The sequence below is a fragment of the Paroedura picta genome, chromosome 10, assembly GCF_049243985.1.
Source record: "Paroedura picta isolate Pp20150507F chromosome 10, Ppicta_v3.0, whole genome shotgun sequence".
Classification (NCBI taxonomy): domain Eukaryota; kingdom Metazoa; phylum Chordata; class Lepidosauria; order Squamata; family Gekkonidae; genus Paroedura; species Paroedura picta.
Window position 1 is genome coordinate 23,257,697 of NC_135378.1, and position 121,896 is coordinate 23,379,592.

Genomic DNA, 121,896 nt, shown 5'->3' on the forward strand with positions numbered 1-121,896 from the left:
GGGGCCATACAGGCCATCTAGTCCAACCCCCTGCTCAATGCAGGATCAGCCCAAAGTATCCTAAAGCATCCAAGAAAAGTGTGTATCCAACCTTTGCTTGAAGACTGCCAGTGAGGGGGAGCTCACCACCTCCTTAGGCAGCCTATTCCACTGCTGAAGTACTCTGACTATGAAACATTATCTGATGTGAAGTAATACTGCTGGGTCTTCATACCACCCAGATGCAACAAGGCTACAGCAGAATGTAACTCTGAAAGGGAAAAAAAACACTTTGATTTAGTTTTCGCAAATGTAAAGGCCAGGCTTTCTCAACCAGGGTTTCATGAAATCCGGGGGTTTCTTGGAAGCCCTGGAAAGGTTTCTCAAAAGGGTGGAAGTTAAGGAATTTTAATATATTTTTTAAATGTGTTAAACATTTATCATGTGATATGACCATATATGGCCATGTCAACCCACCACCACCCCTTCCAAAATGGCCAATATTGGGCCTGGAGGGGGTGAGAATGGGAGGTGTCCCAGGTGGGCCTATGCACAGCTCTGCTTGCCAACCATATTCTGCATGATTCCATCACTTCTAGGGTTTCTCAAAGCCTAAAGAACATTTCAGGGATGTCTCAATAGAAAAAAAAAGTTGAAAACGGCTGGCATAGGCCCACAGATTTCTTTTCAGTTTTTCTACAAGGAAGATCAAAAGGGAGAGGGATTGAGGTTGTCTTTCCCAACAGCCCTGTGGGGTTTCTTATGTGAGAAGGAAACTTTTACTCAGTAACAGAACTTCTCAAACCTTATCAGATGCTGATGGGAAAGAGGCCAGCAGTGAATCATGCAGAGATACTTGGTGGACACTTTTGGCTCACAGGAGCTTTGAATTAATGAAATGTATGCACATTTCCAGGAGTTTCCTTCCAACACACAGCTAAGAGTTTCTAATCTTTCTTTCTTTCTGATGGAATAGTATTCACACCCCTGTTAACTCCAAAAGAAAACTTTTATTCAGTTTTCAGAAGTGGCATCGTACCTATTTCTCTTTCTGTTTTTTACAAAACTTTTTGGAAAACATCAAAGGGGAGAGAGATTGAGTTTCTCTCGGTTGGAAATGGCCAGCCCAAATACATCAACTAAATTGATCACAAACTGGAGGGTAAAAATAAATGGATTGAAGCCTTGATGGTCTAGGTTGGGATCTATTGACGAGGAGGTGAGACGATTATTCAGGTAAATCAGTTATTTGGCCCGTCAGTCAGAAAAGAGGATGCTAGATTTAAAATCAAAGGGAATAGCAGAGAAGCCCTGCGCAGAACGATAACCATCAAGCTTTATTAGGTGAGTTTCCATTCCCAGATCATTTACACTTCATGAGCCTCCTGAACCGACAGGGAAACACTGTCTATTCCTCAACTTATCCAGGGTATGAAGAACCTTACAGGCCTTTTAAGAGCTTACATGAAACAAGAAGATATGCAGTGCATTACTAACTCTTCTCTCACTCACTGCCTTATGTGTGAGCCAATGTGATATAGTGCTTTGCATAGCCTTTTTCAACATTTTGATGGTGGAAGAGCCCCTGAAATGAATTTTCAAGCTTCAGGGACCCCTGGAAGTGATGTCAGCTGGCTATGCTTCCTTGTCATGTCTCCAGGAAGTGACGTGTCACTGGAAGTGACATCACTACCCACACCCTTCACCCTCCTTTTGCTCCCTCTCATCTTAATTACTAGCAAGGCAGCTCTGCCTCACATTGGCTTGAAATAAATGGCAGGAATTAAGAAGACAGTCCAAGCCCTCCATAGCACAACACAACTAACTTTCCCCACTCTTCTTATTCTATATACAGAAAGAGAGAGAGAGAAAGAGAGAAATTCAACTTTCTAAATATTTCTCCTGTATTCTTTAACTTAAGAGCCTCTTGTGGCGCAGAGTGGTAAGGCAGCAAACATACTGTCTGAAGCTGTCTGCCCATGAGGCTGGGAGTTCAATCCCAGCAGCCAGCTCAAGGTTGACTCAGCCTTCCATCCTTCCGAGGTCAGTAAAATGAGTACCCAGCTTGCTGGGGGGTAAATGGTAATGACTGGGGAAGGCACTGGCAAACCACCCTGTATTGAGTCTGCCATGAAAACGCTAGAGGGCGTCACCCCAAGAGGTCATCACCCCTGCTTGCACAGGGGATACCTTTACCTTTACCTTATTCTTTAACTTAGCACAAATAAAAGGTTAAACAAGATCCCAAGTTGATGATGATGATGATGATGATAACAACAACAACAACAACAACAACAACAACTAGGTGAGTTGAAACCATCACAAATTCTACCCTCAAGGCAAATCTTGGAAGGCTGCATATGTATGTTCCATGATGTGCCCTTGAGTGCTATTATCACCTCTTTCGGACTTGACTTGTGAGCTATCTCTAGGATAGACGCATATATCAGCCTGACAGGCTGAACAAGGGAAGTTCCAGTCTATTTGAAAGGGAAACGGATCCTTGCCTCTCTGAAAGTCATATCTTTTCAAAGGGTTCGATCGACTTTTCTACTCCCTTTGATGCAAGCCCCATTGTTCTCCTTCACTTTATAGCCGAAATCGCTGCGGCGCTCGGCTCTTTCTTCCCCCTCAGCAAAACCCAGTTGTTTGTTCTAAAATCTTTTCCCGTCTCAGAACTTTGACAGCGCCTCAACCAACAAATCTCACTCGTGACAAACCCTAATGATTGAAGTCCGCCTCTTGATTCCTCTCCGCGTCTCAATCCATTTCTGATTCACTTCGGCCCTCGGTGCTATTAGCACATCTTGCCTTTCACCGTCCTCTTTCATCTGTCAGGCATAAAATATATGTCACCTTTAGAGTCATCAGAACTAAAAAAGAAAAAAAAAGCGGGAGAAGGGAGTAAATACGAGAAGAGAAAAAAAATGTCCTTTCATTAGATGGCATTGGGTATTCAACATTAATTTCCACTGTGTTGATTGACGGGGAATTGGAAAGGCACTGGGCTAATTTTATTAGCGGTGTCTGAAAAAATAATGAGGCCACGACCCCTTGGAGGAAAAAACACGCACAAAAAGAGACTTTGGCCAATCGGAGCCAAGACACGTGCATCTCATCAAAATATTGACAGTGAGATAATAAATACATGCTGCGCGTACTAATATGACCTTACAGCATGATTATGTTTGATTCTACATGTGGCAAGTCTGTAGGAAGCAACTCTCCGTCAAAGATGTAAATGGACCAATCTAGTTTTTAAATCACAGTGATTATTGCAGAAGGTCGGGATATTTTAAGATTGCACGATAAGTTAACTTGGGTTTAATTCATTTGCTGAAGATGACCTTTTTGGAGAAGGAAGACCTAGAAATGTAAGGAAATAAATAAAACATTTGTGAATCCCGTGCTAATTTCCTTTGCATTTTCTTTTATTTGGGAAGACAATATGCTCTTGCTAGTTTTCTTCTAATTTTTTTCCCTCTGCTTTCAAAGGTTGCTTCGGTAGTGCTCTTGACATAAGGTTTACAGCTGTTTAGGGACTTCTCCTATGTCTTCTTTTAGGATACACCCCCTGGAAGATGGGTTCCCTGCAAAGAACATAGTAACAGTGAGGCTTATTTGATCCCCCTTCCAATCACAAGTAGGATTCATGGCATTCTTGTCCCTTTTATTTATTTATTTTTACAAGAACCAGAAAGCTGGGTTGGTTTTGTTTTCTGCAAAGTATCTCTGCAAGATCTCAAATCTAAGAAACAGATGGGCATTCTCAAGGGCAAGATTTAATGCCCTTCCATCAGCAGTACTTCAGGGCAGATTATCCCAAATCCCCATGCAATCTAGACACAGAAGAAGAAGAAGAAGAAGAAGAAGAAGAAGAAGAAGAAGAAGAAGAAGAAGAAGAAGAAGAAGATTTGGTTCTTATATGCCGCTTTTCTCTACCCAAAGGAGTCTCAAAGTGGCTTCCAATCACCTTCCCTTTCCTCTCCCCACAACAGACACCCTGTGAGGCTGAGAGAGCCCTGATATCACTGCTCGATCAGAACTGCTTTCTCAGTGCTGTGGTGAGCCCAAGGTCACCCAGCTGGCTGCATGTGGGGGAGTGCAGAATCGAACCCAGCTCACCACATTTTATTTTATTGTCCCTTATATACTGAAGAGAGGAAACTGCTAATCTTGCCCCTTCTCATGCATGCCCAGCCTTTAGAAAGCTTTTAACACTGTGCAGAGAATCGTTTACTAAAATATATTTTGGACGAGAGGCACAATAGAGTCTCATTTATTTACGTTATGTATTTATATTCATTTTTATTAGCCGCCACTCCTAGACCCAGCCGGCTCCTGGTGGTTTACAATAAAAGCTTTAACCTTAAAATCCCACATAGAACCTAATACATAACAAGAAACCAATACTAGCAGCAAAATTTAAATATTTAAATATTACACATTAAATATTATACATGCAAATAGTCACTAATATTCTGTAATAATTTTTTTTTAGATAAAACCACTGAGGAAGAAGGAAACATCTGGAACCCGTTTTGGTTTGATTTATGTATCCATTCCTATAACTATGAAATCACAGATGTGAAGATAATATCTATTGAATATAAATTATTGACATTATTCATTTTTTCAATAAATTGGAACAATTATAAACAAAAACAGTTGTTTTTTTTATAGCCAACCGGTTGAATTTCCCTTGTAGAATATGGCTACTTTGGAGCATGAACTTTGTGGCATCACATCCTTGCTGTGCCCCTTCCCCAAACTCCACCCTTCCCAGAAATTTCACCTACCACCTGATGCTTTTTAACTGGAGATACAAAGGACTGAACCTGTGACCTTGAGCCCCTGTCCCTGAGCCACAACTCTCCCCTAGTAACTTCAGGCTAGAAAAAGATAAATTCTGGTCTTCAGTTCTTTTAATTGGGGGGGGGGGGATCAAGAAAAGACCAGCCAAGTACTAGTGTTGGAGAGTCTACTACCACCAAATTTCAGCTAATGGAGTGCTCACTAGCCCATCTTCTAACGGAGACAATGTACAGGGTTAGGAGTGTAGCTGAAGTTGAGTGGGACAAGAAAAGACCAGCCTCAATCAAATCTAGTTATAAGAATTTGTTGCCACCTTCATCTGAAATGGTATTCCAGGCATTTCTTGAACTGTAGTGGGTTTTTGAGGTACCTTTCATCTGTGGTATGCTTGCCCATTCTCCCTGTTTACTAGAACCTATTTCCAATATGGCTGTCGACTATGCAGGTCCCACCATCTTCAGCAGAACCTTTGCAGTGGTCAAATGGGACCCCTCCCCTTTTAATTTCCAGTGGAAAAGCTGGTTAGATCAACCTCATAAATTAATTTCTTTCTTGACAACATCCATTTGTTTGCAGCTGATAAGACCCACAGAAGTCCCGCTTCTATTAATTAAAAATAGTAAAATAACCCCAAGGCAAATAAAATCTAGTGGAAATATAATGCTCCTACTTCACCCATTATTTACATTCACTAGAGGACAATAAACTGTAGTCATTATAATGGGAGTTAAATATGTAAGAGTGCCTCTGCCCTCAATTTTACTAGTTTTGGATTTATTTCTTTTTTTACAATTATTTAGTCTTCTAAATTTCCTGTTTAGGGCTGCCTGGCTGCTTATAAATATTTCAAAGGAGTAAATGGGGTTGCATAAAATTTGTCTTATATGCCAAAGGGATTGGAACAGCTTTCATGTAGCCTAGCACTGGGGGGTGGGGGGTGGGGAAGGGATCGGCATTCACAAAATTCTTGATCAAATGAATACAATACCAAAGCCCAGATGACAACATCATTATCCATTCATTTTATAGCAGAGCCAACCTCCAGGTGGAAGTTCGAGATCTCCTGGAATTGCATCTGCAGAGATCATTTCCCTGGAGAAAACAGTTGTTTTGGAGGATGGATTATATGGTACCATACCCTGCTGAAGTCCCTCTCTACAAACTTCTCCTTCCCCATTCTCCACCTACACATTTTCAAAAATTTCTAAACCCAGAGTTGGCAACCCTATGGTGTATATTCAAATTGTTGCCAAGCCACAGCCGACTTACAGTGACCCCAGCAGGGGTGTTCAAGGCAAGTAGGAAGCAGAAGTGGTTTGCCATTACCACCCCCTGAAGGTTCTTCCTTGGTGGTGTCCCATCTAAGTATCTACCCTGCTGAGCGTCCAAGAGCTGATGAGATTGGGCTATACCATGTTTCATTCCCTTCCATGGTACTGACTCCGAACCTTAATTAGCTTCTGATCTGACAAGATCAAGCTATACCATACTGTCGTCCCTCTCGTCTATCCTATTATGTGTGTAAAGGGCTGTCAAATCAAAGCCAGTTTATTGTGATCCCAGTGAGGGTCTTTCAAGGCAAGTGAGAACCAGAACTGGTTTGCCATTGCCATCCAGCTTGGTGTAGTGGTTAGGAGTGCGGACTTCTAATCTGGTGAGCCGGGTTTGATTCCACACTCCCCCACATGCAGCCAGCTGGGTGACCTTGGGCTCGCCACAGCACTGATAAAGCTGTTCTGACCAAGCGATGATATCAGGGCTCTCTCAGCCTCACCTAACTCACAGGGTGTCTGTTGTGGGAGGAGGAATAGGAAGGTGATTGTAAATCACTTTGAGACTCCTTTGGGTAGAGAACCTTTTTGACAAGTTGTTTCTTGTGATTTTGCCATGGTTAGTGCCCTCATTACATTAAAGAGGATTTGGTAGCATGAGCAAACAGTCCATAGTTATAGCTCTCTTTGGACTACTTAGTTTAACTGTACATAATATAACTTTGCATTTTCCAATTAGCTTAAACCTCTTTGCTTTCAGGACACTCACAAAATTTGTTTTATATGGAACGGGGGAAAATTCCATATGATTAGAGAGCCAGCTTGCTGTAGTGGTTAAAATCCAGAGAGCCATGTTTGATTCCCCAGTCCCTCACATGCAGCTAACTGGGTGACCTTGGACTGGTCACAGTTCTGTCAGAGCCGTTCTGTCAGAGCTCTCTCAGCCCCACCTGCCTCACAGGTTGTCTGTTCTGGGGAAAGGAAGGGAAGTTGATTGTAAACTACCCTTGAGCTCCTTTGGGTAGTGAAACAGGAGGTTTAAAAATCAACTCTTCATCTAAAACTGATGTTTAGGAAGAAGATATGGGTGTGCTCTCGGTTGGATCCACTGAGCTTTTTCATCATGAGAAAAGAGAGGAAGATCTGTCCTCTGGCAACCAAAGAGTCAATGCTAGAGATTATGGGGCTTCCATATATTAAAGCCACATTGGAAGGCACCTGTAACTAAGAAAGGGAATTGAGGAAGATGGAATGGAAATAATGGGCTGGATCCAAATTTCTGTGTAGTAACTTTAGTTTTTTTTTTAATAGTATATTTTTAAATGTAATTTGAAGAAGTATAGGTCCCTCTTACCTGAATGTACAACAGCAGAAATGCATGTAGTCAACCTGTGGCCCTCCAGATGTTCATGGACTACAATTCCCATGAGCCCCACATTGAAATGGACCTGCACAAGCAGACAGGTTGCAGCTTTGAATCCAAAAGCAGAGGCTTAAATGGCTTTGAGCTACTTTACCTTTTGCTTTCCGCACCCTCTTGCTTTTTGCAGGGAGCAGGAAGTCGGGGGCTAAATTGTAAATGGCTCACAAACCAAAATGAACTGGTCCAGTTTGGCCAACTTGGCTCAAAAATGCAATTCGTGCCCATGGTTGGTCCTAGTAAAATAGGCGGATGAATTTTTCTTGGAAAGGTATCACTTGGGGCTCAAAAAAATCCCTAACATGAATTCCTTCTTAAAGTTACCTAGCATGCCAAGCTGTACAATACTGAAAAACAGGTGCAGGTACAGTTGTCATGAGGCTATTCCAGGGGTAGTCAAACTGCGGCCCTCCAGATGTCCATGGACTCCAATTCCCAGGAGCCCCTGCCAGAATTTGCTGGCAGGGGCTTCTGGGAATTGTAGTCCATGGACATCTGGAGGGCCGCAGTTTGACTACCCCTGGCCTATTCCATTGGGTCTGCTTTGATTCATCCCACATACTACGCTATTCCTTATTTCACTCAAATACTGTAGGTCAGGGGTAGTCAACCTGTGGTCCTCCAGATGTTCATGGACTACAATTCCCATGAGCTCCTGCCAGCATTTGCTGGCAGGGGCTTATGGAAATTGTAGTCCATGAACATCTGGAGGACCACAGGTTGACTACCGCTGCTGTAGGTCACATCCTAAAACTCCATTCCTATTCTTTATTCGCTTCCTAGACTTGAAAGAGTGGGCGCCATTTGACAGCATGCCCACAAAAGAGCAGCCAATACTGCCGATGCCACACACAACCCTAAACTGGAAGGATGAAAAGTAGTATCTTAAATAAATAAATATTGTTTGTGGAATATTCCCCTTTTCATTATTCAGGTTACTGTTTTAATGATGGTTTGTAAGCTGCCCTGTGAACAAAGAATATGAAATATAAACATTTAAATAAAATCAGATTCCAGCATCACCTTTGACGCCCAAAGTTTTATTCAAGGTGTGAGCTTTCGAGGGCAAGCACTCTTCGTCAGACTATGAACTGACCATAACAATAGGAATATATAAGCAAAAGTTGCAAAAGTAAACTGTGTCACAGCATCCAAACACATGATAGCTCCCTGCCAAACCAGCCAATCAGACCCCTTGAACCCATTTGTAGTTCACAAAGACACATCAGAAACAAAACTGCCAATTCCAGTTATCCACGGCTTCCACCCTCCTGTTTACGGTTGGCCCCATATGTCTCCATACCAGTGTGAAACAAATCTACCATTTAAATAAATGCACTGAATAAAAATTCTACTGTGGAAGAAGAGGGGTTTACACTGGAACCAATAATGGTACAACTTAAATATAATGGGTACACTAAATCACTTCAACATCCCACTCCTATATTGTCAAGGAATCCAAGGCTGAGCTGCATGGGTTCCCAGGGCTGATGTACACAAATAGGTAAACTTTTGTTTAATATATTTCAGAACAAATGTTTAATCTACAGGTAACACAACACTCTGAAATCAAGCAGCAAGAAAACAAGAAAACTCGCTTAACTATCTAACACGTTTCAAAGATTAAATGGCACAAACCTTACATTCAGGAGTCAGAGGTAATAGCTTGTGCATTCTCTACATTGCTTTCTATTGCAATTTAAATACATCATAGTCCAAATGCTGGCAGGGGCTCATGGCAATTGAAGTCCATGCACATCTGGAGGACCACAGGTTGACTACCCCTGCTCTAGAAAGTTGCCTCATCACTCCTGATTCTCCATTCCCATCCTGTAGTAGGCCATAGGTACCCATGAGAAGTTAATTGTCTGTTCTTGCCTTTTTTCCCTTAGGAAAAAATGGAGTTTGTATGGGGGCACCCTTTTTGAGTACCCAGATAATTGAACCCCTGGTCCAATATTTCTGAATCTTGGATGAGGAGAGGCTCCTGTAGCTATGTTGCAAATATGGTGCCTCTACCTCAACAACCCACCCCCCCCCAACCATGCAATAGAGAAAGACAAAATTTCCCATTGACTTTAGTGACTGCATGGGCCATAATGTAGCAGTCGTATTGCCAAATCACATCCAAATTGCTGAATCACAATTTGGATAAGACTGATTCAGACCATTTAAAGGAATGGCCAATTTTCTTGGATACAGTCAAAAAGTACCCGAATCAGCACTGATTCGGGTACTTTCCTGCTTATCCAAACCGAATCTTTCTTCTGCCTACTCTGGCATATATATGATAAATGATACAAATCAGACAGCTATACACAGAAGCCCAGTTTTCCCTATTGTGGCCCTACCCATTTCCCATCTGCATGCATATGTGGAAGGATAGGAGAAATAGGAATCTCGAATTGGCAGTTCTGTCCATCCTTAGACCGGAATGAGCCTATTGCATAAAAGACTCCTTTCTTTCCCATGAAATGACAAACAAAGCAATCTGCCATCTGATGCAAGGAAGAGTTCCAGCAGGACTCATCATCAGGATCGTGATCACAAGCCAACGCAATTAAACACTCAGGGAGCCAAGTCAGATACTCCAATTCATGATAGTCGTATGTTGAGTAAGAAGAAAAAAACTGATGGATTAAAACCAGTCCATCCTAAATCAGTTTGTCTAGTGTGCTGTGAAACAGTAATGAATGAAACCTATAAGACGTTGAGATATGAACACAATTTCTATTATTCATCTAGGGCCTGTTGCAAATCTTGATGTGAAGCTTCTTCAGATAAGAAACAAGAAGACAGATGCTTTTGTTAAATTAGAATTGTTTCAGTGAATAGCCTCAAACTCATTTTTTAATGACCGTGTGAATATTCATCGCATTCGCAAAGACTGAAATTATTTGCCCTCATGCATATTGATGCATGCAGATGTGTTTTGGAGCCTCATTAAAACAGACTGCAAAACTTTTAACATCAAACCTCCCATTTCCAAGTTAATGGAGCTTGTGGTAGAGGATTGGTCTTAGGGCTAGATTTCAGGTATTGCAATAGCCTCAAGTTCACAAGCTATTGCGGTTGGATCCCACAGAAGCATCTGTGAATGGGAAATAAACATGGGGAGCATTCATTTGTAAGAAATCTCTAGTGCTTGCATGAGGAGCTAGGGAAGGCACCATTCCAAAGTCACTACTGGAATTATTAAAATAAGCTGGTACCTTTTTTACTTTTAGCATGTCACTTTGGAAAGAGATGCATACCGGAAAATAATGGTTTTGAGCTCAGAAGATAATACTGTATCTCAAGGGCCCCCAACCCTGATGAGACTGTAAAGACTTCTGGAATTTCAACCCTAAACTGGAAGGCAGAACTGATCACAAAATGTTTCGAGGGTCTGAGCCAAGCATCCTCTGTTGATGGAGAGAGCCGTCCCTGAAGGGGGACTGCAAAGGTGATACTTCCCATGGTCTTCTGGTGCATTTTATGCTTCAATGCAGTAGAGGAAAACCAGTTCCACAGGGCTTATAAGGCAGAGCCATTCTGACTAACCACTATGGCTTTGGCGAAGAAGAAGAAGAAGAAGAAGAAGAAGAAGAAGAAGAAGAAGAAGAAGAAGAAGAAGAAGAAGAAGAAGAGTTGGTTCTTATATGCCGCTTTTCTCTATCCGAAGGAGTCTCCAAGTGGCTTAAATTCGCCTTCCCTTCCTCTCCCCACAACAGACACCCTGTGAGGTGGGTGAGGCTGAGACATCCCTGATATCACTGCTCGGTCAGAACACCTTTATCAGTGGTGTGGCAAGTCCAAGTTCACCCAGCTGGCTGCATGTGGGGGAGTGCAGAATCCAACCCGGCTCACCAGATTAGAAGTCCATGCTCCTAACCACTACATCAAGCTGAGATTTTGACTTGTTTCCATTAGATGCTTTGGAGGTAGCCCTAAAGCTTTAGCTGAATATGTATCACCTGCATGTAAACTTTTCTTCTACTACAGAAACCAAGTAGAAATCTGTTCCACATAATATATTTCTGGTAAGGTCTTGGAGGAGGAGCATGTCTTATGGCTTAAGTGCCACTCAGTGCTTAACACCCACTCAGGGTGATTGTCCTACCCCTGAGTGCCTCCTCCTCCAGAGCGGCATGCCTGTCTGTCCAGCGGCCAGCCAATTGCCTTCCATCCCCCACCCTTGACAACCCCCTCCTCCTTCCACTTCCTTCTGAGGCTTGGAGGCTGCAGATCTCTGCCACATGAGAACTGCCCCTGCCAGTGAGTTCCCTAACAGCAGCCTGTAGCCTTTCCAGGGGAAGGGGAGGCTGTCCGCAGAGTTCTTTCATCACCCCCAGTCTAGCACCCGTTGTGTTCATGAATGCATGGGCTTGGCCCCTAATAACAATAATGTCAAAGTTCAACCTCAGTGCTATCCTTCAAAGTGCAATGAAGTCAGTGGTCTTTTAAGGGTGTTTACGGTTGCACTTCCAGTGGTTAGTCAGCTTTAACCACCCACAGAACCCATTGCATTAGCATTTCCCAAAGAAAGGATCTCCTGCCTTAGATCGACCATCACAATGACAAACTTCTACAACTATTTGAATCGACTGGCAGGGAGACCAATTGAATGAGCAGACCAAGATTGTGCTGGCAATCTTACTCACTCAGCCTAGAAAATATTTATTTCATGTGTAATTTTTCACAGAGCCTCTGAAACTCCTCCCCTTCTTCCTTTGGTCCAGGTATAACTCATAGAATCATAGAAGCATAGAGTTGGAAGGGACCTCCTGGGTCATCTATTTATTTATTATATTTATATACCACCCTCCCTGGAGTCCAACCCCCTGCATTGTGCAGGACACTCACATCACTATCGCTCATCCAATGTAACCTGCCACCCCCTTGAACCTTCACAGAATCAGCCTCTCCATCAGATGGCTATCCAGCCTCTGTTTAAACATTTCCAAAGATGGAGAACCCACCATCTCCCGAGGAAGCCTGTTCCACTGAGAAACCGCTCTGTCAGGAACTTCTTCCTGATGTTTAGACGGAATTTCTTTTGAATTAATTTCATCCCATTCGTTCTGGTCTGTTCCTCTGGGGCAAGAGAGAACAACTCTGGTCCATCCTCTATATGGCACCTTTTTAAATATTTGAAGATGGTTATCAGATCCCCTCTCTGTCATCTCATATAAACACTCTCTTTGTCCCTCTTCCCAAAATTGGGGTGGTGGGGGGGTGGGAAGGATACGTTTTCTTGTTCTGGAATACTGCTGCTTATAAATAAAACAATGCCTAGAAGTTTTAAAGACTAAAATAAATAGCATGACAGCATTTTTAAGGCAAGCGGTGCCCTCAGCATTTCCAGCAGATTCGGAGTACTGATTATTTACTAATGAGCACTCAGATGGAGAGCTCAGACGAGCAGACTGGATATTGTAGTGGATTTATTTATGTGCTGCCTTTCCATCAAAATGATCTGCAAGTTCTCTTGTATAAGTGAAATAGAGAAAAAAATAATAACCAAAATGAAGATGGCACTCATTGAAACCAACCTCAAACGAAAGAATGCCATGGAACGAATGAGATCCTAACAATCAAAATAAATAGAGAATGAAAAACAACTCATGGGCAGACTTCAGGTCCCTACAAAACAGTAAAGTGCTGACCTGAAACCTAAACGAAAGCTGCAACATTCAAGCTAATCTACTTTAAGCCAGAGGGAGCATGTCTAAGCAGGTCAACTCAGAAGGAAGACCCATGTGACTCAATAACCGTTTCTGCACTGAGAACTTCACTACCCCAGCTCCCATACAGGAGCAAAAATCGGAGACAGATGAGGTGCACCAGGCCAAATGCTCCCCTTTGTGGGTGCAGGGAGAGGTGGGGCAACCTACCACGACTAAAACTCCAGCCTGCAGACCGGCATGAAGCCTCCAGTGCATAAACGGTCAATAGGGCTCACTCTTAGGACAGGATCCCAGCTGGAGTTCTAAAGACTATGCACCACAGAAATGGCTGGTTTGTGATATGCAGCATCCATGACCTGACAAGGCATGTAGCCTTCCCAGCTGTTTGCAGAGAGTCTGCATGCTGTAGTGGTTAAGAACAGGGGACTCTAATCTGGAGAACCAGATTTGATTCCCAACTCCTCCTCCACATGCAGTCAGCTGAGTGATCTTGGGCTAGTCCCAGTTCTCTTAGAGCTGATCTGGCAAAGCAGTTTTGTCTGAGCTCTCTCATCCCCATCTACCTTACTGGGTGTCTGTTGTGGGGAGAAGAAGGGAACGGTGTTTGTAAACTGCTTTGGGACTCCTTTGGGTAGCGAAAAGCAGGATATTAAAAAAAAAAACAGCTCTTTTTCTCTTCTTCAAGTCTCACCAAAATTATTTTGTAACTTCACACTGTATTATTCTGGATTAAAGTATTTTAAACTGTGAGATATAAACAGGTTTGTTCCAGCAAATTGCTAGCATAAACATATATCTTGAAATCTCTCAGATGGAAGTAAAGCAGTGTGTCATGGGGGGGAAACCCTGAATAATCTGCCTAAACAAAGAGTAGTGGCATACACCAAATTATTATGATATAGGAAAATCCATGCCACAGGTAGTATACCTCTAATGGGTTATTAAGGACAGGGAGACTGATATGCTAACTGAATATGTGATTCTTTATTTTGTGCCATTGTTTTGATCACTCACACATTATGTTTCCTGTAAAACTTACGCCTATTGTGCCTCTGTTTGTGTATCCATGAGTGTGAATAAATGTTTGTATGATTTGGGAAACAGCCTCCTGGGAGGAGACTGTCCAGGGCCCTGTCTGTCCAGGTCCACCCTGATTGGCCCTCCCCCTCCAGCTCCCACCCTCCCTCCTTGCCTGCTAGAAGCCTTGTGGCTGTGGCCTCCATTGTCGCCCACGAGGAGAGAGGCAGTGATAGGGCTTTGCAGCCCACAGGTATGCTCCTGCTGGGAGGGAGCCAGAGGGGGAGAGTTTGCAGCCTCCCTGTGGGCCTCAAAGCCCTGTCACCACCGGCGGGGGGGGGCTTCCCACTCCCTTTAGACAAAAGGGAGCCGTGGCCACTCTCTCATGCCCACCTGCCTGCCACCTCTTTCAAAGCCCATTTTTAAAATGGGCTTTGATACTAGTATTGCATATAAAACATGTAAAAGCTAAAAATGCACTGAGATGTATCCAGCAATCCATGGATTTCACAGAGCAGGTCTTTCCTGCTTCCCTGCCTTGCTGCAGCTCTGACATTTTGTTCTGGAGGGTCAGTGATTCCATTGGGGTCAAGAGTGGGTCTGCACTGAAAGGGACACATTTGCTGAAATCCCCTCCCCCCTTTCTTCTATAAACAGAAATGGTGTTCTGCCAGAGGAGCTGTGTGATTCAAGACACTATAAAACCTCTAGGAAAATAGTTAACTAAGATTTTTTTTCATATATGTATATTTTTTTAAAAAAATCAGGAAGAGTATATTTATATATCCAATTTTTCTCTACTCTATGAGGATGTGCGAAGAATTTTTTTTTCCTATGGAGGTTTGAATTTAATTTTAACAATTCTTTTTAGTAGATATCAGACAGGGAGAGGGAATTCAGTCCAATTGCTCTCCAAACATACCTCAGCTCTCCTTCATACAAATGCCAAATGGTCTAGCTAGTGGGATGTTCAAACCCACCGCTCCTCTCCAGGCAGGAGACAGAAGTTTCAAGACTTCAGACTAGACACTCCAGACTAGTTCAGCAGTGGAATAGGCTGCCTAAGGAGGTGGTGAGCTCCCCCTCACTGGCAGTCTTCATGCAAAGGTTGGATACACACTTTTCTTGGATGCTTTAGGATGCTTAGGGCTGATCCTGCGTTGAGCAGGGGGTTGGACTAGATGGCCTGTATGGCCCCTTCCAACTATGATTCTATGATTCTAGATAACCTCTGAGTATAATCTCCAGGAAGGAATTCTTGGAGATCTCCAGGAAATTACTCTTTGACCCAACTTGACCGGCTCAGTGGGTGAAGAATGCTGTGTGATAAGAAATCCTAGCAGCAAGGAAGAAGATCTGTTTGGCATGGAGTCCAATGGGAGGACAAAACTCTTACCAGACGTCTGAGGCAGGCTGCCATTTTGACTATGTGCTTGTCTGGAGATCTGGAGAAAGCTTTAAGGTAATGGGAACAAAGGAGCCTGATAAGGCATGTTTAGTATTTAAAAAAAAAAACAGATTTGCATTTTACAAAGTTCTTTTGGTTCCTTGCTTGATCTGCTGCTGTGCTAAAAGTATACCTATGAACATTTTCTTTAAAATAATTACTTTTTAGCTTTGGATGCTGGTAGTGGTTCTCTGTACCACATATACTTCAGACACGTTATTGTAAAGGGAGCTTCAGAAAGGGGGGATGCTGGTAGTTGGCAAGCAAATATACCTCCAGGTATGCACCCAGAAGTCAACTGTTCCTATGGTGGCTAGGCAGTGGGAAATACAAAGGCAAGACCTCAGTACTTGGAAGGGAAGCTTGGGAGTCCAGACCCACTCGGTAGGCAATTCTATTCCCAGGTCCAGTGGTGGTGCTACCCTAGAGAGAGAGAAAGCATCTCCAGGTGTTGTGGAAAACCTTGTAGTGGGCAGGGTGGATTCCTCATGTGGCGGAATGGGGAATCAAACCCAGTTCTCCAAATTAGTATCTCTTGCTCTTGACCACTACACCATGCTGTCTCTCAATTAGGGAAAACTTTGGCATACCTAGAGGAAGAGGATGTGGTAGATGTTGATAAATCAATATATCCATACAGTAGCTTTTCTGAACTGCATGAATAGCACAGGACTTGATTCCTGCTTCATGAAGCAGGACATAGAATCATAGAATCATAGCTCTTGCCTCCAAACCCCTCACCATTTCAGTTGCCTCCTCTCCAGGCTAAACAGACCAAGCTCCCCCAACCTTTCTTCATATGTCTTGGTCTCCAAACCCCTCACCATCTTTGTTGCCTTCTTCTGGACACGCTCCAGTTTGTCTACATCCCTCTTCAACTGGGATGCCCAAAACTGAACACAGTACTCCAAGTGAGGCAGAACCAGAGCAGAGTACAACGGTACCATCACCTTCTGTGATCTGGACACAATACTCCGTTTGATACAGCCCAAAATCCCATTTGCCTTTCTAGCCACCGAGTCACACTGTTGACTCATGTTCAATGTATGGTCTACTAAGACTCCTAGATCCTTTTCGCACATGCTACTGCCAAGACAAGTCTCCCCCATCCTATATTGGTGTATTTGGTTTTTCCTACCTAAATGCAGAACTTTACATAAGTCCCTATTGAACTTCATTTTATTCAGTTTAGCCCACTTCTCGAAGTGTTTTGTGATAGGCGTCAAATTGAGAATGCTATGACTATCTCATAGAATGTTGGCAGATTAATTATACATAACCAAGGGAGAGTGCACCTTATAAATAAAATATTAATAAACAAAATACTGCACTACTTTATTGATAAAAGCAACAGGGGAAAAGTTATTATTTTATATTCCAGCGATAATCAAAAACATCAAAGATTAATGGTATTCTGTTGGATTAAAATATTAACAACAATGAAGGATAAACCAACCTGTTAAGTGAACACATATCTTGACTTGGGAGACAAAAAACTTTGCTACCTAATAGAACAAAAACCTGTTTGGATAATGTTTTTATTGATTAAAGCAGATTAAGAATCTCAAATGGTGGTTTAGTTGCACCATACAATTTCATTCAGCTATAAGTGAAACTTTCTTTTAATGGAAGAGGATCTTCCTTCAGAGAAAATCTCCTTCCACCATAGAAAGTGAAGTGCACCTAGCCTCAACCAGGGCCAGGGCTTTCTCTGTCCTGGCCCCCACCTGGTGGAATGAGCTCCCGGGTGAGCTGCGGGCCCTGCAGGAGCTGTCAGCATTCAGCATGGCCTGTAAAACGGAGCTCTTTCGCCAGGTCTATGGTTGAGGCTGGGATTGGCAAGGAAGAACATTGCCCCCCTGGGGGGTTTGAAGTAGTCATCATCACCCTCCATCCCCCAATGCCCTTGTTCGGGTAGGAGAGAGTGGTATTTTCTGCCGTGTTTAGTATTTTTATAGTCTTTTAACGGGGGTTTTAATGGGGGATTTTAAGACTATTGTTACCCACCACGAGCCTGTAGGGAGTGGGAGGAAATAAATCAAATAATAATAATTATCATCATCATCATCATCATTATTATTATTATTTGGTTTCAATTAAGGTGGTGCCAAAACAAAACCAGGACTTAATAGTCCTTTGCTACTCCTAGAATTTTCTAAAAGGAAAAGATATAAAAGTGATGTCAAATTAATGTACACTTGGTTCATGCATGCGTATGTATCACATAACTGATTTTTCACCATTTGTATAGACAGGACTGGATCACCAAAAGCAACCTTATGTGAACTGATCCCTTGAAGTGTGACCTTTCCTCATGTTTCCAAGCAGTCCCCAGGTAAATGAATTGTACTACATCCCACTACAGATGAAGGGAGGGAGGGTAACAATTTTCACTTTCCTCTAGAACAGCCTTTTTCAACTTTTTTACCACTGAGAAACACCTGAAACATTCCTCAGGCTTCAAGAAACCCCAGAAGTGGCAGAATTGTGCAAAATATGGCTGGGAAACAGAGCTGTGGACCCGCCCACCCAGGGTCCCTCCCCTTCCCACCCTCTCCGGGCCCATCATTGACCATTTCGAGAGAGAGGGTAGAGATGACTATATATGGTCATACCACCCAATGAATGTGTAACATTTTTTTAAAAATACATAAACAGTTAACTTTCACCCATTTGGGAAACTGTACCAGGGCTGTGAAGAAACCGTAGGGTTTCATGAAACCCTGGTTGAGAAAGCCTGCTCTAGAAGCACAATAAAAGGGGTGTGTTACAAGCATATCCTAGTGTGAGAAGTCTTTCTTCCTCTTTAGCAACAAAGAAGATGAATGCAGGATTAGACATTTCCTATGGTGGCAGTCCTCTCCAGCCTTTCCTTAGTCCTCATTTACAAATTAAGGTCATGGATACTGTGGCAGATTCCTCAGGTGTAGAACCACCCTATAGGACTTACCCCCATCACAATGCCAACCTACCCTACTGCACTGGATTTCCTATGGGTTTTTAAAAGGCCCAAGGGGACAAACTCTGTGCCTGGGCATAACACCACACAAGTGTGAATTGATCATTGTGAGGTAAAAAGGAAAAGTGTCACAAATAAATGCTTTCTTTTGAATGTGAACACCCAGCTGATGTAAAATATTAATGGTTATCTAAGAATGGTGGGTTTTACATTGCATGCCCAAGGGGAAAAAAAAACACTACCTCTGGCAGGTTTTCCCCAATGAGAGGAACAACTCTTTAGCTGAATTTCAAGTAAAATAAATAAACCCCAGAGGGAGATTTGATTCCCATTTCTCTAGACAGGCTACCTCAGCAAGCCCAAGGCTGCTCTTTTACACACAGCGCTCCTTTCCACAGAACCTTTATACGTAAGTCATGACTGACAGGCCCTTAACAAGATCCTTCTTTCCTGTTTTAGAAGAAACAGATGAGAAGATGGATACTATCCTCCAGGTGGGCCTGGGGACCTCCTGGTTTTACAGTTCATCTCCAGGTGACAGAGATCAGCTTTGTGGGGAAAATGGCTGCTTTGGAGGGGGACTCCATAGCATGATACTCCCTTGAGATCCCTCCCTGTCCTGAGCTTTCGGGGAGGGTGGTATATAAATCTAAATAAATAAATAATCCCAACTACTCCCAGCTCCGCCCCAAAAGTCTCCAGGTATTTCTCAACCCTAGATATGAAAGGTATCAGCCTGAGCCTCTGCAGAGCCACTGCCAGTCAGAGTAATGGACAACTTCAAGTATAGTCAGCTTCATTTTTTATTATAATTAAAATTACAGGGAACGAACAAATAAATGCAGGGAATCTTTTCTTTTAGGAAAGCCAATCTCTCTACAGGCCTGCTTTAAAGGCAAGTGATAAACATAATGATGGTGAGAAATTGTATTTTTGAAGGAAGAAAAGTGTCCTCAGGTGACAATTCCATGCGCCGTTGAGAAGACTGTGCCGAAGCACCAAGTAAGTTAGACGTTCTCCCAGAATGGTTCTAATTAAAAGAGTCATTAAATGCAGTATATCAGTGCTGCTGAGTAGCCAAACATTCACCATAAAGGCAGAAACATCCATCTTTTATGATGCAGTCCCCACTGAAAGCATTTTATAAGGTATCAGATTTTGTTTCTGATACAATCTTTTTTTAAAAAGAATCTCCTTGCATTTTAATGATTTATTGATATCTTAATTGTTAATCACTACAGATGGGCTGAAGTTTCAAATGCAAATGCTGCATATACATTTTCAAACCCTGAATCCTGGAATCCCAGTTGGGCATTCCCAGTTGAACTATCCTGATAGGTTCTGAATGTCCTTGTGGACAAATTCCTTCCAATTTGGGATATATCACATACAATAATTGAGCGTTTTGGAGCAAAAAGACCCCATCTTCATTCCAAAAAGTTTATCTGTCAGCAAAAGGACAAAAAAGATTAATTAATTGCTCTCAAGCATCCCCCATCTTAAAAATCACGCTGGCAGGCAAATTCAAATTTCAAAAACCTTTAATGGCATAGTAGTAATAATCCAAAGAGCCTCATGTGGTGCAGAGTGGTAAGGCAGCCATCTGAAAGCTTTGCCCATGAGGCTGGGAGTTCAATCCCAGCAACCGGCTCAAGGTTGACTCAGCCTTCCATCCTTTCGAGGTCGGTAAAATGAGTACCCAGCTTGCTGGGGGGTAAACGGTAATGACTGGGGAAGGCACTGGCAAACCACCCTGTATTGAGTCTGCCATGAAAACGCTAGAGGGCATCACCCCAAGAGTCAGACATGACTCGGTGCTTGCACAGGGGATACCTTTACCTTTACCTTTAGCAATAATCCAAGTGCATAATGAGAATCAGATATATCCAGACTACTTGGAATAAACAGATATTAGTGACATAGTAATAATAAAACCTGAACATGGACCAATGGATAGACTCTGGCAAGCAAATGACATGGGGGGCCAGAGGAGTGGGGATGCCAAATGCTAGATTGTGTTCCTTCCAGTCTGACTTAAGGAGGGTTTACAAACAGATGAGCTACATTCCCTTGAGTTGAAGGATTGCTATTCAATTAGGCTGATTCCTTCTGAGAATAACATTCAAGAATGAGCTCTCCTACCTGGCCTCCACCTTGAGCATTGCCATTGTACAGTGTTAAGAAATGGCAGACATTCTAGACCAGCAATTTCTAACCGGGGGTCTGCAGACTCCTGTGGAAGTCTGTGGAAAGCTATGGAGGGGGTCCATGGCCTTTCCCTTCCTAACTTAATTGACTCAGCCACAAGCTAGGAAACTGGCCACTTCTACTACACCCCTCCCTGCTCCTTAGCATGAGTGAGCTCTTTCATGGCTTCTGCACTTGAGAGAGGGGTGGAGCACCTTTCAACCACCTGCTTTCAACTGCCTCCTGTCTCTCCCCCCCTCCTTCCTGAGTCTGCTTGTTAAAACAGGTGATGATGCCACTTCCAGTGACATGTCACGTCTGGAGTGTGTGGCAGGGGGCATGGCCAGCTGACATCACTTTCAGGGCTCCTCAAAACCTGGACATTTTTTTCTGGGGCTTCTCCCTGATCAAAAGGTTGAAAAAAGCAGGTTTAGACAAAGACTCAAGGGAACAAATGACTGGCAGAACACTGTAACTGTAAGGGCAAATAGCCTACCCTGAAATAACAACTGTCAAAGTATGCCTAGAAGAGAGAATGTCAGAAGTTTGGTCGTCATTCGTGCTGTTAGCAACTGGATCTCTCAAGACTGTTTGCTTGCATGCCAATATAAATGTGACATGCAAGCTCCAGGATTAGTGAGGTGTTATTTTAAAAAAGAAAAACTAATCTGTAGCCTCCTCTTACTATTTCATTTTTTAATTATTTTAATAGACCTGTACTCTATTAATAGACCTCAAGGCAGCTAACAGCATAAATTGAATATTTACATTAAAATCATAATAAAACCAAATAATTGTACTGGGATATAGTGTCTTGCCTTTTGTGCTTCCTTTGATGATAATAGGCAACTAGTGGGTTAGGTGTTTGAGGAGGGATCACCTTGACTCTAGAGGCCTGGGGACAGGTAGCCAAGTTGGAGACGGGCTGGCCTAGAATCTTAAGGAGAGAAATGTTGACCTACGCTGGCAGTTCTGTCAAAGACCTGAAGTATGCCTTTAACTGATTCTAAAGCTAACCAATAAAGGTTTCCTTGTTGCTACAAGGGTCTGGTTTATTTATTGGGGAATTGGGTGGGAACCTCACACTAAAGAGGGAGGAAGGGACGTTTTTGACCCCCCCCCCCCCCAAATTGCCTATGCTGAAAATCCTAGAATTTGTGGGCAAAAACCACATCAAACGAAGGCTACCGTGAGGAAGAGATTTGGTAGAAACTGAGTTCAAAAGCAAGAGGGTTCCAATCCAAAATGATGGGTCAAATGTCACCCAGTCAGATTCATGGATGAAGGCCTATTTGAACTCATGGGAGCAAAGATCCTTGTTCAACAGTTTTAGCCACTATACCATACTAGCTTAAATAAGATTTTTGCCCCCTATCTTCTCTTCCAGTGACAAAAACTACACTTAGCTTCTCAGGGTAGTTTCGTTCTTACAAAGATTGTTTTTCACCATCATTTCATGATCAGCACAAAGACTGACCATCTTACAGTAGAAACCCACTGAGTGACAAAGAAGATCCTTTTTAATACCAGCAGCCTGGTCAGATTGGAGGTTATTACAGACACAGCAGGTTTCACTGAGTGCTGCTGACATTTCCCCCCCCCCCTGACAAGGACCATTTTGACATGGGTTTTACACTGTTATCGACATTTGCAAACACCAACAGTGTATTTTTTAAAAAATCAAGTAAAAAATGGATTTAATGAGGTTTAAAAAATCTTTCAAAAGGCAACTGGAGTATTTGGAACACAGTTAAAATTATTTGAAAAATGAGTTTGTTTGCTTTTCCTCCAAATCTGCCCAACCATCCTGTTACATAAAAATCCATTTTTGTTTTCTCACACCTTTCAAATATGGAGAAGCAATGATAAAGGTAAAGGTATCCCCTGTGCAAGCACCGAGTCATGTCTGAACCTTGGGGTGACGCCCTCCAGCGTTTTCATGGCAGACTCAATACGAGGCGGTTTGCCAGTGCCTTCCCCAGTCATTACCATTTACCCCCCAGCAAGCTGGGTACTCATTTTACCGACCTCGGAAGGATGGAAGGCTGAGTCAACCTTGAGCCGGCTGCTGGGATTGAACTCCCAGCCGCATGGGCAAAGCTTTCAGATGGCTGCCTTACCACTCTGCGCCACAAGAGGCAATAAGCAATGATACTAGTTTCTTATACAACTCAGTGCTTACAAAAAATATATTGTTGCAGTATCCACTGACAATTCCCTGGCTTTTATCTACTAATATGTATAATTCATAGTCAATAGTCAGGCTATGCTAAAATGTTTGCACCCACAAATATAAATACTATTCTATGTGTCACTCTTCTCCAGGAAAAGAACTTCAAAGGGAGAGTTAAGTGTGAAACGATTGAATTAGAATTCATCGTTTGACATAATCTCACCTCCCAGGTTGAATATTTTGTTTGTTTGTTTGTTTTATTCCATTAAGTGTGAACTTTTAAATTAAATAATTATGGCAACAATTAATATGTCATAATGTGTTTAACGATGATACATTATTAAAGGGTTGTTTTCAGCTTCAGTTTGCCTTCAGTTACCTTACATGTTGAAGTGAAAATACAAGATTGAAAGTTAAGTATTAAGGAGAAGGTAACTGACAACTTCCTGGCACCCCACCAAATATACAGACAGCTCACAGGTTGAAGGTCATACCTGTGTAGGGAATGACAGACAGGAGATGCTTGTTTTGACTTCCACTAAAACCAGAACCAAGCTGTCCTGATTGCAGGCTACAAGATAGGGAGTTTCTCAGCTGCTGACTCAAGAGCCAGCTTGGTGTAGTGGTTAGGAGTGTGGACTTCTAATTTGGCAAGCCGGGTTTGATTCCCCACTCCCCCACATGCAGCCAGCTGGGTAACCTTGGGCCCACCCAACTGTTCTGATTAGGCAGGAATATCAGGGCTCTCTCAGCCTTACGTCCCGGTGTCTGTTGTGGGGAGAGGAAAGGGAAGGTGAATGTAAGCCGCTTTGAGGCTCCTTTTGGAAGAGAAAAGTTGCATATAAGAACAAACTCTTCTTCAACATCAGAGTTTATCAGAATACAATTCCAAGGGTCATATACCAGCCAGACTTAACACACACTTTTAAGTCCAAAAGCATAGTGTCAAATATACAGGCTGGGGTCAGGTACAAGGACATCAGTCCAGAGCACAACCTGCAAGGTCTGTGACAAAGAGACAAATTCCTTCCATGCAGCCACGTCCTTGCTTTCTGCCTTTATGCATCATGCTAAGCACCTCTGCAGAGGAGTCATCTGTGTCACTAAGTTCCTCTGGAGCTGGCTGGTCCATGACACCAGCCAAATCAAACCTCAAACAACAGGAGCACACAGAAAAGATCACAGCAAAAAAAACAACAATTTGTATGTATACATAAACAATAATACAATACATTGTCAATCAAGAATTATAAATCCTGTTAATTAGCCAATCCCTGGCAATCCAGAGGAAAAAATCCAGAGGAAAAACGCATGCTGAACAGGATTCCTATACCAACAAACCTGTTTCATTACTTTCTTCAGCCGCATTAGCAAAATATCAGGATATGAGTTCTCAATGGAACAATATGGAGGATCAGTAGATACAAGACGAATACCTTCTACAGTTGCTTAGTTAGGAATTGAGACACAAGCCACTATGAGCCAGGTTCTATTGAGAGCTTGATGGTGATATTATCTGTTCAGTCGTGTTTGACCCTCAGTGATTCCATAGGAAAGTCTTTGCCATGTGCCCCTGTCTCTAACTGCTTCTTTTAGTTGGTACATGGTCATCCCTGCATCGGCTTTGATCGTGTCAAGCCAGCGGATCCTTTGGCGACCACGTTTCCTTTTGCTGCTGACCATGCTGAGCATTAATGATTTTTATGGGAATTGTAGTCCATGAACATCTGGAGGACCACGGGTTGACTTCCCCTGCTCCACAGAACTCTGGTCAAGCTCAGAGGTATTCCGGGGGGGGGGGACCCTCCAAAACAAAACCAAGCAACACATTGCTTGCTCTAGCCCAGCAGTTGTTCTCTATGCAAAGATTCTCCATGCATTTTTATCCCCTGCAAGTCTCTGTTTTGTTGCTCATTTTCGCTTAAAGCAAGCAAAATTTAACATCGCTCCCCGAAGTCAAATGCAATTGCATTATGCAAATACATTCCACATTGAGTGTTTGGAGCACAAGTTTTTATGAGCTACAACTAGCATCTGTGACTAGTGCAAAAAATAGACATCAGATAACCTCCCATTCTTAGCATGTGCGGAAATTCATTTTGCAGTGAGAGCCAATTCAGAATTTTTTTCCCCCCAGCAAACTGACATTTGACTCAATCTGAGCGTTATGAGCTAGGCTGTATTCTGAGCCAAATAATTATGGGCTTTGTCAAATCCCTAAAACAGACACACAAATACACACACTTTAAGCATCAGCGTGGCTCAGTTCAGATGTAACACAAAACCATGATGCTCACTAGCATGATTGTCCAAATGTGGGTTATTCCACACTCTGTGGTTAGTTAGTTTCTGTCAGATCAGGATGTGAAACAATGTTCAGGTCCCAGTTATTAACTATGAATTTGTTGAATATTTGCACAGTGCCAGACTTCCTGTCTTAATCCTAGCTTGCTCTTTCATGCTGTCACTGGCTGGAGATGTTTGGCCTGCAATCAAAGTCGCTTTTGTTAGAGCAGACCACGAAGTGAGCCATCATCTGTGAACCAAATCCTGGTTTCAGAATTGTAGTTAACAGTTGGGGACCCCACATGGCTGAACCAATCCTATGTTACTGAGATTCTGCAGACCCCTAGGAGCTTTCAAAGTTCTATACCTCCCTGGCACATAAACATTTGATGGCTTGGGTCCTTCAGTAGCTCTAAAGGTAAAGGTATCCCCTGTGCAAGCACCGAGTCATGTCTTACCCTTGGGGTGACGCCCTCTAGCGTTTTCATGGCAGACTCAATACGGGGTGGTTTGCCAGTGTCTTCCCCAGTCATTACCGTTTACCCCCCCCAGCAAGCTGGGTACTCATTTTACCGACCTCGGAAGGATGGAAGGCTGAGTCAACCTTGAGCCGGCTGCTGGGATCGAACTCCCAGCCTCATGGTCAGAGCTTCAAACAGCATGTCGGCTGACTTACCACTCTGCGCCACAAGAGGCTCTTCAGTAGCTCTATTCCTCTATATTGATGTCTTCTTTCTTATACTAGTGAATGATGTATCAATCATAGTGACTGGTGGTGTTTTTGTTGTTGGGAGGCCAGCAAATTGCAGAGACCTCAGAGAACTGCCCAAAACCTCCATACTTTGCACGCCAGGGGAAATTAACCCTCGGCACTTGACACTGTGTGCATTGAATTCAATGCACAGAGAGGGGGGATGGGCATGCACCCTCTGATCCTGCCCCCCCCCACCCAAAGCACAAAGGCCAGGTTGCAGACATACAATCTGTGTAGTTAAGTGCATAAGCTTTGTCCTTGAAATCAGGAACACTGCTTTTTCAAATGTTCCTAGTCATAGGGAATCTGTGCATGAACTGGTGATAATGTGGAAACTGGGGCTGGGTCAGTTTGCTTGTACCTGTTCCTCCACAACATATGGCAGCACATGTACATGATGGGTGTAGAAAGCAAGTGTCTCCCATGGGATCTAGTCACTAAAGTCCGGTAATGTCTCCACTGCTGTTCTGCCACAAAACACAAAACACATTCATAGGAATGAATACCAGAAATGCATTACAATAGACACACATATAGTGACATCACAGAGGAGGGCAGAAACCAGCTCTTTTATCTCCAATGATCTTGCTGTTTAGGGCAGCTTTCCTCAGTCTTTTGGTTATTGAGAAATCCCTGAAACATTCTTCAGGCTTTGAGTAACCCCAGATGCGATGCCAGCTGGCCACACCTCCCTGCCATGCCCCCAGAAGCTACATGTTTACAGCCTGCATGGCTGTAAGCTTGTTAAATAAGAAGTCAGTTTCATTTTTGTGTGTGCAGTAACTTGTCTGAGCAAAACAAGGAATATTTCATCTCAGTTGTCAGAACCCCCACCATGCAAAGCAGCAATTCTCCTCAGGGGGAGACTGTGTGATTTGGAAATAACTTGTAACATTGGAACAGGTCCAGGCACCGCCAGAAGGTTGGCAACCCTAGCGATGCCTGGGAATATATTTTCCCACAGTCGGTAATGGCTGTTAGGGCAAGAGGAAACCCGGGAAGAAAGGAATCCTTGTGCAGGCTGTGCATTGGAGTCAGGTGTAATAGCTCTTGGCTAGGGATGCCAATCTCCAGGTTGAACCTGGGTATCCCCTGGAATTACAGCTCATCTCCAGACTACAGTGATCAGTGTCCCTGAGGAAAATGGATGCTTGGGAGAATAGATCTTGAGGCACACATTCCTCTGCTGCTTAAATATCTGAATATCTTTGCTTGCAACAGCCTCCCTCCAGATATTTTCTGACAGTTGGGGCCAGAGAATAAATTCTGAGAGGGGGGTGAATGGGAAAAGCCAATGGGGGAGTGCAGCAGACTCAGTCCTTCCCTCCCATTTTCTTTTCGCCTGTGCAGAATTTGCCTCAGTATTCTCATATCACCATCCCATTGCTGTCCATCAACAAAATAGATGAATCAAGATGGATGAAGCAGAGCCATATCCAGAGGCACCAAAACCCCAAGGAATTTGGAATCTGAATACAGTTTGGAAGCACCTGCTTCCCAGCTGGGAATCCATGAAAATTTAGTTGGAGCCACTGAGTACCAAGTCATTTCCTTTCAGCAGCTGTAAATTCTAGGTTTGTCCGTCATCCTAGAATGTGACAGAATCCTGGGAACAAAGGATGGAATGCTGTGAATTGGCTCAACTGGTTGACTTCAATATGTTTCACTGAACTAAATACATATGAAATTAGAAAGTGCTATTTAAAATAAAGTGAATAGTCAGCTATGTGATATGAGAACCAGGGAAATGTAACAGTTAGAGGGGCTGGGCTAGGATTTGGGATAGCCAGGTTCAGATTCACACCCTGCCATGGAAACTTACTGGGTGTCCTTTGGCCTGTTACTTGTTTTGAGCCTAACCTCCCTAATAGGGTTGTTGTGTAGGAAGAGGGGTACACAATATTGTAAGCAGGTTTGCCAAGTCTAATGGTCCAGGATGGGGTCCCCCACTTTTGGTCCCTCCAACCTCTCCATTTGATCTCCTCCAACCCAGAAGAATATCACTTTTTAACGTAATGTGCTGCGGTCACCTGAAAATGATGTCAGCATGCCACAGTCATTGGGGGAGATGCTCTGGTTTGGGGGCAAAACTCTATGGTTTCAAGCAAATTCTACCACAGAGCTATGCCCAAAAGCCAGAGCATTACACCCTGATATCTCTGATGTGTTGATGTTGCTTCTGGGTGACATCAGGATGTCCGAAAGCTCCCAGAAAGTACACCCCCCCCCCCCACAACATGGATGGATCTGGCAATTTTATCTGTAAGTTTCTTTGTATCCCCATTGAGGAGAAATGTCTCAAACCCAGACCGTCTGCATTTGTAAAACTCGATGAGTAAGATCATAACATTTTAATTTTAAATTCTGTGCAACTAAAATATCATTCAGCATAACAACAGATTTCGTCTAATCTGCTTTTCTTATCTCAGTTAAGCCCGTACATCTAAGTTCATTTGAAAAAGTTATCCATCATAATTTTAAAACAAACAGAGATGAGGTAATCCTTCACATGCATAAAACTGGATTACAGAATCAGATTTATATAAATTCTGGTTCCTTTTTAATTTCCTGCTTTGAATACCTCACAGTTAATGTCGTGACTTTCACACTTGGCTCAAGCACAAAATTATTGGATTTTTGTATTTCTCATTTGGGGGCAATGGTTTTCTGAAACATACATATTCATGAATGTACCATTATAATAACGCATACTGGGACTTTGCTGTGGGTATTCAACACAGAATCTGTTTAGAAGCAAAAATTACATAGACTCAGTCCAACTGCTCAGAAGTTGCATTCGATACCAATGGGAAAGATTTAAGGACATGCTTAATTCTCTTATCAGAATCGGGGATAGCAAGGTTTGACACAAATGTGATTGCTTAATAAACTGACAGACAGGCTTTTCCTACCAACTGAGGGGACCCACAAGTCTTTTATGATTTGCAGGAACCTGACATGTTTTGTATATAACCGCCTCCTCAGTTACAAGATGTTATTATGGTAGGATGTGTAGCATCTTTTGGTTCACTGCCCTTAGGTAAATTTTGTGGTGAGTGAGAAGAACATGGAGATAACTGAGGGAGGAGCCTGTATGCAAATCCCAAAGAAGATTTATTGATTTATAGATCGGTTCTAAAGAACAGATCACTGGCACAGTAGGGATGCCAGTCTCCAGGTGGGAACTGGGAATCTCCAGGAATTTCAGCTCATCCCCAGAGATCAGTTACCCTGAAAAAATTGATGTTTTGGACTCTATGGCACTGTATGCCACTGAGGTCCGTGTCCTCCTTGGTGCCATCCCCAAATTGCCAGGAGTTTCCCAGCTTGCATCTGGTAACCCAGACCTACCCCCTTATTCCCTGCTGGTCCTCCAGACGTTCATGGACTACAATTCCCATGAGCCCCTGCCAGCATTTGGTAATTGTAGTCCATGAACATCAGAAGGACCACAGGTTGACTACCCCTACTCTAGAGTGTGACTAGAATTCTCTTTAACACTCACAGGAGGTACAAACTGGCTTTCAGTGACTAGGCACTAAATTAGATCTTCTCTCTCTCTCTCTCTCTCTCTCTCTCTCACACACACACACACACACACACACAGGATTCCACCACCTGTCGGTTCCTAAGAATCACACTGGTATGAGGTCTGCTCATCACCAGAGACAGGCCTAACTACTGGGAGCTCTGTCCTCTTCCAGAGGGAAGCCACTCTGTCCCACTACCAGGCAGAGCTACTGTTCAAACAATGACTGCAGTCCCCCTAAGGTGACCTTTCTCAACATTTTTACCATTGAGAACCCCCTGAAACATTCTTCAGGCTTCAAGAAACCCTAGAAGTGGTGTGATCATGCAAAATGTGGTTAGGAAGCATAGCTGTGTACATGTCCACTCATGGCCCTTCCTCTTCCCACCCCCTCCAGGCCCATCATTGGCCATCGGGGTGGGGCAGGTTGACATGACCATATATGGCCATATCACCCAGTAAATGTTTAACAAATTTAGAATATATATACACAATTAATCAACTCCCACCCATTTGGGAAACACTTTCAGGACTGCCAAGAAACCCCAGGGTTCCACCAAATCCTGGTTGAGAAAGCCTGCCCTGAGAAGACCTGAACTATCTGTGCCTCGGCTTCCCTCTAACATTCCTTTCCTGCTCTGAGAGGTGACGGGATATTGGAGCAATGTTCCCATCGGCTCAGCTGAGTGGCCACCTTTCCATTAGGGTCAGAGAAGAAGAAGAAGAAGAAGAAGAAGAAGAAGAAGAAGAAAAAGAAAGAAAGAAAGAAAGAAAGAAAGAAAGAAAGAAAGAAAGAAAGAAAGAAAGAAAGAAAGAAAGAAAGAAAGAAAACTGGGGGGTTTCACCACCAACATCCAAGCACTTGACTATTCAAGAGGGCGGTGACTGGATCCTACAACCCTTGTTTCCTCCTTCACTACTGAATAGCTGAATCATATAAAAGTTGGAATTTTTGACAGGGTGGTATACCTGTCACCTTCAGTGTGCCATGAATGTTAGCTTTAGGACAAGAACATGGATCACCACCAATGGTCTCATATGGTTGACAGGTGCAATCTACAACCCACTTACTCCTAACTCAATTTTGAAAATACAATTACTCTAGAGTAAAGCAGATGTGACTTGCAGGCAGCTTAAATAAGCAAATAGAAGCCCTTGGATTCTTTGCAAAATACCTTATTGGGGAAAGAGAATGATTTTCTTCCAGCTTGTTGTCTGGTTCCCCCCACTCCACCCCCAAGTTAGCATTTGCTGGAAAGAATATATTGACAAATTATCTAGTTCCTTCTATGCTTGAAAAAGCTGCATTATTTGGGGGGAAAGAGGCCATGTACGGAAGACATTTAAAACAATAGCAACCCTGCTGAGCAATTTTCCTCCTAAAATGCTTTGAAACACCAATTCTGCTCGGGTAATATGATGAAATGGTTATGGCTTTGGCATTTTTTTAAAAAAAGGATTAAATCTTAAAGTGCTTCTCCACTTTTTTCTTAGCTGTTTGGTAACCTTGCTTAATCACGAGGAGCCAGATTTTAACACCATCATCATTTAGAGATGCAATTCTCACTTTATTTCCGCATAATCAATTTGTGAAGAAAATATGGCCCATTTATTATATGAAATATTTTCTTGCAGCCGAAGAAACAGATTGGGGGGGGGGGGGAGGCGTGAATAATGCAGTATCAGTAGCAACACAGAAATGCAGGAACAAATGTTTTAATTTCCCTTCTCCCAAAGATAACAACTTCACCCCCCCCCCCAAGAGCTAGGAGCTAAAATGTTCTCAAAAGAAATTTAGCTGCAGTCTACACCCCAGGGGGAAAAGTAGGTTTTTGAGCTTTTATGTATTGTTTATTTGTAGGGGGAAATGACATTCGTGGAAATAACAAGAGTCAGCCAAGAAGACTCCCTGTATTCAACACCAGGATTCGGTCAGCTGGACTGGGAATCAGAAAGGGAAAGTGTAAAAGCTCCATCTGTGCCCAAGCAGACCTTTTCCATGCAAGGAATTTGGCCCAGGCCCCCACAACTCAGGCCCTCTTTGCCCCATGGCAAAAGAATGTGGATTCTTCTGCCTTCTCAATCTGTATTTCTCCCCAATGAGGACCCAGTGACTTTTACATGTAGCGTTTACAAAGAACTTGTTTATTTTTTTCCAGACTAAAATAGGACTACTGCACAATAACCCAAAAAAGAAGTGTAGGCAATTTAGTGTGTTTTGAATTTGCAATTGACCTAATACCAGGAAACAGGTGTGTTTTCATCTGTGTGTGTGTGTAGGGGGCACTAGTGGTTTGGACTGGGAGCCAAGGTGGTGGCAGCCCAAAAAGATTTGGGAACCACTGATGTAAAGCAAGCAACACTGAAGCTATTTTGCATGGCTTTTAAAGCATCCTTTTTACACAGATGCATTGTATAAAATACTTAAGCCCCATTTTGATAAATCAGATGGGACTTCCTGATCTTCTTAAGTTTTCTTCCCTTTTGAATAATACCAGTCCTGAAATAATAGAAAGTTGCCATGAAGCTGCATCAGGACAATTGTTAGGGGCACTTTGCTATACACTTTCTAAATCCCTTTGCTATTTTATCCAATTTGTGTCTTTGATATTTATTTACCCAATTTTTAAAATTTCAGACACAGGTTTCTATGCCAATAAAGGATTTCAGATTTTGTCGTTCTGCATTCATTCTGGAGGCAAGCAGGGGGAAAGTCTGCTCAAAGGAGCAAGAAGTCTTCAAAAGAGCCAATCAGGACACAGGAGGAGACTGTTTTCAAAAAAATATCAGGAAGTTCCTAATTTAACTTTGCCAAATACACGTCTCCTCCTATGCCCCCTGCAGGATAGCCTTCATATAATTTTGAATCATGCATACTGCAGATCTTGTATATTCTAACATCTAGAAGAGACCCAGCATCACCAACCCTGGGTTGGGAAAATCCTGGAGATATGGGGATCAGTCTTGGGAAAGGTGGGAGAGACCTCTGTGGGGTATAAAGCAACAGAGAAAACCTTCCAAAACAGACATCTGCAGGGACACAGATCTCTGTAGTCTGGAGGTATAACTCTAGCAAATTTCTAGCTCCACTTGGAGCTTGGCAACCCTAAACAGATCACTTCAGGATATTTGGAAATTCCTTCCACAGTCTTTTAATCTTGTTAATAAGTTTTTGCTTGGCTTGAGTCATGACTGATTTGGTGTAGTGGTTAGGAGTGCAGACTTCTAATCTGGCAAGCTATTCTGACTGAGCAGTAATATGAGGGATCTCTCAGCCTCACCCACCTCACAGGGTGTCTGTTGTGGGGAGAGGAAAGGGAAGGTGATTGTAAGATGCTTTGAGACACCTTTGGGTAGAGAAAAGCGGCATATACGAACTCTCTTCTTCTTCTTCTTCTTCTTCTTCTTCTTCTTCTCCTTCTTCTCCTTCTTCTTCTTCTTCTTCTTCTTCTTCATAGTTTAATTTTAACTGGTTATCCTTCCCCTTAGAACAGCCTTTCTCAATGTTTTTATCACAGAGAAATCCCTAAAACATTCTTCAGGCTTCAAAAAACCCCAGAAGTGACACAATCATGCAGAATTTGGATCGTGTCGGGATCATGTAAAAGTCACAAGAGTACAATGTTGCAAAATGTCTCCTCACAGTCAACCATAGAGGATTTAAAACAAACAACAAATACTGCATTAGTGTGGAATCTCTCTCTTTTTAATAAGCTAAAAACTTTTTTTTGGGGGGGGGTTAAAAACGTTTCCCTCAGACCTTTACAATTTGGTGACATTCCAAGGGGCTAGTTAAAATTCCTTTAGGAAGCAGGTTCAGCTATCAATTAGTTTTAATAATAAATGTGACTGATTGGGTAATGTATTTGAAATGTCCAAACATTAAATTGAGGGAGGGGGGTTTGGCGAAGGGAAGAACGGTTTGGATGAATAATTTCATCATTTTTTGTTTTGTTTTTTTGTTTCTGTGGTCAGAGTATTTTAAAAAAGCAGGACGGATTTCTCCACCAGGCCCGTGAGACATCGCTCTTTCAAAGAGATAGATGAAGCCCGGCAACACGATTGCTGAAATAAACTCCCTGCCATTTTATCAATCAGGTGAGAATTAATTCCCCACAAGAGTTTGCTGAACTCCCTGCCAAAAAAGCTCTCTGTTAAATTTATGCCTCTATCACGACCAAATTCTTTCACTTGCACAAAAGCTATTTGGAACTTTGCAGCCTCAAACACAGGCTCACTCCCATTACATTTGCTACACACACACATTCCGTTTCCGCACTACAATTTGTTTATTCAGGCACAGTGCCTAATGGCCCCTCTCACTTGCCCCACAGCAAAGGAATCCCCAGAAAACCTGATTTCATCTTTTCAAGCAGGGTCTAACAGGGTCCCAATCGGGGCTGCCCAATGCAGAAATACATGCTATTGGGTTTTTTCCCCATACCCACCATTTTGAATTTTTTGGACACACCCCTTTCTTCATTGCCATCCCCCCTCCCCTCCCTTCCCCCCTCCCTCCCTACATTCCAAAAAAATCAACCTTTTTTAAATAATAAAAGGGGTGATTGCATTGCAGTTTTTTAAAGCAGTCTTGCAGACTAGTGTTATAATGTTATTAACATTATAACCCAGAGATGTTGGTTTTTTAAAAAATTACATTCAGGACACATTGGGAAGAAGTGGGGGAGGCAATCAAGGGCACAGAATTATGGGATTAAGGGGGGGCAACACAAACAAAGGTGCAAGCAGGCACCATTTTGTAAAAAACACATTTTTTGAAAAGGGTAAGGCAGCAAAGCATGATGGGAGGCCACCTCCATTGGATTCAGTGTGGAAAATCTGTCACAAATTTCAGCCTGGGAAATGAGGGGAGAGAAGATCAAATGCAGAAACACCAGAGTCGGCTTGCAGCATCCAGAAGAAACCAAGGCGAGGCTAAAACAAGGTATGTCTCCTAATTTGGAAATGGTCTCAGAGCAGATGACCGGCAATTGTCAAAATGGATGACTTTTGCCATGTTCATCAGGTGCTCTCCAAACGTTTCCGCACCTTCGATGCTGGCATATTTTTTGAACGAATTTAGGAAATGTTAACACCTTCCCAGTTAGCAGGTCTACATGAAATCAGCAAACATTTCATGGCAAAAGGTTCCAGCTTGGGCTTCTTTTTAGGTCAAGATGGGTAGACATGTCAGTCTGTCTATAGCTATAAGAAAACTGGACCTGAAGAAGTGAGCAGGGTCCCTTGCTCTTTTTGATGGCTTTCCCTTAGAAGAGGCTAATTGCTTAGACTTCGGCCGAGCTGAGAGCTCATTTGATGTTGTATAGAGCTGCCAGCAATCCAGAAGGGCAAAATGTCCAGCCCTGTTAAAAGAGGCTAAATGGGATGATGTTTACCCGGTGATGGTTGTTGTCTCCATTTCATGGTCAGTCTCAGCTGCTCATCCATGGAAACACAGGTCACAAATGTAGCTTGGCAGGCATTTCACTACCTGTGCCAGGTGATGCTACTAATGCCCTATCTGGCCCCAGAAGACCTAGCCACAGTAATGCATGTGAAGGTCACCTCCAAGTTAAATTTCTGTAACTCTCTCTATGTGGAGCTACCCTTGGTCCTGATTCAGAAAGTACGGCTGGTACAAAATGCAGTGGCACGGGGACCCCATGGAGGGTACATATTTGACTTACACTCCAGCAGCTGCACTGGTTGCAGATGGAGTTCTGGATCAGGTCCAAGGTTCTGATACTGACCTTTAAGGCCCTATGCGTGCAGCGTACAAATGTGCATGCATGTGCACACATACCCAGTCCTCAGGTTAATGCCTTGTTGTCTCATTAAGCAACCCGACATTGCACTAGCAATTTTAAATGTTGCAACTGTTAAGAGAAGTGCTAACTGTTACAGAAGCAATTTACTTTGCATTAAACTCACGGCTATTAAACTCAGTATGTTTGGAACATAAATCATAAGTCAAGTAACTAGTTCTCATGACAGCTTGTTTCCAATGGAGCATTTACACAGAATGAGCTATTTTTGCATGCAGAGTATGGCAGTCTTGCCTTCTTTCCTTCCCACAGCTCAAAATGGCATACCCCCCCTTCCCCCAATGCTTCTCCTGGGAGGCAAGAGTCTCAGAAAATAATGGGGGAGGCACTTTCAGCAGTAGTATGGGTGCCAACTCTGGGTTGGAATATTCCTGGAGATTTTAGGACGGCAGCCTCAGATCAGAGGGAATTTGGGAGGAGAGGGAACTGAACAGGGCACAGTTTCAGAATTTACGTTCTAAAATAGCCATGTCCGCCATAGGAACATATATCTCTTGTTTAGGGAACAGTTGTTATTCCAGGAGGTCTTCAGGCCTCACCTGGAGGTTGGCATCCATTCCCCTCTTGGCAACCCATTGAGGGATCTTGGGGAACTTACTAGGAGTGGGAGGGAAGTCCAGATGACATCATCAACTGTGGCTCTCCAGATGTCTATGGACTACAATTCTCATGGAGGTGCTGGCAGGGGCTCATGGTAAAGCCTGTGGACATTGGAGTGCCACAGTCCAGCCACTGCTGTCTTAAGCCACAACCCATTTTATATTTTTTGCAGTGGAAGTATTAAAACGTTGCATTGAAGAAAGACCAAAAGCAGACAAGAGGGAATAAAAGCAGCTGGTTTACTGTGCTGAAAAGGTTAGCAAAGTATTTTGTAAAAGTGGATTCCTTGGGGCTCTCCAAAACCTGTTGGGCCGATGCCGCGCAGGAACAATGCACCTGAGATCTGAAGGGAAGGGCCTCCTTTGAACCAGCCACTGCTCTGCCTGCAGCTCTCCATGACAAGTGGGCCAATTCCATGCGGAAACAAAACGAGCGCAAGATATAAAAAGATCAAAATGGTTCGAACCAGCAGCTGTGCTACCTGCAGCCGTTAATCTTCCTTGGCCATCTGTCGGAGACGCATGTTCCCGGGGCTAAGAGGGCTAAGAGGCTCTTGCCGACTGCTGATCCTGGGAGAGAAGCCGGTCCGATTCCCACGTGGCCTTTATTGAAACGCTTAAACTGTAGACTCAGATGTCCTGGAGGTGGGGGGCCAGAGAAACTTCTGTTTAGCTTTGGATGAAGCTGAAAAACAAAACCTTTTTGGAACATTTGTAGGCCCAAAATGGAGATCGCTCGTAATGAGGCTGACTCTCCTCAGACCTTCTCTGGCTCCTGAGAACATGAGGCCTGATGTGTTTAATGGTAATGAGGAGAAGGATGCTGAAATCGAGCCACCTTGGCTAGAAGTGAACAAAATGCTGGCAGAGAGAAGAAACAAGGGCTTGCAAGTATTGTCACGTTAAAATGTGGAGTTTCTCTGTCTGGATAAAGATCAGACAGATTATGGGCCGTCAAATTGCTTCTGACTGGTGGGGATCCTATGAATTAGTACCTTCCAAAACATCGCACCATTAAGGGCCTTCTTCAGGTCTTACAAACCGAAGGGTGTGGTTTCCTTCACTGAACCTTTCTGTCTCTTGTTGGGCCTTCCGCTTTTCCAGCCGCCTTCCATTTCCCCCCCTGGCATCACCGTCTTTTCCAGTGACCCTTCCTTGCCGACTCATGGTTGTGGCCATTCTGTTGCCGGTACAGGTGAATTATGAGTTTTGGATTGCTATTGGTCATGAGTCCTAAAGCAATTTAAAATAAAATTGGAAGCTGTCTTGCATCCCTTTTTGGAGAAAGATGGGTTAAAAGAGCTGCATAATCAATAAAATTGCTGGGCTTGACAGTTCCGTGGCTGGTTTTACACCTTTTTTACTGGTAACTTGTTGCTAGGCTTGTGAACCTTCCTATCCATTGACTAATCATCTGTGATCACATATGAAATGTCTACCAACTCTGGATGAATCCCTTTAGTCTGTGACCTTGCATACCACTCTCCCAAACGATCTATCCCAACCTTAGGGAAAACTTATTCTAGAAGTTTCAGGACCCACATGGACTAACAATCTGATAGGTCAGAAGGCTGTAGTGGGAATCAGGTGAGATTGCACCCTCCTTCCTCTTCCAGGAGCCAAGCTATACTAACAAAAGAGGCCGAGCAGGGGGTGGGGGAGAGAGACTGCATTTTTTTCTCCTCCAAACAACAGCCTCCTAATCCACATGGTCATTAGCAATTCACAATTCCCGCCATTCCAGACATAAAGTATCCTTGGAACAGAAAGGAAAACACAGGTATGATACATGATCATCAGTACCTTCCACTGATGGATCAAAGAACCAGTCCATGACCTAACCTATACCCCAATGGTTAATTGTTGTGAACCTAGGGATGCCAGCCTCCAGGTGGGCCCTAGGGATCCCCTGGAATTCAGCTCATCTCCAGACTATGGGAAATAGTTCCTCTGAAGAAAATGGATACTTTGGAGGGTGAACTCTATGGCATTGTACCCCACTGAGGTCCTTGTCTTCCTCAGGCTCCACTCCAAAATCTCTGGGAATTTCCCAAGCTGGATCTAGCATCCCTACCCTCCCATCCGCCACCTTTTTGGACCACTTGTGCTTACACTGAACTAGTCTTACAATGTGGCAATTCTCCCAAGTGTTTATTTTAACATCTGCATACTTGATGAGATGTCAGGAGGAAAGAGGGACCCTGTGTGATTGTGCAAGCGTATGCCACACATGGGAGAGGAAGCATGGAGGATTGAGCTTTGCGGAGTTCAGAATATTTCCCTATGCAGAACTGATTATGCAGTATTTCTGCACGATGAAAAGAAGCTGTAGAACATTGAGATTCTGTCCACCACTGCCTGCCCCTGCCTCCCAGGCGAAGAATGAAATATACAGAGGCTAAACTTGGGGAAATAATCAAAAATAGAAAGATTGAGAGGAGAAAACTTATTCTATTTCACTGATGACATATTAATTTATTTCCCCCTTTAAAAAATAGTTTCTGCTTTAGGAAAGAAAAGCCTCTCGGGATTGTGCAGTTCTCTCATGAGCCAGGGAGAATATATAGTCCCTCAATTGGTGACACTTAAATATTGATTTTAGTAATCAATCAAATAAAACACTAGTCTACTATTAACAGACATAAATTCTTCATTTTTGATTACTTCTGAATCAGGGAGAAAAATTACCTTCCCAGGTTATCTTGCCCACAGTCCCCACCCCCCTAAAAGCTTATGATATTTAGGCATACTTTACTGTCCACCCCCCAACGGCTTTGCTTGAACATAATTTTCTCTCTAGAGATGAATGCGCGTGCAAAGTAAAATCATGGTGATAAGTTAGTACTTCTCATCAAGGGTATGCCAAAGAGACATTCGAGAATAACAAAAAAACCCCTTGTGGCAAAATTCAGAAAGGATGATCTGCAAACCACCAAGACCCTCAAAACACAAAACTATACAACTGGAAAAGGCATGCATACAATTTTAATAACAATGTGCAAACCCTACAGAACTATTCTCAAATCCAATATACTCCATAAGGAATCAAAGGATCGTGTAAAATTCACAAGAGTATAATGCTGCATATTGTCGCCTCACAATCAATCATAAATCACAAAGTGTATACATAACTTCCAAGAGTACAGTGTTGCAAAATGCCTCCTCATAGTTAATCGTAGAGTGGATACGTAACTCCCAACAGGACCCAGGAGCTCAGCCTGTTTCGCATCCGCTTCTGCAGGGAATATATAGAGGAGTGAAGAACTACCCCCCAAAAAAATCACAAAGCCCAGTTATGATCAAAGAGAACATGGACCACCATAGTATCAGAAAAATAGTGTCATCTTTTACACGATGCTTTGAATACTTATGGAGTATATTGGATTTGAGAATAGTTTTGTAGGGTTTGCATATTGTTATTAAAATTGTATGTATCCTTTTTTCCATTCGTATAGTTTTGTGCTTTGAGGTTCTTGGTGGTTTGCATATTATCCTATCCGAAGAGGCATTCGAGTCAGAACTGCTACTTGGATGCAAAATGGGAATTGGCAGAAAGCACAAGCCTCGTAGGTATATGTGCTACTGCTTTGGATGTAGGGTCGCCAATCTCCTGGTGGTGGCAGGAGATTTCCTGGGACGACAGCTAATGTCCAGGCAACAGTTTCCCTGGAGAAAACACCCTTGGCAAAAAGGTGTGAAGAACTGGAACCTCCTCCCCATTCATAATTCACTTCAAAGCATGCTCTCCTCAGATCTTCAAGCTATGTGTATGCACTTTCTAAGGTAGCCTCCTGTAGGGCCTTATATATTTATTGTGCTTATTTTTCAATTTATACCCTGCTTGTCTCAGCAAGGCCAGCTCAGGGCGGCTTACAACATTGTTATAGAAAATATATGATACACTAGCTTCAAAGCCCGTTCATAAGAACAGGATTTGAAAGGGTCCTCCCTGTCAGCATCCTGGCTGCTTTCCAGGCCGGCAGGAAGCGCTGAGGAGGGTGGGGGGGAGAGGACTTCCCGGGGGCCTAGCAAGCACACCCGGTGGCTCTGCGAGGCCCTGGGTGTGCTTTCCAGGCCTTTGGGAAGGGCCCCCTCTCCCCCATCCCCCCAGCGGCCTCTCACCTAGGGACCTGGATGTGGAGCGGCAGAGTCACAGACGTGCCTGGCTCTAACAGCCAGGCATGTCTGTGAGGCAAGAGGTGAGGGCTCCGTGAGGGAGGGTGGGAGCTGTGGGGGCAGGGCCAATCACGGTACAGCTGGCTGCACCGATTGGCCCTACTCCAACTCGGACAGGGAGGGTGGAAGCTGTAGGGGCAGGGCCAATCAGGGTGCAGCAGGCTGCACCCTCATTGGCCCTGGAGAGGCCGACCGGTTCATCCCCCAAGGCTGTTTCACAATTATTAAGAGGCACCATATGGATAAGATAGCAACAAACAATTAAAAACACCATAAAACAATTTTACCCACTGTGTGAGATCTTGAGATCTCTTGTACTTTGAGATCTTCTAGAATTGCAGTTGAATACCAGATGACAGGAATTGATTCATCTGAAGACAATGGCTGCTTTGGAGGCTGGATTATGGTATTATATCCCATGGAGTCCTTTCCCTGCCTAAACGTTGCCCTTCTCAGACTTAATCTCAAAGCCTCCAGTTATTTTCCAACCTGTAGTTGGCAGCCCTATCAATTTCCTCATGCCTATGGTGAATAAGGCCTGTCCCATGAAATTTGAGGGACTAGTGCTGAAGGAGACTTTAATGGACATGACCTGCTGGCTCTCCATGTCTGCTGGCTCCAACCTCTTTACCTCCTCCACTGAAGGAGATGAAGAGCTTTTTTAATACCCTGCTTTCACTATCTGAAGGAGACCCAAAACAGTTTACAAACACCTTTCTCTTTTTTTCCTCACAACAGACACTCTGTGGGATAGGTGAGGCTGAGAGAGAACTGTGACTGGCCCAAGGTCACCCAGCTGGCTGCATGTGGAGGAAGAATGGGGAATCAGACCCAGTTCTCCAGATTAGAGGCCACCACTCTTAACCACTACACTCAGCTGGGCAAATGGTGGCTCTTCAGGCCTGCTTCAGATCTGGAAATAAGTGTAGGTGGGGAGGTTGAAATCTTCCCCTAGTGTTGTGACCCTACTAGAACTGGAATGAGGAAGCAAACTCGATTCTCCAGATTAGAGTCTGTCACTCTTTAACAACTCTACCTTGCTGGCTCATGAGCTGCTTCCTTTACACAGTCCCAACTTAGAAAGTAAAGAAAGCACATGACATGGTATTGAGGACAAAGAGGGTAGGGAGATAGAATGGTGAGCAGAGACAGAACAAAGAATAAGAGTGTAGCAAATCCACATAGCTAGGAGCCCAAAGGTAGATATATAGGACCTAGGAAGTGGGAGTGGCCTAGGAGAGTTGTTCCATGTATTGTTCTTATGTTATTATGTAAACCGCCCTGAGCCCCCGGGGAGGGCGGTATATAAATAAAATAAAATAAAATAAAATAAAATAAAATAAAATAAAATAAAATAAAATAAAATAAAATAAAATAAAATAAAATAAAATAAAATAAAATAAAATAAAATAAAATAAAATAAAATAAAATAAAATAAAATAAAATAAAATAAAATAAAATAAAATAAAATAGAGAATTCCAAAAGGGCTCTTAGCCAGTGAGTGGGAGTTGAAGAAGAGAGAGGTCTGGAGTGGAGGGTTCTTTGAAGAGAGATCATAGAATCATAGAGGTGAAAGGGACTTCCAGTGACATCTAGTCCAACCCCATGCAGAATGGAGGAAATTCACAACTACAAGATATAGAAGATCCTCTGAACCAAACAAGTTTGCGAGTCTCTGAAAGACAGGAGAACTGCGGCTGTTTCTACTCTCACAGGCAGTATGAGCTACTCATGGGCTTAAGGGGAGCCCAGGCCTGAATCTGCACTTACTTTGTTTATTCCATTGTGGATCTTGCTGAATCCAGTTTAATTTGAACTTGGGTCTTCCTCCCCCCCCCCCCTCCCATTGAAGACAATAGCGTCAAGGGACCAGTGTGAGTATCTCATACAAACAGGTTGAGAAATTTACCTCTCCTAAATAGTGAAAATATTACAAAGAGCTAGTGAAGAAGGACATGTTCCCTGACTGGTCTTATCACTTCACTCCACCAAATTATTTTGAATATCTCCTACCCAGAACCACATCCTCTCTGTCTCTTTTTCTAAAATGGTTGTCCTGAGGGTTCATTGAGCCATGTGGACCATGTGGTTTACTTTCTACATGATGTTCTGTTTGGGTCTGGGTTGGGTGAGTGGGTCTGGAAACAGTCCTCAGATTCCCCAGCAGCATATGAAAAGTTTCTGCAGTGTTCTGTGCAAAGTGTTGCCCTTCCCACAATGCACCACACATAATGTCTTCATGTCTCTGAAAAGTTCCTACAATGAAAGGGGAATTTGCCTCATTGCTCCTGTTTTAAGTTATGTCTGAATTTCCAGTCACTCTGTATTTCCTCATGTAATTTCTCGTGATTTGGAACATTGTGAGCTGATGTGGTTGTGCCAAAAAGAAAAAGAGAGAGGGAGAGAGAGAGAGAGAGAGAGAGAGAGAGAGAGAGAGAGAGAGAGACTTAATCCTAACTAACAACATTTTTGGATAGCTGCCCATAATAATCTCCTTTCATTTCCCAAAATGTCGAAAGCGCTTTAACTTTCAGGTATTGAGATTATGTGAAGTGCTAATTTTACATTGCTGGGGCAGGCATTACCCTGGTATTGAAATGAAACATTAAACAGTTGCTTTAAAAAGTATTTGTACTTTGTGTCCACTGCTTTGGGAACAAAGTCAAAGCTATTTGAAGTCAACATTTGGTCTCGGTTTTCAATGAAAGACACATTACCAAAGCCGCTTGCAATGTTAATGGGCTAAAAGAAAGTTAGACATTCTTCATAAGTAAGCTTACACACTATTTTACCAAAGAATGTGTGGATTTCATCATTAGTCTTCTTTTGGTACAATAAAGTCACAAATAATCAAGCCTACCCTGGGTCGACTCTGCACGGGGCTTTTTATCCACCCCCAGCCCAAATAAACCCCTCTCCTCTGCACTGAATTTGATTTCCATTTTGATTTTGGGTGCTTTAAATTTTCCCTCAGCAACATGCATGATTGATCTGCGGTGACCCTACCTTTCCCCCACAATATCCAAGAGCGGATATAAGCCACCATATTTGAAAAACCACCACCAGTATAAGTGTAGATTTTTGCCTTTTGTGAATTAACTTCCTGCTCCATTCCTGCAATGCTGACATAGCAAAGCAGTCTTCCCTGATTGGCCAGGTCATCAGTTCAAAGACTTCCCGTTCCAAGTTGCAAGACTTTCCTCCCTGTTTTATAGTGACTGTGCTCCAGAAGCCCACACTTCTCTCAGCAGAGATTTACCTCATTCGCTGAGTGGCTGCTGCTGGCTTGGGAGTCAAAAGAGAATGAATAAAGCACCAACGCCGCATGGACTTTACCTGCCCCCACCCCCTAGTTCAGGAAAGGTATGTCAGCTTCGTGACCACCACTCCCCTTCCCACTCTGAGCTTCCCCAATCAAGTGCAGAAGGCTTTCTGTTTCTTTCTTTCTTTCTTTCTTTCTTTCTTTCTTTCTTTCTTTCTTTCTTTCTTTCTTTCTTTCTTTCTTTCTTTCTTTTTGGGTGGGGAGGAAAGAGGAAGACTGGGGTTCAAATCGATCTGAATTCAACAGGATCAACAATGGAAAAAACAACGTAAGTGCAGAGTCAGCCCTGATTTGATAAGATCTTGGAAACTAAGCAGGTTTAACCCTGGTTAGTTTTTGGATGGGAGACCACAAAGGAAATCCAGGACTGTAATATAGAGACAGGCAATGGCCAATCACGTATTTTCATTTCATTTGAAAACCCTATGGACTCATTTTAAATTGGCTGAGACTTTTTTAAAAACCTTTGAAAGGCATATTTTATTCAAAGATTTTCTCCAGTTATTTGGCAGGAACATCAGCAAACTCTGGCTGGATTATGTCCTTATCCTGTCCTCTGTCCCCTTGCTGTCTCGACCACTGCCAAGGAATCTGGGTGCCATTTTGCTGCTATCAGCTCCTCACAGACTCCATCTCGCCCACCCTTCTTCTGGATGACAATCTTAGAACTTCTCAGCCATGTTAATGCCATCAGCATTCAAGAGAAGCTTGCATTTCCTGAGATGAGTGGTTCCCGAGAATAACATCTACCACACTCTTTCTATTTGAGCCAAGGGAAAGGATTCTGTCATAAAGAGGCTATGCACAGCTGATTTCAGAGGCTGCAGCTAGGATCACCAACCGTCCAGAATTAAAATATATCCTGACCTTTTGAATGAGGTTGAAATGGGCTGAGACTTAATGACATTTTCCACCATCACCACCAAATATGCAAACAAAACAGAAGCATAATATTTCCTTAAGCAATCACCATAATCTTTGGTACTGCTCTTAGCAACAATCCATTTATTGGCTGAGTGTTTTGCAGTGGAATGCCTAAGACGATAAACTGTGTTCCATATCTCCAGGATCCCCTGAGTTTACAGCTCATCTCAAGGTGACACAGATCAGTTCCCTTGGAGAAAATGGCTGCTTTGGAGGAGGGGTGAACTTCATAGCATTATACTCCACTGAGGTCCCTCCCCACCCCAAATCCCAACCCATTTCCCAATCCAGAGCTAACAACCCAATTACTAACAGTTCAACACTATGCAGTCTAATCTATTCTGGGTTTAGGCTGGAGTATCTCTATATAGTGTAAGGTTCCCAGATGACTTCTGAAATAAACAGGCTTGGCATGTTCAGCAAAAACAATTTATTGAAAAGAAATAAACTCTTTTTTTTTTTGTTAAAACTTTTTGGCAATACACATACAGATGAGTAGATCCCCATCGGCTCCACCATCAGATTATGTCACACCATACCACTGTGAAAAGTAATTTTGCTCAATGGAATTATAGAATAACGGTAGGATTCACCCCAGTATCACCAACTGGCCTTCAAGGATTGTTGTATTAAGATCACGGATTGGAACCTAACTTGCTGTTTCAAAAGCATAATAGCACTTCCACTGGTGGAACAGCATGTCTGTTTATGGATGAGGGAAGGCAATTTCCTTTTATCTTCACCTCCCCCTACAGTCCCTCGTTTTATCTCCAGCCTTGTGCCTGGGGAACCATTGACCCTCAGGAGCAGGACTTAAGGAGGCACAGGGGGCCACAGTGAAAAGTGTGGCTGCTACCATTGTCTTTTCATCCCCCCCCTCACTCCTCCTTAATACAGTCCTGTTCAGACTTGAAAGGGGCCTTAAAGAAAGCTTCTTTGTTCAGACAGTTCAGCTGTTGAAGCCTTAGGAGGGTAGAACTCTATTGAGAATTGAACTGCTGATCATACTTTAGCAAAAAGACTGTTGGTTGGATCCAACCTGAGTTTTTGTTGGAATTGCAAGCAGCAAATAATTTGGTGAAGTCAACCCTGAAGTGTTGTTGGTAAGCTGTTAAACTGTTAAGTTGCACCTTTGAGCTCACTAGAGACACCAAATGGTCACTTGTGGCACTGAAGTCAAGAGGAATGGAAATTCCTCAGCACATGAGGCTGGTAGATCCCTTTGTTTAAGTTGGACAACCACCCACTTCTTCCTTCGTCAGGAAGAGAAGTTTTTCTGCTTGCAGAAGCTCATTAAGCTCTCGGCTCTCTCCATCAGCTGATGTGTGGGCATGTAGTCCTGCTTGTAGCCTAGCCATAGGGATTTACAATGTTTTTATTTGTAACTAGTTTTATGCTTTGGTGCACTGCTTCAATAAGGAGACTGAAGCAGATAAATATGAAATATTTTCATGCATAACCTTTCCAGTAAAAAATTATTCTTTTCAAGTGCTGTGAGTCTGGATCTGTGCCCCATCCATAAAATGTGACCAATAACTGCAAATATCTGTTACTCTGCAGCTCTATTTTCTGGAGGGACCTAGGACCATGTCTAGTTCAAAGGTCTCAACAGTTTTCATTGATCAGGAGAAGGCTATGCTGGGGATCATTGGATCTACATGGACAAAAGCCAGATATGATGGGGGTTATACTGAAGGGGGAAATGGGGTGAGATTGCATGGTAAAGTTATCTATGGATGACTTGAAGCAGGGTCATTCCAATCCAATGTGCCCAGAAACCAAATAAATACTCTCCAAACAACAGGTTTGCCTATATAGTTTGGAAAGTGATGGATAGACTGCAGAAAGCTAATGCTATCAACATTTGCCAGGAATGCATATGGGATGTATAATAGTACAATTGACTCTCTCACACACACACATACACAAAAGCTTAACCAACGGAACTTGCAAAACTCTCCAGGGTGAATTTGGCTTGAGGCAACTTCCTCAAACCTACTTTTCCATCTGCAAATGAAAGAGAACCCCAAAGGGGCTGAGATAAGTAAATGAGCAGACAATATAAACATTATGACAGTTAAGGTAGAGATACCTTCATGCAAGTGGCTCTGTGCAAGGTGGTGATGAGCATCTTCTATTGTATTGGCCATAAATAACCTGGCCTATGATGTGGACGTTAAAAAAGGACTCATGCTAAATTGCTTGACTATTTGTAAGCTGTTAATATCAGCGGATTATCAGGTTTCTAAATCAGTTTTCAACTGCGGGGAGAACCGTAATTACTGTAATTATGAACTGCAGATAAATGCCACATTTTCATTTAAATAGTTCAAACCCACCAAGGTAATCTGCATGCATAATTCGACCTCATCAGCACCTGTACTTATTTCTGATTAACAGAGATCAGTGGCTATGTGTGTGTGTGTGCGTCTGTGCTTTAAATCATGGAAGCATTCTTGTCCCTAATACCATCACATGGCCTTTTGGTGCAATATTACAGGACTAACAATTGGGAAAATCAAACCAAGCTTAAATTGTGCTCAAAATCTCAATGGCAAGATGAGAGCATGGATTTGATTAAAAAGGGAGATGGCAGTTATTTCTTTTTCACCTTTTTTCTCTTTGAAAGGGAAGGAAAGTTGGCAGAGATCTCTTCACTATTCCCTTAGGATTCTTTTAAAACCTGCTGTGATTTGTGTCCATTTCATCAAACTTCAAATAACGGCTTGAATCCTACAGCAAGAAATTGCCGCTAAAGACAATGCACCCAGCCGACAGGGGCTTTGTTCTTGGTCTTTTGGTATATCTGTAGCTAAACAATTGTGTGACATGAAGGATTTTCAGAAGTGAATAGCAGTTCTTGACCCAGAGCATGAAGGTTTGCCTGCTACGATGGCTTTGCATTCCCAATGGAAGTTGAATGGCCAGTTGAGCTTGTGGTGACATCAGTACTAACACAATTTCTTACAGTTTCTTTCCGAATGAGTTTTTCCTACACATAATAAAGGACACTCCTCCCCAATGAAAAGGGATCACCGATATAACACTTGGTTCCAGGGCTCCCCCAGACTCTTGGGCTCCCATCAAATCCATAGCCACAATGGTGAAAAAAAGTGCACCCATCAATCATTTGCCATGACCCCCCAATAAGTATTCAGGGCTGATGTGAAATCAGTCACAAGTCTTTCAAGTGAAAATCCTCTGTGAGGACAAAGGAAGGACATGAGGTAAAAAGGTGTGAAACATGTCGTAAATCTTCCAAATGTTAATTCCCTAGGCAACTGACTAGGGGGTATTATGTGCAGCAGGAAACATCACAAATGGTCCTGGAAAAAGACTTTTTAAAATTCTGCATGTGGTGCCATTTTTGCTACAGAAAACTCACAATAGCATTTTTATTATGCATTGTCCTCCCCACTCATAACAGACAATGCACCTTTTCTGCTGGTTTCTGTACAGTATTTGAAACTAGCTTTACTACAACTTTTCTTTTATGATAGTGCTGAAGATTCCTGTTTCCGCATGCATGTTTTTGGTCTCCTCCCCTGTGCCACTGTACACTAATGGGTGAAGGGGCAGGCCAATCCACCAATGGGAACTTGAGACACCCTTGTTTGGTGCAGACCTTCCTACCTCTGCTATTACAATATTACACCAGCAGAAATTAATTTATTCATTCCCTCAGAGTCATTTCAATCCACTCTGTAAGAGGAACAGTATACCTCTGAGGAGGAAGGGTTGTAGCATTGGCTGTGTACCCCCATGGAAATTTCTTGTTGAGATCTCCATTGTCTATCAAATACAATTTCCATGAGGCCCTGTCAGCAGCATGGGCCAGAATGGCCAACAGGTAACACTACAGCTTACCATGGGCTGCCAATGAGTGTCTAGCACAATGGAGGAAGTGCCCCCCACTTAAGGATTCAGTGTAGTAAGTCTTTCAAATGCATAATCGTATGGAGAGAAAAAAAACAATGCAGTATTAGAGCACAGGCATAATGCAACTGTTTTTTAAAAAGCTGATTCTGGAGAAAACCTGTATATGCATAATAGCCCTAGGACAGAGTTAGCAGGGCAGAAGAGACCTCCTGCTTTAAAACAAAGCCTGCAAGGTATGTGGGAGTGTGAAAATCATGTTGAAATAAAGCAGAGAAAATATATCATGATTGCTGATTGACCATGTACTCATCCCCCCCCCCTCTACAAACTTTTCTGGTAATGGGCCTGTCTCACTCTCTCTCTCTCTCTCTCTATAGGTATACACACACACATACATATACATACATACACCCACTTGTACACACATCAGGCAGACTACATGCCACCCATCAGCAGATGAAGAGAGCTAAGCCTAATGTCTGCTTGCTTGCTTGAGCAAAAAGCACACACTGATCTGTTCTTCTTGAAGAAAGAAGAACTTCAACCATTTCAGGAAACCCTTCCAGGGCCATCCAGAAATTCCAGGGTTTTCATGAAAGCCTGTTTGAGAAAGTCTGCCTTAATCTGTAGGGATGGTGTAAAGAGAAGGTGGAATACAAAGGTGCCAACTCAATAAATCTTTTAACATTGATATAGTGCCAAAGATTGAGAATGACATATGAAGGCAATAGGTATTTTTGAATAGCCAGAGTTGCCCAGTATGTGTTAATTTTTATGACAATTCTTCCCCAAATCCATATCAAGCATGCAACTATAGTAATTTATAATAGTGCCTTAACTGGCTTTTCATACGTTGATTTCCAGATGTAACTTTCTTCTTAACCAAACTATTATCCTACAAGATCTCCCCTTGCTGCTGGGGATTACTGATTTGAAAAGTATCATAAACCCCAAAGGCATTATCCTGTCACTTTTTGGAAAGCCTTCCTAATGAAACCTCCTCTATGGAGATTGCAGCAAACTAAGTAGCCATGTGTATAAAAAAAAATGTCATTATATTTGATTTGGTACAAGGCACTAATACTCAGTCCCCTGTTCAGTATGTCAACTTCCTTATCCCAAAAGACATCTTAAAATAGCTAGCCAACTTCCATGACACAGAATAAGGCAAGCCCAAGCGATTTGTGACTCAGTGCAACAAAGGTTGAATCTAGATTAGTTTGTGAGCAAGTCAATAAATCCTGTTGAAGTCAATATAGCCAGGAATACATGGAAACAGTTGTTGGACTTGACCAGAAAGGTCACAGGGGGTATTTCTGCTAACCAAACATAGAACAGGTGTAACCTCTCAACTTGAAGATGAAACTCAAATACTTTGGCCACCTCATGAGAAGGAAGGACTCTCTGGAGAAGAGCCTAATGCTGGGAGTGATTGAGGGCAAAAGAAGAAGGGGATGACAGAGAATGAGGTGGCTGGATGGAGTCACTGAAGCAGTAGGTTCAAACTTAAATGGACTCTGGAGAATGATAGAGGACAGAAAGGCCTGGAGGATCATGGGGTTGCGATGGGTCAGACATGACTTTGCACCTAACAACAACCTCTCAACTAAACATGCCAAAAAAGGAGTTTAGAAACCTAGAGTAGAATCACCTTGGAAAGGAGCAAGAAATAAAGAAGGAACATAACCATATGGCTTTGAGTCAATAAGAAGCCATTTAACTCCTGTTGAGGCCTCTGAGAATCACAAGAATGTCCAGCTTCACAGAAGTAAAGACATAGAAGATGCAGGTCTATTAGAATCCACCACAAAAAAAAGGACGTACAACAAAATGAGTACAATGAAGCCAAAAGGCCACATATATATTATTTAAATCCTGCCAAGAAGAATTGATCCTAGTGAAGGACTTCATTAGCAAACAAAAAACAACCACTGATGAAAACTTACTTGAAAACGGTTATAATCTAGAGGCCGTTTTGGTTGTTCAAATAAAAAGAAGAGATTAGACACGTTTAGTTGCATTCATTGTGAAATTGTTTATTGTAGCCTAGGATAGGTTCTTTTTTCTGTTGTTGGTCTATTAGAATAATCAAATCATAGAGTTGTAAGGGATCTCTGGGGTCATCTAGTCCAACCCCCAGCAGAATGCAGGAAATTCACAACTACCTGCCCACCCACAGTGACCCCAGTTCCATGCCCAGATGATGCCCCCATCCCAAGACCAGAATCCCTGGCCAATCTGGCCTGGAAGAAACTCACTTCCAGATCCCAAAGTAGTGATCGGCATTATCCTGGGCATGCATGATTGAAGACCAAATATATATATTCCATGTAAACTTGTAAACATTATTTTTAAATAGACTTTGTTATGCTAAAAAGTAGTGAGAATGAATGGACAATTATACATATTTCTAGTATAGGTATCTTTCTGTGGGGTTTGAAGTTATATGATAATTAACTAGCCAAGACTGTTCACCTTTATAAAATGGGTATTCTAGCTATTATTAGGAAATGATTTTAAAAACCCAATGAAGATGGGATGCTGATTTAATTGGGAGCTTTTTCTTAGAAGGGGCTTCTTTTGACCTGCTTGTCTTAGGGTAACATACTTTCCTAGGCTCAAGTAATTACTCTCTTTTAACTGTAATGGATTGTATAATTTTCTGTTGAATTCAATTAAAAAAGTGCAACAGTTATGCTTTAATAAAAGAGTTGATGGAGAATCTTTAATAGATTCACTTGTGTACTAGACCCACAATGAGCCTAAAATGTTGTATTCCTTGCCAGGAATGATACAATTTGATATACAAAAGCCAGGAACAAGACAATTTGATATATACTTCTTCAGTGCACACTTCTATCTGAATCAGACCTCATTCCCCCCACATTCTTTCTGCCCACTTCGGCAGCAATCCATGAGATGGGAAAAATATGTTTGGATTCTGAGCAAGAAGTTGGGATCTGAATTCATTTAGCAATGGGGAATAAAACTACAAGAAAAACTAGTTTAGGAAAGAATGTGGGGGAAATGAGGAAAGTGTGGGACAACATTAGGGATGGTAACAAAGTTGTCTAGAAACAAGAATAAACAACAGTAACAAATTATTTTATGGTTTTTAGGGGATGGGGTTATGTAAGCCACCTGGAGCCTTCGGGGGGAGGCGGGGTATTAATACAATAATAATAATAATAATAATAATAATAATAATAATAAATAATGACGATGACGATGACGATGATGATGATGATGATGCAATTGCAAGCAGCAAGTAATTTGGTGAAGTCAGCTCTGAAGGGCTATGGTTGAGCTGTTTAAGCAACTAACCTGCCCCTGTATGCTCACTAGCGCTTCTTGGTAGTCAGTGCTGGGAATTGCACCCATGAGCAGTGGAATGTCCCCAGGATGTGTTCTGAGGATTCCTTTGTTTAAGGTGAGCTCCCTCTCTCTTATTCTTTCTTTGGGAAGAGCAGATCAGAGTGTGCTTTTGCTCAAGCAAGCAAGCAGCTATAAGGCTTAGCTCTCTTCATCTGCTGATGGGTGGCATGTAGTTTGCTTGCAGCCTAGCCACAAGAGGCTTGCTATGGCCCATTATGCACGGCCGCCGAAACGGCGATTTTGGGTCACATGGAAAACGCGGAGGGGGAAGACGCGACGCATACCGGTTATGTACGGGGCGGGGCGCGACGGCGGCAAAACCCAGAGTAACCGATTATGCACGCGGCGATCCGGAAGCTGCGCTTTCTTCCGCGTTTCACTGACGCGGCTTTTTCGGCGGCATGCACCGAAGCTGCGGCCGGTTGCAGCCGGCTCCGTGCGTTATCGGTGATTTTAGTCGCCGCTGCTTTCCTAACTACTCTTTAAGCTTTTATACTCTGCTTCAGTAAGAAGGCTAATGCACATGAATATATGTCTGCAAATAATCTTTCCTAGTAAAGATTGTTCTCTTTTAAACCTCAAAGCCCTATGAGTCTGGATCTGCGCCTTATCCACAAAGGTAATTTATAACTGCATACTTTCAAATGTTCTGTTACTCTTCAGCTCTATTTCCCTGGAGGGACTAGGACCAAGCCAAGTCCAAACACCCCAACAATAAGGGAATAAAATGGAACATTTAAACAATCTGGAAATCATCTAAATCTCTAAAAGAAAGCTTTGCCACCATGTTAGAATTGTTTTTACTTCCCGATTGCACATTATCCCTGCTAATAAATGGAAAAGCTAATACAAAGGCACAAATTGATATTAAGTATTGGATGCAACATTACCAAACATTTCAGAAAATGTGCTTGCAATTATCAAAGATTGTTTAATCTCCTCCTGATCTTCTCGAGCATTTGTCTGTATGAGAGCTCACACACTTCACCCCAAACGCCTTTTCTCTCCCTGCAATTTACGTAATTAATATTCACAAGCTAATTGAACATGATAAGACAGGGAGAGAAAACAAGAAGTGGCAAAATCTAATTTTATGAGGTTTATTAATAAAGAATGACATAGATAATAGTGGTTGCTTTCCAGGCGTTTAGATTGAACTGCTGAGTTTGGGCAATGCTTTTTGAACTTCTGTTACTGTGAGTTACAACAGTTGTCTGTGTTCAAATTGCAGTTCTCTCTCCAGCCCTCTTGAAGTTAAACCTGTCCATGAATTCATTGGGGGGGGGCAACTGCCCTCCCACCTTAAATTTGACACCTTCCCCATTTTCTCACAAACTACAGCTCAACAGGTGTTGGGGCCCAAGGTTGCTGGGTCATCTAGGGCAGTGGTCCCCAACCTTTATTAGGCTGGGGACCGGCAGGGTATCGGGTCGCGCCCGCAGGGACCGCGCCGGCGCGGGCCACGCCCATGCTTCGGGCCGCGCCCGGCCGCGCCCTCGGGCCGCGCCCGCGAGCCGCGCCCGGCCGCGCCCGCGGGCCGCACCCGTGAGCCGCGCCCGGCCGCGCCGCACCCGCGGGCCGCGCCCGCGGGCCGCACCCGCGGGCCGCACCCGCGAGCCACGCCCGGCCGCGCCCGCGGGCCGCACCCACGGATCGGGCCGCACCCGCGGGCCGCGCCCGCGGATCGGGCCGAGCGGGCGCGGCCTGCACGGGCGCGGCCCGGCCCTGATTCCCTCTCCCCGCCCTCCCGCGGTAAGTAGCTTCCCGGGCCGCAAGCTTGCGGCCTGGGAAGTTTTTTACTGCGGGGGGGGGCGGGGAGAGGGAGCCACGGCCCGGCGCCATGGCCTTTGCGGCCCGGCGCCGGGCCGCGGCCCGCAGGTTGGGGACCACTGATCTAGGGCAGGGTTAGTCAACCTTTGGTCCTCCAGATGTCTATGGACTACAATTCCCATGAGCCCCTGCCAGCAAATGCACAGTGTGCACAGTGTGCACAGTGTGCACAGTGTGCACAGTGTGCACAGTGCCAGATGATGCAAATGCTGGCAGGGGCTCATGGGAATTGTAGTCCATGGACATCTGGAGGACCACAGGTTGACTACCCCTGATCTATGGGGTCACTATTGAAGAGCATTTACACTTTCTGATGTTAATATTAGTAGACCTTTGTATATTGGATACTGTTGAACCATTTGGAGACTGAACTATATACACTAACATATCACCAGAGGATTAAGTTTATATTCTTCTGATACATGTTCATCATTGAGCAAGCTGGGTACTCATTTTACCGACCTCGGAAGGATGGAAGACTGAGTCAACCTTGAGACAGCTGCTGGGATTGAACTCCCAGCCTCATGGGCATAGCTTTCAGACTGCATGTCTGCTGCCTCACCACTCTGCGCCACAAGAGGCTCTAAACTCCCCCAAACCTGGAAGAACATTGTGACATCAACCGGAAGTGACATTGACATGCTGGGGTCATTGGGAGGTGACACTGTGGGATCTGGGGAAAACTCTGTGATTTGAAGCAAATTCTATCTTAGATTTCTGCCCTAAAGGTAGATCATCACTCCCCTTCCGATGTCTCCAGTGTGTTGGGTGATGTCAGCACATCTGGGAGCTCCAAGAAAGCACTTCCCATCCGCTGTTGGCAGGGCAGATGGACTGGCAACCCAAAGGTCCTCCCTGGATACTGGTGGGGATGGAGGTAAGGGTTGTGAGATCCATGTTGGGGAACTTTGGGAGATTAGGGGATGGAGACAGGGGCAGACAGGGACCTCAATAGGGTAAAATTCATCAGAGTTCACCCTCAAAAACATCTGTTTTCTCTAGGGGAACTGATCTTTTTGGTGTAATCCCCAGCTCCCACCTGGAGGCTGGAATCCCTACTTGGGTCCCAGGGTTTCTGGATGACTATTGTGACCCCTGCATTCACTATATATACCACAGACACTCCCCCTGGGGAAAGAGCTGCAGGCAGCTGTGAACATGGGCAGTGAGCTGGTGAGCCAAGGTGAGAAGGACACACAAGCAGATTGAAGACACGCAGATGAGTGGGAGGGAAGGAGAGCATGAGTGCCAGGTGGAGGGCAGTTGAGGGGCAGGGGCCCTGGAAACTGCTTGCCCCCAAATCCTGCTTTCTGAGTATCACTGTCCTGTTTCACATTGGACCTAGGTTCAAAATTTACTCCCATTTTCTGGACTTCACTCACTGGAAGAGGTGGATTGGGCTTACCAAAGGTAAACTGGGTTTTTCATGTTTAGGACTGAAACAATTGAGATATCTTCTTTGCCGGTGTGTGGGCAGGAAAGGAGCTCTTAGAGGGATAAGCAATTCACATCCTGTGAATATGGGTGTTCATCAATCAATCCAACATTTATTAGCATATCAGTTAAAAGGTATACTCAATAGAGCTACGGGCAGCAGCCATGATTGTTCATATCATTTGAATTTGCCCCACTACACTGCCTGACTTTCCATATGGAAATGTGTGTGGAGGGGGAAGGGTTATGCGTAAGGGAATGACACCATGTGATCTACCACCTGCAGAAGTGCTACCGTCTAAGAAAAGCTTTTTCCACAATGCTGCAGTTTTTAATAAATGGACTCTAAGGACCCCTCCTGCAATCCATCAAAAGCATTTTTAAAGCTATGTGCATAAGACCTCTAGGGGTAGGAGTTCACGTGAATCTATTTCAGCTCACAGATGTATGTTCAGCATAAATGCTAGAATGAGGGCAGGGTTTTTTTTTGGGGGGGGGGTAGTTCTCTAACCTTGATGTTCATTTTGGAGTTATACATTCAGGGCATTCAAATGACTGAAATCAATTTCAGGTGATTACAGATGATTTGGAAACAAAGACAGCCCAATTGCTGCTATGATGCCCAACTTGAAGAACATTCACATTGTTTCGGTGCTCTTTCATTTCTCCATCATTATCCACTATTATAATTTTTTCCCCTTCTCTGTCTGTGGCTTCATTTGTGCACAGTGCCAGATGATGCTTTAGGCCGATCCTGCGTCGAGCAATTCTATGATTCTATGACCATGGCTGGTCACCATGATTTCGGTATGGGCACTGGTGGTGATGTCATCTCGTCAGATGGAATACCAGCATACCATTCAGAGATTTTGCAGCATGGTCAGGCCACACGTGATGGATTTTGTCTCCACACATCCAACAAAATGGGGACAGCCACAGGTAGGTTTCCAGTGGCCTCAAAGACAAGATGGATATGCAGGGTAGAAGATTAACAACTGTGGTAGGTAGCCAAGGCTCGGTTAGAGCATCTGCTTGGCATGCAGAAGGTCTCAGGATTCCCCCAGCATCTCCAATTAAAAGACTGAGGCTATAGGTGAAGACCTGTGTCCCAAAGGAAATCTGCCAATCACAGTAAGACAATATTGACTTTGATAGACATATAGTCTGAGGCAGTCTTAGGTGTTCATGTCCATTCAACATGCAATTTCACTTCTCCACCAGCGACAGAATACAAAGCTTATTGTCCAGCTGTGTGAAGTCACAATATGTGTGAGTAAAGTGCCATCAAGTCACAATAGACTTATGGCAACCCCAATGAAGACCTTTCAAGGCAAGTGAGAAGCAGAGGTGGTTCACCATTGCCTTCCTCTACATAGTGGTGGTGTCCCATCCTAATCCTCACCGTCCTTAGCTCCTGAGTTCTGAGGAGATCAAGCTTCACTGTGCTGCCTTCCCTCAGGCAACAAACTTCAATGTTACCAGGGCCAAGGAGCTATGAAATCTAAGGGCTACCACCTGGTGACATCTTTGGCAATTTGTGTCAGGCTTTCCCTGCCCGTTTCCTGATGTTATGCAACAGTGGTGGGGAATGTTATTTTAAAGATCAGAGCAGACTATTTTGACCATAGAACCACGGCATGCAGGGAAGGAGTTCTCCCCCCTCCCCCAAGCTCTGGAACGGAGGTTGCTTTCAACTTCTCAAAATATCATGGAGGGGAAGCAAGAGCCCCCCCCCCACACACACCATAGTTCCAAACTTCAAAGGGCTCCCTTTCATCATGGTTGGGGACCCTGAAACCATACAAAATGCTTATTTCCATTAAAGTAGAGAGTCAGCATAAACAGGTTTCACTTAAAGGAATCTGATGAATGGGCATCATAAAAATTTGACTGGGGGAGAGCGTTCGGGGTTATGTGCCAAAGGACCTCCTTGGCAGAGCTCAGAGTATCTCCCACAAGGAATTCCAAATTCTTGATTCGGGGAAGGGAGGTTTCCCCCAAAGCAGGCAGGTTTAAATCTTAATTTGTTCTCAGCTCAAGAGGTGGTTGACAGCTCTGGGTTGGGAAATACCTGGAGATTTTGTGGGTGGAGCCTGGGGATGGCAGGGTTTGGGAATGGGAGAGACTTTAGTAGGGTATAAGGCCACAGAGTCCACCCTCCAAAGCAGCCAGTTTCTCCAGGGGAACTGATCTCTGTTGGTCGGACATCAGCTATAATCCCAGGTAATCTCTGACCACCACATGGAGGATGGCACTAAATTTAAACACTGTACAGTACTTATAATACACTCATAGACATTATCTTCTTCAGGCAACTGATGATCAACCAATTATCCAGATGTCACAGTAATTATACAGAGCAAGGTTGTTTTTTCTTATTACAGAGACCTAAACCCAAAATGATTCTTCAGAACACAAAGCCATGTCTATTCTGGACGTTTCGCCTTCCGCTTTCTCAAGGGAGAAGGTGAGAGGTGCGCCAAACAATCTCCAAAGAGTCTTAGGAATTCCTCAAGGATAAATTCAGTTGGGAAACAAATCACAAATCAGAAGTAAATTCAGTTTTGGGCACCCCAGTTGAAGAGGGATGTAGACAAACTAGAGCATGTCCAGAGGAGGGTGACAAAGATGGTGAGGGGTTTGGAGATCAAGATGTATGAAAAAAGGTTGGGGGAGCTTGGTCTGTTTAGCCTGGAGAGGAGATGACCATCTTCAAATATTTAAAAGGGTGCCATATAGAAGATGGAGCAGAGTTGTTCTCTCTTGCCCCAGAGGGACAGACCAGAACCAATGGGATGAGATTAATTCAAAAGAAATTCTGCCTAAACATCAGGAAGAAGTTCCTGACAGAGCAGATTCTCAGTGGAACAGACTTACTTGGGAGGTGGTGGGTTCTCCATCTTTGGAAATGTTTAAACAGAGGTTAGATAGCCATCTGACGGAGAGGCTGATTCTGTGAAGGTTCAAAGGGGTGACAGGTTACAGTGGATGAGCGATAGGGATGTGAGTGTCCTGCATAGTGCAGGGTTTGGACTAGATGACCCATGAGGTCCCTTACAACTCTATTATTCTATGATTCTAAAATTTATTTGATAATTTATTTTGTAATTTTAGCTTCACTGTGAAGAAGAAGAAAATCATGCGCTGGCATTGTGTTCAGAAGAATCGTCTTGGGCTTTGGTCTTCGCAATAAGGAAAGAAAAAGCACCTTTCTCTATATAGAACATCATATCTAGATAATTGGTTGGTTATCAGTTGCCTGAAGAAGATAAAGTCTATGAGTTTATTATAAGTGTTGTGCTGTGTTTAAACTTAGTGCCATTCACGGGGGGGGGGGGGTTCTTTTTTGTTTTCTTTTGAGGTATCACCTGCTGTTTCCTGCTCAGCAGTTATTACTACCTGGAGAATGGCAACCAAAATTCAAACACATGGCCCAGATGGTGTGCCTGGTGGGCTTGATCCTCCACTTCAGTAAGACGATAATGGGGAATGAGGATGTGTTTCTTCTATTAAAGTAACTGTCTTGTAATGTAAATTAGCAAGACCATTAAGACCTGGGCCTAGTCTGCACACAATAGATAATGCACTTTCAATGCACTTTAGAAGTAGATTTTCCTGTTCTGCACAGGAAAATCCAGCTGCCAAAGCACATTGAAAGTGCATTATCCTATGTGTGCACACTAGGCCCTGGATAGCTCAGGCCATCCTGATCCTGTTGGATCTTGGAAGTTAGGTAGGGCTGACCTTGGCTCTTATTTAGATGGGAGACTCTCCAAGGATTCCAGTGGTACTTCCTCTAAGGCAGTGGTCCTCAACCTTTTTATCACCGGGGACCAGTCAACGCTTGGCAATTTTACTGAGGCCCGGGGGAGGGGTAGTCTTTTGCTGAGGGACATCGCTGCCACCACCTGAGCCCCTGTTCCGCTTGCTTTCCTGCCAGCCCCCCTGACTTCCCGCCACCTGCTGGGGGGTGCTGCCAGCAGCAGCTGTGCACTGCCAAGCCGAGGGGGAGCCCCAGCCATGGCGGCTGCTGGAGAGGACCAAAAGGTGAGCCGGTGGCAGAGTGGCAGGGCAGCCCCCGAGGCAGAAGCCAGGGAGGAGGACGAGGAGGAGCTACGGCCCGGTACCGGTCCCCAGACTGGGGGTTGGGGACCGCTGCTCTAAGGAACATGAGGGGTCATAACTTAGCAAGACTGATGTTTTCCCTTTGTTTATTTCTACCTGTGTTTCTCAACTATTTCCGCTGTTTTCGATGTATGCGCTCTGGTTTAATAACAAAGCTTCTTTCCTCCTTAAGAAAGACAACTGTTTCTCAAATCATACCCGATCCTTGAAAACCACTCCCACACTTGGAAAACTAAAATAGTTGGAATCTCTGTCCTTCATACTAACTCAGAGGCAACCTTAACAGGGTACCTGAAGCCCCTGGTTACTTGAGAGGCAGGGGTTTGCATCTTGGAGGGGTAGCAACAAAAAGGAAACAAGCTTTTGCATACAGGTAGCCATGCAATATGCATGTGAGAACACAGAGACCCAGGGCAGGATTGTGACCCTTCTGATGTTTAAAATGACATTCCCTGCAGCTGCTGTGTGAGTGCAGGGAACTATAGTTGGGTTCAGGAAATCCGGACACAACCCAGCCAAAAAAGGTAGCATCTATTTTGACTCTAAAAGCTGCAGGTTCAAAGATGAATTCGAAAAATGGCACCGAAGATACCACTGAAATATCACAAGTGTGCATGCAAACAAGCACAGAATAAACCAAAAATTGTGTGTGTGTGTGGGGGGGGGTTAAACAAAAAAAAAAAATCCATTTGCCACTTTCTCAAAAAATAGACAACTGAAAACAGATCATCTGAAAATGAATTTGCACTTCCCAAAGAGCGTGTTAAGTTCCTGCCTCTAAAAGTAGGTGATGAAAGAGATCCAGAAAAAAAGGAGGACAACCAAGTCTCCTCTAACTCTGCTGCGGGAGGAGTGTCGTTTAATTGCTCACCAAGCATCTCGGAGGGCATAGATTTTTTGACAGCGAATTAGAAGCAGCCAGCAAATCTTTCACCGAAGCAAAGGATGGGGAATGCTATTTCAACTAGACGTGTTCTCTTTCCTAATTGAGGAGATGTCAGCTCTGCTACTGACCCTTTATTCCGGAGAGAGTGGAATGTGACTTGATTCTGTGCAGGGTTCCCCCTCCCCCTGTTCCGGTCACCTACAGCCACAATCTTGACAAAAAGACACAAGGCGGAATTTATTGGGCCTGAGTCTTTGCTCTTCCCATGCATTTTATTCCATTTCCCAACAAACTTTAGCCAGTATCTTTGAATCTAGATGGGGGAAGTCAGGACATTAAAAACAAAAAAAATTAAGGCCTCTGGATGCTTTTGGAGAAAGTACGTCAAAGGAGGTAGAAAAGCTGCCATCCTAAGCCTGCTTACTCATGAATATGCAATGCGCATGGATGGCATGATGTAAATAATTAATAAAAAAATATGCTCTCTTGGTGCCAGTGCATCTTGCTCTTGGGGAAACATATTTAGGAGCTCATCAAAAACACATGGAAGCCCTAGAGAGGCTTCTGCTGACTTTAACACTCTTCATATCTGGCCCTAAAAAAATAATAAGCTCAAGTTACTTGTGATGAGATCGGCTCCTTGTGCATCTTGACTCTAACTAGCAGCTAATGCCTCATCACCACCCTCTCCTGGTCTATATGTAAGGCTTGAGGAAATCTGTATCAATGTATCTGAAGAAGCGTGTGTGCACATGAAAGCTTATGTCCGGAATTAAACTCTGAACTCAAATTATGCTTCTAAACTCAGATTTTGTTCCATGGTAGATATGAGTATTCCAAACTATTAAGTACCATGTAGCCTTAAGTAACTTCATTGAAGACCAAAAAAACCCCCCCAAGAACTGAACAAGTTACAAGAACCAGATCTAGAGCACACTGATAATTGCAGGCATCAAGCTGGAAACTTGTGAGTTAGAGCAGGGGTAGTCAACCTGTAGTCCTCCAGATGTCCATGGACTACAATTCCCATGAGCCCCTGCCAGCAGATGCTGGCAGGTGCTCATGGGAATTGTAGTCCATGGACATCTGGAGGACCACAGGTTGACTACCCCTGAGTTAGAGGAAAGGAACAGGCTACTATGTTTATAGGTATGCCATGATAGCACTATTTACAGAGCTGTTCTACACTGCATCTACATACCACTATGGAAAAGACCCCATTTTCAGTAGCCACCAATGTCACTTCCCAAACTCAGGTTGTCCACAGTTGCCAACCTCCAGGTGAAACCTAGAGATCTCTTAGAAGTACTACTGATCTCTACAAAATCAGAGTCCAGGGGCACCTTTAAGACCGACAAAGATTTATTCAAGGTGTGAGCTTTCAAGTGCATGCACTCTTCCTCAGACTAACGAACAACCATCATAGCAGTGGAGATACAAGGCAAAAGCTAATGGTAGTAAATCAGTAAACTGTGCCACAACATCCAAATTAAGCCCTATGATGCCATAGGGTGATTCTTTGCCAAAACAGCCAATCAGTCCCCTTGAGTTCAGTGGTGGTTCACAAAAACATTGGAGAAATAAAACTTTCTACATTAGTAATTAATGACTGACACTTTCCCAGTTTTCCCATTGCCTTCCTCTACAGACCCTACCATCAGCTTAGATCATATAAACCGGATAAATGTGACATGTAGGGTGTACTCTTCCGGGCAGAGAGCAGCAGCCCAGGCCCCTATAAAGAGCAGCAGCCCAGGCCCCTCCTTGCACCCCTCCCCTGCCATGTACCCTTTTGCCTGCGAGGGCTAGAGTGCCAGGCATGCTGGTAGTGGGGGGCTTGCGCCTCTGCTTCTGGCCTCATTCTCCAGGAAGCTTCTCTTAACTTAGCCAAGCTGTGGGAACTTCCGAAAGGACAATGTCAAACATAGATACAGTCTTTAAAAAAATCACTACAGAGAACGTTTCCTGATCCATTTTTGTCTCCTGGGGTTCTGAGCAGCCGCCATGGGCCATGCTGTTTCCTGCTGTTAAACCCTCTCTCTGACAGAGCATTCCACTCCTCTCCATCCACCATCTGCCTCCTTTCCCTTCGCAACGCTGCCTTTCAACAGTCAAAGCCTCAACGCTGAAAGCAAAAGAGCAAGGAAATCCAAGAAGAGAAGGGTTGAAAACCTAAGTGGTTTTTCGAATTCTTTGAAGGGTCCCCAAAGAGGCAGGGATGGGAAACCCTCGGCGGAGATCTTGACCGCAAAGACAATCCTCCTTCCAGAAGCTCTCTCTGCCATCACAAACAAGTGCAGCAGAAGCCGTTCTTTCCATAGCAAAGGATGAAAGTCGCCACTGAATACAAACAAGGAGATGCATATGCTCCTAAGGAAGCTAAATCATACGTAAGCAGACAAATGTGCTCTAAAAGGCTACCGCAGGAGGTACAGCTGTCTGAGACGGCTTAGAGAGCGTCTTCCGACAGAGATTAAATCCTCTATTGCAAATCACATTCGTATTCAAAACGTTCAGATCTCCCCCCCCACCCCCACCCCCAGGAAAAAATGAAGATGCTGATGGAAAACATCACTTTTACTCAAGCACACAAGCCAATTAGATGAAAATGTAATTTTGAAGGAAAGGCAATAATAATTCCGCTTCCGAAATGAACTCATGTAAAATATGTTTACAGGTGTGTTTGCCTGTCAGGAATGTGGGAGACATCAGAATTACGGGTGCCTCTTTATATGAACATCAATGGTAATTCAGCAGCTTTCATGGAGCTTAAATCCCAGGCAGGGAAAATATGTAAGGGCACAATCCACCAGGAAGACACCTCCCACCCCAATCAACGTTCATTAAATACAAGGGAACAGAGTGCCTGGCCTAGATAAGGGTCACTAGACTGGATGGTAGGTTGCCAGGTCTACTGATCCAGGTGGGGGTCCTGTGCTTTCTGAATGCACCTCACCCTCCCCTGAACACCCCCTCCAAGCTCACCCAAAATTAGAATGTGCTGATATCCCCTGGAAGTGATGTCAGCAGGCTGGTGTTGTCAGGGAGGTGACAACCAGAGCTTTGCCCATAGGGGGGTACCCTATGTCTCCAATGTGTCAATGTCACTTCCATGTGATGTCAGCTTTACCTTAGGTACCCCTATGGGTTCTGCTTGTTTAAGCTGGCACATTTTCCTAGCTTGCTTTCCCAACATGTCTTCTTGTTCATTTTTGTTACTGCATTCATTTTCTGCGGAGTGCTGAGAGCTGCTGAGAGCTGCTGCTGAACCCCACTAACATCCCCCTGCGGTGTGCAGAAACTAGGGTTCCATGGAGGGGTTTTTCTTTTAGGGTTTTTTTTGGAATGTCAGTTGGAATTCAGATTTTATATAATGCAAATAAAATTGGATAACTTTCCTGCTGTTTCTTTCCAGTCTCACTTGGCTTGTTGAACCATCATAAGCTGTTTGGAGGAGTGTGATTATTTGGGGGGGGGGGCACATTTTCACTTTCTAGTAACTTCCAAAGAGAAGGTCAGTGGACACAGTGAAAAATAGATCTGAAGTCAATAAAGACAATGACAGTTCTCTTTCCACACCTAATTCTTTCCTCTGCAAGCTGTTGGATGATGAACATTTTTTGGGGGAAAAGGATTACAGGTTTATAAAAAGGGAGGGAAAAGAAAGCAGAAGTGGTTGTCAGAAACCAAGTGGAGCCTGAGTAAATCAGCCAGGAATAGCATGTGGCCGAGTCCATTAAGGCAGGATATAGGGGAAAGGCCAGAGAGAATCCCTTTTCCAGACCAGCCAGCTCCAGACCAGAAGAAACTTTTTTTTACCATTGAGAAACCCCTGAAATATTCTTCAGGCTTCAAGAAACCAAAGATGTAGAGTAATCATACAGAATACGGTTGGGAAGCATAGCTGTGTACATGCCCACCTGGAGCCCCTCCCCTTCCCACTCCATCCATGCCCATATTTGTTATGCTTTGTTTCTAATGCAATTTTTATATTTAATATAACATCCTTTTTTATTTCCTTTCTCTCCCTCCATTCTCCCTTCCCATTCCTTTTCTTCTAATTATTTCCCCCTCTACCTTTTTTTATTAATTCCATATTTTAACAGATTACATAAAATGTCCTGTTAGTGACATAATTATGATATACAATGATCAGAACCAAAGCTACATTTCTCATTCCTTTTACTCTTGTTTAGAATGTTCATTATATATGATGAATAATCTTTTATACAAGGATTTAAGATAACATCTCTCCATACTATAACTGATACCTACTCTAGTTTGGTTATTTAAACAATATAAATGTGATCCTTGTAAACTGTTTTAACTGAATAGAGAAAAAAGGATATGGAAACAATATACAAGAAGTTTATATAATTTATTTCAAAAAAAGAGTAAAAGGAATAATGGGAATTAGAACACATCAAAAGATTTCTGTAACTCGCTCTACACTGGCCTGCCTTTGGGCTTGATCCGGAAACTGCAACTCGTCCAAAATGCGGCTGCTAGAGTCCTCACAGCTACACCGTGGAGGGCTCACATCCAGCCAGTCCTGAGGCAGCTGCACTGGTTACCAGTTGCCTTCCAGATCAGGTTCAAGGTTTTGGTTTTGACCTTCAAGGCCATCCATGGTTTAGGCCCAGCATATATGAGGGACCGCCTTTCGCCCTATATCCCCTGCAGGGCTTTACGCTCTGCGGGGGCTAACCTATTGGTCATTCCCGGCCCCAAGGAAGCCTGCCTGGCCTTGACCAGGGCCAGGGCCTTTTCGGTCCTGGCCCCAACCTGGTGGAATGAGCTCCCGGAAGAGGTGAGGGCCCTGTGGGAATTACCAGCAATCCGCAGGGCCTGTAAGATGGAGCTCTTCCGCCAGGCTTATAGTTGAGGCTGAGCGGTAAGGAAGATCAGGCCCCTCACAAACTGGCAGTAGAGAGTGTCAACCCCCCGTAGTTGAGGATGCGGAGACTAGACGAGTAAGACTATGCCATCATTGTTGCTACTGTGACCGGTTACTAATTATTGTAATTTTATTGGAACTTATTGTTATTGTATGGATTTTAGGGGATGGGGTTATGTAAGCTGCTTCGAGCCTTCGGGGGGAGGTGGGATGTAAATACAACAACAACAACAACAATAATAATAATGACAAAAGAAAAGTAGAAGAAACTGATAAAGACCAAAGAACTGGTAGAAAGGCTATCTCAGACAGTGGTGGATCAAACCCAACAATTTCGGGAAAGATCCCAGAAGAAAATCCAGAGTAAGAATTTGATGAAAGAACATCCAAAAAGAACATGTCAAGAATTATTGCTTGCACTTACAAAATTAACAAACAGGAGAAACTATAAGATTTAAATAAAAGCAAAAAAGATAATGATATATATTTAGAAAGGCCAGACTGCCAGGTTGAAAAAGCAGAACTAAGATTTGAAATTTTGAAAACCCAATTCAGACCTAATAATGCATACTGAGGCCTATCCCTGGGTAGTCAAATTTGGAAGACAGCTTTTATGAACTACTTCAAGATTATTTGCTCAAAGGAGATTTTCTCAATATTGACCAGATATTTAGAGTGAATTCAATATTTGTTTTCAAAAATATGTTGCCTCATGATATATTGGTTTGCTTAACTCATAAAAAACATGAGATGCAAAACTAAAGGACGAAAGAGAATCTCCCCTTAAAGTAGCAGAAAAAAAATGTACACCTCCTTCAGGATTTAATGAGTGTATTTTCTGAGACAGATTTTACAAGAAAAAGAAATGAAATACCACTTGAAAATATCGATAGATTCAAGTGGGTTATGGCTGCATTTGGATGTTGTGAGACAGTGTAGTAATTTAACAGAATTAACTTTTGCTTTATAGTTCCACTGTCATGATGGTAGTTCATAGTCTGAGGAAGGGTGAGCAAACCTGGATCTTGCATATTGTTTCCTTTTGATTTCTGTGAACTTCAGAGTTTCTGTCCAGGGCTCAAAACAGAAAGGTGGGCAAGGAAGCTTGAATACTACCAGTGGCACCTCTTCCCAGCTGATGATCTGATAAACTGTGAGTTGGTTTCTGATCAGCTTGCAAACCTGTTCCTTGATGCAATCCATGCTTATCACTGATTAGAAGTAAAGCCTGGTATTGTCAGGAATCCACCGGGTGTTAGATAAGGGTTTGTGGTCTCTCAATGTCCCCTAGAGATCCAGTTTGCTGTAGTGGTTAGGAGTGTGAACTTCTAATCTGGCATGCTGGGTTCCCCCACATACAGCCAGTTGGGTGACCTTGGGCTCGCAACAGCACTGATAAAGCTGTTCTGACCAAGCAGTAATATCAGGGCTCTCTCAGCCTCACCCACCTCACAGGGTGTCTGTTGTGGGGAGAAGAAAGGGAAGGCAATTGTAAGCCACTTTGAGCCACCTTTGGGTAGAGAAAAGCGGCATATAAGAACCAACTCTTCTTCTTCTTCTTGTGGGGAAGGCATGCCTAGATACCTATAGTAGTTGATGAAGTTAGTTTTCTGACTGTTTGCTGGGCTGGGAGGCTACTTGCTGGCCTGGAAGTCAACGAGCCTGTGCAGACTTGTGTAGAGATCTCAGGGTTCCATAGGGCCTGTGCATGTGGTGGCTACTATAGTTAATTTTTTTAAAAATCCCAACTCCTACTGGAGATTTCACAGACTGTGTTTTGGAAGTAGAATCTCTCTCTCTGTAAAAATACTTCTCCAATGTGCAAGCCTTTTGCCAGTATACCAAATGAGTCTGATCAAGGTATATTTACATTCTGTGTTTTGTAGCCTGCTGCCTGATATTTCAGTCAATTCCAAAGAAGTCCTCATTTTGTCCTTGCAGAGTGTAGTGGATACACATGCCATCAAAACCCTGTCACCTGAAATACCAAGGAAGCCATCTGCTCTCCACCCAGGCTGCCTGAAAGCACCCTACATGGAAGAGAAAATCATTGAGACAATATGGAAGGGAATACCTTCCCTTACTTATTAAGCTCTTTACACCCAATTAGTGTTGAGAGCAGCTTACAACATTGTTTTCCCATTCTCCATGTTAACCTCACAGTACTTCAAAAGTCCTGTGGCTAGTCTCGCCACGGCTCTGCCCAGCTCCCGCCACCCAGCCTTTGCCTTCGCCAGTGCCGCACACCATGAGGCGAGGTCTGCGGAAGTGGTGGTGGAGCAGCCAGCCTAGTCCGGGCGGGAAACTGACGGGCTCACAGGAGACAAAGGAAGGGGATGGCGCTTTTGCTTTCGGTGGCCTGCCTGCCTGCACCCTGAAACTTGGCCAGGGAGCAGGCCTGTGGCGGGGGGAAGGAGCTGAGGGAAAAGGAAGGCTGAGTAACCTTATCTGCTGCCACAGGAAGAGAGAGTCCAGCAACCCAGCCCTTTGCCCGTCCAGCGTTTTGCCAGCAACACCTCGGCAAGAGGCACAGAGGAGGAGAAGGTGCAACTCCATTTCAGTCTGTGTGCACTTTGGATGGGGGGGGGGGGAGAGGCGGACCCAGGTACTTCGGGAAAGGAGACAGGGGGACTGGAGTTAAGAGGCAAGTTTGTGTAATGGGGGAAACAGAAAGTAAACCCAGCAGGGATTAGGAGGCGCAGGGCACATGCACACTGCAGAAACTGACGCTGGCACTCTTGGAGGTCTTTTCTGCCTGCTCAGCCCCCCTCCCCCCCAGACACCAGTTTGGTGTAGTGGTTAGGAGTGTGGACTTCTAATCTGGCATGCCAGATTCGATTCTGTGCTCCCCCACATGCAGCCAGCTGGGTGACCTTGGGCTCGCCACGACACTGATAAAACTGTTCTGACCGGGCAGTGATAGGGCTCTCTCAGCCTCACCCACCCCACAGGGTGTCTGTTGTGGGGAGAGGAATGGGCAGGCGACTGTAAGCCGCTTTGAGCTTCCTTTGGGTAGGGAAAAGTGGCATATAAGAACCAACTTTTCTTCTTCGTCTTCAAAGTATCCCGCTTTAGTAATTTTAAAACCTGATCACCTGACATTTAAGCATGTCCCTTTCGTTGTCACTGTCCTCCTTCCCTCTATTCTGAAAAATCTCTTTAAAAGGGAGGGGGGGTGATTGAGTTCCAATGCAGTTTCCAAGTTTTGTTTTTTTTTAAGCAATAAATCAGCAGCATCATAATGTTATAACCCAGGGTTTTTTTTTTTAATTACATTCCAGATACTTTGGAAAGAAAGGGGGCAGTGATCAAAAGCACAAAATGGTGGGATTAAGGGGGTTAATGAAAACAAAGGTGCAAGCAGGCAGCATTTGCAAAGAAAACTCCCCACATTTTCTGAAAAGGGGAAGGGAGCAAAGCATAATGGGAGGCTGCCCCCATCTAACTCAGTGCCAAAAGCATATTACAAATTTTGGCCTAGGAAATGAGGAAAGGAAAGCCCAAGAGTGGAAATGCTAGAATCGCAGCATCCAAAGGAAATTCAAAGCGAGGCAAAAACAAGCTATGTCTCCTAATACGGAAACAATCAGCGTCAAACCAAGAGCCCTCTTATCATTTTGTGCTCCCGGACTTAAAGATGATCTCCTCGAAAATGAGGAATGGCTCTTTGCTCTATGCCTTGGGGAAGAAGACCACAGGTTACTGGAAACACATTGGCAGCGTACACAATATTGGGGATCACTTCTTTTCCCATTCGATCATCATTTGATGATAGGAAAGGACAGAGGAGTGCTGAGCCCCATGTCCAATCTGGAATGGTATCATCCAAGCACTGATTTCCTCTGAACCTTTTGAGAACTGTGCCTCAATGAAATATGTCACAACAACATGCTTCCTTTGGCAACATCATCATTCTAGCGTGCTTTGTGAGAGCAATTGTAGTATACTATGAGGAACCAGGAATATAGCTCTTCAGGTACACATGTATCAAATTCTCAATGACGGTAGCTGAGATATCTTCACCTGTGCAGTTGTATTTATAGAAAGGGAAGCTTCAAATAAATTGTGCACACTTCTATTGCGGGAAGGCACCATAGGATGTGAGGTTCCATAGATCACCTATCCAAACCTGCTAACATGTCAAAATCTATTATAGCTGTGTCTTTTATACTAATTCCCAAAGTTCAATAAATAGCAGAGATCCCTGCCTCTAGAGGAAGCACTTTCATTGTTCCTGATTTTTTTTTTGTTGTTTGTTCACACGATAGATCTGCTACAAGTCATTTAATTTTTTTTTTCCACAGCAGTTTCAGAAACATTATCCCCCAGTTTGGCTCGATTTTAAGCTCTGCCCTTGATCTATTTTGAAGTAGGTGTGATTTTTCTGGAGTTTAACTCACCACATCAATTTTGAGAAACAAGCGTTCCTTCTGGTTTCCCTGAGAGGTTTCAGAATCTCAAAGCAATTTGTCCCCCAAATTATTATGAACTATCTACTGTAGTGTCCCCAATTGCGTTTTGACTGCTGGGAAGCAGAACTTGTTTCTTCTTGTGGAAACTTTTATTCCCTCATTTTTTTTGTGTGGAGGTTTGTCTTTCTGGGCATTCTAAAGTTTTTATTTCCCTCCCAATAGTAAGGGGGGAAAAGGGGGAAATCATGGTTTCTGGTAGGTTTTTTGATACTAAAGCTTGAAGTTTTATTTCTTTTCTATCACTGTGTTCCTTGCCTGTTGTGGAGTTGGTTTTTCTCATCATCAATTACACAGCAGCATCTAGAGGCAGGGTTTGGAGTGAGGTAATATTCTGCCATGTTTCTCACTTTTTACAGTGATTGTATTTTGAGTCTTTGTCCTTTTAATGGGGGGTTTTAATGCTTTTTATGGGACTTCTGTAAACTGCCATGAGCCGGCTCTGGGAGTGGCAGGGAATCATCATCATCATCATCATCATCATCATCATCATCATCACCACCACCACCACCACCAATGTACCTGCAAAAATGCATTTAGAAGAAGTTGAAGAGTTGGTTTTCATGCCCCACTTTTCACTGTCCAAAGGAGTCTCAAAGCAGCTTACAATCACCTTCCCTACCTCTCTCCACAACAGACACCCTATGAGGTACGTGGGGCTGAGTGAGTTCTGAGAGAACTGATCTGTGAGAACAGCTTCAACAGGGCTGTGACTGGCCCAAGATCACCCAACTGGCTGCATAGGGAGGAGTGGGAAATCAAACTTGGTCCTTCAGATTAGCAGCAGCCATTCTTAATCATTACACCAAGCTGTCTCTCAGTTTACTTCCCTGGAATTTTTTTAGCCCTATGATTCTGAGGCAGAGTGTGCTATAAAAGAGAGAGTTGATAAGATCTTGAACCTGGAACATGTGACAATCAAAGCATGCAAAAATGTCATTAGATCCAACCACTTTTTGTCATGCCCACACTGGCTCCACCACTGGAGTTGGGGCCAGGGGATGCTGGTCCAGAGGTGCCTCTCAACCAACTCCCGGAGCAAGCCTGGACTTGCCTGATGAACAACAGCCTGGACCCAGCCAGGTGGATACCCGGGGCTATTATGTCAAGCCCCTGGATAAAGCAGTCACCAGTTGGGAAGAATCACCAGAAGAGCAGCACTGGCGACCTCAGGCCAAGACTTCTGCAAGCCCTCAACAACAACATCGGAGGAGGCAATCTACCCTGACAGCTGTCAGAAGGCTGGCACGCTTGGCAGCTCACTGTCAGGGTAGATGGGATCCAGCTGCAGCTCCTTCCTCTGATGAGAATTAACTCTAGCTGCAGGCTCTCGGGTTGAGAGCTGCCGCACACAGCTTCTGGCGATTTCAGCAGAATCTTGAGGCAAGGCTCTTCGTGGGGTCATTGTGTGCATTACCCTGCCCGGTTCCTGAGGCTCCTGTTTCTTCGTAGCAAAGCTCTGTTCCAGTGACCCTCAGCTCTTCAACCCTGGCTTGACTGATGCTCCTTTTTTGCTCCTCAACCCCAACTTGACTTATGTTCCTTTCTGGCTCTTTGACCCCAGCTTGCCTGATGACCCTCCATTGGCTTTCCAACCTTCAGTGCCTGCCTTCGACTCTGCCTCCAGTTTGTGTCTGACTCTCTTGGCTCCTGCCTCTGACCAGCCCTCTGCTCTACCCAACGCCCTGGTTGTATTGGTGCCACTCGGCAGGTCAGCACACTTCAGTTCAGATATGGCTCTTCCATAGACTGAGGTTCTTCCCTCTCTTAATTCCAAACGTTCTAAAGACTTGTTTTATTTCACTCAAAAGGGTTGGCTGCTTCCTCTCACGCTCGGCGCTTGGCTGAATTGAAAAGCTCCAAGCAAACAGGGCTGCTGATTACCCCAGCGTAGAAGCAGGATCCAAAAGTCCTGATGCTTCACGGCTGTTGAACAGAACCTTTTCAAGTTTTTCCAAGTGCAAGTGCGGCAGAATAACTCCTCATCGCTGCCAGAGCATTTCTTCATTCATAATATTAGTGTCGTCCAGGTAATGCAAATTACTCATTGAGACAGCAGTTCAAAAAAAAAAAAAAAAGGAGTGGAGAAAGTCCCACTAGGATGATAAATCAAATTCAACAATGCAAGGATTTCAACCATCTGGTCCAACACCTTTCGCTATGGATCACGTACAACTTGGTTCAACCGACAGTTCGGCTAAACTTGCAAGCTGAATCTACATAGTCAACAGGAGGACAACAGATGAATCTGCCCTATACTGAATCACACCACTGGTCAAGCAAAGTCAGTATTGTCTACTCAGACTGGCAGCAGCTCTTCGAGGACTCTTGTAGAGGACTTTTACATCATCTATTCCTGTATCCTTTTAACTGCCTTGCCAATAAAAGTCCACAAAGCTTTTGTTAAAGGAACAAGACATTATAGTTTTCTGCCCTCCCCAAGCCTCATTACCCAGAGCTGGCAAACCCTAGTTTCAACCAAAATGCAAGTTTACCACCTTGGTGAAAATGAGGCTGAAGAAATGGACAGGCATTCTTAATATTGCCCTTATTTCAAGTAAATGTACTGAAGCAAAAATTTGCTGTCCTGTTTTTGTTTTTGATATCTCTGTGCTGGCTTGTTAGAATGAAACAAGGTAAAGGAAGGAAAATCAACTTTCACCCCGAGATTTTTCTCGATTGCTAAATTGCCTCAATTCTATCACTAAACTGCCCGCTACAAATTACAATTCTGAAGAGAATAAGGATGCCAATCATTATTACAGTTCCACAGTGCCTGCATGGTGGCATTCTTCCACCAGGCCTGTGGTTGTAGTCTAGGGCGACCTAATGACCCCCCCCCCGCTCCCCTCGGATCTGTCTCTCCCATCTATGCCACTGACAGAGATACAACCATAATCAACAGGTTGGGAAAAGGAAAGATGGCAGGAATATGGGAGAGGCTACTTGGTCAGTTTAAAGTAGTTGTTAGAGAACAAGTTTAATTTTAATACCTTGAATGCTAAATTGAATAAGTTACGTATTAATGTATTTTTTTATCATGTTTGTGTACCGCCTCAAGTGAAGAGAGGTGATCTAGAAATAAGATTAGTAAATAATGAGGAGGAGGAGGATGTGGAGTTACTTTCGAAGTGAAAAAAAATCCTTTATTCAAGGGTTTTTTTTTAGATTACCTAAGGGAACAGGTAAAGGAGGTGGAAAGAATTTTGCAAGAGTATTTTGTGACAGAAGGGAGAAAGCAGCAGATGGACACCGCGACTGACAAGGAATATCCCAGGTGAACTATTATAGCTAATGGGCAAGGACGGCATCCAAATTACAGATCCTCTCAGCGCTCCTACAGCCATTACATTCAATTATATTGTTAACTGCATTCCAGATATTTAGCTTCTAGGGTAACTTTTTTTCAGTGACATATCAGGAAAGCTATGGGAAATTGTACACCACCATCAACAAGCATGTCTATTCATGACTTGTTGGGGGTGATTATGTCAGAATACGCAAGACATGTGTTGTGCATGATTCCAAGGCATATGAAGAATATCCTACAGGAGGGATCGAGACGATGCGCATTTTGCATAGCTACAACAGGAATTTCCTGATATTTCAAAAATAATCTCCTCCAGCACCTGACTGGCTCATTTGAGACTTCTTGCTCCTTTGAGGATACTTCCTCTTTGCTCGCCTCCACATTAGACAGAATGAAGACAACAGAAAGTTAGGTCTCGCTGTCTTCTTTCAATACAAAGTTTGTTTCTTTTAATAAAACTTTTATATTCTTCTCATCTGCTTAGTGCTCTTTCCTTTTTGCTTATTTAAACTCTGCCAGCAGATCAACCACCAGCAGATTGGAACCTAAAGTCTAAACAGCCAGCCGGGTGTAGTAGTGAGGAGCGCCAACCTCTAATCTGGCAAGCTGCGTTTGAATCCCTGCTCCTCCTCCACATGCAGCTGGGTAACCTTGGGCTCACTGCAGCACTGATAAAGCTGTTCTGACTGAGCAGTAATATCAGGACTCTCTGAAGAATGTTTCAGGGGTTTTACAATGGTTAGAATGTTGAGAAAGACTGCTTTAGTCTAACCCTCTGGGAAGGTTTGGGACCCGTCTCCTAGATTATAGTCCAAATAGCACCTAGAACCTCAGCCTGGAGAAGGGGGGAACACTGAGCTTTTTTTTGGGGGGGGGAGGGGAGTAGACAAAGTGATAGGATTTCTAGTGATAATATTTTCAATCCTCTTACCTCTTCAGGATTCATGCACAATTTTTTTAAAGCAGTTTTCACTTTAGGAGCCATATCCTTAACTAATAACTGCCTTCTGCAACTGCATTAGGAAGCCCTTTGGTCAATGTGGTTCCATGGAGTCTAATATCATCACTTTCCTTTTAGTTGGGATCATTGTACCCCATTATTAACATAAATAATATTAAATTATAAAAGCTTATGACAGAAGATGTCATCCCAGTGAGGAATTGCTATTAGCCTGACTTGGATTTGTCTGACAGCACTCCTGAAATTTTAAAAGAACGGCGCTAAGGGAATATTTTAGAAGCGTGCCGAACATTTTGCGCTGGAGAAGCGCAGGGAGTTCAAAATGTTCTCAATTATGTGTTCCTAAAGTCTTTGCTAGTAAATATACCTGTTTTTTTTTTGTGTGAGTAATAAAATTCCTCCAGGCTGCTAAGTGAACAGGCTCTCAAGTAAGAGAAAAACAAGAAATGCCTCCATTATGATTTTTTTAAAGCTTTTCTTAAAATGATTAAAGTGACAGTGATTTTTTCTTTTTTTTTGCTTCTGTAGGCGACGCGCTATATGGAATTTCAAACAGGTTAAAAAAAATGGGCATTTCTTTAAGTGCTGCTTGCTTCAGAGTTTATCTGCGTTTTAAAATAACCCTGAAGCTATTGTGGCTCTTTGTGTGTAATTTCGTATATGTCGTAGATACTTAAAGACTCCTCATTGTTCACATCAAGCAGCAAAATTATACGCTGTGCAGTAATGGAACACTATGCAGGATGCATGCTAACAAACTCTGGCCAGAATATGGAAAATTATTTGGTGGGCACACTGCAAAAGCAGAAGTACTTTAACATAGTAACTGTTCCTAAACTGAGACGGTCCTATATGATTTGCACACTGCAACGCATTACCAGCAGCTCAGATGAAGAGTTGTTTTCTTCAAATACCTCCAAACCAACACTACTACAACTGCCAAATTGCAGAACTTATCATAGAAATCATAGAATCATAGAGTTGGAAGGGGCCATACAGGCCATCTAGTCCAACCCCCTGCTCTACGCAGGATCAGCCCTAAGCATCCTAAAACATCCAAGAAAAGTGTGTATCCAACCTTTGCTTGAAGACTGCCAGTGAGGGGGAGCTCACCACCTCATTAGGCAGCCTATTCCACTGCTGAACTACTATGACTGTGAAAAATGTTTTCCTGATATCTAGCCTATATCATTGTACTTGAAGTTTAAACCCATTACTGCATGTCCTCTCCTCTGCAGCCAACGGAAACAGCATCCTGCCGTCCTCCAAGTGACAACCTTTCAAGTACTTAAAGAGGGCTATCTTGTCTCCTCTCAACCTCCTTTTCTCCAGGCTGAACATACCCAAGTCCCTCAACCTATCTTCATAGGGCTTGGTCCCTTGGTCCCTTGATTCATTTCCCCATGTTCTCTTTTACTGTCCATAATCGGAAGCAGAAAGAGAGAAATTTCTGAGAAAGTTAATTTTGAAATATTTATCCTTTTCTGATCATTTAAGACTAAGATTGTTTTGGGGCAGTTTATGTCAGCATTGGTTCTTTTAAAAAAATATTGAATTCACAGGTGTATGGCTTATGGGCTATTATCACTTAACCTTAATAAAACTGGGGGGGGTGTATTTTGACATGATTAACCACACTGAGATTTTTGGAAAGGCGGTATAAAAATGCAATGATAAATAAATTAGCCATTTACATTCATTGGGAGACAAAAATAGAGATTATTCTCTGCTATACTGAGCGAGGTGAATGCTTACATAGGAAAAGGTACATATTCAATTGCTGTAAAAAATTAAAAAAAAGGAGGCCAACTGATTTCCTATGGGAGAAGGAACTGGAAGCCACGTTATTAGGTCTACATGAATTCTGATAGTGAACTTTCCAAGGAAGTAAAACAATCCTAATTTTGAATCTGTGCTAATGAGCCCTGGATTGATAGCAATAGTGAGGGGGAAAGATTTTGAGGTCACAGTGTACAAGCATTTACCTCAGTGTGCTGCATCACTGACAAAATCCAACTCTGTGCAAAAAAATGAAAATAAAATGTCCTCTATTATATTGCTCCTGTTTATATCTACAGTTTGGCCTCATTGGGAATACTGTGCACAGTTCTGGGTCGTTGTTATCATGGAATATCTCTCTACACCCTGCTGCACAATGAGGTAAATTTTCCCTCCAAGAATGAAGCTTCCTGTTCCACCCTGTAAATATTCAATCTGTTTGGTTTTGTTCAGTCCTGGGAGTCTCTGGGAAGGAGTAGAGCCATCTTTTGACCAAAACCCCTTAGTCAGAGTGGCACTGAGGTTTTTCAAAGCAAACAAATGAAAGATTTTGTTTACAAAGAGGGTGGTTGGAATCAAGTTTCCTCTTTATACAATCCAGTTTCAGTTCAGGTCAGAGTACCTTTATTGGCATAAAATTGCAAAGCATAAAACAAAAATTTCAAACAGTTCCAGATGTAAAATCCATCGTAGAAAGATTTTCATTTAAAATTGCCAGCAAAAACTTTGCTACTTTTATAATACTTGCTGAGTCCCTCACATTTAGTATCATTTTAATCCAATGTTTCTCACTAACACTGCTGAATTTCAATTTCTTCAGATAGTTAGCTAAAGGGTAACGATATACATCAAACTTAGGACACACCAGAAGTATGTGGTTCAACGTGTCAGGGACCCATGTAAACAGTATCTCTCCAGTTTTTATTCAGGTGGAAAGTCTTAAATTGCAGGATATTCTTAGTTCTTGGAATCTGCTGTCAGATGTTATGTTTCCTATTTTAACAGAGAGGTTTCTTATTTGTGTCTTCCCCAAAACACCTTTCTCTTTCTTAGATCTTATGACTTACAGAAGTTCCTCTGAACATCTCCCTGGATCCTAGAAGGTGGCCACTCTTGCCTAGTACCAACATTCTTCCTTCTTTGGGTTGGCAGTATCCCACTGACTGAGGAGGAGGCTCAAGTGCTGTCTCCCACAGACGTCTGAGAAAACCCTTTCCCCTGATTTCCCCTCTTAAGACTAGGCAGAGAACTTTCTCTCTTCAGAAAAAAAACTCACCTTGGCCTGAAATGGGGAGTTCACTCGGCTGTCCCAAATTCCCATTGGCAACTATCTACCACAGTCCTCTAGATCAGGGGTAGTCAAACTGTGGCCCTCCAGATGTCCATGGACTACAATTCCCATGAAGCCCTGCTCTAGATACTGTGTAGACTGGCTTTTAAACCTTTAGTGAAGAATTTTTCCTTCAACTAAATTCTCTTCAAAAGCTCCTGTACAGCTATGTACAGATCAATTCTGTCAGTCTGCTCTCCAGAGTTAGATCTAAAAATTCTCCATAAAAATCCAACCTCTGAATGGAAAACCAATTCCCTCCAAACTCCAGCCAGTAGATCAACTCCCTGCTCAGCTGTGGCTGACCAGTCCGAGAGCTCTCAGCAACTCTCTGCCTTGTGAGGGCATTACTCTCTGGGTTGCTCCTCCTTCAGCACCTGGTGTCCCTCCCCTTCCCACCCCCTCTAAGCCCATGACTAAACATGACTAAGAAGGGCGAGGGAGGTTTATAACATGGGTATTGGTTGGAGAAAGTGGGTAGAGTTGGTGTTTTTAGCTCTCTTCCAAAATATTAGTACTCAGGACACCTGCTGGACAACAGAATTAGTGCAGACCTCAGAAAAATTGCCTCTTTACTTTAGTCATCAAACCATGGACTTCTCAGCCAGTTAAGGCAGCGATGGTCATAAGCACAGATGTCTTTAGAAGTGGGTTAGACAAATCCATAAAGAAGAGGTTGCTCAATGACTAGTAGGCCAAGATGACTAAATGGAACCTTCACATTCAGAGGCAGTAAGCCTATTAATGCTTGTGTTTGGAGCAAGCAACATCAGGGCAAGGCCTTGGCATCTATGCACTGTTTATTGGCCCTCCAGCAGAGCAACAAACACAGTAGTTGGCCACTGGGTGAAAACAGGATACTAAGCTAGACCCACCACTGCTCGAATCAAGCAGGCTTCTTCTTATGTCCCAATGAAATCTCTTTGAGAGCAGGGGAAATCTTTGATATCCCCCGCATTTGACCTATTAACCTCTCACTGTATAACTCTCACTTTTGATCGTTGAAAGTTGACATGCTCCACTGGAGGTCAGACTTTTAAGAGTTATATTAGACCCTGTAGGAAAAGGAAATCCAAAAAGCAATGCAATAGCTTTTGTTTAAGCTCAAATAAATACCAAGGTCTAAGTACCTCCTGGTTCAGTGGACTGCAACAGGAGCTGCAGCAGACAAAATACAGAACAGTTGTTAGGTCTGTCAATCTCTACTGAGCTATGTGGTTTCACATATTACATGATAGTGAAAATGAGCAGTATGGAATTGGTGGACATGTTTGTACAAATACATTGGCCGCATTCATATCTTGCATCTGTTATAACAAAGTCAAGCAGAAATTGTCTTTAATCAAAAGGAAAGGCAGGGCATGGATATTGAAAAAGAAATAAAGTTTGTAGTCCAGTCATGGACCACTGGCCTGTGTCCGGTAAAACATTAGAGGGGCCATTAGAGGGGCTCAGTTTTAGAGTATCTTTTTGAAATGCAGAAAGTCTGAGATTTAATCATTGGCAACTCCAATCCAGAAGATCAGATTCAACCATCAAGTAATTGTTGGATGCTTGAAAGAAATGACAGATGAGAAGGGGGGAAAGCACCTATTCAGTATCACAACATCAATTAATTATGGTTAAGAGAACCTGGATATGCAAGCTTGTTTTGTAAATGTAATATTTAGTGGACAGTGTACACTCTGGTCAACCCGACTTTAACAACATATGTGAAATGGCTGTAATATACTTGGAAATTGGCTCAAAAATATAGATTTCCCCATCTCTTGAGCGTCACAAAGAATGATGGGTTTTTTGGAAGGTAACAACTACATTGCATTTTCTATTAGGGATGCAACATAAGATTTGTAAAGCTGTTTTTCTGCTTCCAACCATCTGACATTTAACAAAAATAAAGTCTTTCACAATGTCACGTATTTTTAGACATGTTTAAAGCACTTTATGTGTTCGATAAATGTCATAAGGCCATTAATTCACATTTTGGGAGACGTGTAATTTTCCCCCCATTACAGAAAACTGTGCAATCAGCAAGCGCAAATCGAGTATTGAAAAGACCAGAGTGGACTTGTTTGGGAAGCAATTTTTAAATAAATAAAAAAATGCAGTCGGGTTCATAATCCATGTGCGCAGGGATGGGTGTTTCTCAAATACCGGTTGCAAGATTAAAATGTGCATGTTCTTTAACAACAATAACAAAACAACTCTTTGTCCTGGAGGAGTCTTAGTCTCTAGTGCTTAGAAGCTCTGAAGTATAAAAGAGTAGCAAGGGATTTTGTTACTGTGGAAATATGATGCATTTGCGGCAGGAATAAAGGACCGATAGATGATAGTCATCTAACAAAGTTAATAAAAAGATAACTCAGACCTAGGGGTAGATAGATGCTGTCACCTGACCCCAGAAACTAGGAAGCTGGTCAGTACAATTTGGGTGGGAGAATCATCGAATCATAAAGCTGGAAGGTACCTCCAGGGTCATCTAGTCTATCCCCCTGCAGAATGCAGGGAATTCATAGCTACCTGCCCACCACAATGACCTCAATTCCATGATGAGATGATGCCCCCTCCCCCAGTTGGAATCCCTGGCCAGTCTAGGCTGGAAGAAATTTACCTCCCGACCTTAAAGTGGCAATCGGCATTTCCCTGGGCATGCAAGAAAGGGCCACAAGAGCCAAGCACTGACACAACCCCTTCTGCCCACCCACTCACAATCTGCCTAAGTTCTCAGAAGTTCACCTTGATACCAGTGTGACAGACCCTTCAGTTTAACAGCTAGAAAGGCAGGCCAGATTGGCTCCCATTGGCATATTTTATAGCCCCAAAGAAATAACAATTACATTGCAATCTGGCATCTCTGAGTTCAGAAAATGGAGCCTGAACAAGGCAAAAGATGAAGCATTCTGGGAGGTATCATCCTGAAACGTTGCAAGTCTGTCATGTACTCACCTCCCTCCCAACACACCTGCATTAATGTGGCATCAGGAGAAGCAGTTACTCGTTCCTTTCTTCCTGCTAATAATCTCTCACTCCTCCCTTTTCCAAATGCCATGGGTAAGGTGACCAGATTTTAACATTGGTAAAGCGGGACACCATTGACCGGGGGGCGTTCTTGATTAAAATTTGGTCTATATGGAGCAACAAAAAAATTCATAGAATGCATAGAATGCAAAAATACTATTGTAATATATATTTTTTACTTTCAACATACCGTAAGTAAAAAATTTGCCAGGTGCCCTCATATGTCCCTCCAAAAGTGGGATAATCTGGTCACCTTGGCCATGGGTCACAAATATATACCCATCCCATTGACAATTAATAGGTGTTGTCTCCACTTGGGAAACTTCCAGTTCTCAGGAACCAACCCATCAACCTATTGTTTGGGCTTCCAGCACCTAGCACATGGCTAGAGGCTACATTTTAACTATACAAAACCCAGCTTTCAGTACTCAACCGACATTCTTACTGACCTCAACGTCATCTTCCACTGCCTTGATGCTGGTCAAGTGACAGTCCCTCTACTCCTCTACTCTGCTGGATAGGTAAATATACTTTGAATTCCTTCATTTTCCTTAAGGCCCTCTGCGGTCTGGGACCCACATACCTTAGGGTCCGCCTCTCGCCCTATGTCCTCCGCAGGGCTTTATGCTCTGCGGGGTCTAATTTGTTGGTCATTCACGGCCCCGGGAAGCACACCTGGCCTCAACCAGGGCCAGGGCCTTCTTGGTCCTGGCCCCCACCTGGTGGAATGAGCTTCCAGAAGAGCAGCCAGCCCTGCGGGAGCTTGTGTCTTTCTGCAGGGCCTGTAAGACAGAGTTCTTCCGCTAGGTCTATGGTTGAGGCCGGCGCGCAAGAGTACATCTGCCCCCCCCCTGCCTTGCCCCACTTTCTGAAATCTAGCAGGGTCATTAGGCAGACTGAGGTCATCAGCCCCCATCCATCCCAAGGTTAGTGTTGGGGAAGGGGATTATTTTTCCACCATTTTTACCGCCATGTTCTATGTAGTTTAATTATTGGGTTTTGATACATTTTTATTGGGGTTTTTTAGGCATTGGGATTTTATGTATTGGGGTTTTATTATGAGCCACCGTGAGCCCTTGTGGGAACAGCGGGATAGAAATGTAAAGATAAATAAATAAATAAGATAAAATAAATGTTATTTATTTATTTATTTATTTGTTGTTGTTGTTATGTGCGAAGTCGTGTCCGACCAATCGCGACCCCATGGACAATGATCCTCCAGGCCTTCCTGTCCTCTACCATTCCCTGGAGTCCATTTAGGTTTGCACCTACTGCTTCAGTGACTCCATCCAGCCACCTCATTCTCTGTCGTCCCCTTCTTCTTTTGCCCTCGATTGCTCCCAGCATTAGGCTCTTCTCCAGGGAGTCCTTCCTTCTCATGAGGTGGCCAAAATATTTGAGTTTCATCTTCAGGATCTGGCCTTCTAAAGAGCAGTCAGGGCTGATCTCCTCTAGGACTGACCGGTTTGTTCGCCTTGCAGTCCAAGGGACTCGCAAGAGTCTTCTCCAGCACCAGAGTTCAAAAGCCTCAATTCTTTGACGCTCGGCCTTCCTTATGGTCCAACTTTCGCAGCCATACATTGCAACTAGGAAGACCATAGCCTTGACTAAACGCACTTTTGTTGGCAGGGTGATGTCTCTGCTTTTTAGGATGCTGTCTAGATTTGCCGTAGCTTTCCTCCCCAGGAGCAAGCGTCTTTTAATTTCTTTGCTGCAGTCCCCATCTGCAGTGATCTTGGAGCCCAGGAAAATAAAATCTGTCACTATCTCCATTTCTTCCCCTTCTATTTGCCAGGAATTGAGAGGGCCGGATGCCATGATCTTTGTTTTCTTGATGTTGAGTTTCAAGCCAACTTTTGCACTCTCCTCCTTCACCTGCATCAACAGGCTCTTTAGTTCCTCTTCACTTTCTGCCATTAGAGTGGTATCATCTGCATATCTGAGGTTGTTGATATTTCTCCCTGCAATCTTGATCCCATTTATTTCTTAGGAACTACTATGTTTTGCTTGTGTGTGAGAGAGCCAGTTTGGTGTAGTGGTTAGGTATGCCGGGTTCGATTCTGCACTCCCCCACATGCAGCCAGCTGGGTGACCTTGGGCTTGCCAAAGCCCTGATAAAGCTGTTCTGACCAAGCAGTGATATCAGGACTCTCTCAGCCTCACCCACCTCACAGGGTGTCTGTTTGTGGGGAGAGGAAAGGGAAGGTGACTGTAAGCTGCTTTGAGCCTCCTTCAGGTAGAGAAAAGCAGCATATAAGAACCAACTCTTCTTCTTCTTCTGGGGGGGGGGTATACACACACACATTTGTGTGTGCGTTGAATATACCCCAATATTTTTTTTCCAAATAAATCTCCTTAAGTGCAAGCTAAGTTGTCATCTTTATTCTAAAGGGTTTCTACCTGGGAAAAGGACCCCGTAGATATTGGTAAAAAGGTATTGCAATTACCCAGCCTCTCCCTAAAATATTCACATTCCTGATCATTCCCCTCAAGGTAACATATGGGGCAAAGAATGTATAGTGTGTGTGTGTGTGTGAGTGATGTGGTTAGTTTATCTCTTCTGGTTTTACAGCTGTTTCTGTTACTCACCTGAAGTCCTACTTTAGTATAGGAGAAAAGTGGGAGAGAAACATTGAAATAACTAAATAAATCACAACATGTTTTAAAATAAACCAACAGTAGCTGCATCTACACAAAATTGGATATGGTTACCTTTCTCCTCCACAGGCAGCCAGCTGTGTGGCCTAGGGTTAGTCACAGTACTGTTAACAGCTGTTCTCACAGAGCAGTTTCTCTCAGAGCTCTCTCAGTCCCACCTATCTCACAAGGTATCTTTTGTGAGGAGAGGAAGGGAAAACGATTGTAAGCTGCTTTAATACTCCTTCAGACACTGAAAAGCAATAAATAAAAACAGTTCTTTTTCTTCTTCTACACACCATGCTCCTCACTTAAGCTGAGATACCAATTGACCTTTGATCTACTAAGTTGGTAATGTCTACTTTGGCTGGTACTGGCTCAAGTAGCAAGCTTTTTTCTCATCTATTACCTTCTTTGTTTTAACTGTAGATGGTGGGGACTGAATCTAGGACCTTCTACATTCAAGTTTCTCAGTGGAACAGGTTTCATCAGGAGGTGGTGGGTTCTCCTTCCTTGGAAGTTGTTAAGCAGAGGCTAGTAAGCCACCACACAGAAATTCATATTATGTAAATTTGGGCACATTGTGAGGGGTGGGCAGAAGGGATTGTGACCATGTTTGACTCTTATGGCCTTTTCTTGCATTCCCAGGGAAATGCTGATCACCACTTTGGTGTCAGGAGAATTTTCCCAAGGCTAGAATGGACAGGATTTCTAGGTTTTATGGGGGGGGGGGACATGATATGGGCATGGAATTGGGGTCATTGTGGGTGGGCAGGTAGTAGTGAATTTCCTGCATTCGGTAGGGCAGTGGTCCCCAATCCCTAGTCTGGCGACCGATACCGGTCCGTGGATCAGTCGGTACTGGGCTCCTCATCCTCCTCTCTGGCTGCTGCCTTGGGGGCTGCCCTGCCGCTCTGCCACTGGCTCACCTTGGTGCTCTCCAGCGGCCACCATGGCTGGGGTTTCCCCTCGGTGTGGCACTGCGCAGTTGCAGGAAGTCAGGGGCAGCGGGAAGTCAGGCGCGCCGGCAGGAAAGCAAGTGGAGCAGGGGCTCAGGCGGCAATGTCCCTTGGCAAAAGACTACCCCCCCCCCTCGGGCCTCAGTAAAATTGTCAAGCGTTGACCGGTCCCCGGTGATAAAAAGGTTGGGGACTACTGCTGTAGGGGGTTGGACTAGATGACCCTGACGGTTCCACCAACTCTATGATTCTATGAAAACTGATGTCCCATCACTAAGGTCTGTGTCCTCCTAAGTTGGCTGTGCTTAAAATAACAGTAGGCATGTCCCCCTACTTTAAAATAAAAAAGCTTCTTGCACACAAAAAAACTAAAATTATCCAGTCATTTGAAGTGGCCCTGTGGCAGGACTCTCTGGTCAGTTCAACCAGATGCTACTTGGTCCAACGAACAGTGCAAGGAAGTATTATTCTGCTTGTCTTAGCTTGGGATGCCAGCCTCCAGGTGGGAACGAGGCCCATTGGATTTTATTTGCTTGTTCTGTCCTCAACCGTAAACCTGGTGGAATGGCGCCATTTTACAGGCCCTTTGGAAGTAAAGTAGTTGAACTCCATTGAGATCCCGTCCCACCCCACATCCCACCTACTCCCAGCTCCACCCCAAAAGCCTCCAGTCATTTCCCAACAGAGAGCTGACAAACCTATGCCTCAGAGGTTCCCCCTTACTACTACTACATCAACTACAATGTCTACTACTACATCCACTAGCTGCCTCTCGCTGCTTCTTTTTAAGCCTGGCCTCAACAACCATCTTGGTTTGTTTCATCTACTGCCCCACCTATTCCTAGCTGCTGTTAATTGTGGCCAGTGACCTATTCCAAGGGTTGTTAGCTCTCACTACTTCTACCTGGGGGATTTATTTTGCCTTCCCAGAACCGCTGGTTTAACTGCTTCCAGATCTGCCTCAGGGCTCTCCTCATGAGGATGACCCCCCCCCAGCCTCTGGTTATGTGGGTTCCCTCTCGCGCCTGTACCTGAGGTACCTACTCAATCCACAGTTTCATTCTCCATGAGCTACAGACCAGCTTTCATGGCAGTCCAAACAAATGTCCTGCTTCATCCCCTTATGGACCAGAGCACTGCTATCACCTTTCCTAAGCGTTTTGTTCTGTCGGATTCAGTGGTCTGTTAGATTAGTTTCCCCTTCTATGTTAGATGTCAAACGACACCTCAAACATAGACCGATAAAGGCAGCAATGAGCAACGAAGCGTACTATCCTGTATCCAGGAGCTTTCATGCTTGACTTCCCACGGTGCCTAAACATCCATAAACAATACATGGAGGTTCTCACTTAATGGTATTTAAATCTACAATTCTGTGCTAATATTCAGCACTCCCTGCTGGGTTTGGAGGTTATCTGAAGGCCTGCTGACCTTTGCCAATCATCAAATGAACTGCAAAAGCATTCACATTTCACGTTTCACATGCAGGATAGGGTTTGAGCTCCCGGGTAAAGAAAGAGACATGCATTCGATAAGAAATTCATAATAAGTAATGTTCCTAAACCTCTTTTTAATAAAAAAAAAGTTCTGCCATGTGAAGAGTAACAGGTATTAGACAGAGCCCACCTTATCTCTGGAAAACACATTTGTTAGGCGCATAAACAAGATATAAATTATGTATACCTTTGCTGCAGCAGCAAAAATATAAACCTTCGGTTTTTAAAGAAAAATTCATTAAATTTTAAATAGACTGCCGCATTAGTGCATGAGAAAATGGTTTGTTTAAAGGTGTCCCTTTATGCCACCTTTCCTTTGTCCTCAACGGGCAAATAAGACTATTGGGTGTCCTGAATGGAATTGCCCGCACGTTGTTGGGAAACCAGGGCTCTGATGTTAAATTTGTACATAGGGAAGTAATAATGATTTCCCCATTGACCTCTTCAGTGGAGGAACATGCCTTCTAGAAGAAGACCCCTACCATAAAAAGGGGGAGGTCTCAGCCTGGATCCATTCAGCAGGGAGAAGAAGTACTCCATAACAAAGATCCGCCTCTGCAACAGGGTACGGCAGTGTACAGACAGAAGAAAGGTACAGAATCAAAGAACTCTTCATTCATAGGCCCATTCCTCACATGTTGAATAATGCACTTTCAATGAACTTTGCAGTAATCCACTTTCAAAACCAAACTGAAAGTGCATTATCCAACATACGTGGAATGGGTGATAGTCATTTAGCGATGAAACAAAGCTTCTGTTTGTTGATATTGTAAGTCTGCGAGCAAGAGGTTCTGGGAAGAAAATGGTTAAGTTGGTCCCTTCCAGGATGCCATAGGTGAGGGGAGGAGCTGGGCCTGGAAGGCCAGACTCTTCCCTTTCCACATGGGCCCTCCCTGACAGGCCCCATTGGCACCCAGGACAAAATAGGAAATGTGAATATCCATGTTCCCTTGCCTTGGGGCAAAGGAGGACTTGAATCAGGACAGACTCGGGACAGGCCTGGGCTGGCGCCAATATCATCAGGAAGTGGATATTAGCCTCACAACCAGATGAGCGATGGCCCGGGTCAAATTCCATGTGCGAAATCAGTCTCTGTTACCTGTGCTTGGATCCGTAGCAAGTTAACTTTTCTGACGTAAATCTGTTCACAAGTTAAATGTACCTATGCAAATAGTTAATGTAAGATGTGCTTCTATTTTTGAAAGTAAAACGTCTGTCTTTTGTTGCCAGTGGAGTCAGATTGTCTTTGTAATTTGTTTGAACACCATTTTCCCTTTAATCGGGAAAAGTGGGGGATTGGTGATGCTTTGTAAATCTTCTGTGCTATCAAAACAAATGATTTTCCTTTTTTTTTTTTTTTTTTTTACATTTAACCCAATACTATTAGGGGCATGAAGTTCTTTAAACCTTAAAATTAACCCCCCCCCCAGTCTTGACTCAACCAATTTGACCATGGTGATCTTTACAATACTAAGGTATGACTGCTACAATGCATTCTGTGTAGGACTTGTCCTGGAAGACAATTGGGAAATTTCAGTTGGTTCAAAAACAGCACTGGATAATCAGCTATTGCTCTCGGTCACTGTCCCTGCTATAGTGCATTCACCTACAGCTTCTTTGAAATCCTTCTTGGTACTGGCCCCATTATCATGAAACAGGCTCCTCGAAAGAAAATAAGGAAGGCTTATTTTCTAGAGAAGATGTAAAACGGGTCTCTCAGAAGCAAGAGGAAATTCCCCCTTCCTTGCTGTCAACAACAAATCTTCCAAATAGGGTTGACAGACCATAGCTGGGAGCAGGGATAGAGACTGGTGCAAACCACTTCCAGTGAAAACAGCAGCTGCATCTACACATAATTGGATATTGGTCCCTGATTGCACTGCAACAGTCATTTGCAACTGGATCTTTCGGTGCTGATGAAGCAATCCACTGGCAAATAATCACTCTAGCTCTAGGGTCCCCAACCTTGTTGAAGATGTGGACATTTTTGGGATTTGGTGAAGATTCTAAAGAGGAAGGAAGTCGCTATACCAGACAGCCCATTGGTGGGCCATGATGCCCATGTCTGTTATACTGGATATCACTCCTGTGGTGCAATGAATAGCACAGGACCCAAAGATTTAGAGACACGTTTGCGTCAGGCCTTGATGAATGCCACCATTGTCTCTCCAATTGTCCCCATTTTCAAGCAGAGAACCTTGACATTTGCTTCCCAACTAGCTATAAGGGCCCGGCAATGACATTTTTTATCAGCCTGGCAGTCAGCCATGTTATATCCTCCTTCCTCCCTGTGCCTGAGTAACTTATTTGCAGTGCCCTTGGAGTGGATTTACAAAACCAATTTTATTTCTCCAGCAAGGAGATTCTGTTCCCCCTCCATTATACTCTGTTGGAACTCTCACGTAAGTCTTGTTAAAACAAATGGAGGCTGAGCAGCAGCTGCTTGGGGATGCTGGAAGGGACGGTGGTTTCCCCAGCAGCCATCAGTCCAAATGTCTCTAAAGCTTTGCTCATGGGGGCAGTCCTTTTTAAACAAGGAGAACGGATTAAAGCACCTGGGCAGGGAGTGCAATGCTAAAGCACCAAGACCCCCAAATTCTGACTCATAAGTTATTTTCTGGTGCCAGCACTCACTGGAGGCAACAGCTGTCATGTAGAAACTAGTCAGATTCTCTCCCTGTGTGTGATCTGTCCATATAGTCAGCCAATTGTTTCCAGCAGCTTGTTATGCAGAGATTTGCAGGAGAGAAGGGAAGGGAGTTTTACAAATACAGTGAATAGTCAAAAAGACCAATAAGTGAGTTCCAGGTCAAATCAAGCATGAACTCTCCCTGGAAGCTAAAATGACTAAGCACAGGCTATCATACCTTTGGTCGTATTATTAGAAGTCAATACTCATTGGATAAGGGGAAGTTGAAGGCAGGAGGAAAGGAGGAAGACCCACCATGAGCTGGATTAAGTCCATCAAGGAAGCCACAGACCTTGGTTTGCAAGACCTGAGCAAACCAATGAGAGGTTGTTTCGGAGGACCTTAGATCATTGGATCACCAGTCTGGTATAGTGGTTAAGAGTAGTGGCTTCTACTCTGGCAAGCCGGATTTGATTCCCCCTCCCCCATATGCAGCCAGCTGGGTGACCTTGGGCTCGTCACAGCCCTAATAGAGTTGCTCTGACAAGCAGTAATATCAGGGCTGTCTCAGCCTCACCCACCTCATATGCTATTTGTTGTGGAGAGAGGAAGGGGAAAGTGCTTTGAGACTCCTGGTAGAGAAAAGTGGCATATAAGATCCAACTCTTCTTCTTCTTGTAAGTCAGAAGCACTTAACACACACATTGTGTGACCATCTGTTGTGGACATTTTGTCTGTCTATCTATCACCCATTCTTCCATCCTATCTATCCATCTATCACTGCTCCTGGGCCAGCCATCTTGCAGCAGCTAACAACAAAGTTTAAAACGCAACAATCTAAAACAATTAAATCCAGTCACCCACCACAGTACCCCTACCATAGGTGAATTTCTCAGGGTTGGTGCCAGAAGTTGGTACTTAGAGGAGAGGCCCAAGATCGTCCCTTACCCTGGCCTCAAGCAAACACCTGGCAGAAGAGTTCCATCTTACATGCCCTGTGGAACTTCTGTCAGGGCTTTTAACTCTCCCAGGAGCTCATACCACAAGGCAGGGGCAAGGGATTTCCAATCTGTTTGTACCCATAGAGCGCTAAGCCCTTGGGGAGCATAGGGAGTCAAAAGGCAGGGGCCAGGGCCAGGCATACTTCTCACAGGCCAAGAATAGCCAACTTGTTAGAACTCACAGAGCACAAGGCCCTACAAGGGGCATAAAAAGTTAGGCAGTCCCTCAGATACGCTAGGCCCATAACACAAATGGGCCATAAAGTTCAAAACTAGAACCTTGAATCAGATCCAGAATTCAACCAACAGCCAGGACAGCTGCCTCAGGACAGGCTGGATACGGGCTCTCCAAGAAGTTCTAGTGAGAACCCTAGCTGCCACATTCTGCACTAGTTATAGTTTCTGGGTCAGGGACAAGAGCAGTCCAGTAAAGAGCAATGTCATGATGCCACAGGAAATACAACTGACTCACTCTTCCTGTTGGCTATATTTCTTGAGTTCTGTTCACAAGTGACTGTGAATGTTATGACTGTGTATGAGTTCATCCTTTTGTAAGAAACAGCCAGTGCACACTAGGCATTAGAAGCAGAACAGGGATTGGTACCTGGATAGCTGTGGGGAATAAATTGCATGCACATACCCTGAATGCAACACAAAAATTATTCAGCACATGTCCAAAGAAGTAAGAAGCATACACTGTACATAGATGTTACATGGACTGATTTCAAAACTGCCTAAACAAGGTTTTCACAACTTCCATAACATGCATTGAGGTGCACACACTAGAGGAATGTACATGTCATTGGACACTGTCTTATTGTAATTATTCCCTTGGGGGTTTTTCCTGTTCCAGCAGAAAAAAAAATGAGGAAGTGAATTATTACAGTGGAACAATGGCCTTTTCTGCACTGATGTTTTTCTTCGCTTTCCCAGTTGATTCCTATTGTGTGTGTGTTTTTTCCTTTCTGCATTTAAGCCCACCTTCCAAGCAGACATGTGTTAGGGGAGGTTGCCTTCTGCATTAATTTTCGACCATTCCGTTCACATTTCATTCATTGTTTCAACAGGATTTTAAGAGTGCATTTGCAGCAATCCCTCCCCTTTCTTGGCTCCAAGCAAAAGTTAATTTAAAAGCATAAAGTTTCCATCAGAGATTTTGCCCCCACCCTTTCCATACCCCTGGAAGTTGTTGGAGGGGCTGCCTCACTTTCACAGCAAAGCACCTGGACCCAGCTTCCCCTCCTTTCTGAGTGCCTGTGTTGATATGTGTGGTTGGAGGGGCTGCTGGCATAGAATTCTGCCTTATCTCCACAGCAGAGCACCTGGACCTGGCATCATCAACTTCAAGTTGAGGCTCCCTCCTGCACTATTTTTGGAAGTACATTAACTATGCAGTGCTAGTTTGATAGACTTTGCCAGAGCTTGTATTTAAAAGAAAGAAAGAACTTTAAATGCCTAACAGTACTAGGGGGAGAAGCAGCCCCTCCAACAGCACATGCCCACACTAGCACTTGGAAAGGAGGGGAAGCCAGGTCCATGTGCTTCACCATGAAGATGAGTCAGAGCTGACACATTGGCAGCCTGTTATGACTAGGCAAATGGCTGAGGCCAAGCAAGAAGGACCAGGCTGCTGCCACTGCTATCTGGCTAGAGAATACCTTCAGCAGTTGGGAAGTAGTCAACCTGTGGTCCTCCAGATGTTCATGGACTACAATTCCCATGAGCCCCTCTGCAAATGCTCGCAGAGGCTCATGGGAATTGTAGTCCATAAACATCTGGAGGACCACAGGTTGACTACCCCTGCTCTAGAGAGCACATTCCAGGAAGGAGGAGATGAGGCCAGGCAAGCAGGTGCAATGGGCTGCTATCATGGAGCTCTGCCTCACCTATGTGGCAAAGCACGTTGACCAGGAATCATCAATATTTGGTTGTGGGGGGCCTCCATTCTGCCATTTTATGGAGGGAAGTTACATTAACAATGTGGTGCTAGGTCAATAGACTTCATCTGAGCTTGTATACTAAAAGAAAGAGAACTTTAAATGCCTAGCAGTATTGAAGGGGGGTGAATCACCAAACATTCGGCAAGATGGCTGCCTGACAATAAATGCAGCTAGAAGTATCTTTCCTTGCAATTCCAAAACACACATCCTGCCCAAAACTGGTTTTTCTTCTTAGAATCATAGAGTTGGAAGGGACCTCCTGGGTCATCTAGTCCAACCCCCTGCACTTTGCAGGACACTCACAACCCCTATACTCAACCAGTGTAACCTGCCACCCTGAACCTTTACAGAATCAACCTCTTCGTAGCAGATGGCCAGTTGCTGTTTAAAAAGCTCCAAAGATGGAGAATCCACCACCTCCTGAGGAAGTCTGTTCTACTTAGAAAACGCTATAACTATCAGGAACAACTTCCTGATGTTTAGATGGAATTTCTTTTGCATTAATTTCATCCCATTGGTTCTGGTCCATCCTTCCAGGGCAAGAATGAAAAACTCTGTTCCACCCTCTACATGGCAGCCTTTTAAATATTTGAAGATGGCTATCAGATCCCCTCTCAGTCGTCTCCTCTCCAGGCTAAACAGACCAAGCTCCCCCAACCTTTCTTCATACGTCTTGGTCTCCAAACCCCTCACCATCTTTGTTGCCCTCCTCTGGACATGCTCCAGTTTGTCTACATCCCTCTTCGACTGGGGTGCCCTAAAACTGTACTCCAAGTGAGGCCAAACCTTGGCTTTGTTATTACTAGAGAAGCATATTTGTGACTAAGTATACTGTTTTTATCTACCTAGTTTACTTTTTATGGTGAACTACAGGTTTTTTTAATCTCCATTTCTTTTAACATATTTGTGTTGGAGACCATTCTGGCCTTACAGTGGTGGGAATAGTGTTAATAATAATAATAGTTGCAAGGGTATGAGGTACTGCCAGCTGCAGCTGACTTATACTGATGGTTTGGAAATGCTGAACCAGCCAGAATCAGTATTTGGTAGTGATCTCCAAGTGCATAGACTTAAAAACCATGAGGCAAACTCCCAGAAATAGGTCTTGAGCACAGTAGCCACATGCTGTTTAAAACTTGGCCAGGGCCCTGTCTAACCGGTCTCAGACCAATGATTTCTGTATGGTTTTGGTGCTTGGAGACTGCAAGCTATCATGGAAGGTTGATAGATTATTTGAAGAATAGGACTGAACAAGGGGGAGTGCTTTTCGACCTGGACTACTGTGACTTATTTCCGAGTGATACTCAAATAGGAGATGTTTCCCAATGGACACATGGCCAATCTGAGAGTCTTGAACAGCTTTTCTACCAATCATGGCATGATCTATACCAGGAGTAGGCAAATTATGGCCCTCCAGATGTCTATGGACTACAATTCCCATGATCCCCTTGCCAGCGTTCGCTGGCAGGGGCTCATGGGAATTGTAATCCATGGGCATCTGGAGGGCCACAATTTGCCCAGCCCTGATCTATACAACTGTGCCTCAAGTGTAGCCCTCATCTAAATCTGTGGATTGAGGCCATATGGACCCCAAACAGATGTTTTTTGCAAACTTGGGGGACCCCCTAGGTTTGTACGAAAAATTAAATCCTAAAAAAAACATTGATGGTTCTTAATTCACCCCCCCCTCTAAGAAAAGAGCATTATCTTGGCAAATATAGAGAATGTACCTACTTTATGCAGTTGTTGGTAGTATTGGAAGCACCCAGGAGCCATCCTGGGCCCAGTGGCAGCACTGCCCAGAAACCACGATGCACCCAGTGAGAAAGTGCAAGGAGGGGAAAGGGATTTCCCCTATAAATTTTGCAGGTTCACACTAGTGATAATCTAAATTTTATGAACTTAGGCAGATTGTGAGTGGGTGGGCAGGAAGGGATGTGCCAGTGTTTGTCTCTTGCGGCCCTTCCTTGCATACCCAGGGAATTGCTAATCACTACTGTGGGGTGGCAGGTTAATTTTCTCCAGGCCAAAAATCTGGAGGGATCACTTGGCCATGAAATTGGGGTCACTGTAGGTGGGCGAGCAGTTGTGAGGTCCTGCATGGTCCAGGGAGTTGGACTATGATTCTAAAAGCAAGACTGCAACACATTCAGAGAGGGGGGGGCGAGAGAGAGAGAGACAGAGAGACAGAGAGAGACAGATTTCCAAGTTACGGGAATATCCCTGACATTTTAGTGAAAAATATCATTTAAATTAAGAATAAGGGAAATGCTGGCATAGAACTGTCTCAAATTAGTGCCAGAATAACAAAGCCTTCCACATAGGCTGTGGAAATTTAATCTAATTTCAATGTGACCGACTAATGATCTCAGCAGCTACATTTCCGATATTCATAATAATATGCATCATGTTGCTTTGAAATTCTGCGGGGATTAAAAGGCAATATATGTCTTTGAGAGAGTCAGCAATCTCAAGCAGGAACAATATTGTCTAGTTAATAGGTTTTTAAAAAAAATCAGAAGACTTGCAAAAAGACCTACTTAATGTGCCCGTGCTTAACTGTCTCCTTATTCTTCAATTTATGGAAAGGTTACTTGGGAAGAACAATGCGTAAATCCCTTGCTGCAAATGATACATCAGTAATACCACCGCTGGAGATTCAAGGGGACCTATTATGTTTCAGTCCACATTCAGAAACAGGTGAATGTAAGCCCACGCCCTTGAAAGAGAGACGGCCTGTGATCCGCTAGTTTGTTCAGCCACACATCAGATACAGATCTGATCGTAACATCATACATGAGTGAAAAATGCTAACAGTCCTGATCAACTCTCAGACTCTTCTAAGGGCTAATTTGTATTTAGGAGATTGATACGAATTCCCTATAGGTCCTCATTCATTTGCTGCTCCTAATTCTTAGTGAAATCCTTAGCAGAGTTATACCCTTCTAAAGACATGATGCTGAGGGAAAGGTTATGACCATGTCAATTGAGGGTTGCCAACTGCCAACTGGCAGCACGCAAGCCCTTCCCTCACTGTTTGATCACCCATCCCATCCCTTTCCCAGATCATTTTCTACCTCCCGAAAACAGCCTGATCCCCAAAAGACTGTGGAAACTTTTGACGATTTTATTTTACCTTTGACAGTGTAGCCTTGCGGTCGTGCTGCAATGTGGACTGCATCATTAAAAAAAAAAATCTTGGAGCAGGAAATGGAGAGGGGAGGGTGGGCGCAAGGGTGGGACAATGCAGCAGAGACTATTGGGCATTCCCCCCTCCATATGGGCTTGCCCGGGGTTGCTCAACGATTGAATGTGAGATAAAAAGTGGCACTTTTTGCAGTTTCCCTCATCCCAAGACAAATCTGGGCAACACGTGAGCCAGCCCTTGGACAGCCTCGGGATGCAAGTGACATCATGTGGAGGGGGCTGTAAAACCCATCAGCGACTAGAAGTTGTCCAGGGCTGGTTTCTCATGTGGAAACGGTCCTGGTAAAGTTTCCTCTTTTAAACCTCAGCCTCCGGCGAGGGCAGTATATAAATAAATAAGCCTCAAAATGCTGTGAGCCTGGATCTGTGCCTCATCCACAAAGGTGCATGCTTTCAGATAATTACATACTTTCAAAATGCTCTTCAGCTCTATTTCTCTGGAGGAACTCAGGACCAAGTCAAGTCCAAAAATTTCAACAATTGCTTACAAGATGTGGTAAGCAACAATTCAGAAGATGCACATCCAGAGATGCAAACCTGTGCTGGGTCAATAAAAACAATCCACAGATGTGGAAAACGGTAGACATTTGTTTTCCAGTGCAACAACAACAACTGAAGCAGCTATGATTAGGTTTTTAGTAACCCTAAGTAACCATGTGAGAGGGGTAGGATCATATGGGAAAGATGAGGGCAGCTTTCCAGGCTGTAGCTCTTTAGCCTGGCTTCAGAATATGAACATTTTGCTCATTTTGGGGAAGTGGGGTGGCCTGTTTCATCACTCGTGTACTCTTCTTCTTTTTCAGAGGGAAATAACAGTATGATATGCATGTTATGACTTCTTTGAAATACCAGTGGTTCTCCTCTTGATAAGTTGAATATAAGCCAACTGTGTGATATGGCAGCTAAGAAAGCTGCATTGCTAGGAGCATAGAATCTAGAGCACTCTATTCTGCATTGGTTTGACCTCATTTGGAATATTGTATGTAGTTCAAGAAGGACGAGTTGGACCACATTTAGAGAAGGGCAACTAGGATGGCTCCACCGCCCGATAAGTGGCACCCCCAATCCCGTCCACCACCCCCCGTCATGGTGGGGGAAGAAACACACTACGAATTGTCCGATGTAGTCGATTCCCGCTTTTTCCGCAAGCAATTACAATATTTGGTCTCCTGGAAAGGTTTCCCTGACTCTGACAACGAATGGGTGGACGCGGAGGACGTCGCTGCCCCAGTTCTCCTCCGCAAATTCCACTCCCGCTTCCCCGATAAGCCGGGCCCTTCCCCTGTAGCTGCCGGAGCCTGAGGGCGAGGAGCGGGAGGGGGCCTAAAGGGGAGGTGAGTGTCATGACCCCCCTGGTTCATGCCATCCTGTTCCCGATTGCTCTTGCATATTCCCGCTTTCTCAGGCTTCCTCCGACCGAGGCAGCCCAAGGCCATAAAGCAATAAACCTGTCCTCTGAGATGTTTCCTCCCTTCCTTTTCCCAGCGGGCGAGGAGCCCCAACAACTGTATCAATCTCACTGTAAGTGTCCTTGCGGAGACAGCCAAATCTCAACAATGTGCCATCTCCCCGATAAGGCACCTGGCCATCTGGTAGCCTGAGAACAGGACCCCTTTTGTCATTTCTACCCACTCTCCCGCCAAATCCTCTGAGCACCCCTCCTCTATTTGGTGCACCCTATATCTACCCCCACCCTATATCTATCCTGGCAAATAGATGGGGAAGAAATGGAGATAGTGACAGATTTTATTTTCCTCGGCTCCAAGATCACTGCAGATGGGGACTGCAGCAAAGAAATTAAAAGACGCTTGCTCCTAGGGAGGAAAGCTATGGCAAATCTAGACAGCATCCTAAAAAGCAGAGACATCACCCTACCAACAAAAGTGCGTTTAGTCAAGGCTATGGTCTTCCCAGTTGCAATGTATGGCTGCGAAAGTTGGACCATAAGGAAGGCCGAGCGTCAAAGAATTGAGGCTTTTGAACTCTGGTGCTGGAGAAGACTCTTGCGAGTCCCTTGGACTGCAAGGCGAACAAACCGGTCAGTCCTAGAGGAGATCAGCCCTGACTGCTCTTTAGAAGGCCAGATCCTGAAGATGAAACTCAAATACTTTGGCCACCTCATGAGAAGGAAGGACTCCCTGGAGAAGAGCCTAATGCTGGGAGTGATCGAGGGCAAAAGAAGAAGGGGACGACAGAGAATGAGGTGGATGGATGGAGTCACTGAAGCAGTAGGTGCAAACTTAAAAGGACTCCAGGGAATGGTAGAGGACAGGAAGGCCTGGAGGATCATTGTCCATGGGGTCGCGATGGGTCAGACACGACTTCGCACATAACAACAACAACAATATCTACCCCACCCGTTTCGCTTGTACTTTGTTATTATCAAGATCTTTGCTTAGGAAGATCTTGGCATGCTCAGCTAACTGTGGATTTTGCCTAATAAAGCTCTACTTTGGAATTTGCAACCGACTGTTGGATTCTTGATGCGCTTTCACTTGGGACTCCACCGGCTGGGCTCAGCCTGATTCCTGACACTTAGGCCCTGAAGCACCTGGGTCTTCTTTAGATCTTCTAGATCCGAATGGAATTTGTTATTTGCCCTGTTGATCAACACCTGGATATTTTTTCTATCCTTGATTTCTCCATTTGACCTTTTAGGCACTTGTGATCTCCATCACTGCATCTTCTGACCTTTTGGACAAGTTGATGCCTGCTTTCCTCAGCATCAACCCATACCTCTTATGGTGTTAATAGAAATCTTCTACCAACATCCGCTGGCTAGGCTGCTGCTCTGAGCTCATATTATCATCAAAATGCATGCCCCTGGTATGTCTTTATTTAGGAAATTCAACAGAAGGATCCATTACTTCACCCACGCTCTCCTGTGCAAATGGGGTCTGCCTGAAGCCTTGAGGATTCAACAAATAGCTGGTTTGGTTTGGAAGGAAGAGCATTTGGGATAAATAACATCTGATAGATCTTAAAATAAACAGCATTTGAGATTCTCCAAAGCGTCTAACCAAATTAAAAGCAATTTCTCTCCCTCCAGGTGTCCCTTTATTGCCAAGTACGGTCTTTATTATCTTTGCTTACAGCAAGAAGTGGAAAAGTAAATAAACTCTTAACTAAAATAACATCATGTTGAGGTAACAGAGAGAAATATTGACTGATCCAAAGAGCCAATCTTTCCGAGGCTTCTCTGCAAATGATAGGACACTTGGAAAAAATTAGTGGGCTTATTTAATGTGCTGGTTAACTTGTCCCTATAAGGAAGACAACAGGAGATCTCAGCATGGTCAGTTGCACATACATTTAATGCAGCCACGGGAATGCAACAGAGAAGATACTGAGTTTAGTAATCAGCCCTGACTTCTATTGCTCAGGCTAGCCCGCGGTCTTCAGAACTTGGAAGCTGAGCAGGGCTGTTGATGGTTAATATTTGAATGGGAGACCACCAAGGAGGCCTGGGGTTGCTACAGAGGCAGGCAATGGGTAAGCCTCCTCTATTTATCTTTTGCTTTATTAACCACACAGGTCTCCGTAAGTTGGCAGTGAATTGAAAGCACTTCTACTGGCAACCAGACCCACAGTATTGTTCCCTGTACATCCATAGCAGCTTGCCCCTCTCGGTATTACTGGCTCAGCATGGTTGATGTCATTTAATGCATACAATAAACAATCTAACAATTAAAAACAGTTTAAAACACTCCAAACTTGCATCAACTAAAAATCTTAGTTTCTGTGTCTCTCCTGAATAGGAATTCAGGGTTGGGGTTATTCTTAGGGAGGGCCTGTTCAGATGGTATCATTTTATTATTATTATTATTATTATTATTATTATTATTATTATTATTATTATTATTATTATTATTATCATCTTTTGATTTATTGCCCGCCACTCCCTTACGGCTCGTGGCTGGTTACAACATTTTAAAACCCCCAATAAAATCCATTAAAATCCCTCAACAACAATTACAAATTAGTTGTTTACTGACCTCAACCAAAAGAGTTACATCTTGCAGACCCTTTGGAACTGGGAAAGTTTCTGTAGGGGCTTTAGCTGTTTCAGGAGCTCATTCCACCAGGTAGGGGCCAAGACCGAAAATACTTCTCTAGGGCCAGGGATCACCAGCCAACTAGCTTTTGGGGAGGGCGGTATATAAATATAATAAATAAATAAGTACTGGCTAAACGAAGTGCTCAGCCAATAGAGAAGTCCTATTCTGTCCACAAAACAGCTTACAAGAATCAACAGTCAGCCTGGGCCCCATCAGTCATTTGTTATGCCCCTCCAACCAGCCAAAGGGGCTGGTGAGAAATCAGTCACAAGCCTTTCAAGTGTAAATTCTAGAAAGGGAGGGAGGGCAAGGCTCCAATGAGGTTCCAGTCAACATTCCCAATAATCAGACTTTGGTGAAGGGAATCTCTTTATTTAGGAACAAATGAAACAGGACTTCTCCAGGTTCTTGCTAAGACTAAAGCATGTCTACAAATGTCCCTATATCTCCAAAGCCAACTTCTTCCCCCCAATTCCAAGGTCAGGTACAAAAACTTCAGATGACACCCCTCTCATTAATTCTGATGATTTCCTGAAATGAAACTACCAACCAGACAAAGCATCTCAGCCTGTCGTCAAAGACTTGGAGATAACCCCAGCCCAGGAACCAACAGATTTACAACCTGCCCCTCCTGATAGAATGACAGAGGCAGCAAGTACCAACCCCACATCCCCACCTTCTGAACCTTGCTAGACCCATCCCAGCTACTACAGAGCTAATCAAGCACTAAAGACAAAGACAAATGAAATGGAGTCACAATAACCAAGGCAGGAGCATGAGCATGTAGATACATTGGTAGATACAGGACCTTGACATCAAGCTCCTTCTCTATAATCATATTGTTTGAAATGGAAACCTAATTAATATAATGAGCTGAACCAATATGGTGCCTGAATGAGATGTTTGGGATACTAAGGCTATAATCCTAAAACGTCTTACCAAGAATACTGTGGAAGTGACTCTTGAATAAACATGCCTAAAATTGCACTGCTAGTGTTGTATTTTCTGAATAAAAAATTCTGATAACCGATAGTTAGTGGATTTTTCTGGATAAAAAGTTCTGAAAACCTATAGCCCATATGTGCACTGTGTTCCAATGGGGACTGACTATCCCAATGAACAGGAGAAAAATGGACTGCATAGATTAGGATCCAATCGGCTGTTCCACTGGTGGAAAAGGGGGGGGATTCTCAGCCTATGCCTAGCATAGGCAGAAGAATTAAGTATTGGGGTAGATGGAGGTGGTGTGCAGTACAGAAAACGTTACTTCTGGGTGATATCATTATGCCAAGCAATCCTCCAGGAATTTCCCTGATCTCTATAGCAAATACAAGAGAATCCAGGGGTATTCCTAGAAAACCGCTCAATGTGCTGATATTGATCCCTTGCTGTTCCATTGAATAGGCATGGAGGGGGGGGGGGAGAGAAGCACGGGCAGAACTTTGTTCAGTAAGCCTGAAAATGGAGAAGCTGACTAACCAAAAAAAAAAAAATGTTGGTTACCTGGCTAGCTGCACAGGTGCAAGCCGTGTGTAACAGGAGTTATAAAGAAGAAGGGCATTGGCCAAGACTGAGCAAAAAAAAAAAGTCAATGCCCTATAGAAGTAAATTTCCCTATTTCGCGCAGGAAAATCCAGCTGCAAAAACACATTGGAAGCGCATTATCCAACATGTGTGGAATAGGCATTAAACCAAACCAGGAGCTTTCTCGTTTGCAGGTGCTTCTATTTGTTTGTATCTTTAAATGTTCTACATATATTGCAGGTGTGGTGAACTCTGCAGATAGAAATCAGTATCTCTCTTGCTTTCATCCACCACCCCATGATGTTGAAAACTGATTTCATTTATTTATCCAATTTCTGTACTGCCCTCCCAAGCAAACTGACTCAGAAGAGTGTACAATGTCATATATAAACATCCATAAATAATAAATTAGACTAAGTATAAAATCTAAACTTCATTTAAAACAATTCCACTGAAAATCTCAATATCAGTAGCACCTTTTGCAGAACCTCTTCCCCTTCTACCCAAGCCAACTATGATCTAGATGTCTTGAAACAGAACCCAAGACAACTATGATCTAGATGTCTTGAAACAGATGGGGAGGAATGGATAGGTGGGACCCATTAGATGTTTATGTATCATTGGTAACAACCAAAAGCCTGGTGGAAGAGCTCTATCTTACAGGCCCTGAAATAATGCTCAGAACCTGATTCATTGGTAGGCTGGGGCCCAGGAGAGAAGAATGGCTAGATAATTCTATGTCCAGAATATTTCACCAAGCTGTGTGGCCAAATAGAAGAGGGCTTCTTTGAGGCATATGCCAAAATGTTCATGGCCATGTTGTAGGGTGGAAGACAGTTTATATAAGGCTTTCTCAACAGGGATTTCATGAAGCCCTGGGGTTTCCTGACAGCCCCAGAAAGGTTTGACAAATGAGTGGGAGTTAATTAATTATTAATATTATTTTAAACCAAATAATTCAGGGTTGGGCAAACTGTGACCCTCCAGATGTTCATGGAGGCTCATGGGAATAGTAGTCCATGGACATCTGGAGGGCCACAGTTTGTCCACCCCTGAAGTAATTTGACCATGTATGGTTCTGTCAACCTTCCCTCCTCTCAAAATAGCCAATAACAGGCCTGGAGAGGGTGGAAAGGGGTGGAAAATGACTTCCAAAAAGTGATGGAGTTGTTGCCTGCTGACATCACTCTTGCGGTTTCTCGAAGGCTGAAAAATGTTTCAGGGGTTCCTCAATAGTAAAAAGGACAAGAAAGACCGGTCTATATTTTTATTGCAATTTTTGAAAACTTCCTTAAATTTCTTTTAGAAAGCTCTTTCAAAATCGATAACCGGCTTTGAAGCATCTCTAAATCCAGAAATGCACTTTCCCTGCCTCTCTGGGAAATTAGTAGAGCTACATTTCAAATAAATTCCAGCGGTAGGAAAAACAAGTATTAACGGACATTATATTTGTGGTAACCAAAGAAGGATGCAGTTCTGCTCTCTTCCTTTTTATATTTAAAAAAAGAGAGGCACGATGAGATTATCATCGAAATACGACAGTCGTGCCATCACGACTGGAAATGAAAATTTTAGAACTGGCTGAACAGAAAAGAAAACATTGGGATAGGAGCACCATTTATATGCGACCTGTGCTAAAAGAGTAAGTGTTCACCTTTTGAAGCGCCTTCTATCACAATCAGACATGTTCCCTGCAGGAATTTGGAGTCAAGAAAATATCCTCTATTTTTCAAGCGAAACATTTGTCCTGCCGAAGAAACTCTGCTTGGCATGATGCTTTGTGGGACAACAGTGGCATCCAGTGGAGAGTTCATTTATCATCGAATCAGACTTACTTTGACTGCAGGTCTTTCCTTCTTAACGGCATTGTTTTGGGGCCTGGCAGGGCCAACCATCTCATCTGCTGCAGTCATTTCATAATACAGGGAATCTTAAAATCAGGTTGCTGATTATCGTAAAACAAAAATGTGGGGCTTTCTGAGAGCACGAGATGCTTTATGAAGCAAACCCTGGATACAGGCAAGGAGTTGCTGACTAGATTAGCAATGATCTTCTTTATACCCTCCAGCTTTTCACAAGAGAGAAACAGACACTGTTCTGCAACACTCCCATCCTGCCACAGCCACAAATGCCCAATGATGCAGTCATTATTTAACTCCATATTAGCTTATTTTGCAGGAACTCCTAAACAATGTGTATTACGGTGTGATTCTATGCAGAATTATTCCAACTTTAGCCTATTGATTTCAGTGGGCTTAAGACTGGAGTAACTCCACATAGGATTGGGCTGGCTGTCGGTGAACCAGTGTGCAGGGTTTTTACCAGGAGTTTTGCATAGGTATAAATAGCTGTCTTATGGAGTACTAAGAATGCAAACATAGTCAATATGTACTACTGAGAAAGACAGTGAGGAGCAGGAAAGGGAGCAGGGTGTTGATTCCCAATTGGGAATTTCCTGGAAATAAAGACTGGGGAAGGTGGGGTTTCGGAAAGGAAGAACTTCAACCTGTATGCATTGATTTATATCTATATTTATTTCTTAAAATATTTCTACCCCACATTTCTTTTGGGTCAACGTGGCTTACAATAATAATTAAAACAATCCCCAGATAAAAGCTGATAGCATTGCAAGGCCCAGATTCCTCTTCCCCCCCCCCCTTCCTCTGTCCCCCTCCTTTAAGGAGACCTGCTGCCCAAACCCCCTCAAATTACTTGACAAACAGGAATGTCTGGTAGCACCTCCTGAAGATCTCAAAGGAGGAAGCTTCTCTAACCTCTTTAGGGAGTCAGTTCCACAGAGCTGGAACCACTATGGGAAAAGGCCAGGCTCTGGTTGATGCCAGATGGGACACCATGAATGATAAGGTGGCCAACAAATGGCTGTCTAAGGTTGCCAGCCCTGGGTTGGGAAATGCCTGGATAAATCGGGGATAGATTTGGGGTGGGGAGGAACTTCAATGGCATGTAATGCTATGTTGTCCAACCTCCAAAGTAGCCATTTTTTCCAGGGTAGCTGATTTCTTTAGTCTGGAGATGAGCTATAATTGTAGGGAGATTCTCAGGTCCCAGCTAGAGGCTGGCATACCTTATCAGGCTACCTGATGACCATACTTGGTGCACACGGACATATGGTAGGAGATGGTTTCCCAAATATTTGGGTCTCAGGTAATGAAAGGCCACCAACACTTTCAAAGGCACTCAGAAACAAGCCGGCAGCCAATGAAGATGTTTCAAAATGGGCAGCACGTATTCCCGGCAGCTCGCTCCTGATATCAGTCAGGTTGCTGCATTCTGGACCAACTGTAATTTCCATGCTGTCTTCAAGGGTTGCCCCACATAGAGCACATTACAGCAATCCATCCATGAGATTTTATAAACATGATCCGACCACTACAGAAATCAGTTTCCCTGGAGAAAATGGCTGCTTTGAAGTGTGGACTCCATAACATTATATTCCACTGGGGTCCCTCCCTGCCCCAAATCCTGCAGACTTCATACTCCACCCACAAAGTTTCCAGGTATTTTCCAAGAGCTGGTAACCCTAAAGAAACCTGCAGAGGACAAGGGCTTCAATAGGAACAATGCCATAGATCCAAAACATCCATTTTCTCCAGGGGAACTGTTTTCTGCAGTCTGGTGATGAGCAGTAATTCCCAGGAGGCTGGCATCCCTAATGTAGCCCAATCCATACTTTGTGACATGCTCAAACACCTCCAAAATTAGTAGCTCAGTCGCTATCAAACCATGTTTGTTTGTTTTTTCTTAAGTGATATTCAATCATTTTAGGCCCATTTGTATAAACTCGCAGACACACATAAACCCTGCATTTATATGTGGCTTTCTGCCAATGTATTCAAGGTGATTTACAAACTAAAGTATTGGAACAAAAAGAAAAAGAAAAAAAGAAATAGTCCCTCAACATCAAGAGTTGCTGAAATTCTCTTAGGCAGCTGGTAGGCCCTTCAGGAAAGAATGGTAAGATCTCTCTAACCTTGGTTTCGCTTTTGTTTTTGCCTTAGGCCACAACTCTGGGAGGTGAGGAAAAGGCTGGCCCAGCCGGCCTCAGAAACTGCATAAACCTTCTCTCTTGAGCTCTCTCCCTTAAGCCTAGTTGCAACTTCTGGGAAAAGAAGCTTGAATGGACAAAGAACACCAATTTGTTCTGTTCCTCAGTGTCGGCATGGGCATGGAGCAGTTGTCAACTTGACAGAAATTCAAATCGTAATGTGAAAGTCTTAAAAGCCAAGTTCTATTTATGCTCCTCTGAAAAAGTTTTGGAATTGCAAGTAAGGTTTTTGAGGTAAAAAAAGAACAAAACAGGGTCATTCCGCACCGGGATCCATGTAGCAAATTGTTTGCTGAACGAAAAATCGCCATTTTAAATAGTGGAATTCATTGTTATGCATACTTGCCTTTGTAGTGGAATCCAGTTGTGTTTCTATCGTTTCCCACAGGGTTCCAGTCTCGGCAAAAATCTCTAGAAAGGAAGCGCTATTGCTGAGCTGTGTCCCGCCCCTGGCCGTCAAGCAGCCAATGGGTGGCCGTTATCATGCTCCCAAACAGCCCCTTCCCCTTTAAGGAAGGTTTAAAAAACACACACACACACACACGTTGCAACGAATATGCGTTGATTCGTTGCAACGGAGAGACCCATCCAGCTAGCAGGTGGTGTTTGAGCTGCCGTTTCATCACGGGCACGATTTTCGGCCAAAAACAGTGTGAAAAATAAAGTGAAAATAAACCAGCAAACGGGCCTCTGCGATGCTTGTGCTTGGTGACTTTAAACAGAGGGACTGCAGCGGGGGAAGCCTCACTGGGTAAATGAAGGCTTGCCGGTGCGTTGATCTCCGCTCGCTCGGAGAAAAAAAAATGGTGATCGCTTCGCCGGAAGATCAGAGGAGAGAGCCAGGGGGAGGGACTTTGCAGAAACCGCAACAATGGTAACGCACAGAACTTTTTCGCTAATGTTGCAGATTGGTTGCAGGAGTGTAGCGCTTTCCGGAGGGTGAATCCACTTTTTGGGATTTCCCTGAAAGCGCTACAACGAAGCGCTTTTTGCAGAGTGTTGCAGATTGTCAACGACGTTGTGCATAACGGCAAAACTGTAGTGATTTCAATTAGTAACCATTGTGCTATTTTGGATGAATGCGGAACGGCCCACAGAGTCCACGTAGCATAATAGATTAGTGAGGATGTTGAGGAAAAAGAAGAGGGCCTTGAGGCAGATCAGCCTTTAGTCTACTCAGTTGGGAGCAGACTCTAATGAGCACCAGAGAAGAGGACTTCTATTTAGGCAGTAGGCAAGCCCAGAGGCTCCGTCACTGCTCTCTGACAGGCCACAAAGTTCTGTTGACTGAGTCGCAGATTGCCCACCCATTCCTCCATCCGCACTGGCTTTTCACGGCACTTTGACCTGCCTCGAATCAAAGCAGCATTTGATTAAAAAGAAAACCTGTCTTTAACTCAGGCAGAAAGGACTTTTTTAATAAACACAAGAAAAAAGAGGGAATGGAATTGTTAAGACTTTACAGATGGTGAACCTCAGAATCTATCTTCTGCTTTTGCCATGGTCGCTAACTCCAGGTTGGAGGACTTCTGGAAATGGGGGTGGGGAACTTTGGAGGGTAGGGTTTGAGAAGAGGGGAATAATGACATTCCTCCAAAGCAACCATTTTCTTCAGGGAAAATGATGTCTGTCATATGGAGATCAGATCTACTTTTGGGACAGATCCAGCCTTGGCACATTTGAAGGGGGCCACAGAGGGGCCCCCAAAAGGATTTATGGGGCCCCGGTAACTGAACTAATAAAATGTTCTTTTTGTCACACATGATGTCATTAATTGCTAGAAAGTTTAACCATTGTCAAAGGGGGGGGGAAGAAATCATGTAATCCAGTCTTTTAGGTGTGCTTGAAAGCATCCAAGAAAAAAACAACAACAATGAATACATGCACATCTCTCCATCAAATGTTCTAGAAATCTGTTTCATGGATATATAAGTCAAGGTATGGCAAGTACAGTGAGTTCATCCTTAGCCTAGGCTTTTTTTTAGCCTAGCTCATTGTGCAAGTGGGCGGCCTAATGCGGGGGGAAATGATCCAAAAGGACTGTGAAGAGTCCTTTTGAGAAATGAGAAATGATCTGAGAAATGATCCAAAAGGACTGTGGACTAAGATATGGTTGAGAATGGCTGCCCTGGCACATATCCAGGAGTAACTTTGGCACTATAGGTGTCTCATGGTTCCTTTCCCCTGACTCATGTGAAGCCCTTCGACACAGAGCAATTCAGCCCACAGCTCCCTCCATGGGGAGTGAGTTAAAACAGTGGTCCCCAACCTTTTTATCACCGGGGACCGGTCAACGCTTGACAATTTTACTGAGGCCTGGGGGGGGGGGGGTAGTCTTTTGCCGAGGGACGTCACCGCCGCCACCTGAGCCCCTGCTCCACTTGCTTTCCCGCTGGTGCCCCTGACTTCCTGCTACCCGCTGGGAGGCGCTGCCAGCAGCAGCTGCACAGTGCCACACCAAGGGGGAGCCCCAGCCATGGCGGCTGCTGGAGAGCACCAAAAGTGAGCCAGCGGCAGAGTGGCAGGGCAGCCTCCGAGGCAGCGGCCAGGGAGGAGCCGCGGACCGGTACCGACTGATCCACGGACCGGTACAGGTCCCTGGACCGGGGGTTGGGGACCACTGAGTTAAAACATACCAACAGGAGGCATGAAGGGGAAGGGAGAAAAACAGCTGTCCAGGCAGAAGGAACAGACAACCATGCAACCACTAGGATCAAAGACACCCAGTTGCCCTAGAGCAGGGGGTAGTCAACCTGTGGTCCTCCAGATGTTCATGGACTACAATTCCCATGAGCCCCTGCCAGCAAATGCTGGGAGAGTCTCACGGGAATTGTAGTCCATGGACATCTGGAGAACCACAGGTTGACTACCCCTGCCTAGAGGAGCAGGCCAGGCCCGAGACACTGATTGAGCAGCACACACTCTCCAGCTGGAAGAGGGAAAACAACTGATGATGATCTTTAAGCCCTCAGGGGGTGGAGCAGCGAAAGGAGAGGAGGATAAAAGGAGAAGCAGCTGGAAAGCAGAGAAGGAGAGAGAGGGAGAGAAGTGTGGCATCGAGGCATCTGAGCCAATTGTGCTGGAGACTAAAAGGGAGAGCCTGAGCCACTACCTCTGTGGAAACACCCAAGGACCTGACAATGTGAAACATAATTCTTTGTCCTTCTTTTTCCTTAGCACAGTCGTACTCTGCCCCCTTGGGGAACATAGCATAGGGAAGAGGCCTATTCTCCCATCTCCCTCCTCCTTGCTGTCATCTGCATCCTAATCAATTGTCCATTTCATTCCTTTGCCGCATCTTAGTTTTGCGTTAAATGCTAAACAGTGCATTCTGAGCCTCAGGAGGAGCCTACAACACAATTCATCTGTCTGCAATATGCAAAAGTTGACCTTACGGAGAGTGTCAGCCATTACACTGAACCCTCAATAAACCATTTCTCAATTTGTACATGCTTTGTCTGTGTCACCGCTCATCTGACATGCTTAATTACCCCCTCTGCACGGCAGCAGAGATCTCATAGCTAATATTAAATATCACTTAATGTTGTTGTTGTTTTTTTTCCAGAACTAGACCCACTTAACCATATCATTCTGATGGGATGTGGTTAATATGAAGGAAAAACACATTTCAGAACCAAGGGCAGTTAAACACATGCTGCACATCTTCTGTAAAGAAAAATCTGTTGGAACATTACATAAATCAAGTTTTTAAAAGTCACAGCCAGGCCTGGTAGAAACTTTCCAGTTAAGGTGGCTTTCCTGGCTAGGCAACAGCAGCACCAGCTATATTTCTCACTCACTTCAAGTCCATGTCACGAAAACAAGGACCTAGATACAAGTTTTCCTTAACACACTGTGTGGGTCCACCTCATTTCCCTCACACTCTGTCTAGGTCCACTTCGTTTTCCTCTCACTCTGTCTGGGTCCAGCTCAATGTGGATTTCTCAAACAGCCTTGACTAAATGCTTGGTGTAGTGGTTAGGAGTGTGGACTTCTAATTTGGCGAGCTGGGTTTGATTCTGCGCTCCCCCACATGCAGCCAGCTGGGTGAACTTGAGCTCGAAACAGCACTGACAAAGCTATTCTGACCGAGCAGGACTATCAGAGCTCTCTCAGCCTCAACTTCCTCACAGGGTATCTGTTGCGGGGAGAGGAAAGAGAAGGCGACTGTAAACCATTTTGAGACTTCTTCTGGTAGAGAAAAGCAGCATATAAGAACCAGCTCTTCTTTTAAGAAGAACACTGCTCTCCAGTCTACCCCCCTCCCCCCAGTCTCTGTTGGCAGTGTTTAGACTTGCAAAGAGAGCAAAGCACCAGGCTGCTTAAAATAAACTAAATCATTTTATTGTGAAGAGGAACAGCTGTGTGTATAGAAAGAGGAGAGGAGAGACTGAACAGTTCTAGCTGTTGTCAACTGCTGTTCTGGAGGCAAGCTAAGAGGAAGTATGCTCAAAAGAACAGGAAGTCTCCTATTGAACTACTCCACACCCTAGAGGTAATTTGAAAAACTTCAGGAAGTTCCTGATCTTACTATGCCCCCTGCTGGACACTCTTTATAATCTGCTCAGTCACGCACACTGCAAATCTTGCCTCTTCCAACAGTCCCCTGGGGGTTTTGATCAACTCTGGCTATTTATTGAGGAGAAAAAATGGATATGCCTGAATAGAGATTGATGTTTTGAGTAGAAAAAATTTGTAGCTTCATCACACTCCAGGATTCCCCAGTTCTGATCCAACATTTTAACCACTGTACCAGGGGTGGCCAAACTGTGGGGCTCTCCACATATCCATGGACTACAATTCCCACGAGCCCCTTCCAGCACATTCCTGGGGCGGTATTTAGACTTGCAAAGAGAGTAGAGCACCAGGCTGCTGAAACAGGCTGCCAGCACATGCATGGGGCTCATGGGAATTGCAGTCCATGGGCATATGGAGAGCCACACCACACCATACTGAAGCCTGGTCTCTTGTACAAGAAGAATTCTTTCCCTCCCTCCCTGCAGATTCTGATATCTTTATCTGCTGAAGATCTATGGCGGACCTAAGACCTTGCCACTTCTCCCCGAGGGCATCTGAATCGGAACATGACTTTGAGCAGGCTATAATCTGGTTTACAAAGAGTATACTTGTTGTTGAGATCCAAGAAAATATAGTGAGGGAGAAAATGCTGATGGGAGGGGGAGGGCATACTGTGGGAAAAGGTGAGAGAGAAATGTATAGTGTGTGAATGAATGATAAAATCTGTTTAGCACGTCATGGGCTGTTGCTACCTTATCATTCCTAGAAATTACACAGAGAGCTATGAAGCATTGCAGAGCGTGTGGAACAGTTGGTACATTTCATCCCTGATACTGCAGCGCAGTCCCTCGTCAATATGTGTAAATGAAAACATTAAGGTAGCCAGAGACATGAAAATCACAGGCAATTCCACACTGAGCTATTGACCTGACTTAATGTTAGCAAGCGGAAGACCACAAATGCTCTGTCAGTAAGCAATAAAATCCCATGTGATGACAATGTGGCAACTGCCCCTGCAAAGAAAATGTGAGAATTGAGAACTAGCTGAAGGATCCTGGTCGCGCTACTTGGTAGTTCCTTAAATCTCTCCCTTGCACACATAGAGTTTAGGACAGCATATGTTGGCATCTCACCACTGCTTTCCCCCTGCAAAAACTCCATGAGGTCAGCGAGGCAGAAGGCATGACTCTAGCAGCAAGCTACATGGCACAGCATGGATCTGAAATTGGGTTTCCCAGATCCTTGCTTGATATCCTAATCACAACACCATACCAACTCACTAGCATCAGGAAATACACTCACCCCTAATGAATGCATTTCATGCATGAACATTTTCCAGAGACTGTCCTCGTTCCATGCCTCCCATCGAAGTTCAGGTGCTGGTTGTTCTCCAGATCATGTGGTTTACCAGTTCCAAACTGATCCAAGCAGGTTTAATTCATCGCTACTGAATATGCAATGGACGGACGGACAGATGAACGAGAGAAAGAAAGAAAAACATCAGGGACTAGAGAAATCTGCTCATTAGCTACACGGACACATATACACAAAGCTGTGTTACCTTGAATCAGACCACTGGTCCATCAAGAGTTGGGTTGTCCTCTTTATAGCCTTGCGGTACAATCTTTGCAGTTTTGGACCAGCTCAGTCTCATACTCTACACCAAATTAGGACAGCAACTATTTCAAAGTAGGTATTGGCATGATTATTCTATAGCTATTTCCTCCTTGGTACATTCAAAAATGATGTTCCCTCTTTTGGTCTTGTGCACACATGTTATACACAAGACCGGACAAAGATGGTGATGAGCCAGCATTGGGAATTCAAAGGTCTCTTGTCAGTAATGGCAAAACCCACCATTGCCAGTAGACAGCATGTGTAGGTAGGGCCTGGACCAGAGATAATTTATATTTGCACCACTCTCTGGGGGTCTGGGACGCCATACTTGCAGGAGACCATAGGATTAGAGTGAATGTTGCTGCTGAGCTACAGTCCATTAAAGAGGCACCACTGACCCAACAAATCATCTGTGGTGTCCCAAGATAGTTCAGAAGGTTTTTCAGAGAGATCTAGCTTCAGAGCTGGCCAGCCAGCACTACTACTTGCCTCTTGTAAGGTCTTTGTGAGAGACCAGAAGAAATTGGAGACATACATGGCTTGCAAGTGGACTTCAAAAAGGGCAGGGAAATGGTGGCTGAGAACTGTCTTCCTGCTCTGTACAAAGACCTTGTGGGCCTATGGAGTGACCAGAGTTGGGATGATGAGGGCACATTAATCCAAAATGCTTAGGCCTCACAACCATTCAAAAGCTATCTACTTTAACTAACCTGTCCAATTCGAGTTATTTAGGATATAGCTGTAGCAAGGCTTCCAACTCCAGGTCAAAACATTCTTTTAGATTTGGAAATAAGAATTTGGGAAGACTGGGAAGGGAGGGTTCCCAGCAGGATATCATACCCTTGAATTCACCTTCCAAAGCAGCCAGTTTCTCTAAGGATACTGATTTCTGTAATATGGAAATCATTTGCCATTCCAAGTGATCTCAACCCATTTGGGTGATGGCAACCATATCTTTCCCCTCCCTTGAACAGGGTGGTCTCCTGTCTTTAGGGGTCTCCTGTCTTTAGGGGTCCTTTTATGAACTAGTACAGTATAGTGATTAGAGCACCCTATTAGGAACAGGGATAGCAAGAGTCAAATCTCAACGCTGTCATGATGGAGAGTCACCCTAGAGCTATGTTGTCATGCCATCAGCTAGGCATAAACCTTCCTGTTGACTAAGATACAGCAACAAAGAGACATACTTCAAGGGACAGAAATGGACTGCATCAAAACTCTTGTGACTCAGCTTTTATGATTTCACTGATGACCTGGTTGATTAAGCTTAAGCCTTAACTTGCTGATGCTCATGCAGTTTTAATAGTGTCCTGCTTTATTTTCTAATATACTTCATATTAAATATTTACTTGGGGTTGAGGAACGGTTAACATGGCATAAAATATTATTTTAAGCCAAAGTACCATCCACCCTACTGGAAGAAAACCCATTTAATAAAAGCCATTCACCAAAAGAAAAATCCATATTTAAAATTTAATTCAGAGTTTTGAAACCATCACTGGCATTACTGGGAAAATGCAATGAAAACATGCCTATTTACCCCCCCCCCCTGCAAAAAAATAAAATGGGCCCTATCCAGAGACTATGTGTACCTCCCAGATGAATGGACAAGTTAAAACATGATTAACCTGTTAGATTTCGATGAGATTTGAGTGTGACTTCTGAACTGGGATCACTGGAATAGGGTTAATGTTCCCTTATGCTAAAATGTATCCAATAGTTAGGGCAATTCCGCACAACCGCCAATGTAGCTAAATGTAAGAGCTATCGTAAAGCACTACAATTAATAGTGACAGGTTTTGATAACGCACACAGCTGTTTCTAGCAGAAAAAAGGCTCTCCCACTAGTGCTGTTTTAGTTATCCACAAGTTTCCGGTCTTACCTGAATCTCTACAAATGAGACATAATTTGTGGCATTTCTGCCGGCCTCTGGCCATCAATCAAACTGAAGAGCCAATCAAATCGATATCCTTTTCCCTTTAATGCTTTCCCCATTAATTCTTGTTTTAAGAACCCAAAAATACAAGTGGCAACACAATATGTGTTTACTCATTGCTCCATAGAGCGCCCTATTTCGGTTTCTCTTCCCAAAACAATCCTTTATTGGACAAAACATGCCACACTCACGTGCTTTCGTTGACACATGTTTCCATTAAAAAAATTTTTTTCGAGCAATGACTGCAGGTGACAACGCTTGGAAAGTTTTAATACATTTGAAGAAGGGTGCTTTCTGTTTGGCACTGCTGCATTAGTTGTCCTGGAACTTTGGTTAAAGAAGCCGCGTGATCACGTGTTTGTTGCTATCGGCGGCTTGAAGGGAAAAAAAGCCTTCCCCATCTCCCGCAAGCTTGGGGGCAGAAGCAAAGGAGGAACCTTCCTCCTACCACTATATTGAGAATGCACATGTCTTTTTCGGATGTGTTGCAGGTTGTTCTCAGGAGTCAAGTGGTATTTTAAGGGGGAATCTACTTTTTACGATTCCCTGAAAAGCACTACATCAAAGTGCTTTTTGCGGGAGTGTTGCGGATTGTATATGATGTCATGCATAATGTTAAAAATTATTATTATTAATTATTATTATTATTATTATTATTATTATTATTATTATTCGGTTTATTTCCCGCCACTCCCTACAGGCTCGTGGCGGGTAACAATAGTCTTGAAATCCCCCATTAAAACCCCCATTAAAAGACTATAAAATACCCAGCACGGCGGAAAATACCAGTCTCCCCTACCCGAACAAGGGCATCGGGGGATGGAGGGTGATGATGACTATTTCAAACCGCCCAGGGGGGCAATGTTCTTCCTTGCCAATCCCAGCCTCAACCATAGACCTGGTGGAAGAGCTCTGTTTTACAGGCCCTGCGGAATGCTGACAGCTCCCGCAGGGCCCGCAGCTCACCCGGGAGCTCATTCCACCAGGTGGGGGCCAGGAATGATCAGTAGGTTTCCTCCCGCAGTAGGTTTCCTTCTGCAAAGCCCTGCGGGGCACATAGGGCGACAGGCGGTCCCTCAGGTATGTGGATCCCAACCCACGTAAAGCCTTAAAGGTTAAAACCAAAACCTTGAACCGGATCCGGACAGCAATTGGCAACCAGTGCAGCTGCCTCAACACCGGCTGGATGTGGGCCCTCCAAGGTGTGGCAGTGAGGACCCTAGCAGCTGCATTTTGCACTAGCTGAAGTTTCCGGATCAAGGACAAGGGCAGGCCCACGTAGAGTGAGTTACAGAAATCTAATCTGGAGGTGACTGTCGCATGGATCACTGTAGCCAGGTAGTAAGGAGACAGGTAGGGTGCTAGTAGCCAGGCCTGGCAAAGATGGAAGAATGCCTGGCCCGCTACTCTCTTGACCTGCGCTTCCCTAGTCAGGGAGGCGTCGATGGTCACCCCCAAATTCCTGGCTTGGAGCGTGATGGTAAGTTGCGCTCCCGTCAAGGTGGGTAAACGCGCTTCCTGTTCCTGCACCCTTCTTCCCAGCCACAGGACCTCCGTCTTGGAGGGGTTGAGTTTCAGGCAAGTCTGCTCGAACCATTCTGTCACTGCTTCCAAACATCTGGCAAATGGTTCCGGGGGGGAGTTTAGGTGGCTGTCCATTAGGAGATAGAGCTGGGTGTCATCAGCGTACTGATGGCAACCCAGCCCAAAGCTGGGCCAGAGGGCGCATAAAGATGTTGAACAAGGTGGGGGACAGAACCGCGCCCTGAGGGACCCTGCAAGGGAGTCTATAAGGACGCGAGAACTCTTCCCCCACCACAACCCTCTGGGTCCGGTCTTGGAGGAAGGAGCATATCCAGCACAAAGCTGTGTCCTCTATCCCCATGCCGGCAAGGCAGTGGACCAAGATCTTATGGTCCACAATGTCAAAGGCCGCTGACAGGTCCAATAGGACCAGCACGGCCGACCCGCCTCTATCCAGCTGGCAACGGAGGTCATCCAGCAGGGCGACCAGTACCGTCTCCACCCTGTGGCCAGGACAGAAGCCAGACTGATATGGATTGAGTACTGTTTCACAACAGTTACATTCAACAACATTACCGCTGTGCGGAATGACCCTTAGTGTCCAATAAATCATTGCAAACAGCCAGTATTACACCATGGTTAGAGTTTTACACTGGGAGAATGCCATGAAGTTCACTGGGTGGACGTAAATCAGGGGTCCCCAATCTTTCTGAGAGGGGGTAGTGAGCATTATTCCAAAACAGTGGCCACAGAAGGAGGAACCAAACCCTGAAAGGCTGTTGCAGTAGGCAGGGCCAAATGGAATGCCTCTTTTTCTTGTTTTGCAAAGAAAAGTCACAGAAGGAGATTAAAAAGGAATGAAGGAGGTTCCAAAGAGAAGACAGGAAGGAGAAAGTGAAGGGGAATTTTAAAAGATGGTGAGCCTGAATGGGGAATGGAGAAACACACTGACTAAGGATCCCAGAGTGCTTACCAGTCCTCTTAACCCTCCAGTGGTTTCCTGCAGCTGTTATTACAGCCATGCAAAATTGTTCCCTTTGAATTGTTCCCTTTGAATGACAGCAGGCCCCACCTTACAATGGCTCTGCCTATCAGATCAAAAACCTCCAAATGCAGCCTTGATATATATCAGAATTACAACTGATCTCCAGACCACAGAGATTAGTTCCCTGTCCCTCCCTTCCCATCCCAAACCTTTAGGATATACATTGAATTTCCAAAAAATTTCCAACTCAGAGCTGGCAGCCCTACCACCTTGTGTTTTGAAAAGTACTGGTGGGCAGCTTAGTGCCCATGAGGATGCCTACACTTGATCAATCAGTCTCTTTGTGGAACCTACTTAAGGATGCCAGCCTCCAGGAAATTTCAGCCCATCTCCAGACCACAGAGATCAGTTCCCCTGGAGAACATGGGTGCTTTAGAAGGTGGACTCTAAAGCATTGCACCCCACTGAGACACCTGTCTTCCCCATGCTCCATTTCCATATCTCCAGAGGTTTCCCAACCTGGATCAGCCAACCCTAGGGGCTGGAGGGACCTGGTAAACCTACCTCAGAGGGTGTTATTAGGATAAAATGAGGGAGGGGAGTAACTGTCCTGAGGTCCTTGGAGAAAGGACACAATAACAATGTACAATAGATAACTTTCCCTGCTTTCCTCTCTGCTCCTGCCATTTTGGCAGAAGGCTGAAAAGGGGGCAATGTCATTCCTTTACTCCCCCCCCAACTCACCCAGAAATTCATCCACGTTGCCCCACAACCCCAGGAAATATTCTTCCTATTGCTTAAAAGGGAAATTAGGTGAGACTGGCTGAAAGATTTCACCGGATCCAGTTCTCCTTTTCCCCACCCCCAAGAATGTAAATGGAAAGAATGATTCTAACAACTTTCAAGTTCAAGTCAAAGTCGTACATGCAGCTATCTTTAATACAAACCCACAGGCAAAAGAAGGGGGGAGAAATGAAATGTTTTTCATGTACTGAAGTGAAAAAGAGCAGTGAAATCCAGCGGTGACCTTCAGGTATATGCCTGCACATACTCGCAAGGGTAGTGAAAAGACTCCATTGCCCATAAAAGATGTCCCAAGGGGTCCCCATATCAAATAGTTTGTCCTTTCATCTGTGAACTCAGAATTCCTGCACATGTTTGGAGATTTTACATTGCAAGAGTCCCTAATCTTTTAATAGAGTCATTGACAACCTTTTATCTGCTCCAACACACATTCCTGATGATCTCAACTGTTAAAGACTGTCTTCGGTAAGAACACAGGCCAGAATCACTAATGTTGAGATATTGCTGGAACCTGCCCTTTGATTCACACCTTCATTGACTACCCTCCCTGCCCAGATACACACAGGAGGGCATTGGGTTGTCAAGCGGCAGATTCAGCTTCTTCACTGTTTTCCGTCATTTGCTGGAGCTAGATTTTGGAGACACTTTGTGTAAATAACACGAATGCCATTTCCCCTATTCAGTCTGAAAAACACACTCAAAGGGATAGCCAAAACATGTGAACTGGCAAATCTTTTATATAGCGCCAAATAGCAAGACTTCATCAGGGTTTAGGGAAAGAAGAGCCAGTTGGTTGGGAAGGTGATGGTGTTCAATATTGTTGCTTCACTGTGCAGTACAAGTAAGAACCTAAGAAGAGTCCTGCTGGATCAAACCAGTGGTCCATCTAGTTCAATATCCTATCTCACACAGTGGCCAACCAATTCATCTGGACAGCCAGCAACAGGGATAGTGGCCAAGGCCTTCACCTGATAAGAACCTAAGAAGAGTCCTGCTGGATAAGACCAGTGGTCCTTCTAGTTCAACATCATGTCTCACACAGTAGCTAACGAATTCTTCTGGACAGCCAGCAGGGCATAGTGTTGGCTTCCCCTGATAAGAACCTAAGAAGAGTCCTGCTGGATCAGATCAGTGGTCCATCTAGTGCAGTATCCTGTCTCACACAGTGGCCAACCAATTACTCTGGCTAATATCGTGCATCCTATGGTTACATCTAGACTACATTACTGCAATGTGCTGTACATGGGACTGCCCTTGAAAAGTGTTCGGAAACTGCAATTGGTACAGAAAGTTGAAGCCAGTATTTTGACAGCCATGTGTCATAGGTAGGGCTGGTTTATCAATACAACACAGGTTGCACATGCTACAGGCCCCGTACTTCCAGGGGTCATGCACAATACCTTCCGCCAATGGATGAGGGCTGTAGCTTTCCCCCCATTTTCCCTCTTTAAAGGTGACTTGAATGACACCCTTTTTCACTGGAAGAACCCTCCGCCCCCAGTCTGGCTGCTCCCACTGCAATGGTACTCTGCTAGGGCCCCACAAGTCCTTAAACTGGCTCTGGTGCTCCAAATCCTTAAACTACTCCTTCCTACCCAACACTGTTCTTGCACATTGTGCTTTATGCACGCTATTTAAAAGAGGTTTGTCTGGGGGAAAAACGCATTTAAATGGTTTTATAATGTACTAGAGCAGGGGTAGTCAAACTGCGGCCCTCCAGATGTCCATGGACCACAATTCCAAGAAGCCCCTGCCAGTGAATGCTGGCAGGGGCTTCTGGGAATTGTAGTCCATGGACATCTGGAGGGCCGCAGTTTGACTAGCCCTGTACTAGAGTAACAGCTTGTTGTACCCACACCTGCACTGTGGCCTTCTTGGGGGCTGGCTACATGGCAAAAGCTCCTGCCCACCCTTGGACTCTTGAGGCCCCACCTATAAGCCTCAAGGAACATTCCTGATGAAGGGGTCACTAACCTCCAGCTGTGGCCTGGAAATCTCCTGGAATTGGGCTATAGAGATATGCTCCCCAGGGAAAAATGGATACTTTGGAGGGGGGACTCTATAACAACAACCCATGTCAAGGCTCCTGGAGATGAAAGGATTTGCTTGGGGGGGGGGGGGACTCTGGCAGAGAGGTTGCAGGATGGGAGAGGTTGGGACCTGAGGATTTGCAGGAATTGCAGGTCAGAGATCAGTCCCCCTGGAGAAGAAAAGCCCTGGTTTTGGAGCCCATGGAGGTGCAGGGATGCCAGGCTCCAGGTAGGGGGAGGGAGAAGAAGAAGAATTGGTTCTTATTTTTCTCTATCCGAAGTAGTCTCAAAATAGCTTATAATCCCCTTCCCTCTCCCCACAACAGACACCTTGTGAGGTAGGTGAGGCTGAGAGAGCTCTGATATTACTGTTTGGTTAGAAAAGCTTTATCAGTTCAGCCCAAGGTCACCCAGTTTATCAGAACAGCCCAAGGTCACCCAGCTGTCTGCATGGGGGGGAGCGTGAAATCAAACCCGGCTTGCCAGATTAGAAGTCCACACTCCTAACCACTACACCAGGCTGGCTCTCAAAGAGAGAAACAAAGAGAAATGCTGGGTGGCAGTGATTGCTAATAACAATAAATATCAAATAATTCATAAACTTGTCACAGTTTCTTCCTCCAATGAAAGTATTTAATTGATAGCAAAACTGGAAACCTTTCCAGTACATTCTTCAGTTCAATATCAGAGTACACAGTTGTATGTTACAGTCAAACATGAAAACATCGGATGGCAAAGAACTTACAGAGGGCTTCTCAATTACTGCCTCCATGTCAGCTTTTCTCAACATTTTTACCATTAAGAAACCCATGAAACATTCTTGAGGTTTTGAGAAACCCCAGGAGTGGGATCTCCAGCTCCCAGCTGGAGGCTAGCATCCCTGTCACTGTTCAGTGATGCCAGCCTCCAGGAGGGACCTGGAGAACCCCCAGAATGAAAACTCCTCTCCCAAATGCAGAGATTGGTTTCCCTGGAGGAAAGAGCTGCTTGGGATGGAGACAGAAGGGGGAATATCTAGCACTCCCCTCTACACACCCAGACAAAGAGAAAAAGTCAATGAGCAAGGGAAAAAAACTTACACCATTCTCCTGCAACAGCTTCTTCTGTCTATGCTCTTGCTATATGTAATGGCAATTTGTACAGCTTTGTGTAGTGGTTAAAAGCAGCTGCTTCTAATTTGTGAGAGACCTCCCTCCTGATTAGGGCTCAACTACTAGAGCTGAGGGCCCTCCTGATTGGGGCTAAACTATCCTGGCTGAAGGCCATGACTTACTCATGAGTACACATTCCCAGGGTAGAGGCTTTTCCTGGCTGTCTGCACACAATTTGACCTGATTGGCCCTCATTAGCAGAGTGTGATTTGAACTGATTGGCCCTCATTAACAGAGTGTAATTTGACCTGATTGGCCCTCACTCATGAGTAAACATTCCCAGGGTAGAGGCTTTTCCTGGCTGCCTAAATGCAATTTTCCTGATTGTCCCTCATTGGTAGTGCACAATTTTAACTGATTGGCCCTTATTGGCAGAGTGCTCTCTCCCTATTGGCAACATACCCCAAGGGAGGGCTGATCAGGTAGGGAGTGAGTTGGCTGCATGCAAGTTAAGATTTATAATGTTTAGTATAAGGTGACCAAATTGTCCCACTTTTGGAGGGACATCTGAGGGCACCTGGCGAATTGTACTTATGTCTCAAGTAAAAATATATATATTACAATACTATTTTTGCATTCTATGCGTTCTATGAAAATTTTTGTTGCTCCACCAAATTTTTAATCAAGACCCCCCCCCCAGTCAATGGTGTGTCCCACTTTACCAATGTGAAAATCTGGTCACCTTAGTTTAGTGATAGTGATGAGGTGAAGTGACCTGAGATCCCATCTACTTCCCAACAGTGACAGAAGGTTCTAAGAATTGTTCATAGCAGGGTTGTTTAACCTGATAGCAATATGGGCAATAAACATTCTTGGTTTAAACTGAAGGGAAGCACCTTAAGTATGTCTGTCCAACCACTGCAAATCACATACAAGGTTGGGAAGGTGAGAGGGAGAGCGTCTTTTCATTCAAGGCCATAAATGGGCATTGATTCTAATGGGAAAACCTAATGGGGGGAAGCCTACCTTTAGAGTACAGAATTGTAATTTAAAATGAAATCTAAATTTCCCAAGTGATTTTACTGGCATTCTATAGCAGCAAATAGGATTCTCTTCCACTTTTAATAACCAAGTGTCCCCAAACGAAAAGAAGAAAAAAAAAAGAATGGACATTGCCTATTAAAAAATAAATAGAATCAAAATTATCATGGTTTCTTCATACTGTTATTGGAAGGGGAAACTGTATAATTCATAGGGATAATACCAAGTTTAATGTTCTGCCATTTCAACATTTCCCTGCATTTATTATGAAGCTAACAGATTGCTTTTCCTTATCACAACTTAGTATGCATTAGAACTTCCCCTTGTAACTTTTGCTAAAGTATTTTAATTAAAACGGGACTGTTTACATTTGTTTATAGCCCATTAATATTCCAGCATGCATAAAATTTTTACTAAATAATATTAAATAATTAAGAAGTAATACATTATTGATCGGTTCGGAAGTGTTTTCTCCCATAATGTAAAGCACGGTGCCCGTCCCGTTATTGCAAAGTCAAGTTGGCAAATGAATTGCCTTGTAGATGCAGCAAATATCAAATTTACTGAGCTGGTGGGGGGGTTCAGTTTGAACATATAAGAATGCCTAAGTGTGTAGAAAAGAAAGAGCTCAGAACAGCACCTGCAAGACACACCTGGTGTCTTGTCAGCATTTAATTGTTGGAAGTTGTAAGGTTGATTAAGGTGTACCTCTAAGGTATACCTCTGAGAAGCAAGAGTAAAGCTCCCAACTTTCAGAAATAAGATTATAAGAAATCAGATTCCCCCCCTCCCGCACTAGCAACATCACAAATTAATGCTCATTGTCGTAATGTATAAAATGCTCTCTTTCATTGCTTTTTTATTATTATTTTCACATACAGTCATTGTAAATGTTTGCATCTATTTTCTTCACAGGTTTCCCTGTTGCTGTTCATTTTTTGTAAAAACCTCTTTTTACACTGTTTAGACACAATATGGCATTTTTATGCCACATCAATCTTATTTTATACTGTTTCAATGCAAAACCAAACGTCAAGTTTAACAGGAATATTTAGGGGCTTTACGCACCAGGATCTTTGTTGCAAATTGGTCACTGAATGAAAAATCGCCATTTAAAATAGTGGAATTCGTCGTTATGCATACCTGCCTTTGTAGTGGAATCCAGTTGCGTTTTGTAGCGTTTCCCACAGGCTTCCGGTCTCGGCAGAAATCGCTAGAAAGGAAGCGCTATTGCCAAGCTCGTCCCGCCCCTGGCCATCAAGCAGCCAATGGGCAGCCATTAGCATGCTCCCAAACAGCCCCTTTCCCTTTAAGAAAGGTTTAAAAAAAAAAAAAAACAGACCCATTGTAACGAATCTGTGTAGATTCGTTGCAACAGAGAGACCCATCCAGCTGCCTAATGTGAGCTGTCGTTTGATCGTATGATCGTTGCCACGCTGCCTCGAGTGATAAAAAAAAAATCCCCCCCCCCTCTCACGGGCCCGATTTTCGGCTGAATTAATGTGTAAAAAATAAAGGGACTTTATTTCAGCAAACGGGCTTTTATGTGGTTTGTGCTTAGTGACTAAAGGTGAAGGACTGAAGCCAGGGAAGCCTCTAAACAGAAAGAGGCTCGCTGGTGCGTTTATCCCCGCTCGCTCGGAGAAAAAAAAATGGCGATCGCTTCGCCGGAAGTTTGGAGGACAGGCTCAGGAGGAGGGACTTTGAAGAAACCGCAACAATGTTAACGCACAGGTCTTTTTCGCTAGTGTTGCAGATTGGTTGCAAGAGTGTAGCGCTTTCCGGAGGGTGAATCCACTTTTTGGGATTCCCCTGAAAGCGCTACAAGGAAGCGCTTTTTGCAGATTGGTTTCAGGTGTGTGGCAGATTGTCTACGACGTCGTGCGTTATGGCAAATCAATAGCGTTTCCAATTGGCAACCATTGTGCGATTTTGAAGGCATGCAAAAAGCCCCCCAGTGTAGTCAGAGGACAAGCCAGGAAGACGCCAGCAGGTTCATATCCAGTGGAGAAAACCCATTCCAGAGATAAGAACTTGAGAAATCAAAACAGTCAGTTCACAACATATAAGAATTTTTTATTCCCTAGTCATTTGGCCTGAGCTCTTTTTTAAAAAAAACATTAAAATGTATTAATAAAAATAAAGACATTGTATGTACAAAACAGTAAAAGTTATATCTTACATCGCATCATTATGCTTCAGGATGCTTTGGGCTGATCCTGCGTTGAGCAGGGGGTTGGACTAGATGGCCTATATAGCCCCTTCCAACTCTATGATTCTGTGATTATAGAGCAGGCTTTCTCAGGCAGGGTTTTCATGAAACCCTGGGGGTTCTTGACAGCCCTGGAAAGGTTTCCCGAATGAGTGGGAGTTAATTAATTGTGTGTGTATATATATGTATATATATATATATATATATGTATGTATGTATGTATGTATGTATGTATGTATGTATGTATGTATATATATATATATATATATATATATATATATATATATATATATATATATATATATATATATATATATATATATTTATATATATATATATATTTATATATTTAAATATATATATTTAAAAAGTTAACATTTATCTGGTGATATATGGTCAAGTTAACCCGCCCCCCTCCCAAAATGGCCAATGATGGGCCTGGAGGGGGTGGGAAAGGAAGGGCCCCCGGGTGGGCGTGTCCACAGCTCTGCTACCCAACCATATTCTGCACAATTGCACCACTTCTGGAGGTTCTCAAAGCCTGGAGAATGTTTCAGGGGTTTCTCAACAGTAAACAAGATGAGAAAAGCTGTTAAAGAGACTATCAAAAACCTTAGGATTACAACCAGAGCTGTTATTACTGACATTTTTACACTGTTTTAAGCCAGATAGACTCCAAGTTTTCTATATCCTTGTTATTAATTTAACCAATGTATACATTTCTTATATTTGGAAACCCAATCTTGGACCTTTGGGATGTTATTTCCCATCCATTGTTCATATCCTGAGCTCTTATGCACATTTTGGGATGGCCCTGAAATAGGAGCAGTGGCTATCCATCCTCTCACAATGCACAAACTGCACAGCATGATACAACCTTCTGTTGCCTGATCATATGAAGCCTGGTCCACATGACCTTCCCCTTCACTTTTAACCCAAGTGATCAGGCGCGAATGTTATTTGCTACAGAGCAG

At 43.9% G+C, this 121,896-nt stretch overlaps 2 long non-coding RNA genes across 4 annotated transcripts; one reads left to right on the forward strand and one right to left on the reverse strand.

The window, feature by feature from the left end:
* Positions 1–3,434: 3,434 nt before the first annotated feature.
* On the reverse strand, positions 3,435–117,745 carry LOC143818985 (uncharacterized). Of its 3 annotated transcripts, XR_013224717.1 has the most exons (4): positions 117,658–117,745; positions 108,984–109,128; positions 36,413–36,615; positions 26,344–26,444 (listed from the first exon to the last, which is right to left on the reverse strand). It is a non-coding gene; the product is annotated as an uncharacterized LOC143818985 (long non-coding RNA). The 3 variants fall into 3 exon arrangements; XR_013224719.1 differs by lacking the exons at positions 26,344–26,444; positions 36,413–36,615 and adding an exon at positions 3,435–3,569; XR_013224718.1 differs by lacking the exon at positions 36,413–36,615 and having other exon boundaries at positions 26,338–26,444.
* LOC143819340 (uncharacterized) lies at positions 54,803–58,078 on the forward strand. Its single transcript, XR_013224926.1, has 4 exons — positions 54,803–54,847; positions 55,601–55,810; positions 57,256–57,338; positions 57,986–58,078. It is a non-coding gene; the product is annotated as an uncharacterized LOC143819340 (long non-coding RNA).
* Positions 117,746–121,896: the final 4,151 nt, after the last annotated feature.